We start from the raw sequence: 144,179 nt of genomic DNA, 5'->3' as shown, positions 1-144,179 counted from the left end.
AGACAGCTACACTGCATCAGTGCTAGCTTCTCTTATGCTTCTTCGTTTGCTGTTAACCAGATTTTGGGAGGAGGCTCCAAGTTTCACTACAGTTATGCCACAGACTGGAGTAACACCAGCAGGAGAGTGGGGTGGGGGAGAGAAAACCTTTTGTAGTGATAAACACCCACTTTTTCATGGTCTGTGTGTATAAAAACATCTTCTCTATTTTCCACAGTATGCATCCGATGAAGTGAGCTGTAGCTCACGAAAGCTTATGCTCAAATAAACTGGTTAGTCTCTAAGGTGCCACAAGTACTCCTTTTCTTTTTTGAAATTATAATTCTCCTCCATGACAGGAATGGTGCTTTGACCAGAGCTGCTGTGGCTCCTATCCTCATTCCGAGTGTTGCAGCCACTCTCCTCAGCTAGCTGCTCGTTTGGATGGAAATAGATGAACAGCATAATAATGGATGACACCAACCAGCACCAAGTTCCTTTCCCTGATGGCACTGCAGAAACTAGCAGACATGGGAGCTGGGTTGTAACTCCGGCTCTGCTAAGAGCTGCATGAGCTTGGGCATGCCACTTGACTGATGGGGTTTACATCAGTAAACCATGGGGTTGGTCCTGCTTTGAGCAGGGGGGTTGGACTAGATGACCTCCTGAGGTCTCTTCCAACCCTAATCTTCTATTATTCTATGTGTGTGTGTGTGGGGGGGGGGGGGGATAATATTTATCTTGCTCACAGGGGTGTTGAGAAACATAGAAGAGGCTGGGTAAGTGTATGCTGCGATTTTATTGACTGGAATGCCTCAGTGAGGCTGCCTTCAACCAGCCATTACCACAAATGTTACTTGAGCCAGTATATTCAGCTACACCTGGAAAATATAGTTGAATGTGCTCACCTCTTGGTCCTGGAAAGAAGTGTTGTGGACAAGTAAATAGCAGATTCCCAACCTGTCATATCTTCTTCCCTAACCCCATCTCCCCACAGTATGAGTTTTGGGACAGGCTGGGCAAACACTTAAGAAAGTGCATCAACTTGAGAAACAACAAATGCCATTGTTGTCAGCTCGTAAGAATGAAGAGAAGTGACACAGCATAGGCAGAGAGTGCACGTTTTAGAAAAGTGTGGGAATTAATAGAACATATAAATATCTCCACAGAGAATGTGTCACTGTTACCTCACAAAGACCATCTGCTTCCGACAGCCCTAATGCACCACTGACATTCTAGGAGCCAGGAACACACGAATCTAGCATGCAGGGAGATGCAAAGCTGACTGAAATATCTCAATATTTTGAGAAAAGGCAAAGATTCTTTGCAACAATTCTTTGACCAACTCTGTTGACCTGTAATCATAATTTAAAATCACAATTCAGCAAAATACTTAAGTACTAACTTCAAGCATGTGAACTGAGTCCCCAGTACATTGTAGGGTACTTTACTGATTTTTAAAAGCATAGCTATTTGGGACAGCACTTAAGTATATGCTTAAGTCTCTTGCTTAACTGTTGTCCTGCATAGGGATAGACTCACATTATGTGTCTTAGCACCTTCCTGGATGTGTGCATCTAAAACAAGTATTATTACTGGGGGGGAGGGATAGCTCAATGGTTTGAGCATTCGCCTGCTAAACCCAGGGTTGTGAGTTCAATCCTTGAGGGGGCCATTTAGGGATCTGGGGCAAACACTGGGGACTTGTCCTGCTTTGAGCAGGGGGTTGGACTAGATGACCTCTTGAGGTCCCTTCCAACTGATATTCTATGGTTCTATTCAAACTATGGTCTTAATAAAGCATTTGACAATCAGTCCAACAACATTGGACTAGATGACCTCCTGAGGTCCCTTCCAACCCTGACATTCTATGATCTACCTTAAAGTGTCTTCTGAAAGGCAGCCAAAGTTTGTCTACACAGGGAAATTTACTGGCATAATTATACCCCTGCAGTTATACTTGTGTAACCCTCCACATGGAGTTATTCCCTTATTCCAGAATTATGCCAGTAAATTTCCCTGTGCAGAGTGTGATTCTGAGAAGGGCAGAATTAAATAGGGGGCTGAAGGTGCTCAAGAAGCCTTTTAATAATGGTATTAGCACTTGTCACAAAGCAATACAGCAATTACACCAACAATTCTTTAGATAGTAGTAGCTGTAATAATGCTTAGTAGATATCTTGTAGTTTATATTTGTAACCAAGTATTAATAGCCACAATCTTAACAAAAACCAGTTCCATAAAAGTGACCCTTCATAAGGGGGGGGGGAGGGTGTCTTTATAATTATTTGCAGTGTTTGTTGTAGCCTTGTTGGTCCCAGGATATTAGAGAGACAAGGTGGGTAAGATAATATCTTGTGTTGGACCAACTTTTGTTGGCAAAAGAGAAGCTTTCAAGCCACACAGAGCTCCTTTTCAGGTCTAATAAGCTTTATAATTGGGTTATTACATCCCCCATGTATATCTTTTTATGAGACTGTCACCAAGCAGACTGTCTCTCCAGCGCCAAAATATACACTGCCACGGTCAGTTTCTTTCATGGAGGCTTATTTTCTTAATGGAAGCAAGTAAACAAACAGAAAAACTGTATTTTAATTCAGTCTTTACTTTCAGGTTTCAGTTCCACCCCTCTTCAAGGCCTTGGCAGCTTCCCAGTTCTGTTCCCTCTCTGGGTCAGTAGCCTCAGGGCTGTTTACCTGAGCACCTAGCCCCCTTGCTCTGGCAGGCCCACAACAGCGTCAGGGCCAACCTGTCTCAATCAAACCCAATTTCTTCCTGCCTACTAGCAGTTCTTTATAGGCCCAGGTATAGCCCAGCCCCCTTGAATGGGCTAGATTAGACTTGCCTGCTCTGATCTAGGGTAGCTGGGCCTAAACTAGTTACAGAGACCAGCTACCCTGAGGCAGATAATTTGGCAGTATAATACGTCTCTGGTACTTATTCTCACGACTGAAAAATCAGCTTGTAATAGGACTATAAAAATATATAGTTTCAAGACTCTGCTGATGGAGGAGAATGTCCCTGCTGTTATGATTGAAACAGCACATATACATTTAAACAGGGAAGCTTTGGATGCTGGAATTACTGCTGTTCTGTATAGGTTCTTATACCATCCTCATCACTGCAAGATCTGAGCACTTCCGGGCCATGCATCTCTCACTTGTGATCCTGCCTCCGCTGAAGTCAATACGAGTTTTGCCCTGGACTTCAGAGGGTGCAGGATGGCTTGAGCCCTTTTACCATAAATAGTACTTGTACCTTGTACACTGCCCAACCCCTGGTTTAGTTATCATTGCCATCTGATAAGCAGGAAAAATAGTGATAACACATTCCAGAATCGTAAATGTGAATAAATAACTCCACTCTTGGATATGCACGGACATTTCCGTAAGTCAGAGGGCATTGTGGTTATGGAGACATTTTTAGGCTGTATGTCTATTTTTCTAAAGGTTTACATGTAAAACGTCATATCAGGATTTCACAGACTGGAATACAGCAGGTTCAGATGGCATTTAAATGTGGTCCCTGGCAACATTACCGCCAAACGCTCCATGAGAGCATTGTGGAAGCACTGTGTAACTGTTCAGAAATGCTGAAGAAAGAGATCAAAGTCCTGGATGTAAAGGAAGGTTATTTACAAACACAACCACTACTAGTTCTTCCAAGATCAAATGTAAGTCTGACCATTTAGGGTCATAGATTTGCAACATGCACTCCCTGTTACCTCCCAGACCTATACAGATTTAACAAATAACGAATTTGGCAGGTAGCTTTCAGTGTTTAGTAAGCACTCTGGAGACAGACTGGATAGAGAGAGAAGATTCAGCACATTTATTAACTGCATGCTCAGTGCTGACTAAGTCTGCTCAGATTTCTGGAAGACATCTAGGGAGACATCCTCATACCTGCTCCAGCCACTTTATGCTGGGTAAAAGGGCATAAAGAGGACTTAATAATCCTAGTTCTGGCTGGGAATGAAGGCAAAGACAAATGAAAGGCAGCCTTCCAAGGACCCCTTATAAGCCCTGATGTAGGGGGTGTGTCAGGGCCCGGAGGGGCATAACAGACAGTGCTTCCGAGATTCCAGGCAGCACTGCAGTCCATAGAGCAGCCTATGGGCCTGTCTAAATTATGCTGGGCGCTGCTTCAGAGCAGGCAAGGATCAGAATGTTGCAAAAGAGGACGTAGCCTGGACTGTGAATTCTGTACTGTGCCTTGGCTAGCTGGAGCACACACCTGACCTGTACTTTGCATTGAGCCTGCACAGAGAATTAACAGAGCATTGTAGCTACACACATTAATAGCACGATAGCTATCCTTACATTCAATATACTGCTTCGTGTTAGCGTCTAACTACAAGTTGTTAAAATGTGAGACTTTGCTTTAAAGTGGGGAAATATATTGTAAGCTTCGTTGAATTCCATTTTTTTTTACAGTAATACATACAAAAGCCCTATTTTATATTAATAGGTAGATCAGTACTAATCAAACAAAATGTTGATCAGCGAAAATGTTGTGCTTGTGTAACACTGACAGACCCCAGTTGGTAGCAGGCGGGATCAAACCTGGGACCTGTGGAGCCAAATGAATGAGCCTCTAGGAACGTGGACCTTAGAGATTAATGAGTCTGCTACCGCCTTAGCTAAGTGGTCTCGCTGCCACTAGAGGGTACAGACATCCAGGAGGTGCGTGGGTAACATTTGTCCCCTCTGTGTTTACAGGGACACTGTCAATATAAAGCAGACATACTGCTGGAAACAAGAGAGGCAGGGATGATGTTAAAATACAAATTAAAAAAAAAAATTTTAAATGAAACGTTCTTGGCAGTATTTATATTGTTTTCTTTTTGTACTGCACTCAGCTTGGACAATGAAATTAGACTGGTGGATTTTCCCTTCATTTGATAGCCCTTTTCTAGTCAGTTTTGCTCACTGTAATATTGTCATGCCCTAACAATATGTTGTTGATTAAATTCAAAGCTTCAGTGGAGTTTTTAAATCCTCACTCTTTCCCTGTTAGTTATAACAACTTTTGTAGAAATTGTACAAATTCTGGACACTTCACAAAACATAAAACAAGAGGTCATTTTATGCAGAAATTTAGGATCTCATCCAATGTGACATAAAAGCCAACAGAAAGACTGCCACTAACTTCAACTGGCTTTGCGTCAGGCTCTTAACCTCTAACACCAACAGCTTACCGATAGAGCCATTACAAACCAGAATGAAATAACTTGCCAATTTATCAACAACACAGTATCTCAGCCCAGATGCTCCACAAATGCATTAGGAAAAAATAGTAGGGTTTGCCATGGGACCAGAAGATTACAGCTGTTAATTACTATTTCCCCCCAAACTCATGAAGACACTTCAAATCATATTAAGCTGTCCATTCATGAATTTGGGACATTAAAACTAGTACAACCAAAAAGTAACATGTTGATATCTATACTATATGCTAGTAATGGACACAACAGGATTTAGCCTCATTCTCATTAAAATATCTTTACTGATTTGCAGACAGCAGATCAAGGTTGTATATGCAGAAGGAAACAGAGCCAGGGCACAATTACAAACACTTGCCAGAGACAGAAAAAAGGAGAGGGATGGCATATAAATTGACTGGGACTCTTGTTCAAGTTCAGAAAGAAAAAAAAAAATCAATCCGAAATCAGGATGTTCCTGTAAACGTTTATCCAAGAATAACTTGTCATGGGCTTCAACCAAAGCCAGGCAATTTAGAAGAGACAGCAGGAAAATCTTTATAACAACTATTAAAAAAAAAAGCAGCATCACCAGGAGTATACAAAGCTGGATTTGCAGCTCAAAAGAGTAGGTTGGGTAGACAAAATAATTGGCCTCACTGCAGCCAATAATATACCTGTGCTTGGAGTTACCTGAAGTTCTCTCTAAGAACTCAGGCCATCTCTCTTTAGGGTGATGAAAGGGACAGGCCATGGGCCTAGAAGTCAGACAGACTGAAATCTGTTACCTCAGATACAGTGATAATGTGGCCCATATCACACATATGAGGCAGACTTAAGCAAGTCACTTCACCTCTGTGCTTCAGTTTTCCCAGCAGTTCCACAGAGATTGTAAAGCTTGTTCACTTTTGTGATGTGCTATGAGATCTATGGCTGAAGAATGCTATATACAGTGCCAAGAATTATTTCCGTTGTTGGTGCTCAGCTATGCAATAAGAGGCAAGTTAGCAGACAATTTCTGTTAGTAACAGAAGATAAGTGCCTGATCTTCTGGGGTTATGAGCTCCCTCCTCTCCAGCTGAAGCCAAGATACTGAGGATGCGTCCCACTTTACAGGATTGGGCCCCTAGGCACAACGCAGTGAGAAAGACATAGGGAATTAACCAAGTTACAGGGTGCAGTAGAAATGAGTATTGTTGGCAAGAAAAAAGCCCAGCAAACAAACTAATTACATGCAGGAATAGCTTTAATAAGTCACATAGCTGTAAAATATTAGTAGCTGCATAACAATACACAAAATTTAATTTTTATTATGAAACAACAAGCATGTCTTTGGTAAGCCAGTCAGTCTCTCCCCAAATACGTACATCTCTGAAAAATCATGTGTTTGTTTCTTAGTAATAAGACACCCTAACTTTGTGAAAGATTTGCTGTGGTCACTATATTTCTGAAAACATTTTTCCTTGAAGTATATACACACTGTAGGCAAAAACAGGATTTTTGTTTCAGGCTAATACATAATCTGAGACTATTTAAAAACCAATATATATTCAGGGATAACAAAGATGATTTCTGCCTCTATTAACACATTCCGGTATTTTGATCTCGTTTGTAAACGTTTTTGTTCAAAACCTGGACTACTGTGTAATGGCTAACACTGGACATTCCATTTGCTTAAAAAGACACATTCAAAAAAATCTCTCTCTTCCAAGTCAATGATTAAAATGACCCAACTGAGTTATCAGAGAGAAACTATGGGCCTTAAATAAACCCTTCAGGACATTTATTCTTCTTGGATTTCTAGCGAATGCCTATGAGCAGACTGTTTTCACTTTACATGAGAATATTCTTTGAGAGAAAGTCCATGCTCTTATTACATCATGCAGTGATGCAAGTCCAGCCATTCAAGGTACACTCACATAACAGAACACTTGCCTTTCAGTTTATCCTTCTTTTTCTGCTGCTTGGATTTCTTCCCATCCACCTGGAGACTGACAGTTCTTCTCTTCTCCAGATTCAAGAGTTCTTGGAAGAGTTCCTGTACATTGTAGTTCATTTTAGCCGATGTCTCCATGAAGGAACACTTCCACTTGCTAGCTAAGGCTTCCCCTTCACTGGCATCCAGTTCCCTCTGGGTCTCATCACTCTTGTTACCAACCAACATTATTGGAATCTTTTGGATATCCCCTTTGATCTGACAAATCTGATCATAGATTGGCTGTAGTTCTTCCATTGACTGCCTGCTGGTGACAGAGTACACCAAGATGAAAGCATGACCTTTGGAGATAGACAACCTCTGCATAGCAGGGAACTGATGGCTGCCAGTGGTGTCTGTAATCTGAAGGGTGCAGATGTTCTTATCACAGCTGATCACCTGTCTGTAAGTGTCCTCAATGGTAGGGATGTAGGTTTCCCTGAAAGTTCCCCTTACAAACCGAAGGACCAAGGAGCTTTTACCAACCCCTGCAGCTCCAAACACAACCACCCTGTAATCATTGCTTTGTTCTGGCATGTTCACTCTGATGTGACCGAACAAGTGAGGAAGGTCTGAATTGCAAATGCCCAGGTTTCTTGAGTTTACATGCCCTTATGCAGAGATGGCCTGCAGAGAGGAAAAACAAAGGAAAAAAAACAGCCCTCATCATTCACAGTACACAAGAGGTTTTGCTATGCTGATAAATACACCCCCTCCTCCCATCCTTCATCTCTCTGCTGCATTACAAAGCCAAACCAAATCCCCTGGGCACACGTCCCATACACAGCATCATATTGAAAGCGAAAACTGTAATTCACCTGTGGCCCCCAGCTCCAACATCTGGAGAAACGAGATTAAAATCAGCCATCAGAGCTGAGATCAGGCAGCTTCTCTCATTAAAGTTCTTCTGTGCCCAAGCAACAGAGTCCCGCAGCACTTAACTCCCCTGCAGCTGGTACAGAGGTTCTGCTCAGCAAATGCCTTGGAATCACCTCCTGCTGCTTACACCAATCCCAGCGACAGGCTCCCTCACTTCCCACCTTTTGTCAGATGCTAATCCCGGGGGGGGGTTGTTTTTCTCTCTCTAGTTTTTGTGCACTCTCCCAAACTGGCTTTTGCAGAGCAACAGGGAGCACAACCTGGCCACCACTAAAGCTGCATCACCTCGAATGATCGATCTAAGCTAATGCAATATTTCAGCTGCTGGTACAAACAGTGAGGCATGCAGGCATGACAGTCACACACTAGGGCCATCTATAACCAGGAGTGGCTGCACCATCAGTCCCCTTCAGAAAAAAGGGGTAAGGTGGATCTTCCTGGATCCTGCTGATTTTTGCATCCAAGCCCCCCTCAATTGGACCATCAGGATTAAAAAAAAAAAAATCTGCCCCAGAAAGCCTGGACCCCCATACATCCTGACACAACAGACTCCCAAAGCCCAAATCCAGCACCTGGACTCTGCTGGATCCTGCCACATTTTGGCTCCTACCTTCAAATTCTACTGAATAAATAGAGAACGAGTACAGAGGTACCTTTTACACCAAAAAGAAATTCCAGACTCTGATACACCACAGAGAAACAGTCGGACAGATACCGAGAGGTGGCACCTGGTTCCTGTTAGATCTAGCCAATTTTTGTCCCCAACCATGATAATTCCACTGGTCAAGTATATCAGCAGAACTTCTGTGTGGGTTTTATTCTGGTGGAATCATTTAAAGCTACAGAGGTGAACTGTGATATTAAAAGGGAAAAAATACAGCCTTCACCCCCACCCAGTACCCAGTCAAGCCACCAAGCCTTGATATTTTCCAGTTTAGGCTCTGGTGCTTTGATTTTGTTGCTGTTAAGGAAATAATGCCCTATTTAGTTAGGGGGCGGGGCTGGGTGGAGATGTATATTTCACAACTTGCACCTCTGATCATTTATGGGACATCACAGACTGGAGGATGTTTCTAGCAGTCTGTTTATTTAGAATACATAGACCTAATTTTGTTGCTGTTTCAATGGTATGTTTACAGTGTTCTACAGAGTTGTGTTTTTCCACTGAATGCATCCGATGAAGTGAGCTGTAGCTCACGAAAGCTTATGCTCAAATAAATTGGTTAGTCTCTAAGGTGCCACAAGTCCTCCTTTTCTTTTTGCGGATACAGACTAACACGGCTGCTACTCTGAAACCTGAGAGCTGTGAAATGTGCATCTCCACCACCTTTTTGGCAATGCTGTTGCACTAGGATAGGTAAGGATCCAGATTATGATGGTGATGTAGGGGAAGGTGCATATATACAGTAAGTGTAAGTAGAAAGACTGGAGAGTATGCAGCCGAAAATTATCCAGATTTACAAAGACACTAGTGCCAAAGTGGAGGATTGCAGTTTTCTTGAAGGAGGATATCTTGGGAGGAATAGTAAAAGCTACACGAGCTCTCTGTTTTGATGGTACAATTTCTGCGTATGAAGCCAAAAGTTGTCAGGATGTGGCTGGATCCCCAGATCCAAGTTTCTGCATCAAGGTCTGGACTTCTTAAAGGTACAGAAGAAGCAGTGATATGTTCTCTACTTACATGGTAGATTTGGGGGGATTGGGGCCCAAATTGGCAGGATCCAGGTGGGTTTTGCACCCAGAGCAGTTGCACCAGGATGTGTCCTGGTCTGGGTGTTTTGGTGGCAGGAAAGTAGCTATTTTGGTAATACATTTGGGGGTGTGGCTGCAAATATCAGCAGGACCTAGCCAGCTCCATCTTTCACCCACTTACCTGCCACATTCGAGCCCCAAACATGCACCACTCTCACCCTCTCCACTCCCCAACAGTAAAGCAGACACAACAAGTGCTCCCAGCTTCAGACAGGCAGCTTCCTCTCATGCAAGTCACGCCAGTACTGTTCAGCTATCAAGCTCCATATGCAGGAGAAAGTGGAAGCCCCAGGCCCTCCCAAAGCCAGGAGGCAGCAAGCAACAGCACCACTGCTGGCTTTTTGATGAGTAATAAGATTATTGCAGCACAGCTGAAGACAGCGCAGGGCTTTAGCAACAGCCAATGAAAGCACCCCACTCTCTGCATCCAAGCCTCAACAAAGAATAAAGGTGTATATGAATCTTTACCTCATTCTTTTGCTCTTCCAAAAAGCTGGCTAGTGCAGGGGCAGCTCACACCCACAGGCAGGCTGGTGTAGGGCTGGCACTCAATGGAAATACAAATTCCACTGTTGTACTTGTGCCCGATGGAGAGCAGAGGCTGGGAAGCACCACTGCACCGAGGGAGAGGGCAAGCTTGGCTCCCCCTGTGTAGCAGCCCTAAAGCCAGCCTCCAAATCTGTCCTTGCTGGGAGACCTGCCCTGCCCTGGCAGCTGGGCCACTCTGGCACACCTGCCCCAGCAGCTGCCTGGCTGTATTTCCAAGGTGATGGAGCCGCACAGACTCGCCCCTGCTTGCAGTCACCCTGTATTTCATTCAGTTTTTCTAGGAGTGGAACATCCCATTCATGCTGCTGGAGTGGAATAATAATAGTTAAAGGAGACGAGTCTTCCATTGGAGGGTTATTATCTTGTCTGAGGAAAACAGCCTGGGTTTATTAGAGCACTTTTCCAAAGCCAAACACAGAGTTTAGTGCTAGAAGAAGCAGCTCTGTATAATGCAAATGCTAGCAGGGCTTTCTCTGAGGCAGGCTATTGTCTCTGCTAGGCTCAAGTAGGGTGTTTTGACATTAAAGTGTTTCTCGGCCAGATCCAAAACAAATATTGTTATTCATTTCTTATTTGCACCAAAGTACTTATCCCAGTGGTGGCTAGATCTTTCCCAAATTCTCTTTACACCTTTTACCGTCCCGTGGGTGAAAAAATCAGTTTACTCCCAAGTAAAAATCATTTTAAAAAATGAAGCCAACACTGGAATTGAAGGTATAAGTACTACACTGCTGACTGTGAGTGCTACTGTCCCTTCTATTCCATCCCCTCAAACTGAAATCACCTGCTATTAAGATTGGAGATGCCCTCCTCCTTTAGGGGCAGCGTAAGTAACATTCAGCCAGAAACTTCCTGACATTCTGCACAGATATCTTGTTCAGGACAAGCAGTCCAAGACTATCTCTAGTAGATCAGCAGTTCAAGGAAGCTATGCTGCCTCATTAGAGAGCTCAGGTGTTCTTTCTTCTTATAGTCCCAGCCTCATTGCCTGAGACAGGGTGATTTAACCTTCTGTTATCCAGCAGGACAAGTTATCCAACCCATCACATGCAGCTGTGCTGATCTTCATTATAAAAAGGCTTTTCTGAGCACTTCTTTATACTAACAAATAACAGTGGGAGAAGATTTTTCTATATTTAGTTGTGCAGTGTGGCACTGCTTCTTTTTTCTTACATCCTGACCTATCGTTATTTATTTGTATTTAAAAAGCAGACAAATTAATTGCCTGTCTTCTTCTTGGCTATTTGCTAAAATCTCTGAGTATGTATTGGATAGGGCTGGTGTACATTTGCTTTAGCTAAAAATAGGATTCCTATGTTAGCATCTATTGTATTGTCCCCAGTGAATGGAGGTTGTTTCCATAGAACTATTCCAATTCAATTTCGTCTTCTTTCCTCATATGTGTAAGAGACAGGAAATTCCTAATTTTGTTTCAGGATAAATTTTCATATGGAGTTTTTCTTATTTAGATTAGCAAAAGGGCCTATCAAAGCGCTAGGTCACAGGTGCCTTGTTACAAGTTCTAAAAAGCCAAGACTACACGTTCTCATTGTTAGTGGAGACAGTTTTTGTCGGAACAATGGAAACTACATCTGTGTAGCTGAGTGTCTGTGCTCCCTGTGACAGTTTGGATGATAGGTCTGTGGCCAATTACCTCTCTTTTATAACTGGCATAGAACATTTGCTTTTAACAACTCTCTGCCAGCAATCCCACATGGGGCTGCAGCAGGGAAAATCCCAAGGGAAGGACAGGAACAAAGAAGAGGTGTCGCTTATTTAAAAAGTGACATGTTCTCTAGCAAGGGCAGCCATTTCATTACCAGAACCAGAGGAGTCAACAGGAGGAGTGGAGGCAGGAGGGACCTGGCCTCCCTGAAGGACCTGGACCAAGCCCCAAGATTCACAAAATGGGGACACAAGATTCCCAAGACTAAGTGGGGATTGTGTTCAGGAGTCTGTTGTTTTGCCTAAGTCTATAACTGGTGCTTTCTAAGAGTAAAGCATGAGTGTGTTTAAGAAGTTCCTTCGCAAAGCCTGTGTTCCTCACTTTAATGGTCATGTGGTTCCCAAAGAGTTAGACTATACACCGGAGTGTACTCGAGGGTAGAATGCTGAAGGGAGCATGCATAAACTATTGCGGGGACTCAGAAGGGCTGAGACACTACTTCAAGGGCAGTTGGCTGCATGGCAGGGGCCTACCACCAAAACATGAGGCCTAGAGAGTATGCTGAGTAACTCAGAGTTAGGAGCAGCAATCAGGGGCCATCCAGGCCTGGGGAGTTTAGGAGGACATGGTTCCAACGGTTAGATCTGACACAACAGACTGGTGACCACCCACAAGGGGAGACCCACCCAGCCTATTACACCCACATTTTCAACCCATTTCTGATCAGAAGTCTGTGGTTTCCATCCTTGTATGAGTAACATTACTAGACTCCGACTTTGGCTGATTCAGTGCCTGCTGCCACCTATTCCAGGGTGTATGCGTACATCTAACCCACCATGGCGCTTGAATGTCCTAAACCTGTCGAGCTGCAGTTTGTTTTTGGAGGGGTTTCCCGGCCGATTAAAGCAGATTGAAGGGAATGCGGGTGATGACAGTGCAGTGGGCACTGCCAAAGCTCATTGTTAATACTTGACTTTTAATTTAGCAGCTTTTCATCCACGCATTTCAAAGCACTTCACAAAGGAAAGCAAGGACCGTACTCCCTGCTACAGTTGGGGAAATTGAGGCACCAGGAGGGGAAGTGACTTGCCTAAAGTCACATAGCAGATCAGTGGCAGAGCCGGGAATGGAACCTAAGTCTCCTCAGTCTCCTCTTCATCCACAGGAGGATGAAGACCCTTCACTAGGGAAAAAGGGAGCCTAGAATGTCAGTCACAAGAGTCTGAGTACATTACTGTTATGCACGCCAGGGTTGGGATCTGCTGCCATCGAGACAATATATATGCAGCATACACATGGAACTGATTGACTATAATGTCTCCCAAACTGACCCTTGAACTGCCAATGGAAAGCTTTTCTTAACAAATGTCATAACCAGGTATTTATAGGATAGAGTCTGAGGTGTCACTTTAGAGATCAACCAACCAATGTGTTTCCAAAACTCTGCAAGGACATTATTATCGTGCTCCATAAACAACTGTTCATGGCCTGACTTTCCATTTCTCACCTCCCCCAAACTACACAAATGGCCCTTACTTCTCTTAGACATCACACCAGTAGGCATCTGGATTTTTTCCACTTTAAAATATACTAAGTATATATATATATATATATATATGACACTCCTCTGTCTGCACCTCCAAGCACATCTTGTCTATGTCTAACATCAGCTCTCCAAGGAAGGGACTGTCTTAATATGTGTCTTGTACATACGTGCTGAACAGATAATGGATCCTCTATCAGCAAATGGTGTACAGGATATCAAATAACCTGTGGTTTAAAAAGGGCTAGTTATTACTTATCTACACTCTAGTCTTATCAGTGAGACATTACTGAGCACTGATGAAGTGTGACTAACACAGCTGGTACAAGTACACCTCTTGATGACTTGGGAGAAGGAAACACACTTTGGTTTACCTGATACAGCTGCTCCTTGCAGGCCACAAGGTTCCTAGTTGCAGAAAATGTTGGATATACTCACAAGTCCCTCCACCAGCTGCAGGACTCTGCTAATTAGTTAAGTCTGCAGAATGAGGGTCATTATTGCTGCTCCAGTCCCTTTAAACTGGTGGTGAAATGTTGTAGAGTAGGATGGGCTGCCCTTTTAAAGGCATGAGGAGAGCCTGGGGGCAGTAAACCCTGGCCTAAGGAGAAGCCTAGAAGGCACGTGTTGGGAATCAGTGGGTCCAGCTAAGCAGCAGCAAATGATTGGCTTGGATTCCCAGCTGGAAGATATCAGTGAGCACCCAGCCCCATAAGAAAAAAATACCTCTGTAAGTGTTAGAAGGTTGTAACAGGGCAGGCAGGTTCAGTGACACCCTTGAGATTAAGGAGGGTTATGAGCCATGGGCTACTGAGGTGTAGAGGACCCAGCAGTATCATTCCAGGTCAGGACACTCACTTTTTGGGGAGGGAGGCTTTTATGTAGCAGAAGAATAAAGAGCTTGTATTGAAGGCTAAATGGAGTTAGGTGTGGCTAACTGTTGTGTCCCCCACAGACCTGCCAGCCTATGGGTACCATCCATAGCAGCATAAAGCCCCAGTTCTAGGGAGGCAGGATTCCCCCAATGCAAGACCTGCTAATGATAAGTGTAAGGCTATTCTCTGAGGACTACCTTTCAAGCTCTGACATGAGAGGTGCTGTAATAATTGGGCCTATAAATTTACCCTAATTGTGAGCTCCATTATGAAAAGCAAGTGAAGTTCATAAAATGCCAAAATACCCTAAAAAGATATCTTCTGGTGGGAAAAACTGCAAAAAGAAAACAAAAAAGTAGGTTAGTGCAAACAAAAAGACTATTGATCTAATGGCCAGTTCACCTTGAGTGGTCCCTTGAAATATGTCAGGGGTGGCCAACCTGAGCCTGAGAAGGAGCCAGAATTTACCAATGTACGTTGCCAAAGAGCCACAGTAAGACATCAGCAGCCCCTCATCAGCTCTACCCCTCCGCTCCCAGCACCTCCTACCAGCTGGCAGCCCTGCCAATCGGCGCCTCCCCCTCCCTCCCACACAGCTGTTTTGTGGCATGCAGGAGGCTCTGTGTGGGGAGGGGGAGGAGTGTGGGCATGGCAGGCTCAGAGGAGGGGGTGGAGTGGGGGCAGGCCTGTGGCAGAGCCAGGGGTTGAGCAGTGAGCACCTCCTGGCACATTGGAAAGTTGGCCCCTGTAGCTCGAGCCCAGAGTCGGTACCTATGCCTTCTACGTGCATTTGGAGAATAAAGCCTTAAATATTGCATTTCACAAAATGTTAAATGGAAAATTAATTCACCTTGGCTTTGATCGGAACAAGGGCATAGATCCGTAGATTTTAAGGCCAAAAGGGACCATTAGATCATCCAGTCTGACCTCCTATGTATCACAGGCCATAGAATTACATCCACTTACACCAGTATTGGGCTTGGCTGAAGCATATCTTCTAGGAAGGATCCAGTCTTGATCTGATGACTTCAGGAGATGGAGAATCTACCATTTCATTTCCCTTGACTGGAAGTGGATTAGAAACTATATTCTGGACCTCCAAAAAGCATAATGGAAAATGACAAAGTGTCAATGTGGCAAGAGGCGTCTGGCGGAGCCTTACCAGGATCAATTTTAGGTGTAGGTTAAAAATTTTCTAAAGTGCCTCAGGAACTTATGCACCTAAGGGTATATCGACACTACAAATGCTACAGCTGTAGCATAGACACTTGTTATTGTGTCGAAAGAGGTTTTTCAGTCCTATAGTAAATCCGTCCCCTCGAGAGGCTGTAGCGAGGTTGACAGAAAAATTCTTTTGTCGAGCTAGCAATGTCTACACTGGGGCATAAGTTGGTTTACCTACATCTCTCAGGGTGTGAATTTTTACACCCCAGAGCAACGTACCTAGGCCAACCTACGTGTTAGGTTTAGACCAACCTAAGTCTCATTCTCAGAAGTGACATCGACACTGGCAGGTACTGGCCAGTGATGCCAACACATTTAAAAGTGGTTGATGTTTCCTCAAGGCAACCCCTCCTCTAACGTACAGAGATGCAATTGTTACCAGCACTCACATCAGCCCACCGCAGAATTAGTACACATTAAGAAACAGTTTTATTGTGTGCTCCCCTTCAGTAAAAAAGCTGATTCTCCCCCCCCCCCCCCGCCGCACAGTTCTGCATGGATCTGTTCCAGCTGCTTGATAGTTTGTCTACCAGTGAACTTGACTAAAAATGTGAGTGTTTCAAAACTCATTAGAGGACTTAGCCATGCAGCTCCCATTCATTCAAGGGATGGTGTATGGCTAAATTCCCTCAGCAGCTTTGGAACATCTCACCCTGAAGTCTTCCTTTATCCCATGTCACAGGCTTTTGGAGGCTGCATTTCTATTCAGGCTCAGTAAATAAAATGGCTAGAATATTTATTACAACAGTGCCTGGGGGCCAATGCAGAATGGCCGTTGTGTTAGATGCTGTACAACCACAGAGTAAGATGTGGTTTCCTGCCCCAGGAGCTTACAATCTAACCAGATATTGGCTAAAGGCTAGGGTTATAACAGTGGGATGGTCTGCAAGTGATATGTTAGTGCCACAACTTTGGTTGTTCCTGTCATTTTAGACATTTAAATCTTTCAGGGGAGCTTTGTTAGGAGGGGATTAGCTAATTGGAAAGACAAAAGGAGGGAGAAGTTTGGAGCCAACAACACAGGGGAGAGAATATTCAGAGTGAAAGCTGCAGAAAAGCAGGGTGACCAGATGTCCCATTTTTAAAGGGACAGTCCAGTTTTTTAGGACTTTTTCTTATATAGGTGCCTATTACCTACCCCCCGCCCCCGGGTCCCATTTTTTCACAGTTGCTATCTGGTAACCCTACAGAAGAGGGTCTGACAACACCACTAGTGTCCATCAGTCTCTGCTTAAACTGCTTCTACAGCTGCTCTGCTAGCTTTAGTCTCTGGCTGGTTCCACCCTGCAGATTCTTTCCCATAGGTCACAGGCTGGAGGGAGAGAGGTAGGTGCCACACTAGTGGCCCCAGATATTGTAAATAGGTTTCATTTTGGTACAAAGTCACACCCACTGACTCTCACTGATTTAAATGAGAGCAGAATGGGACACATATTTATGCTTTCCACACCAGGGTTCCTTGATGGGCCCAGCATGGTTGCCTATTACACAGAGACTCCCAAACAGCACCTGTTCCCATTTTGTCTAGGAGCTCTTGAAAAAGAGTTCATTTCTAGCCACTGTGGAGGAGGAGGAGGTTTTGCCACCAGCTGTGCCTGACTAATTCAAACAAAAACCAATCCTCTTTGCAGTTGTGGCAAACAGAGCTGACTCAGCCAATGACTCAGAGATGGGAGGAGTGGATACAGCAGACTGCTAGCAGATGTGCCTCAGGTCTCATTATCTGAGCTAGTTATGTAGGAGGAGGGTTGTTATTAGTTATTCTCATTCCTTCCTGCAGCTACTGTTGGGGTTCCCCTCACCATGCAGGTGCTGTTGACTAACTAGCATAACCCTTCTGCCAAGTGGGGTAGGCAGAAAAACAGGACTGGCTCAAACCCCCACAAGTAACTGGGGAAACCTGAACCCTCGGGCATCTTTAAGAGGGACTGCTTCACCACTCACAGGAAGAGTCTGTGTCTAACAAATACACTTCTATTAAAAGAAAACAGCGTTAATTTGGGGAAACACTGTAACAAGGACTTGAAAGTACACAACCTATCAGTAAAATACCTGCACCATAGTATCTTGGGCATTGCAAAGAAGGGTTCCACTTAAGACAGGGAGAGTTCCATGAAGCTGTATCTTGTGGAAGCAACAATGGAGTGCATTGCTGTTGAGGTGCGTGGGCCTTTGCCTAAGACAAAGGTTGCCAATCAATATTGGCTAATAGCTAGGGACTAAATTACAAAATGGCTGAGGCTTACTCAGTAAGGAACTAAGAGGCCATGGCAGCAGTTCTTCACTAGATTTGGGGGAGGTGAGTTACACACAGCTCAGATGAGAAACTTTGAAATCAAAGTGTTTCAGCAGGTTTGTGAGATTCTAGGGATCCACACCACCCTACACACCCACAGTCTGATGTGGTGATGGAAAGATTTAATCAGACTCCAGGGATTCAGCCGGCTACCTTTTTAGAACAGCACCAAAGGGAATGGGACTGACATATCCCAGTCCTTTTGATGATTTATAGAACATTAGTCAGAGTACAAAGTCTACTACAGCAGTCCTCTGGTTTGGACATCAGTTTTGTGTGGGATGGGTTGTTTATGGTGTCACCATTTTAGGCTCCAGAAAGGTCATGAGTGAAGCTGAGATGGTAGGGAAGGGGGGTTATGAATTGGCCTAAATGTCATTGAAACTGGGGGGTGTAACCACCTCCCTTCATTTAAAATAGTTGTAAGAAACAGTTAAGCTCCTTTATCTAACCAGGTAGTTAAAACAATAGCAGCCTCCACCCCGAAGATGGGCACATGTAAATCACCCAAAACAAAGGCATGTGCCAGGCAGAGGGGCTTCACTAGCTCTTGTGAAGGTGTGTCAGTGAGAGAGAGGCAGAAAAAACAGAGAAGCAGCAGAAAACCAAGAACCCAGTCAGCACAAGTGCTGGGAATGTGGCCCTGAAAATGCCTGAAGAGTGAGCTTCTGGGCAAAGTAGTGGCTGGAAAGGGTCTTGGAACTATGACCAACAAAACGGTCTTCTTGTTTGATGCCTGCTGTGTTCAGAGTAACCGGCCTTTACATATATTTGTTGTAATAAACAGGATAGCATCAAAGAAATACCTGACTCAGTCACCAATATCTCCACAAGACCCTACATTTTTGGCTAACCACTTGGGTCAAAAGGGCAACATTTTAGGGCCACATCACCACAGCCATGGTAGGTAGGTGATTAGTCAAACAGCTGGTAGCACAGCCGTCTTGTCCCATCAGACAATTGTGACAGAATTAGCTTCAGCACTTGTATCTTCAGGACAGGTTCTGGGCTTTTTGAATGATCAAAATTCTGTAGTTAGCCTTCCACAGGAGTGGCAGCACCCACCAGAAACAGATGTTTCGCTTCATAGCCAAGCTTTCATTTTATTGTATCAGATAATACTGTATGTACAGGTGTCTATTTATGACTCTTCTACAGATGTGTGATTCATGGTGCACAATGATTTCCTATAAACAGAGTACCAACACTGACAATAGGGGTCCAATTGTGCCTTACTTATATCAGGAACTGCATCTGATACAGAAGTTAGCCATAGAAGGTTGTTTATCTAAACAGAGATCAGCAGCTGATTTCCACCTGAGACAGTATTCAAGATGTAATATAAGAGTAGCTCTGAGGATTGAAAGCAGTTATTTAGGGTCATACAAGGGTATATAACTAGGAGAAATGGGATGATACTAAGCATGGAACACTCTGCTCTGCATCCAGCATGAATTAGATGACCTAATGAGTCTTTTCTAAAACTGAGTGAAAAATGAGATTTCTATCCCCTGGGAAATTCCAACATTTCCGTATTTATTTTCACCCCAAATTGGGATAGAAAGTTGAAATTTTGAATTATATGGAAATTCTGAAAAAAAGAATAGATTCAGAAATTTGTTTAGACATTTTCAATTGAAACTGAACATTTTGACATTCCCAACATCAAAATGTTTAGTTCTGGTTTATTAACCTGACTTGAAATGCTTTGTTTTGAGACAGTTCAACACTAAACTGCATTCCACATAGTGTGCATTGCCTTGTGGGAGTTGTAGTTTGGGAGCCTGATGCCCCCATTACCCACAATAGGCCAGATTATTTGGCTAGTCTACAATGTAATGCACCCTGAGTCATGTAACTCCCATGATGCACTATTCATTTTAGCCTGAGAAAAATCTACAGTGTGTTGCCGGCACCCAGTGCCAAGAGGCTGAACAACAGCTTGAGTTGGTTCGTTACCCGGTGTGCTGCACCCAATAATCACAACGGGGTGGAGAAGCAGAAAAGTTTATTTGCAGCTGCAAAAAGGTACAGGGAGAATAAAATCTCAAATCCTGCACAACAGAGCAGGAAGTTACACAGGCTTTTATACATCCTTTTTCCCAGCATACTTATCCAATAGCAAGCTGCCCCAAGTATCCATATAGCTAGCCAATCCAGTTCCCAGCTAGTTCCCTGATTCTCTGTATCATTTGTTAAACTATACATAAAGCTGCTTTATTCAGCATTGTTCTTCCATATCTCCCCTGTTTGGCCTTGTTTAGTTTCAGGCAGTCTGACTCTGCAACATACTGTTGCAGATTCTCAGCATAACTGCTGTGTGTGCCTCCAGGCGGGGGGGCCAAGGACACTTGGGCCTAGTACGCAGAGCTGCTGCGAGTGCCTCCAGGCAGGAGGGGGGGCCAAGGACACCTGGGCCTAGTGCGAGGGGGCTTCATCGACACTCGTGGTCTTCCATCCCCTCGAGTTACCTAGTGGCCATGCCCCAGTGTCCCCAACAACTCCCCCCTTTGAGAACACTCAACAGCCTTGGCTCTGAGTTTTCTCGCTTGGGCTACTTATTTCTTTACAATATGACTTTGCATAAGCACTTTGTGATAGCCTGAAGAGAAGGACTTATTAACTTCTGCAAAAGGGCCCTGACACATGAGACTGCACAGCATAATACCAGTAATACAAGCAATACAGGAAAGAGAATTTTCAATAGCAGGCTAAATAAACCACCAAGCCAAGACGACATACCCCAGCCTGAAAACAAGGTTTGCAACCAATTGTTCTCTGGGGCAGTATAGGCAACCTGTGCTCCGGCTCGGGCATGGGCTTCAGCCTGTACCACCTTTTCATAGATTTCATAACTGCTATCATTTACATATACACAACATCGGGGCCCGACGAGGGCACAAACCCCTGCTTGGGATGCCAAGAGATAGTCCAAAGCCAGCCTGTTTTGGAGGGAAAACGTCCTGAGCTGCTGTACCTCTTTATTTAAAGTTTTTACTGCTGACCCTAAATCACTAACCAAGTTTTTTAACTTTAAGGCCACCTTCTTAAGTACCATCTGCAGCCTTACAGTATAGCAGCCTATGCATGCCATGGCTGGCCCAGTAAACAGTGGTGCTATTCCCAGTACAGAGCACCCTACCAGCTTCTCGGTTGTGAGGGGATTCTTCATATTGCCCTCTAATGCCGTAGTCAGTCGCCGCAGGGTCTTTTCTCGTGACTCAACAGAGGTGTCTCGGGCATTTCTAATCTTTCCTTTGGGCAGTGTGGCAGTTATGGAAAGATGAGGAACTCCATGAGCTATATAACAGCTACCTGTCCAGTTGGCTGGCAGCACCTTGTAAGCCTTTCGGCCACATACAAAATAGTGACCCTGTAGGGCCCAGTAAGGACTGTTTCTTAAGGGGATTTCTGGGATATTTAAGGCTGCTTTGGCTGCTTTTTTAAACAATTTATATGCCCCTAAGGGGGCATCCCATCCTCCTGATTGGGTACAAGTGGGGGCATTTCTAATTGTGCTGTTCAAATTACACTCGCCATAGGGACCACTACAAACCCACCATTGGCTTGCTACATTGGAGATATTAACTGGACGGCAAGTTACATTTCCAACCCCCTTTTTTGTGGTAAGATTATTTGTAAGTGTTTCCCTAAAAGGGGAGGAACCATTACACCCACACTGTTGGCCTCCCCTGTTGGTTTTTATTTAATACCCATCAGCCCACTGTGTAATAACACAGGAGCTCTTTCCCACAGGATGCCCATAGTGATCAGATTGGTTTCGGGTAAAACATAACACTCCCTTAGTGAGTACTGCAACTGAATACTCCTGGTCCTGATAGGTGGCTTGCTGTAAAGAGGTCTTGTTCCAGAACGGTGAGTCCGTTCTTTTCTGCTCTTTGGTGGTGGCTAATTCTGCTAGGGTCAAGGGCAGCATGTCAAGGGGCATTCCCGTTTTGGGGGACAGTGGAGTTGGAGCACATACCCAGCAATCAGTCTGGTTTGTTAAATTAGCAACATGGTGCGCAAGCGAAACAAAGGAGTTATGCTCCCGATATGCACAGTTTGGAAATACCAATACAGAGAATAACAATTTTACCCAATTAATTATTACCAGAGTCTTCCCAACCCAGGGTCTCCAGTACCTGGGTGGGCCCATTTTAGCATTAAGGTGCCCGCTATTTGTGACTCTTAAACAGTAGCTTTAGCCCGAGATCATCACTAGATGAGGAGTCAGCAGGTTGGATGGTCCACTGTTCTGCTGACGAGGGGGCAGGTACTGCCTTCAGATGAGAGTGATGGATCCAGTTCTTGTGTCCCTCGATCTTTGCCGCTGCATGGGAGATCAGCAGGACGGTATAGGATCCTTTCCACTTTTCCTGGAGAGGCTCGTCTTTCCAGGTGCGAACAAGCACAGAGTCACCGGGCTGTAAGGAGTGAACGGGAGAGTCCAAGGGGAGAGGCTGGGAATCCTTGGTATACCTGTGAAGAAACAAGAGAACAGCAGACAGGGAACACATATACTGAGACAAAAAGCCATTACCCAACTCCCATTCCCCTGACAGAACCGGGGTGCCATTCATAGGCCATGCCTTTCTGAACATAGTTTCAAAGGGACTGAGCCCTAATCTACCCTTTGGGAGAACGCGGATATGGAGTAGGACGAGGGGCAAAGCATCAGGCCATCGCAGTGAGGCTTCTTGGCACACTTTTGAGAGATGCCGTTTAAGGGTCTGATTGGTACGCTCCACTACACCACTGGCTTGCAGTCTCCAGGGTGTATGGAGTTTCCAGGGGATCTGTAAGGCATGTGAGATGCTTTGAATCATTTTTGATGTGAAGTGTGTCCCATTGTTAGATTCCATCCACAGGGGGAGTCCAAAGCGAGGAATGATCTTCTTAACAAACTTGAGGGCCACTGTTCTGGCAGTGCAGTTCCGGCATGGGAAGGCTTCTGGCCGTCCGCTGAACCGATCCACTATGACAAGGAGATATTTGAACCCTTGGGTCCGGGGAAACTCAGTAAAGTCTATTTGCCACACTTGTCCGGGGCCCGGAGTGGGTTCTAGGGCAGCTGGTGGCACAGGATGTCCCGGTCGGGGGTTATTCTTTTGGCAGACTAAGCAGTTCACTTGTACCTGGGCAGCCAGGGGTCGCAGTCCGGAAGTGATAAAGTATTTTCCCATTAGCTGGATAAGTGCTTCCCTGCCAGCATGAGTGGTTTGATGTAGTTTCTGAAGCACTGGCCGGATTAGGCCCTTTGGTAAGAGGACCTTCCCTTCTGGGGAATGGAGCCATCCCTCCTTTCACAACAGCATAACCCGCCCTCTTTTGCCCATTTATTACAGTACTGCTACCATCAGTGTACCACTTATAATCTGCATTTGCGAGGGGTACATCCTTTAAATCCAGACGGCTGGAGTACTGGACATCTATGATCTCTAAACAGTCATGTTTCTGTTCCTCTGTTTCTGGCAAGAGGGTGGCTGGGTTAAGGGAGGGGCAAGGCTGTAGGGTGACTTCAGAGTTCTCTAACAGCTTAGCCTGGTACCGAGCAATCCGAGCCTGGATGAGCCAAAGCCCTCCCTTTGCATCCAATAAGGCTCGGACCATATGGGGAGTATAGATTTGCATAACCCCTCCCAATGTTAGCTTCTCAGCTTCCTCAAGCAATAGGGCAGTAGCTGCGACCGCCCGTAAACATGCCGGTCAACCCTTTGCAACCTGATCCAATTGCTTAGAAAAATAAGCCACAGGACGCTTCCATGCTCCTAACAGCAGTGTGAGCACTCCTAGGACCACCCCCCTTCGTTCATGTACATACAACTGAAATGGCTTAGAGAGATCCGGCAGGTCCAGAGCTGGGGCTTCCATTAATTTTCTTTTCAGGATTTTAAATGCCCTATCAGCCTCTGGGGTCCAATAGAAGGGGTCATGATCTGCTCCTTTTACACAGTCGTACAGGGGTTTAGCCCACAGTCCAAACTCTGGGATCCATATCCTGCAAAAGCCTGCCATACCCGGAAATGCCCTGAGCCGCTTACAATTATTTGGAGAGGAACTTGACAGATAGATTCCTTTTTTTTTTTTTTTTTTCGCTTGAACGCTGATGCTCCCCTTGCCTTAGCTGTATCCTGATCCCTCTCCACCTCAGACAACAGGGTTCTCAGGAGGATATTACAGTCGTCTCAATCGGCTTGTGACTACTGAGGCACCCCTTAAAGACTGAAATAAACCTGCTTGCGTTCGTTGAGAATTCCCCAGCCTGTATTTTAAAAGCTGCTAAGTCTATTGGATTGAATGGCACATGGGTGTAAACTTGCATAGTGGTAGCCTGACGTCCATCTGCCCCTGGGCAAGCCACAACCGTCTCGGTAAGCAAAGGATAGAGTACCACCGAGGGGGCAATCTCTGTAACCCGAGGCATCCTACCCTTATAAGGTGGGGGTGTGGGGGCCGAAGGGGACACCGGCTCTGCCATTACAGTGGGGGTGGGGGTCTGGGGACTAACATTAGCTACTACCGAACCAGTCGGAGTCAGATTACAGTGCTGTAAAATATCTGGTCGAGTACATAAAGTCAGAAACAAATGCGCATACATATGTTCATTCCATTTACCATTCATTGACAAAACAAAACTAATTGGAGGATCGTGTTGTAATTAATTGACCCTCCTGGTGGCCACCACTCCTGGTCCTCTAGTTGATATTGAGGCCAGTCAACTGTACAGAATCGTTTTAATTGGCTCTTAGTCATCGGATCCGCACCAAATACCTTCCAGTTTGCTAGAATGCACTCTAGAGGCGTACACCGTGCCCTAACCTCTGAGCTCTGTCCCTGTCCCATACCTACAGGGTAACTCTGGGCGTCCCCAGGTTCCAACAGAGCATATAATCTGGATTTTAAAAGGTTCCTACCTTATCCAAGGGACCGGTTCTTCACCGTGGCCTGCAGCTGCTCCTCCCCCATGTCTAAGGGACCGGTTCTTCACCGCCATCCACAACAGCTTCTCCACTATATGAGTGCGTTGCACCGTTGTGCCCTCTGGGGTCGATCAAATCGCGTCTCCTCTGAGGCCCCCGATGAACTCACCGGTGCGCGCTGGGCGTCGGTTCTCGCCGCAATCCTTGACCTCCAGGAGGGGTCCGGGCAAGGCTAAATTGCAGCCTCGTCGCCCACCCAGGGACGCCAAAAGCTGTTGCCGGCACCCAGTGCCGAGAGGCTGAACAACAGCTTGAGTTGGTTCGTTACCCGGTGTGCTGCACCCAATAATCACAACGGGGTGGAGAAGCAGAAAAGTTTATTTGCAGCTGCAAAAAGGTACAGGGAGAATAAAATCTCAAATCCTGCACAACAGAGCAGGAAGTTACACAGGCTTTTATACATCCTTTTTCCCAGCATACTTATCCAATAGCAAGCTGCCCCAAGTATCCATATAGCTAGCCAATCCAGTTCCCAGCTAGTTCCCTGATTCTCTGTATCATTTGTTAAACTATACATAAAGCTGCTTTATTCAGCATTGTTCTTCCATATCTCTCCTGTTTGGCCTTGTTTAGTTTCAGGCAGTCTGACTCTGCAACATACTGTTGCAGATTCTCAGCATAACTGCTGTGTGTGCCTCCAGGCGGGGAGGCCAAGGACACTTGGGCCTAGTACGCAGAGCTGCTGCGAGTGCCTCCAGGCAGGAGGGGGGGCCAAGGACACCTGGGCCTAGTGCGAGGGGGCTTCATCGACACTCGTGGTCTTCCATCCCCTCGAGTTATCTAGTGGCCATGCCCCAGTGTCCCCAACAACATGCAACTCCCATGATGCACTATTCATTTTAGCCTGAGAAAAATCTACAGTGCATTAGGGGAGATGTAGTGCTCCAGGGAGTCCAATCCATAGGAGAGAATGGGGGCCCAAATTACAGCTCTCTTAAGGCAATGCGTTGATAGTGGAATACAGTTTGATGTTTTGTTGAACTGATTAAAAATAAAATCTTTTGGCTAGTTCAAAAAAATTCCAATTTGGGTTGAACAGACCTGAAATTAAATATTTTCTGACAATTTTCGAGACAGAAAAATGGAAAATCATCAGCAAAAAAGTCAAAAATTTCCTGTGCAAAACTTTGATGTTGTGGAATATGTTGTGCATTTTCATTTGGAACACATTCATATGGAAAATTCCCAACTGGCTCTCATCGTTTCTGCTCTAATTTCTAAAATTCCAGGGCAGGAAATTTAAAATGAGCATATGGAGGGAACAGATTTGGGAGGAATGCTCTGCCTCACAGGAGAAAGCCAGCCAAGAGAGAGCAGACCAAGCTGTGACCAAGCAGTATCAGGGGGCAGTTAGCAAAAGATATCGGGTTTATGAAACTTGGGCTTGCAGATCAAAAGTTATATATCTAGCACTTAAACAAGGCAAAATGGCCCACAGGTGGTGCATAAGAAAAGGTTACTGAAGAGGGGAATTATTTACCGATAACCAGGTGAAAGCCTCCTTTTCCCACCCACATTCCTCAGAGATTACAGGCAACCCAGCAGTGGGCTGGCTTTCCTGTCAGATGAAAAAAAGTGTAATTTACAGCTGAGACAGGCCTGGCACTTGTGTACCTGGAGGGGGGGCGCTGCTGCCCAGAGGCAGGGTGCTGGCACAATTTTTATAGTGCGGGGGCTGATGAGGGAAATCACATATTTGGCGTCTGTTATAACTACTTCAAGATGGGGGGGGGGTACAGCAGCACCCCAGGAACCCTTAGTTCCAGCCCCACTTCCCAGAGGCACAAGGGGCCTTCCCAGAGGCACAAGGGACCCACCCACTAGGAGCCTGACCACCAGAGAAGAGGACGGGGTGCTGGAACAATGTGTATAGTAGGGGTGCTGAGAGCCACTGAACAAACTGTACCCCCTATATATGATGGAAACCACTTCAAGCCACGGGGTGCGGCAGGCCCCCCAGCACTGCTAGTTCGAGCACCTATGGAAGATTATTCTTTAAACACCTGGCAACCCCTTTACAGCTGGTTTGGGCAAGGGTTAAGCATGCAGCACAGAACTGGAAAAGAGACTTGTGCAGGAAAGAGGGAGGAACCAGGGTATTCCAGAACTTGGATAATGGTCGCTGCCTGTCTCTGAGGGGGAAAATAACCTGTTGGGGGAAGGGCTCCTCCTCTTAGAAACAGCCAAAAGGAGGTAAAATATTGCTATAGCCACCAACTCAGTTCCTGTAAAAATATACAGAAATAGAAGGCATTCATGCTGAACATCAAACTTCTAGAGGGATTTGGCCAGGGTCGGCTCTTACTCCAAACAGCCAGGGGTCACTACTGCTGGAAAATATAAACCAAGGCTCTCCCTTTTTGCACTGGGTTGATGGGTGAAATTTGGCAGCCATCTTGTACATAGCCTTTTCCTACAGGCACCTCGGCATTTCCAGCTAAGCTCCCTCTGTTCCTTGTAATGTCTTCTCCAATACTTTACCCATGCAAGCTTCAATGGCCCCTCCCACCCCAAACCCACTTCCTAGTTTCTCCAGCAATGACCTACAACCTCATCAAATCTACGTTAATACAAATAAAAGCAAGCCCAAGATCAAAGGGAATCAAGAGGATGCTTAAGGGGTAACCTTCTTTTGTCCTGTGTCTAGCAGTGTCATGGCTAACCTAAGTTGTAAGCTCCCTTAGGGGAGACCTGATTCTGTGCTCTCACCAGGGGAGAATTTGAGTAACTCCATTAAGGGCAATGGGAACTGCATATTTCTGAAATACTAGCCTCTTACATAGACTGGGGCGGGGGGGGGGGGGGGGGCTGTCATGTGCAGTGCCTGTGCTAGAGGAATCCTTCCCCAGCTTGAACCAGAGCTTTTGTGGCCCCTTTATGCAGCTCTGGCCCTCTTCTCCAGCATAAAAAGGCCAGACCAGGGGTGATAATCTTACCTATGTGTGGAGAACAAGAGAGCTGTGGAGTATTTTTTTTTTTTTAAATAAATAGCATATGCCCCTCAGGTTACCTGTGCGATATTTTCTGCTGGCTGAATAGCTAGAGTTAAATCAAAGGTTTCAGAGTAGCAGCTATGTTAGTCTGTATTCGCAAAAAGAATAGGAGTACTTGTGGCATCTTAGAGACAAATAAATTTATTAGCGCATAAGCTTTCGTGAGCTACAGCTCACTTCATCGATGAAGCGAGCTATAGCTCACGAAAGCTTATGCTCTAATAAATTTGTTAGTTTCTAAGATGTCACAAGTACTCCTTTTCTTTTTAGTTAAATCAAAGGGGCTGTTAAAGGAACCAAGCAGGAAAGGCAAAACAATGATGCAGATAAGAGTCCTTAAGGAAACAATAGGGAAGCGGTTTATTGGGGAATACCCCCTACCTGACTCTATCCAGGTTGAGAACAGTTTACTCTTCCCAAGGCTAACCCTAATGCCAAAGGGAATCTGAAACCGTGGAGATACTGGCCCCAGGAATGAGCAGGGACAGCCTGGGAGTGTCCGTTTCAGGCAGTGCAAGGTGACACAGAGACAGAGGTATGCTGAGAGCATGCTAGCCTGCAAGAGATGAAATGTACCAAAGCGTGACTAAGTAGAAAAATATGTATATAGATTGCTCTTGTTTTTACCCTTGGTTGGCTATGCTATGTACCTGGGGGTGAAAGAACGTTTGTTTTTAAGACACTTTGTTTTGTTGCAAACTTATGGTCACAGGCTCCTGAAGGGAACCCCTTAGGGTTGCCAAACCCAGTTGGGCCTCTCAGGTTGCCACAATTTTTTTTAAAGGGGGGCCTATGGGCCAGAGATTGAGACTTAGAGTTTCTGAACCTTGTAGCCCCACCCAGAGTAAGGTGCTAGCAGCCAGGCCTGTAACCTGAGGGATGCACTCAAGAGGGACAAACGGGGGCTTGGGGGGTTGTCTAGGGCGCAGCTTGTGTGGTAACCATGGCACAATGGATTTCCAGTCCTAACTTTAGGCTCCTACTTAGTAAACTCCTGGTCTCTGTTAAGCACATAGACACCCACTACATTATTTATGCTGCTGCTAATAAAAGGGTACTAAAACTTTAAAGCCAGCTCTGTCACATTCTGGAAGCAGAAGTACTGTAATATGGTACAGTCTCAGACACTGATAAAGACTAGGGCTGATTCTGAGTTCAGCTGTGCAGCTTGTCTCCAGTCCACCTGATTAGATCCTTGGCAACACACACAGGTGGGACTAAGATCAGAATCTAGCCAAAAGTCTGAGGAACCACAACAGGAATTTTCAGAGGGGCCTTAGATAGTTAGATGCCTAATTCCCTTGGGCTACCTTGAAAATCCCAGCCCCCCAACATAATTAATAAATAAAAATCAGAGAGGAAAAGAGTATGTTATATCAAGTCAACAATCAATAATAAAACCCATGTTATTGTTCTGTGTGGAAAAAAAAAGGATGGGAATTAGTTCTGGCAAACTGTACCTCTTTTACAATAGCAAAACTTACATACTACAATCATGCTGAATGAATCACAGCTATCTGGAGATTGTGTATTGTTCAGGACATTTTCCTCCTATTATTAGTCATCTCTCAAAAAGAAATTGTTCTCAGCTCACTGGGAGTTAACGTGACAGTATTACACGCAGCATAACCACACAATCCGTAGGAGGATTAGACTGTGAACAAATAAAATACCTCACGCATTGGAAATGTCGGGGTGGGGGCACTGCTTTTGTAACAAGGTTCCCTGCAGAGTTGCACAATGAAATGTAAGTGGAGTTAATAGCATTAGAGAGAGGCTGACTCCCTATTTATTCCATTCAGATCTGTGCTGGAACATCAGCTGAGATCCTTTTTCGTTTCCCAGGGTGCAGCTCACAGCATTAACAAAGGTGTATTTCAAACTAGAAGCTCACTGAGGCTGGGATAGTCTGGTGCTTTAGTCAAACACAAGTTACTGGGATCAATACAGGGGTGACTGGATGAAATTCTATGGCTTGGGTTAGGCAGGAGGTCTGACAAGATGACCATAAAATAGGAAATCCATCCCCAATTCAGTTCCAGCCCATAGTTCAGAGTGACTGGAAGCAGTAACCATCTCTATTGGCTATTCAGTATCCTAAGTGAAGGGAGCTAGTTGCCTCAGCAAATCTCATTATGACTATCACTAACTAGCACTTTGGCTAGCATCTGCACAAAGAAACCAAGGATTAAGTAGAGCTGGAGAATGAACTCTTCTCTCATCCTGCCAGAAGATCCTTTCAGCTCAGGGGGAGAGAGGCATGCTGGCAGGAGAGAGTAGGGAAGCTTGCGTGGATACTGCACACACAATAATTATTCTGCAAATAAACAGCATCTTTCACTATGGAAAAGTGGAAGGGAATGAGCATGTCATTTCATGGTAGTGATTAATTGTTTCTTCCCCATGCTGAGACCCTGTGTTAACTCACATTAAGCAGCAGCAATTTTCCCTTCTAGTTAAGAGAAAACAAATTGCCAGCCTGACCTTGTTCACATACAAAAGATGAGTCTGTATGGAGTAGACTGCATGTCAACTTGTACATCATGCTTGGGGCTCTATGGGAGGTTCAGCAGGCACATTTGCATCCAACCACGGAAAAGAGCACTTTGTTCTCTCATAGGAGCTATGCATTCACATACATCCGACGAAGTGGGTTTTAGCCCACAAAAGCTTATGCCCAAATAAATGTGTTAGTCTCTAAGGTTCCACAAGGACTCCTAGTTTTTTATACATTCACCTGACATTCGTTCCGTGGGAGTAGACATTACCTCTCATTCCAGGAAGCTTAGAAACCAAACCACCAAATAGCTAGTAGTGTGTGATCTTAGAGCCTGAAGAGGAGGGGAAATCTGGCTAGAGTGCCCAAGTTCAGACTGGTTTCAGAGTAGCAGCCGTGTTATAAAATTTGTTAGTCTCTAAGGTGCCACAAATACTCCTTTACTTTTTGCAAGTTCAGAAATAAGGCACAATTTTATTTATTTATTTTTAAAACAGTGATAGTAATTAACCACTGAAACAACTTACCAAGAGTCCAGTGGATTCTCCTTCCCTAGCGATTTTTAAATAAAGAAAGATTGGATTTTTTTAAAAAAATGCACGGTCTAATTCAAACAGGAATTCAGGGAAGTCTTATGACCTGCATTATACAAAGAGAGGAGACTAGATGATCACAGTAGTCCCTTTTTAGCCTTATAATCTATACTCCACAAGGCCTACTGGCCATATTGACATCATGAGGAACAGGCAGGGAAAGGCCCTAGCTCTATTCTTGATCTGAACACTAAAAGGGAAGAGACGCGCTCTCTCTCTCACACACACACAGTTACAAAATAAACTGATCTGCACATGGATCTCCAGACATTTGTAAATTATAGAGGTAAACAAAGATTTATGGGAGAAACTTACCTCCATATTCCAGCAGATGGCAGCAAATAACTGCCACAAATTGGTGAATCACTCAAACTACAGTTGGGAGGGTGGGCAGGGGGGAGAGGGAGGGAGAGAGATGTGTGCAACTAGCTCCAGGCTGTGAATTTTAAGAACCCAATGTTTTTGAAGTATAAACACCCCTGGAAGCTCGGCTTTAGGGAACACAGTCCATGTTAAAGGGGACTCAAATCAAGTTGGAAGCTAACAAACCCAATCCTACAAACACTTTCACATGCACAGAGGCCTACAGACGTCAATGGAGCTACTCACATACCTAAAGTTAAGCAGGTGCATAAGTGTTTGCAAGATCAAGGCCGACAATACAAATTACCAAAGGCATGATGGTCCCTTTGGTTCCCTGTCTAGCCTACTGTAGCCCGGCAGTGTATCTCTGAGGCAGACTCACACAGGCACAGTGTCCTGGACACTTTACTGACATAAGCAAGTCTTATTTTTTCTAGGTGGATTATAGTATGAATATATTCTAAACAAAAAAGGATAAAAACTTTCACAACACCCAAAAGACTATTGTTGATTCTGTAATTCTTACTTAGTTTGACACAAAAGTTATGCTTTAAAATGGCAATATGTAATAAAGGTGTAGATTATTTTTTTAAAAAATCAGAGAAGCATTTATATTCTGACGTACCTAAATATAGAATAAGCTATTTGTAATGTAAACGAAAAAACAGAAATGGTCCTGAACTAGGCATTAGGACTAAGGAATCAATCTGAATTTTGGATTTAATGCCAAGAACACCTACAGCAGAGGAAAAAGAGTTCTAGGCTCACAGTTCATTTAATAAGATTTTCATATGGTTAAGATATTTGCGAATCTATAGATTCCTAAACATGTGGGGTTCACTAGCTGAGCAAATTCCTGACAGTCATAATGAGATTTGCTGAGGCAACTAGCTCCCTTCACTTAGGATACTGAATAGCAAATAGAGATTATATTATAGAATATTCAACACCTATCCCAGAAAATAAGTAGTAAAAAAGGATCCACGTACCTAACACTCCTGCTCTGCCCACCCACAAAAAAATAAAGCTACCACATTAAAGAAAGTTAACAAATGTTAGCCAACTTGTCTTCTCCTGCAATAAAACCAGCAGGAAGAGGCTTTGGGCTGGAAATCTCTGCAGAAGTCCCCTCAAAGATCCTTCCATGGTTAGGGGTTTGTCCACCATCATGGAAAAATCTGCAGGGCCCCCACCCCGAAAGCTGGCTGTTTCCACCCAGTATCTCGAGGCACCAACAGCTGATGTCCAAATCCCTGAGTATGTGGGGGGACCCTAAGATGTAGTATCTTTGGCAGGTGTTTCTATGGGCCGAGGGGTGGAATAATGGACAAGGGACTATCCAATGCCCCTGCTCAGAGAAGACCAATTATAAACACTGATCATTTATAAAGTGAGCTGTTTAAGATGTAGCTCCTCATGGAAATTGTTGAGGAGCCCTGTATCTTGTATTTCAGTTCAGGTTTGTCTTAAAGATGATGGCATAGCAGTTACTCCTAGGCCTCCTTGCGAGCAGGTTACAAACTTCTGTTGGCCGGCCAGCCTAGTGGTTTGAGCTGAACTGAAGTTTCTCCCCACTTCTCATCCTAAATCACGCGCACACACACAAAAAAAAGTTTGGAGACTTTTACTTTGATTTAGAAAGGAAAGAGGAAGACTTGGTGATTGATGAGACACTACCAGGTCAAATTTGGCTCAAAATTTTAAAAGTGGTGTAAAGATCTTTTTTCAAACCCCAAAACCAATCTGAAGGTCACATTTTCTTTACAATGGATGCTTTAAAAAAATAATAATAATCATAATTCCCCATTAATGTTGTAAACCTGAGCACTGTTACGCTAGTGTGGAAGAGACATGGGTCTAGTGCAGTAGTTTTCAACCTGTGGTCCGCTGACCCCTGGGGATCCGCAGACTGTGTCTAAGATCTCCAGTGGGGTCCACACTTCCATTAGGAATTTTTTAGAGGTCTGCAAATGAACAAAAGGTCGAAAACCATTGGTCTAGTGCATGAAAAACAAAGTGAAACTGACTACATAAAAAAACGGGTAATAAAACTTTGCCATCCCATAGTTGTTGTTTTTCTGCTGACCATTTCAAAGCAATCCACAAAGCTGGGTAAATTTACTTCCCTGTGCCTCAATTTCTAACCCAATAAAACAGAGCTAAGTGACATGCCCAGGGTCACAGAACAAGTCAGTAGTACAGTCAGGAAAAAAAACCCAGGCTTCTTAGTTGTTCTGTCCATTAGAGACCTTGCTTTCCCAGTTAATGAATCCAACTAGTTTATTTTCATTGTCCATGCTGGGAGAAATGCAGAAACTAAACAAACAGAATTAGATTTTTAAAGGCCTTCCCATTTTAATAATCCAAAGTGTTATTTGTAATGTAGGTTGGGACATTTACTTTAAAAAAAAAATAAAAAGAGTAACTTTACAGTGTTCCTTTAAAAGAAAAATATCTTTATATAGAATCAGAGAAGTTAGAGAAGTAAAATACCTATTGGATGATCCAGTCAGTCATTCCCTAAAGCATATTTTTTAGTGGTTTATTACCCGTGTCTAAAAATGTCAGTAGCACCTAAATCCCATTGAAAGCCAAGGGGCATTTGCAATTTTTACTTTTCAGATCTGTTTTTTCATTTGCTGCTGTGTGCTGAGAGCTCTAAATCCAGCCAATAGCAATACGAATTTCCCTTGGAGAAACAGATGGTTGCTAGACATTTCACCAGCTCTAGGATTCTCTCAAAGGGCCCGCTACTGGTACAGTTCTGCTGGATATGCAAAAGGCAGTAACCACCACTTTACTTCAATATGCAACAGATTAAGAACAGCTCCACAGCCCAGTTTACTGTTAGTTGCTGATCTTTGCCAAATTTCTCATGTGAAGGCGTATACAGGAACAGAAGAGCGAAGACGTAAAGGTTCCACATCCCATAGATGCCTGTGAAGAAGGCACCATTCATGTACCCTGTGAAGTCCCCCCATTTCCAGTGCCCTTCAGCCACCTGTCAGTGAGAAAGCAGAGATTCAATAGGCCAGGAAGGTAAGGAAGAGTCTCAAATATGTTGAATGAGCACCTAGATATAATCAAAGTATCTCAATGGGAGTGTGTGCGCGTGCGTGCGTCTGTCTGTCTGAAATGAAAAGCCCACAAGTTGCTCTGTGGATGGATAATGGACCGAATGTTTGGCTTACCAGCCAGAACCGAACACACACACACACACACACAGAATGAGATGGTAATAAAATACAGGACAATGGACAGAGCAGGTGGCGGAATTGCTCAAGTAAATTCCTGTAAAATCTATTAGGTAAACAGAAACCCACTGTCACATTTTTAGAATTAAAATATAACCAGGCAGCTCACACTGGTGCATTGTTTTCTTTAAACATTTCAAAGGGCTCTATATTAAGACATCACATATCTCTACATCAACACTGCAGCCCATGAGAAGGCACTTCTACACACAAAACCAGAACATAGGGCTTATAGTTAACCAAGAATCATAACCATTTCTTCCTGAAGGTGTGTCCCCTTTTCTACTCACTGACCCAATGTGCTGCCTTATAATTTCTAGAGCAGAAATCCCTCCAACACTGGAAGATTTAGTTTTTCAAGGGCATTGTTCAGCAGAGAAAAGGGGATTAGTCCCAGAGGAAGAATCTGGGATAAGCCTCAAGAGGCTGTGTAGTGTTTGAGACACTGATGAAAATCCATGGCACTGAATGGCCTTTCTGACTATGGCCCTTCTCACTCCAGACTGAGCTTAGATGAACCTGAGATGTCACAACACAACGCAGGAATGCTTTCATGCAAGATTACCTTTCAGCACACTCACCTGCCGGACAATGAAGAAGATGATAGTCATGGCAGCACAGATCAAGGTGATGACCATCAAGTACTTGAACCTGATATTCAACTCCTGGGTACACAGGCAGCATTAACACACACACACACACAAATAAGACTTGTACACGTCCTCCAGGAGTGACAGCCAATGTTCTTCATTCCCTTACACATCTGAATTCTGCCCAGATGCATGGAGAAGGGGTTTCAGTGTTTGTGATTGTCACTGCTTTCCATTACATTCCTTTTGTGAAATGGTACGGGATAGAGTGAGGCTGATTTACTAAGTGAACGTGCGGGAGGCAGCACTTCAACTTAAATCAAAAGGTTTCGTTAAAACGGCAGCAAATTTGACAGCCCCAAGCTTCCATGCTCAGCTGGTTACACTCTCACCATGCTTACAGTGTGAGACTGGACAAAATTTTGACTTACATAGTCAGGGACAAACGAGGCACTTTAGGAATAAGAGTGAAATTTTCAAGTGTGCCTAAGTGACTTAGGAACCAGACTTAAGACACCTAAATCACTGAGTTGCTTTTGAAAATTGTAGCTCAAATTATGATGTATTTCTAAATGGGGAATTAGACTTACCCAACATTTGCCCCCTTTTTTAATAAAGACTTTCCACCATATCTTCCTATAACCAAAGAATGGCAAGATGCAGAATCCTCTATGACATCCACTATGGACCTTGCTATAGTCATTGACTTTCCCTGCACAGCACTGAGATACCCCAGAGAGGGGCAACAGAGAAAACCTAGCACTAGATTACAATTGGACAGAAGGTAGTATTTGGCTCGTTGTCCATACACTGTACCCTGGCTCCGTTAATTCTTCCTCTTTAGTTAACAAAGAGCTTGGTCAGACCTTCTGTACCTGTGCTAGGCGTGCTCTTAACACAATCTTTCAGTTAAATCAGTAGGCCTTTTCGTTTGGACTAATTCAGATTTTTTGGCTCACTTTTGCATCAACATTTGTTGTTATAGGTTATTGTGACATTTTATAAACTTTCATTCAGTTGAGCTCCCAATCCAGGTAAATTTGGAGCCCAATTACCACATGTGCTGCATATGATTTTTATTGACGTAAATATTCCAGGTGAGAGAATCACCTAAGATCAAGATTCCACCTGTGATAATATCTACTAGGAAATGTTCAATAAGGGCTTAAATATTTTTGGAAAATAATCCATCATTAATAATACCACAATGGACATTTTGAGCATGTTCAGAAATCTAGAGGGGAGATTCCTTTTCCCCCCTGCAGCAGGAACCAATTGGGAGCAGACCTGCAATCAAGTCAGTGGAGCTATATTGATGTATACCAGCTTAGGATCTGGTCCAGACTTCAGTCTCCCTAGTAAAAGTTATTATCAGAACCGAACCCAACCACGCACCCACCCACCATCTACAGGTAGTTGACAGTATCGATTTGACAAGGGTTTTCCAACCTGATACTGAATCCTGCAAGTCATCTTCATGGGTGGGAGACTTAATTGCTTTCCATGGAAGTTCTGAAACACTTTAAACACCAGGAAGCACAGAAACAAGAAGTAGAGGCAGAGACAGATGCCTGCTACTGCAATGAATGCCATTAGCTGAGCATACCAGGTAAAGGAAATGACTACTTGACAGAGTGGTATTTACAGAAACAATCATCCAGGTAATTAGTCTGCTTTCAGCTATCCTAATTCAGGCTTCTAGTGTGTATTCAATGGAAGCTTCACACTGCAGCTTCCGTCTGAGTGAGGGTGTACGCTTCACGGTTCCTTCCCCAGATCAGTCCCAGAGCTGATGCTTTGTTGTTCCCCCTAAGCACTTGACATGGTGTTAACGAGGGATAAAATATTAAAACTTCTGCAGGCTAAAAAGGCTAAGCTGGAATTGTCACTTCTGCTTCACTGGCATGAAAAGACAGGGCTTAGCTGAGAAGTAATCACCAACCAATCTTAGGCGACTCGTGCAAGAGGACTGGGATGCTGGAGAAGTGGAACTAATCATGTTACCTTATCTCAGACTGGAATAAAAATTAAGGCAGCTGAAAGAACTTCCAGCATGACCAGGCAACTTTAAACAGAAAAATCATATAAATGCTGTAGGATCATGCTCCGGATCAGCAATGAAATGAACTGCCCTGGAGGAAAAAACAAAACAAACAAACAAAAAACCTTACAGTCAGATCAGGAGAGGGAACAGCATAACCGGTGCAATTTAGACAGGATTTGCTCTAGAATCACTGTAATACCCAAACCCTAATTCCAGATGTGCCATTTTTCAGACTTCCTACAGCTTGAAGCAGGTGCTAATTTTTCTAGTTACTTCCCTTATATTACATCAGTCTCAGAATTCATCCTTACAGCAAAATCTACATGCTGCACTAATATTTGACAGAGTGTCACCCTACAGAACCATAACACTGTTCACTCAGGAGGACACTCTAGGTCATCCACAATATTAAAATAATTAGAAACCAACTATCAGTCCCATTTTATCCAAGATAGGATGCTTTTCACCAGTTAAATAAGAACTTGGAGAAAAATAAATTGTTACTTAAATATTTCTAGTTTCTGCCACAAGAAACACTTGGTACTAATAGATGGAAGGATACAGCCAGCTTCATGCCAACATCTGTAGTCCAGATACCATAGAATGGATTTTTCAGTTGTACCCCTCTGAAAACAGGAGAGAATCCACGATAGTCATAGATCACATCAGTATAAAGTTGAAAATAGAGCAAGATGCAAGTTCTTAAGCATTATTCTTTGCAGCGTGGAAAAACCTGAGTAATGTTATTTTCAACTAAGTGGGGAGAGAGATAGAAAGTGGGAAGGAGGGACATACTTGTCCATGTTTCCAAATATTATCCATTTTCGGAACAGCAGAGTATTTTAAATCAGAGCATGATCACGTTAGCACTACAGAGGCCAGTTGGAAGATAGTGTCTCATTTACCTCTTATAAATGACAAAGATGAAGAGGCAGAAGGAGCCAACAGCTATTGGTCCAACCCACTTCCAGTACCCAGAGAGCCACGTTTGGTCATTTTGATCCTAAGCAAACAAGGATGGGGAAAAAATAATCAAAGTTATTTAAAAGTTATCAAAGTTATCAAAGTCCATGCCAGGTAGAGCCAAGAAGCAAAGTTAGAGGCATAAACTTCATTACAAAAACATGGAGAAATTGCACAGGGCAGACTGTTCTGTGGGTTTTTTTTATTATTATTATTTGAAACAAACAGAATAATGACTCTGAAATGACATGTAGCACAATGGCAGGTTCTAGGATACTGCACAACACGCAGGAACAGGCCTGGTTAAACTCACCCTGCTGTGCGTTGCTGTGTTTGGATCCAAGTGCTGGATCCAATCCCACATGCTTCTAAACCCATTGAGACTGAGCAGTGACCACATGCTGTCTCTAACCTCTCAGGTCAATCAAATCAGAAGATTCGGATTCCCTGACAGGTGCCCCTTCTTGGAAGCGGGACCCTCAGTCCAGCTGCCATAGGCCCCAGAGGTCCACCCTCATGGGTACTCTGATTTAGTTTAACCCTTCAGGAAAATGTGAGAGTTACAGCAAGGAACGGAGGCTTTGCACAGTAACTCCTTCACACACGCACACACACTCCTACCTTATTCACAGAGAAAGCATAAGAGATTTACAGATCCATGAAAAAATAATAAGCCTTTGCAAAAATCCCTCTCTTCAGTACCGTCACCAGACAGAGGCCTTTGGGTTTTGGCCAGTCCTTTCTAGGGATCCCTTTTGCTGCTTAGCCTTCAGGTTCTGGTCTCTCCCCTCCATTGAAAATGCCAGTCCAAGAGCCACTCTTTTAGAAGTTGCAGACCCCTTTGTCAGGTGACCACCATCTTTCACTTCAAGTCCTTTGTTTGGTGATCCTTTTCTTGGCTCCTAGCTCTCATGGAAGGATGGGGTTGTCTGGGCAGTACGCAACCCATCATCCAAGGGTGCTTGTGTTCGAGTAGGAGACCCTCCAGGTTAATGACCCTTGGACAATTGGTATTGTTTGCCCTCTGTCAACACCTCTTGGAATGTCAGTCCAAAATGGAGGCAAAAAGACCTCAGGGAAGGCACAGTACAGTCTTACAACCAAAACGGGGCTCCCAAAACAAAATGGAGTTTGTAGTTTGATATAGATACATACAGGCATAAACTGAGTTGTCACATAGGGCTCTTCTGTTGCATTTTCCTTCCATTTCCTCTATTTATTTGTTGTCCCTTTGTAAAATAGTCTCTTACCATGTATTTATAGAGTGCCTAGCACCATGGAGCCACAATCCCAACTGGGGCTCCTGAACACCAGTGTAATATAATAAACAATAATCATCACTCAACATCCAGGTGGTCCTTTATATTGCCAAAAGTGAGCCTTTACCAGGCACCAAATTGCAACTCAATCCAAATGGCTGGGGGGAAAAGACCCAGCACCACTATATTTAAAAAGATACTTTTTTACAAAATGGGAAATAATAAAAAAAGGCAAGCCTTTAGATTTTCCAGATCTGTTATACACATTGGCATCTCCATCTCTTGCTTTATTAACCCTGTCCAAGTATGGCTAGTTACCAGATTGTGCTGGAACCACCTTTATGTACTTCTATATGTGTCAGCTTCAAATCCTGCCCAAATGGAAGGCAAGTTTTGGAATAATTTCACCCTGGATGTTGCAAGAAGCACATGTGCGTGAATTTGACTGACAGCAAAGCTGGTTTTAGTGCAAGTCTTCACAATTTATCTATATAAAAGACTCATTACTCTATAGTCACACCTACCTTCTCATACTCTCCACAAAAGATTATCCAAAATGACAGAAACATGGCATAGAAGATTCCTTGTCGAATATCTTCAAAGAGCAACATCCAAGTCCAGTCAAATCTAATGGAAAACCACTCTACTGGGATGTTTATGAATGTCATGGAGATTCCAAGAGCAAAGATGACTTTGGAGAAGCAGAAACAGAGTTAACAGAATCCTTTTGGATTTCAAAGAAAAAAATCCCAGCTACGCTTGAGGAGGCAGGTGTGGATATACAGTAGCATGTCTGAGCAGCATCTTCACATTTCTGCACCAGTCACAAACTCCATTGTCACCCAATTCTTAGATTTTTTTGTTAAGAAGTCACTTGTCTCCATAGTTTTTCTATCATAAAACTTTCCAAACCAGGCTTTCCAAATCAAGTCTTAAGCTATTTTTAATATAACCTCATATATGTGTAGATCCTTTTACTAAAGCTCACCGCCAGATCTGTATCAAGTGAGATGAATCAACTGGTTACCAAGAGGCTTGTCAACAAGGCCATTAGTTTAGTGACTATGAAACAGGGCTAGGAGTAAGTTAGGTCTGAAGGCCAACAGAGTTCGAAAGAGTCATGAAAAGGTAGAGTCTGGAATTTTGGGAGAAGGGAAGATATTTGCACTTTGCTGCCAAAGCCTATCCTTGTTAACACTTCCCCCCGCCTTCATGGCGGCACTGGTATCTGTTTTCTTGTCTTCTGACAAATACCACGACTAAAGGCTCACATGGTGACTGGCAAGTAAGGCATCGCTATTAAAAATATCTGTGCCTAGGAGTAAGAGTCTAAACGAAAATAAAATGCTACTTTATGCAGAGGACTGAGAGGTAGTCAAATCCCAATGGGGTAAATCTCGCTTCCCCTCTAGTTATACAGGCTTTGACTGGGGAGCAGTGTTTAGACTGAAGTCCATTGTGTTCATCAGAGAGAATTACTCTGCTACTCACTTTTCAAGCAGGACAGGAGCACGCGTCAGCATTGTGATCCGTCTCCAATACCAAACCGGGATGATGAGTGTGAAGAAGGTTTTCATTGCAAACCACATCTTGGTAAAATATTTATTCTGATGGAAACCCTGAAGGAAGACAAGTTTAAGTGTGGAAACTGTACAATATCTCACACTTTTCCCTACCTGCAGTCTATATAGCAGACTGTCTCTGTGCAGTTTCCTTTGCAGGCCCTGGGAAAGAGCTATTTATATTTATATGTTTTAAAGCAAACAGTGCTTGTAAAATACCCTATTTAATACCCCCAGCTACAAGCCAGGGAGTAGCAGAGCAAACTTCACCACACAGCCCTGGCAGTGAGCCTCAGCTCTAATCTTGAGGAAAGCTTTTAATTCCTGCCCTCTCTATCTTTTTCTTTTGTATGGCTTGGCTAGGTAGCATCAACTACAAATTTATATCTAAGTTTGATAGCCAGAACATTGCCACAGCAGTGAGCTGGTGAATGTCCGTCAGGCCCCTGGCAAAAGAACGAAGGCGACACTCACATGTGATGTGCTCCATCGTTTGTGCCTGGTGACCACAGACACATACAGGTGTTTGCCTCATTTTTCATTTAAAGAGGGTTTGTCCACATCTCCCAGGAGATGTCCTCATGTGATTCAATCTGCACCAGTCTTTCCGACAAATCAAAACCTGATAGTTTCTCAGCAGGGTCAGTGATGAGCGGTTTGTTTTGAGCGGTCAAAATGCTCCATGTTATTCTCCATTGAGCCTCAGCATCGAAGTTTGGCTGTAAGGGTCTTGATACTGTTCCATAGAGGGTTGCAGGATTTTAATCTCATCTTTGGGAGTTCTGCAGGTCATCATGTAGCAGGATCCCCGCAGTTGCATTGACATGGTTAAAAAAGCGAGATGTCTGAGTAGCTCTTCTAATCTGTGAAGGCTGGATTTGTGATAGGGCTGGGAGCCAGTCAACTGGAGTCATTTGAGCATCCATGACACTATGCGTATAGCATTATTAAGTTGAGCGTCAAGGAGTTTAGTGTGACTGCTAGGGGACCACACTGGCACACAATGTTCAGCTGCAGAATATACCAAGGCAATTGTTGCAGTTTGTAAGCTCTGACTGGAGCCCTGTGATGTTCCAGCCAGTTTTCTGAGACGCGCGACATGAGACCTGACCTTATTCGAGGTGTTGCTGAAAGGTCAAAACTCCAGTCCAGTGTAATGCCAAGACACTTTGGATTAGCCTCATGGCTGACGCTCTCACCTCAGAATGGCACAACAAGTTGGTATTTGTCATTTCATTGTTCAGACAAAAAGCAGTCACTGGGGGGCGGGGGTGGAGGGGTTAGGCCTAAGTTTCCAGCATTGGAAATAACCAGCCATTGATCTCAGGTTAGGGTGCAGCTGATGGTATGGAGGCTTGTATGCTGAACAGCTAGGGCAATATCATCTACATGAACTTCCTTGACTCCGTCGCTGGTATATCTGCGGCGTATAGATTAAACAGTATCCAGGTCAGAACAGTTAACAGTTCTTGGTCTACAGATCTAGCCATTAAGGTGTACCTTAAAGTGGTTGTCCCCCGTCATTGCTGCCAAGAGGTGGATCATTTGCCGGCAGTTGAATGACGTGAGAGATCTTGAGGAGGAGGCCCTGTCTCCAGACAGTGTCATATGCCAAGGATAGATCAACAAGGGCGATCCCTATCTTCAACTTAAATTGGAATACTTCCTCAACGTGGCCAGTAAGCGAAGCTATGTGGTCACAGCAGTTCCTCTTCAGGCAAAATCTTGCCTGCTCCGCTGGGAGGATGTCTTTGATAATGTCAGACAGATGGTGAAGCAGCACCTGTTCCATGAGCTTGCTGACGGCTGAGAAGAGAGAAATGGGGTGGTAGCTGGCTGCCTCCTCTGGGGTTTCCCAGGCTTCAGTAGGGCAGCCACAATTGCCAGCTTGTTGGCTCTTCTCCAGTTCTATATACAGCAGTAAAAAGCACTGCCAGTCATTCCCGTCCCCATCTCCCCAGATTCTTGAGAAACTCTGGAGGAATGCCATCAACCCCTGCAGCTTTCTGGAGTTCAGAGTGAACTCTAACATGTTTTAAACAAAAACTCTTCTGGTTCTGTGTGCCACAAAGATGGTGGCTAAACAGCTCAATGAATTAGGAATATGAACTAGGGTATTTTATTTCTATATCATCAATTTCATTTTGTGCAGATTGGCGATGACTAGAAGTTGCCCTGAGAGGAACAGATGAAATAAAATGGATTGTTCCAGTCCACTTGTGGTAGCGGTTAAGATATTTGATGTCATTTACTGAAGGCAGGCGATAAAAATATCAACCACATTTACCATCAGGCAAACATCCTTTATTTCTCCAATGCCCACATTAATTCCCTGACTTTCGTTTACAGAGAGTCGAATGCTGATGAGGTAGAATAAGTGAGCCACAGTTCCAATTTCCATGAAAGACGGCATATCACAGTCAGAGTTGGCCTTCATGTGCTCTAGTCTGGTGGAACGGCATAAAGAGGGAAAATACAAGAGTCAGCATTGTTCACACTTAATTGGACCTTACCATGGTTTCGTTCTGTTCACCAAAACAATCAGTTACTGCTTTAAAACGTGGAGATGCACAGTACAAAGTCCTTATCATATCCTGAGTATTCCTTTTCAGGGAAAGCAGGACTGTGGAATAAAACAGGCAATTACATTACCATATTGCCTTTCACTTGTGAGGTGGGACAGTTGGTTAAGCAGATACCTGTAGCTGAAACATATTATTGAGTTATTTATTTTTAAAAATTACTATAGTAGTTACTGTAAATGGCACTGTTGCAAAAAACAAAACAGGAATAACTAAGACAAATGAACTTTCTTTAGTCTCACCTCGTTTGTGCTCCAATCACATCAGAATATTTTGCATAATGCATAGCCCTTGCACAGCTATAATATCTCCAAAGGATCTCCAAGCATATTACAAACATTAGTGGATTAACTCTCCCAACTCCACAGGGATGACAGGCATTATTTCCTTTTCCCGCCCTGCTCCTTTTAACAAAAACAGGAGAAACTGAGCAACAAGTGGTTTGCCCAAGGTCATGCCGGGAGCATGTTAGAGTGGGGACAGAACCTAGATCTCCTGACTCACTGTCTTACTCACAAGGCAATCTTTCTGCTCCAAAGTTGCACTCACTACTAGGTCTAGTCTGCTTTCCTCTAGTTAATGCTTTGATCACAGGGCAATGTCCAGATAGGGCAATCAAACACTCATTCAGGACACATGGATGCAGCAGCTAAATCCTGTGAAGCATGAGAACACTGAAGTAGTAGTGGGCCCCGACTAAATTTTGTCCCATAACCTACTTATGAAGATACAAAGGAGCATTTTAGCTTTCATGTCTGTACTGCATGTACCATTTCTGTCCATTCAGCGACTATGTCATCATGATAAGCCAATGACACGTCAAATGTAATCTCTGCATTGTCTTCTGCAAGGGTAACCAACCAAAATAATTATAACGCAAACTGTAGGCAATGTCGGCTCAGGGAAGGAGGATAGACAGACATCCTTGAATTCTCTCAGGTGGTGATTTAGGGAGGGATTTTCAAAGGCACTCAGCAGTGGTCTAATTCTGCCCCACTGAAGTCAAGGGGAATAAAGATCGGCCAACACGGATTGCTTTTGAAAATCCACCCTTAGCCCATCCTGGATATTTACGGCCTTACTTGAGAACAGGTCAAAGAGCCCGCTGCTCAATCATTATGGTACCCTTCTCTAGACATAATAGAGCTCACTTGTAGCATTACATCGAATTCTGTTCTCCAAAGCTGAGATTTTTCAAAGGGCCCCTTGTGCAATCCACTTTGAGTTGGTTTATGCCCCTATAATGAAAGGAGGGGTGCTCTGTAACAATTATTGATCTGTTTCCAAAATGTGATTTATGTGCTGTGTGAGTTGAAGAGAAGGCAACAGACAGTTTCTGCACCCTCACCCACAGATAGACACAGTCATGACACCAGCGATTGCAAGCCTCTGGGACTGAATGAGTTTAACTACCCAAACAATGGAGCAGCCATCATGGGGACACTGTGACTGGACCCTAGATGGACTGGCTGGACAACTGGGCAGAAGAAAGACTTAATTATCTTCACCCTATAACGAAGACCTGGTCTTCATGGGGGAAACTGCCTGGCAGACATATAGCAGTATAATTATATCACTATAGCTGTGCCCGTATAGCTTCCAACATGGACACTATTCTAGAATAAAAATAACTTTATTCCAGTGTAATTTCCACACTTACGCAAGTCCAAAGACACCATTGAGCAATATGGTCATTGAGCCGATACACACACAGGGATCGTGGGGGCTTTCAGAAAACCCAGTTTTCCCTGGGACTGATGAGAGAGACTCGGAGAGAATGGGACAAGGCTGTGTCTCAGGAGCTTGTTGGCTTTCTCAGAGCATGTGCGTTGGTTCATGACTTATCCTCAGTGGGTGAGGTTGTGTGTCTCAACCAAGGAGGTCAGACCAGATGGTCATGGTCCCTTGTGGCCTGAAAATCTATGCAAAGCTAGTCCTGTGGGAAATCTGTTGACAGCCCCAAGCTGCACAGAAGAGCTGCAGTGACAGCTTGAAGCTGGTCAGAGAAGTGAGGTGAGTTACCCGTAGTCAAACAGGAGGTCTGTAGCAAAGCCAGGAATTGAACTCGCTCACCCTAAGTCCTAGTGCAGGGCCTTAATCATAAGCCCAACCTTCCTCTATTAATAAAGTCCGTTCACACTAGAATTAGAGTCATTATTTCCATCTCTGCAGAACCAAACTGTACACTACATGCTGCTTGCCTCTGAACAAGAGCGCTTCACGCTCAGAGAGCTCTTCAGATGAAAAGTGCAAGTCATATTAGCAGCACAGATTCATGTTGTCTCAGTCTCCTGGTGAGCTGGATATTACATTCATTTTACCAATGTATCCATTTGTACCCATTTTTACAGATTAGAATAATCGCTTAGACAAGATCATCCCTTTTTGGTCCCTGACATGTAAAATGGAAGAGCAGTAGCTGCCACACGGACTGTGCAATTTTGAGGCTAATTGTCTGGAGCTGCCCCTTGCTAGCATGGCACGATCGAGAAACGAGGGCATGTCAGTGTTACCCTGATCACCCAGCTTTGAACAATCCCACTTTCTGATATACTTGCACTAGAGGCTAAGATATCCATTGTAACATTTTATATGCATACAACACCGTCAGCCTGAAGGAACCCAAAACACGACATAGAGCATCCCTGAACCAATGCTACTGATGGAGGGGAGAGCATGGGACAGCTGAGCTGACCCACACAACACTACAGAACACAGAGGAGTTTAGACTGTAAACTCCTCAGGGCAGAGACCGTTTCATGCCATATGTTTGTATAGGTACTAGCAAAATGAGGCTTCTAGGTGCTACTGTAATGCAATTAATACTAACCAAGCACATCAAGCAGTAATAGCTCTCCCAGGCTGCCTACTTTTCTCCTCTACAATCATTTCGAAATTCTGAACTGTGCCAGGAGCGCTTCTGTTCAGGACTGTTCAAGCTTTATTGTCACTTGAAGCAGGAAAAAATAATTGCTTAAAATATTTCTAAAATCCATTTAAAAATGCTAAGCCTGCCACAGGTAGATATTTTGATCAAGCAGCATGGGGACAGTTAGTAAATGATTTACTGATGGCATTATCCATCTCGAACATGATGTCCAGCTGCATGGTGACAGTCATGAACTGGAGCCAGGGGTTCATCTCCCTGTTGGGGAGGGGAAAGCGAAAGGCAAACACAATATCACCAATGTCTATTGGTCTGCTCATTTCCTCATCAAGATCTCAGATCTTCTCACTCTGGCTGGGTCCCCAGGGCATTAGCCATTTGGTTTGGTGGTGGGGTTTTTGTACATCTATGCATTTTATTGACACATAAGGCACAAGTGTAGAGGCACTCAGAGCTGAAAATGTAACACAAACCACATTCATCAAATTTGCAAATCCATGGCACAATGACTAACTGCTTTTTGGGCACATATTCACCACCGACCCCTCCTCAGGTGTGCACGTGGGACCAGCTCTGTGCCAGTGAATCTCTTCCAGCAGGTCTTTAAAAAGAGGATGTTCCCTAGTAACCCTTCTGCTTATGCAGGAGCAAGTATAAGTGGAAAAGCAACATCTACTTGTGCCAGAGGGACACTCTCTCTAAGCTCCCCTCTGAAGATATTGCTCCAGGCATGAGGTCCTCAGCTGGGATCCTGGCTGCAGTAACCTGTAGAACAAGCCTGTTCACCCTCTGGATGGAGACTCTGATGACTGGAACACATCTGTCCAGTTATCATATAATTACACATACTGGTACTACCAGTGGCACCCAGTTCTACATCCTTCTGTTTCTTGCTCTGGTAACGAGGCCTCGTGTACACTCGAGTTCTTTGCCAAACGTTTCCCACCATTGCTACCACTGGTTCAGCTTTGGCAATGGAAGATAGCAACTATGGGAGCAAAAGTGTAGACAGGACTCTGTGTGGCTACATCTTCCTGTTTGTCTAGAGTTGCTTGGTGCAGGGCTAGACAACTTGGGAGAGCCTGGTCTGCATGAACACTCCCATTCCATCTACCATTCACGTTCACAAGAGCGGAAATTCTTGGCAAAAATTCTAAGATGAAAAAGGCCTTATTGGGCCTGATTTTGACCTCACATTGGTGTAGATCAGGAGCCACTCCCATGAAGTCAAGGAAATTAAAACAGGTATAAACTAGATCAGAATCCGGTCCAGGTACATTTATGATGAGACATCTAGAATATGCATTATTTGTGGCTCCCAGACACCAAGAGCAATAGACAAGGCTCACTCTAGAAGACACGACAGGCAGAGGCAGCACTACGCCTCAGGGGGTCCTTCACAGGAACATCTTCCCCCCACAATAAACAAACAAAAAGCAAATAGGGGGCCCACTTTGAGCTGCTCAGGGCCCTAAGCAAATTGCTTAGTCTGCTTATGCCTAACGCCAGCTCTGATTACAGGGTCCCCATTCAGCAAGGTAGTTAGGCACATGGGTAATTCCACGGACATTGTGGTATCAGGGCCCAACCCTTCCTTTTCATTAAGGATAATGCAGCAGTAATGAAGCCAGAGTAGAAATGATTTTACACGTCTTGGTTTTACACTTACCACAAGCTGTTTTGACAGGGTTTAGCTGGCTAGTAAGACCTGGCCAAGCTGTGCTAAAACCACCAGTCTAGTTCAGATTGCTGCTTTAATAAATAGGTTTAACACTGAGTCCATCCCCACTAGTAGTTAAACCAGGATGAAAACAGGGTTTAGCTGCTTCAGGCGATATGGTTTTACTAGCTGGAAGGCCATCACCAGGACTCTGCATGAGTAGGAGGGGAAGTGGGGTCACCCTTTGTGATAGCTATGAGCTACTGACAGATTAAAGCCAGAGTAGAAATACTGGCCAGAATAAATGATAAAACTTTAAATCCTGCCTCGTAAAATCAGCGAAGCATGAGCTGGTTTCAAACTTTCTTGCCAGAGGATTGGCAAGGTTCCTCATCAACAGAACCTGCCATTGATCAACTTAGTCCTCCAGTTACCAGTGGAGATCATGGATTTGTTGTTGCTTTGGTCCTCTAAGCATCCACCCATGCAGCGATTCCCCTCCCCCCCCTCCAAAAATACTATATATAAGGGCATCAGCAACCTGCAATTGGCAGGCTAGATAGGAGTGAGGGCTGAATGTATAATGTCCATGTCACTTCAGCTAGATCCTCTCCTTTTATACCATTACCTCTCCTTTCTTAGAGCTAAAAAGGGACTACTGCATTCCTAGCACCATATTGTTCCCAATAAAGGAGGTTGCACAAGCCGCACGTAATGAACATGAAACTAAGGAAGCTCTGAAATCCTGTTGAGCAACATTCTAGTTGCAAAACTTTCCAGTAACTGTTGCAAACCTGGCATGGAGTAAAAAGATTTCACCTCAAATCCATCATCTGTGGAAACCAAACATCACACTGCTATTCTCCGCCTTGCCCCTGGTTCCTTATAAAGGCCTGAGACAGAATATTGGTGTCTGCTGTATTTAATATTAATGGCGACCTCAAGAGGCATTAACTCAATAGTCTGGAAACCTTTATTAGGGCAGAGAGAGGGACAAAGTGTTGTGCAGGAGGTCAGACTAGATGATCATAATGGTCCCTTCTGACCTAAATATCTATGAATCTATGAAAGCCAACAGAATAACTTGCAACATCCAACTGGTCTCCAACATCCAACAGGTCAACAGAATAACTTGCAACATCCAACTGGTCTCCAACATCCAACAGGTCAACAGAATAACTTGCAACATCCAACTGGTCTCGTGCTCATTGCAGTGAGGGAGGGAGGGGAATACCAGATTGGGGGCTCTTATTAGGAAGGAAGTTATTTTTTTTAAAGGGACATATGCCCTGATTCACCATGGTCTCACCCCAAGCTCTGAGCATGCAAATACTCCATGCCATGAAGCAATGACACGAGCCATAGAGCCCCACAACAGCATTTCCCCCTGCTGCCAGTGAAGCAGCTCAGCTAGGACCAGGCTCTGTGTTTGGCCACATTCTATCAACTGGCCCAGCATGGAGCTGACACGTTCTGTTTTGTAAACACTCACTGCTCAATAGCTTGTTCGGGTTTTCATCACTCAACAAGCAGTTTATGAATCAAAAATCAAATGTCCCCATTTTTATGATCATCTATGAAGACACAACAAATGGCAGTCATTTAAAGGACTACACAGTAAGTGGACAGTGCCATATGTAAATGATGTTACCTCCACTCTTTGACAGTACACTGTCAGCCCCTCCAATGCAATTAAAGTCTGCCCAGCTGTCAGTCACTGCCACTCCCTGCAGTAGATATGATGGGGCCAATTTACCAGGTCATTAAAATAATGCAGGGTGACACCACTTACTACATGTGTTCCCCTTCAATGCCAAATAGCACATCTGGCCAGGAAGGATGATCATGTGGTGAAAGAATGGGACTAGGAGAGCCAGGTGCCATTATCTCCTTTGCAACAGAATCCCTGTGTGATCTTGGGCAAGTCAATCAGATTGGTTAAGGAAGCAATTTTTCTCTGCTGCTGTGAGAATCTGCTTAGCAGCTTCCCTGACCTGGGAAAGGAGCTCTTCAAAAAGCCCAGAGGGGAAAAACATAGTCACAAAACACAGAGAACCCCAAGTGTCACTCTACCAAAATGCCTCCTCAGTCTCTTCCGTTCTCCTCCCACACTGTCAAGAGCCCACCTCAGGAAGCAGACTTCCTTTTCTGTAACTTGTACTGAGCTTCCTCTTGGCGGAGTTCCTGAAATGAAATCTGAGAGAGGCTTCAAAGAGAAAAAAACCCACCATCACAGCACAATTACAGATAAAAACAAGATTCTTCTGCTGGAGCAGTTCCCAGAAGTTTTTGTTATTATTATTTGTTTAACTGAAGATTAGGTTACTTCCTGCAACTGCTCAAGAGAAGTTAAATATTTTAGTTCCAGAGTTTTTATTCAGTTTTCCCTTCCTCTCCAAGCAGATACTGAAACTAGGCAGTACCATCTTTTTCCCCTCTGACCCTTCTTTCCTGGTAGCCACTAGAATCCACAAAGAGGTCTGGGGAAGATGCATGTTCATGGAAGCAATTCAGCAACACATAACTGAACAGGACAGAGGGAAGGAGAAAGTTTGCACCTTTAACACTTATCCATCAGACCTCCCACTAGAAAAGCGATGACTTGGGAAATCAGAAAGATCTCTCCAACAATGCACAGCTGTGTAGTGTTCATGTTTTCTATAACTGCCCCAGCCATACTTGACCCCCTTTGCCAGCAAAACTGAAGGCTTGAAAAGTGCTGTGGGGATGGGAAGGAGACAGGCTCAGCACTGGCTGCTGAGGCAAAACTGGATCTGCCTCCCCTCTTCTGAGAGCTGTGATTTACATTGGTGCTTGGCTGCTTTGAAAGGAGCAGGAACGCAAAAGTAAATCACATGACCCTATCTTCCCCCTCCTCGCCTTTCAATTCATGCAGCAGCTATTTATGGCAGTCTCATAGAGCCTCTTCAGCTGTGGGGAGAGCCAGAACTGCCCATTCAGCAGGTGCTTCTTTTAGTTCTTGAGTCCCAGAACCATAGGCTAGCTCTACACTACAAACTCTTGCTGGCACTGAGGTTGATCAGGGGTATGATGCGGTGTGATCCCCGGCCAACGTAGCTGTGCGGGCAAAAACCCCAGTGTAGATGCAGTTGGGCTGGTAAACACTATATCCACACTAAGAGTGCTTTGCAAGCTCAGCATACTGGGATAGCTGTACAGGCAATGTGCTCTTAGTGCATATCTGGCGATAGAAGTTGGAGATGGAAGGGCTATCAGATCCACAGGCTGGGGCTAGTGTAGGATTGTCCCCTACAATATATACTTCAGGCAATTTTAAAGTGACATTGAATCTGGAAGAACATGCAAGCAAACCTACAGGCAACTGTAAGAACACAAGGCCAGGGGACCCATAAGGGGCATTTAGATTTCTGTACTGTATTTAGCCTATCAAGGCTCCCATTTGTTATAGGAGTACTCTGTATGCATATTAGAGCTAGGGGATTTCAGAAACATGGCCTGTTTCATACTGGAAGAATCCTTGAGCTTTCCAAAGGTTTTGTGAAAATTATGAGAGCACGAGCCAGGGCCCAGAGTAGCCTGGTGGTCAGGACACTCTCCTGGGATGGTGGAAATCCAGGCTCAGATCCCTGCTCTTCCTAATTCAGAGCAGGGATTTGAACTTGGTTCTCCCATATCCCAAGTGGGATACAGAGTCCGTCTCTCTCAGTGAATGCTTACGTTATTTATACCAAGTGGAACAGCTCCAGCAGGAAAGGCAGAGAGACCCAGCCCAGAACGGCAGCAGCCTGGGGAGCAGGGCATTCACCTTCACTGTGGGAGAATGGCAGAGTAGGGACACACATTTGACTCTCCCATGTCAGAGGTGAATGCTCTCATCCCCAGGTTACTGGCTATTCTGGGGGTCTCATTCTCTGGTTTTGACCAGAAATTTCTGGGCCTGAGAAACCTTCCTGATGACCGTTTAATCCAAACGGATACGCTCCCACCAAAACTGTTTGTTTCGACAAAACATTTCCAACGAAGAACCCTTTTATTGAAAAGTTCCTGAATACATATGGTACCAGTAGATGCACTCAAGAATATGCTGAATAGTTTCTGGGTTTTGTAGGCCCGATAAAACTTCTTGTGCACTGCAAATAGCTTCCTCTAGATTTTAAACTGATGTAAAATGCAGTCAGTTTCATGCCCCATACCTATCCTCTACCAATTTTTGTGGTTTTACAGTCACCTTTTCCTACTCAGAAAAGGGTTTCTCTGTCCTGCTGCTGTGTGTAAGAACCACACAAACAACAGGGGAAATAGACTATATGGGGGGGTGGAGGGTGGAAATAAACAAGCTGAAACAAACAAAAAAAACCACACACAGTATTCTTAGATGTTCCATATCAGACTAAGTAAAACAATTGTCCAGACATGACTGTAATTAAATTGATACTCTCTCTTTAACCATCCCTGCTTTTCTGGACCACCTCTGCAGTGTCAATAACCTGTCTGAACGTGCGTGCCCTAATCTTCAGAGAAGGGAAGCAAATGCAAACTGCATCAGTTTCTATCTAATGCAACCTAGCCAGCAGTTTAAATCAGCTTCACAATCAGCCATAAGAGACTTTTTAGTTGGTCTTTGTTTTTAAATGTTAATTGCAAACATCTGTTAGATAAATGCCATGGCCTGTAATAAGCCAAGTGTCTAAAACTTTGTTCTACAGTTAGCATGGTCTCCCATTAAGCCACTCATTGTCATGCAGCATGCTCTCCGCAGTCTTTTTTAGCTGGATAAATGGATATTTCTCAGTCTTTTCGCATCTGTCACTCTTGTTAAATATATGCTCCCAGTTTATTTTTCATAATCAAATAGTCTTTATTTTTAATGGTTTGATGCCTCGTTTCGGTATTCTACCTAATCCATTATCCCGGTTTTCCATTTAATCCTAATGCATAAAGTCATGCGGCCCCTTTTATTGCACTATAAATACAACAGAAACATTTTCTCGTCAAGAAAGTGTTCCCCACTGTTGGCAGTGGATAGAGTGAAGAGCGATTGTTAAGAGTGTTATTTTATGGGCACTAGCTTAATACTGTTTCGTCAACAAAGTGCAGAAGTTACAAAGGAGGTTTGATTAAAGGTTGCCAAAAAGCATCACTGTAATTTCACATTCCATCACAGGCAGGGGTGCAGAGGGGGAGCTGGGCCTCACCCTGCCTTTTTTGAGCACCCAGGATTCCCACTGAAGACAAGGGAAGTCTGGGTGCGTCAGAAATGCAGGGTTGGGTTCCTATAATGAATGTGGGCCAGATGTAGGGTACCCCAGATGCCTGCAACTCATTGTAGTGGTGCATTAGTGTACAGCTAGTTTTGTAAATTAAGTCCCACTACGAATGTGGTGAACTGCACCTAGAATTGTGACAAAACTCAAGGTCTGTGGGATCAAGACAGATAAGTAAAATGTACAAAGCCTGCTTGGAAGCATAATGGCTACTGCTCATGGCGTAAGTGCAAACAAGACTCCCCCTCCTTTCCAGGTGCTTCCAGAAGCTCAAGTCTCACAGCACAGTTCATGCCTCCTGCTATCTTGCCGGTATTGAAGAAACTATGGCCTCACGTCTGAAGCTACGTTAACATTTAAAATGCTACAGTGGCACAACTGCAGAGCCACCCCTGAACTGCTCCAGCACTACAGGGTAGCCCCTCACTACACCGACAGGAAGGGTTCTCCAGTTGCTGCAGTTAATCCACATCCCCGAGTGGCGGTAGCAAGATTGACAGAAGACAATTTCCAGTGACCCAGCTGCACTGGGGGTTAGGTTGACTTAACTACATCTCAGAGGTGTGGATTTTTTCACACCCTTGAGAGATGTAGCTATGCCGATGGAAGTTTCCAGCATAAACCAGTCCTAGCAGACACTATGCCATGAAGTACCCTAAGAAATTTCAATACAGAAGTTTGTACCCTGGTGCTAGTCATTCCTATATAGCCTGTTAATTAGGATAGTGTTAAAACTACTTTACCTTCGTCTGTTGAATAAAGGTGGCAGCATGTACGTAGAAAGCTCTGCAGATTTGCTTGCTTTTTTAAAGTGATCATAGAGCAGCACTCTTGCTCATGCTCTGTGCTGTTTGATGGCATAGGAAGGGTTCAGAACAGCGAATGTGAGACTGAAATCATGTAACGTGAGCATGGTGCCTCTCTGTGTTTAGAAATGCTCTCCCTGCGGCACAATCACTGTAACAGCCAAGTACCTCCTGCAAGTAAAACTGCCAAGGGCACCTCATGCTTCATTTCCTGCTGTCAAGGAGCAGGCTTGGGAGTGTTTGGGGACACTAGTATGAAAGGGAGGGTACTATTGCAAGAAAGCCTAATCAGGGAGGTAGGTTTTGGTTTTAGCTCTGAACACTTTCCGACCAAGGGAACTCACTCTTTTTGACAGTTTCCCGTAAGTTCAACAGTCCGTTCAAATTGTTTCACTGAATACATTAGCTTTCCCTTCACAGAACACCCCTTGGCAGATGTACATGCCAAACTAGTTAGGAAAGTCGGTTTGAAGTACAAGGAAACAGAAGGGGGGTTCCAGTTAGCTGTAGGGTCCAATGCCAAATACGTGTGATATTGAGACCAGCCCCACTTCAGTTCCCATTGACTTCAAAAAGCACTGGATCTGGCCTGGTGTAGGTAAGACCTAAGTTACTTTGATAACGTAACTGCTTCTAAAGTGAGGGATTAAAGAGAGAAGGAGCTCAGCTACTGAAGTACTGCTTTTCAGCATCTCATCACATTTGAAGTGACAAGTTGCTTATGTTAGCCATCTTGCCGCATAACGAGTTATGAAAAAGAATTCCAGCTTCCAAAAAATCAGTTTTGCCTTTTCATAAGAAATACAATTATTAGAAAGCCAAAAAGATATCACCAAGAACTAAGTGGCTTGGTGGGAAATTCAGGTCTCCAGTAAAGCACAGTTCTGCCCCACTGGTCTATCCACTGTAGTTCAGCAGACAAACCATAAAAAGACACTCAAAAAAGGCTACAATTTCTTCTCACTCAATGAACCAACAACAAACCCACAATATTGTATATTTTATTTAAATTAACAAAACTACATTTTTTCCAGGTTGCTTAAAGCATTTTGCAAAAAGGGAACATACAACGAACAATTTACTAAGACCCAGGGGCTATTTCTGGTGTGCAAGTGGCAGTTAGTAGTTTAGCAAATATAAAGAGATATCTACACCACAGCAGACTTGTTAGTGTTGGACACACGAGATTTGGTTTTGAAGCTGCAATGAGTCTTTTGTAAATCAATCTTTACAACATGCAATGTTACACTATACTATAAAAGAAATCAGGATGAATTTATTCTAGGTACATAGATATTAGATAAAAAACTAAAGTTAAAGTAGGTTAAGGTTGCAGAGTCAAGCTCTCAAAAGTTGTGAAATGCCAGAATTGAGAATGGAAGTGCTCTGCCCCCTTGGGAATATGTGTGTTATGTTACAGTCTTTAATTATATGCTTATCTATATTTTCTCCAGAGGACCCCTGTCTCATTATGTGAGCATATATTTATTCAATATCTTCTTTTATTCTCCTCAGTGTGGGTCCAGGCTGTATTTGACAAAACCCATCCAAACTCTGCACTGGATACAAAATTAATAATTTCCTCCTAGGGCTCTCAGAGTGCTTCAAACATTAATACATTCACACACACACACCCCTCTCACAGAGGTGGCATTTACCCATTTACGGATGGGGAACTGAGGCACAGAAATTATGGAGAAAATTGTCAAAGTTCCATTAATTTTTGGTACCGAATTTGAGAAGCCCAGAGCCTTGTTTTTAGGAGATTTCGCATTTTCATAGCACTTTACAATCTATGCTCAAAGCAGAGCACCACTCGATTTCAGTTGGAGCACTTAGCACTTCTGAAAATTCGGTCCTAGGTATCTCAAGGTGAGCAGCCAGAAACTGAAACACACACATTTAGTGATGGGGATGCTACAGACAGCAGTGTCCTTCACTACACATCCCTGACTTATCCCCACAGCAGGTCCATCGTCTGCACTGGATAAGGCAGAGGGGGCCTATGGGGAGCAGGAAATAGTGCGAGATCATTAATTAAAAAATACATCATAATGTATATGTCCAAGAGAGTCATATTAAGGTTACACAGGCAAGCTTAATACTGGCATTTCCTAACTGAGTGCTTGACTTTGCAACCTTAGCAATACTGTAGTTTGTGTGTGATTTACCAGGCTTTTTTTTAAAAAAAAAAAAAAAGCCAACTGAAAATGATTGTGCCCTCCTCTGTCCATGGCAACTGGGAGCTGCAGGGTGACCATATTTCCCAAAGAGAAAATGGGACACCCCAGCCATTTGTCCAAAGTGATCCCCCTCTCCCCATGCAAGGCTGTCACTTGTCACTGGAACCCTGCCAGGGCCCCACTGCCTGTCAGCTCCAGAGTCCTTCAGCCCCTTGGGCTGAAGCAGAGAATGTCTCAGAGGTCTCTGGAAGTCACGGATTCTGTGACTTCCATGACCTCAGTGACAAACAGACTTATTATGCATGAATCAGCAGATTTGGAACCTTTCGATTCACAGCACAAACCTCTATTACTTGAGCAATGGATAGCAGTCGACTGTCATCCTCAGCATGGACCAAGCTCTACAGAGGGATGAGACACAAACTTTGCCAGGAGTTTCAAAAGATATTTGCGGACAGCAGAAATAAGAGACTCAGGAATCCATTCTAAGCTCTGGAATAGCATGCACTCGAGTGGGCACAGACCCTTCTGCCCATCTCTCTCAGCCTCTCCCCTTCTGCCCCAGTCCCCTCCAACCCATGCCTGTCTTAGTTTTCCTCTCTTGCTCACCTCAGCTCTAGCTCTTCCTCCTACTCTCCCACACACCCCCAATCCACATGGATCCTAGTCCACTCCCTCTCCCTCCAGGTCTGGATCATCCCCTCTGCATTTGAAATCAGGCTGTTTCCTCCTCCACACTGCCTGGGCATTAGCAGGGAGAACACAGGACTTAATACGGTGTGCAGCACTACGGCATCCTGCAGCAGCCAAGAGCAGCAATTGCAGGGAAAGTCCTGCTCAACTGTGCAGTCTTCTGCAGGACATTGCCAGAACTAAACTCCCCAGAGAGTCTAAGAACTGGTTAGGAAGTTTGGCCAAGTTACTAGACACTGAAAAACACTGGTTCTCACATGTTCAGTGCCGATTTGGCAGCTAAGTTCTCCAGACATTCCACCTCTGCTGAGTATGTTCCATGCTAGTGCTGCAGGCATCGAGTAGGAGTTGCCCTGCAACTGCTCCTCCCAGCTGCTGCAGGATCCTGTGCCCAGTGCCACAGCAACAGAGGAGGGAGACAGTCTCTCCTGTGTCCTCAGTGCTCCCTCTCCTGACACCCAGGCATCATGGATGAGAAAGAGCCATCACTGGAATGCAGAGGAATGAGAAATGGAGGAAGGAGGGGTGGGGAGAGAAGGGGGTTCAGGAGCCCAATGGGTGTGGGGCAGATAGGAGGATACAAAAAAGTTGCGGGACACAAGGGCAGAAAGGTCTATAACCACTGGAGTATACTCCCCTCCAGGACTTGGAAAAGAATCCAGGAGTCCAGAGTTTCTACATTCCTCTGTCAGCAAATAGCTGTGAAACCTACTAGTAAAGTGTGCATCTCTCCCGTCTTTAGTGCCTAGTTCACACATCAGGTAACAGCCTACTACTGCTACCAGTCACTGTTAGCTTAAGTGGCAGAGGTCTGTGCTACAGATCTAAAGGTTTGAACCCTGCTAGTGACCCAACTGGGGGGAAGGGGGAGAGGGCGTCAATATGGTTAGATACAGAATATAATTTTGTGTTTTCTGTGTGTTTATGAGGAAATTGCACACCAAAGAAAACAAAATACTAAATACCTCCTCTTAAGTGAGCACTGTCCATTTTGTGCATTAATGAGGCAGGAGTCCTGTGTAAAAACCCCAGTAATTAAAGACTATCATCCTGCATACACACAAGTATTCAAATTAAGGTTCCGCAGGCAACATTAATCCTGGCTTTTAACTCTTGAAGGTTTCACTTTGCACCCTTAGTGTTCATTTAGCGTGTCTACGTAAAATATAGACTACATATCCTGCCCTCCCCCAGAGATAATATACCATATTAAAGAGAGTTTACAGAGGTTCTATTTTAGTGCCACTGCTCAGTGAACACACTATAAATACTGGGCTTTTGTAGAGTTACTTCTGATGTGTCCTCAAGGAGGCTGTTGTCTCAATCTGTGTATTGTACTTCATTGTGTTTGTCCAAAGTGAGGTGTTCCAGGAGTTACTCCTGAGCCTCCTTGCGAGCCAGCTTATAAATCTCGGTTGGCCCGTCCACATGGGTGATGGTGGTGGTGAGCTGAAGCTCCTCCCCACTACTTACTCCCAGGTCACCTGAAATACAAAGCTACATTTCAGCTTGATGCACAAAGGAGGACCTGGGAACTAGAGAGTGACTGCCAGGTTAAATTTCCCTAGAGTTTGGGTTTTGGAAAGAATAAGCTTTTCTAAAACTGAGGACTACGAAGGGTTTCCATGTAGTCAGATTCATTTGAAGAGAAGAATGTTCCCTTGCAGCGGTTTCAGTCCAAAACAAACACACACTGTTACATGAGCTAATGATGAAGAGCCACTATGTTACTGAAAGATATTCCAAGGAAACCAACTGTAAACTCAGTAAACAAACTATTTAGTTCCATTCCTCAGTCTTGTCTTTCACTTCCTCCACCACAGCTACACAATGCTGTCCCCAGGCTATTTCAAGTTAGTATTCATATGCAATTAAGAGCCACACCAAAGCCCAGTTTACCATTTGATTGATCTTCACCATAATTCTTGTGTGATGGAGCATATAGGAACATAAGAGCAAAGACGTAAAGGTTCCACATCCCGTAGATGCCAGTGAAGAAGGCACTGTTCACTTGTATTGTGAAGTCCCCCCATTTCCAATGGCCTTCAGTCACCTGTCCACGAGAAAGCAGAGATTCAATAGGGACAGATAGATAAAGAGAATTCTCCTATAATGAGCAAGCACCTACAAAGCAAATATGTTTCTAAGAGCAGCTACATAGAAATCTGAAATTAAGACAGAATGAAGTACATGGACAATTCATGTCCAGACAAACACATCAAAGTAAAGCCTATACTAAAAAGTCTCTTCCCCTGCCACCAGTCTATAAGGAATGGCACATGCAACAACATTCATATTAGAAACTTTATTCATCTTTGGTTTTTTAAAAACTAACAAAATTTAATCTCAGAACATTCAAGTTAGATCATTCCAGTCATTCAAGACTTTAGTGAGAGGATAATCATATTCAAGCAGTACCTGGGAGACTAGCTATATCTGAAAACTTTAGAGGGTCTATAAATAAACCTTTTATAGAAGAAAACAGCATGAATAATGCAAAGATCTAATGGCATCCAACATGTCTCACTGCTTCTGTCTTACGGCAGAGACCTATGCCTGATAGCACTAGTTCCAGATATAAAGAGAAAGACAGGAGACTCTATGGAGAGTTAAGAAAACAGTAATTTAATATTAATCTTTTGAAAACAATGAAATGCATGAGCTGTGCACCTTAAGACTGCCTTCCATTTTAAAGCCAAATGAACAAGCCATTTGGGGCCATACCCTACCATTGACTTTAAATCAGAATTCCCCATAGAAAACAAGGGTGCTCTGCTTTAAAGAAAGAAAGACAGTGGCAGAACAGAGTCTTTAAACAAACAAAAATACCAAACTTGATGCAAGTAACCAGACAAAATGATTTGCCAGATTTGAGGTAGACCTTCAAACCAACTGCTTCAATTGAACATATTTTTAGATCAGAGTTATCTTACCATGCCAATCAAACTACGGCATTGTTTTCATATGCAAAGGGAACACAGAGACTAGATTCTCTAACATAGTATGTCTGAGGGTACTTCTGTGCATGACTCAACAGTAGTAGTAAAACTGGCAAGAAAATAAAATCCCTTTGTGTGAAAAAATTTCACCTTTTTGAAAAAGTTTTCATCACAAGCAGAGATGAAACATCCAAAATTTTTTTCACAGGAAAGGATTTCAAGAAAAACTCCATTTTGCTTCTCCCAAAACCGAATCTTTCAGCTGCCCATCATCAGTTTTGCTTTCTGCCTGCAGTGAAGCTGACCCGCTCCTCCCAATTCCTGTAGCCAAAGAACTGGGGCTCTCAGTCCCCCTCCACCCCAGTGCCTAGCTGGGGAGATGTCTTTTCAATTTCACCTACAGAAAAGAAGCCCCCCCCAAGCAAAACTGAAATTGTCCTACAGCTGACATTTTCCTTGGGAAAAGAGCATTACTCTTTAGAAAATTCAGACGAAAAAGTTTCAGAACAGCTCTACTTTCAAAGTAGAAAGGAGTTTGACTATTTTATAACTTGTAAGGGTGTATCCATTGTATTTCTTCAACTAAAGCCTGCATGTTTATGTACAATTGCGATTGCCGCCTTACACCTGAGGCCAATAAAACATCTTAACAATGGAAAGTCATCTTGGGAGGCTGTAGTCCTGGGAACTGGTCAGGAGAGTGAAGGGGTTTATTCTCAGAAGAATATTGTGGGGTAGACCTTCAAGAGGGTGCATGGTGTTTTACCTGTGCAACTTAAAACATAGCCGAATACCCTATAGTTTTATTATACTTATATATCTAGATCTATAGGCTAAATCCACGTTCAGAGGGAAGAGAGCACACTCTCGCTTTCTTTCCTCTCCTCCCCCTCCCCAAAAAACCAAACAGTTAGAGCATTTAAGACTACAAAATCAAGCACTCAAAAGTTAAACACCAGAATTAAAAAAAAATCACAGACACACACACCCCAGACAAGTTCATGGAGGACAGGTCCATCAACGGCTATTAGACAGGATGGGCAGAGATGGTGTTCCTAGACTGTTGGCTAGAAGCTAGGAATGGGCAATATGGGGGTGGATCACTTGATTATCTGTTCTGTTCATTCCCTCTGGGGCATCTGGCATTGGCCACTGTCAGAAGACAGGGTACTGGACCAGATGGACCACTGGTCTGACCCAGTATGGCTGTTCTTCCAATTAAGGTTTCCTATGCAACCTCAATTCAGCCCCCTTGTGAACATGTATTATGACACAGTCTGTAATTGCATCCTCACATATTAGAGAGATTTTCAAAGAAAAAGGTCACCAGAATTTTTTTTTTTTAAACATGGAAACCCGGCCCCACCACACCACCACCACCTTCATATTGCAAATGGTTAAACTATTTTGCCTCAAATCTGGGGGCAGCGGGGAAGCTGTCCTGAGGCAGGTGTCAGAGTAGCAGCCGTGTTAGTCTGTATTTGCAAAAAGAAAAGGAGTACTTGTGGCACCTTAGAGACTAACACATTTATTTGAGCATAAACTTTCGTGAGCTACAGCTCACTTCATCGGATGCATTCAGTGGAAAATACAGTGGGGAGATTTATATACACAGAACATGAAACAATGGGTGTTACCATACACACTGTAACGAGAGTGATCAGGTAAGGTGAGCTATTACCAGCAGGAGAGCGGGGGTGGGGGTGGGACTTTTGTAGTGATAATCAAGGTGGGCCATTTCCAGCAGTTGACAACAACGTCTGAGGAACAGTGGGGGCGGGGCAGCGGGCGCAAAGTGGGGGAATAAATATGGGGAAATAGTTTTACTTTGTGTAATGACCCATCCACTCCCACTCTTTATTCAAGCCTAAGTTAAATGTATCCAGTTTGCAAATTAATTCCAATTCAGCAGTCTCTCATTGGAGTCTGTTTTTGAAGTTTTTTTGTTGAAGAATTGCCACTTTTAGGTCTGTAATCGAGTGACCAGAGAGATTGAAGTGTTCTCCAACTGGTTTTTGAATGTTATAATTCTGGATGTCTGATTTGTGTCCATTTATTCTTTTACTTGGAGACTGTCCAGTTTGGCCAACGAACATGGCAGAGGGGCATTGTTGGCACATGATGGCATATATCACATTGGTAGATGTGCAGGTGAACGAGACTCATAGTGTGGCTGATGTGATTAGGCCCTATGATGGTGTCCCCTGAATAGATATGTGGACACAGTTGGCAACGGGCTTTGTTGCAAGGATAGGTTCCTGGGTTAGTGGTTCTGTTATGTGGTGTGTGGCTGCTGGTGAGTATTTGCTTCAGGTTGGGGGGCTGTCTGTAAGCAAGGACTGGCCTGTCTCCCAAGATCTGTGAGAGTGATGGGTCGTCCTTCAGGATAGGTTGTAGATCCTTGATGATGCGTTGGAGAGGTTTTAGTTGGGGGCTGAAGGTGACAGCTAGTGGCATTCTGTTATTTTCTTTGTTGGGCCTGTCCTGTAATAGGTAACTTCTGGGTACTCTTCTGGCTCTGTTCCTCAGACGTTCTTGTCAACTGCTGGAAATGACCCACCTTGATTATCACTACAAAAGGTTCCCCCCCACCCTGCTCTCCTGTTGGTAATAGCTCACCTTACCTGATCACTCTTGTTATAGTGTGTGTGGTAACACCCATTGTTTCATGTTCTCTGTGTATATAAATCTCCCCACTGTATTTTCCACTGAATGCATCCGATGAAGTGAGCTGTAGCTCACGAAAGGTGATGCTCAAATAAATGTGTTAGTCTCTAAGGTGCCACAAGTACTCCTTTTCTTTTTGTCCTGAGGCAGACACTCAGTATGAAAAATTTCAACCCAAACAGTTAACTTTTTGGCAAACTTAAACAACTGACAACAGGGTCTTATAATGGGAAAGATCAGGCAGCCTTAATAATAAGCAGATGCTACCAGCCCAGCTTACAATCTATGCATTCCCGTGTCCTCTGTACTAGGATATAACCAATATGTTGGCTACTTAGGAATTTGGATACTGCACTCTCTCATACCCAGTTTGGTTTCAGCACACTCACCTGACTGACAATGAAGAAGATGATAGTCATTGCTGCACAGGCCAGAGTGATGAGCATCAAGAACTTGAACCTAAAAATCAGCCCCTATTTAGAGAGAGGACACTGGTCATCGTAACGGAACAGACAATCCCATTTCAATTTTTGGCTTCTACAAGATGGAAGTTGGAAAAAAGATTAGTCCAAAACCACAAAACCCACAACCACCCACTCGCTCCTTTGTCCTACACTGGTGACAGCCAGTATTCTCTGTTCCCCACACGTCTGCATTCCTGCCAGTTACATTGTGTGGGGTGTAGAGGTCTTGACTGCTACTGCTTTCCATTACATTTGCTCCTGTGAAATTAAACGGATTTACTTAGAGCTAATGTGAAGGAAACACTTGAGTTTAAGCAACAAGGTTTCATTAAATTAACAGCACGTTTGATAGTCTGTGGCTTCCTTGATAAATCAGATATGCTTTCTTTCTAGAACATACATCTGTGATGAGGGTTTGTTAGGTTATACCAGGAGTGATCTACTTTACAAATGTTTTCTGTTTCTGTAAGTGTAACGAGTTCATGTGAGGAGAGTGCAAACTTTCCTTATCTAATTTTCTTTGGCCGAGAATTTAAGGCGACTAAATGAATATTGGATTGTAGATTAAAGACATCAAACAAATGACATAAATTTACATGGTTTGGGGGGGCTTATCACAGACTTTGTTTGCTTTTTTAAATCTGTTTTGAATTTAACAAAGACAGATTTTAGTTATGTTAGTTTTGAATCACACTGACTCGGGCACCTTGGGGGAGTGAGGACATTTTACAAGTTAGTTTGTGCACAGCTGCTATTGTGCAGCAGGTGGGCTGAGGTGGCAAGACTGAAGGCCTCAGGGCAAGGACTGTCTTTTTGTTAAGCGTTTGCACAGTGCCTAGAGCAGTGGAGCCCTAAGCTCTATTGCAACACAAATTCATAATACCGGTGCCATGCTTTTAACTCAAGGAAAAAGACGAAAGAAGAGCTAAGACTTCGGGGAAATGTCTGCAAAAATCCAGATTTTCTTATTGGAACAAGTAATGTACCTTTTAATGAGTCACAAACAACCTGATTAGACACAGAATTTGACTCATCAGACCATTGTCTACCCAAGTTTTATGGACACAAATCTTTATCACCAAGACAACAACAGGCATTCTTGGCTTGACTGCAACTCTATCTTGGCTCCTTCTTCTGCTTCGCAACAGCAATTAAAGAGGAATGAGTACAGCTCTGACCAGAGGCCAGCATGGCCTAAGGAGAGGATGGCAAACCAGGAACTCTGGATTTTTAATCCTGTTCCGATGCAGACTCTCTTGAGTGGTTTGGGCAAGTCACATGAGCACCCTGCATCATTTTCCTCATCTGTAATAATAGTGCTTTACATCAGTAGATCTCAAAAGGTTTTACCACCTGGCCACACCACTCTGAAGAGAAACACAGAGTGGATTGGGAGTAAATGCCTACGAGTACATTGGGCAGATTAGTGTTTGTCAAGTACTTTGAAGAATGAAAGCATTAGGTGGGGGCTAAACATCAGAACGAAGAAAAGTTGACTGCCTTTTTGTGAACTGACATTAGGATGGTTTTGGCAGCATGAGAAAGCTGGTAAAATACGAAGTTTTCTAAATGATGGAAAAAAAGCTAATGAGGGTGGATACAGTTTTTCTGGTAGATTATCAGTAGCCTTTTTGGAATACTAAAGCAATGAGCGCATGAACATGCACAAGGGTTTAATCCAACAAGGGTTTTCTAACCTCATAATGAAGCCTGCGAGCCTTGCTCATTGCTGGGAGGCTGGATTGTTTCCCACTAATGTTTCTGAACACTTGAAACACCATGAAACACAAGAACAGGAAGTAGAGGCAAAGGCAGATTCCTGCAACTATAATAAATGCCATCTGAGCAGTAACGTTAAAGGAAACAGCTACTTGACAAAGCAGGAGATTGAAGAAAATATTATCCAGGTAATTAGAACTTTACAAAAGTAAACTAATTATTGCAATAATCCTAATTCAGGCTTCTAGTGTGTATTAAATAGAAGCTTCTGTCTCAGTGCTTCACGGTCCCTTCCCCAGCTCAGTCCCAGAGCCAACGCTCCGGTTGTTCCCCAAGCATTTAACATGGTGTTAACGAGGGATAAAATATTAAAACTCCTGCAGGCTAAAAAGGCTAAGCTGGAACTGTCACTTCTGCTCCGCTGGTATAAAGAGACGAGGCTTAGCAGAGAAGACGAGAAGTAATAACCAACCAACATGCGATCTAGGAGACTCCTGTAAGAGGACTGGGATGCTGAGGAAGTGAAACTAATCACATTACCTTATCTTAGCCTGGTAATAAAAATTAAATGCAGCTAAAAGCACTTCCAGCCTGACCAGGCAAATTTAAAAAGCAATTTGTATAAATGCTGTAGGACCACGCTTCCAAGTGTCAGCAATTAAATGAACTGCCCCAGAGAAAAACAGCTCTAGTTCAGACCAGGAGAAGAAACAGCACGAAGGGTGCAGTTTAGACAGGGTTCAGAGAGAACAGGATTTTTTCTAGAATCACTAACTCAAGATGTGCCATTTCCTAGACTTTCTGCAGTTTGAGGCAGATGCTAATTTTTCTAATAATTTCCATTATCTCAATACTAATCTCAGAATTCATTCTTGCAGCAAAATCTACAGGCTGCACTAGTATTTTATAGCAGTGTCCCCCTATAGAGCCATAAAGTTGTTCATTCAAAGGCAACTCTGGATCTTCTACTATATTCGAGTCAGAAACCAATTTCCTAGTCCCATCTTACCAAAGTGAACAGGCTTTTCATCAGGTTCCATAAGTACTTTGAGAAAGTGAAATTTTTAGTTACTAAAATGTATTTCTCACTCCAAAAACCTAACACAAAATAAATGCTACTGCATAAAAACAGAAGGATACAGCCAGCTCCGTGCCAACATCTGTGGTCCAGATACTGTAGAATGGATTTTTCAGTTGTACCCCTCTAAAAATAGGAGAGAATTCAGGGCAATCAGAATTCACGTGCAAAGAGTCAAAGATACAGTAAAATACACATTTCTATACAGCTAACTTAACAGTTTGGAAAAATGAGTAATGTTATTTTGCAGTTTGGGAGTATGTATGGAGGTGGGTGGGGAAACTTCAGTTTACATTCCAGTGGATGCATAATCTTACAAAAACTGTTCCAACACAACTTCACGGTACTATAAAAGCCAAAGGAAAAGCCTTCTTGTCTCTTTGCAAGAAAAATGGTGAAGCAAATGGTTGGACAGTTGCGGTCAGCATTGGGGGGGGGGTGTGTGTGTGTGTGTCCAAAAGTGACTTGTATCAGCTATGCAAGTCATAGCATTTTTAAAATATGCATTGTTTATGGTGTCAAGCACACTGGCTGAGAAGGAATTCTTGTCACTTGCACAGTATTAAACCTCCTTTTCAATTATGCAGAATTATAACGATTCCACATTGCTTCAAAAAAGCGTTCGTTGGAAATGGATAGGGTACAGCTAATAAAAATCTTCCCCATGTAAGTGTTAAGGCAGGAAAAAGGGATGAAACTTTCATATACAACAATATAAGAGACTGGGCTAACTTTTATGTCTTGATGACATGTACCAATGAAGCGATACTGTAAGGAATTGTATTTTAGCCCACAATGGGTACAGAGCTGGATAAGAGCCTCATTTTAAAAAAAAAAAAAAAAAGACAGGACTAGGTCTACTGCATTTTCATCCGGAAGCTCACTCACTGTTCCAATGCAGCTTTCTGAGATTACTCAATATACCCTTTGACCTACAAGTCAAAAAAAATTTTTTTTGTCCTGTGACAGGTAATATTTCCATGCTTTGTGAATTTATGTGTAGGCAGGCAAAGAGCTATCTTTTATCTCTTTCTCTCACTTTCAGTCATTTTCCAGTAAGAAGTCTACTTTTAAGTAATGCAATCTAATCTAGAAGGGAAAACTTAAATTGGGGAAATTGCTACTGGGATGTCTAAGAAATTGAACTCTGGGCCTGGAGGAAATTGAGTTATAAGAGGGCTAATGACTTGAATACCTAGTCTGAGGAAAAGGGACTTGCCATTCCTTTCCCCAAGGAGCACAGAAAGGTGGCTGGTGAATACCAGTGTTGGCATGAGGAGACCCAAATGACCTGAAGAGTGCGAAGCCTTTGTACCAACTTTTCAATCCTTGTCTCAATAAAGCTATTAGAAAAAGGCAAACCAACATGGACTCAGTGTAAAAATCGATTGTATCCCCCTGTAAAATTGTATGCCCCTGTAAAAAGAGGGCAGCACCTGAGATCAGAGCACAATTGTATTATCACTACAGAGTGTAAGAGAAAAAAAAAGTCTCCCTTACCTCTCGCACATGTCAAAGATGAAAAGGCAGAAGGCACCAACAGCTATGGGCCCAACCTGTTTCCAGTACCCAGAAAAACGATTTCGTTCATTTTGATCCTAATGAATCAAGCCATGATAAAAAAAAGTTAATTTATGGAAGGGGGGGAAAAAGGTGACTGAATTATGCACGCACAGTGAGGCTGATAGCAAAGGACATTCCTAAGTCAAGAAAGAGGTTACTTACTAGGTGCTGTTTTGTGTCAGCTCTGTGCATATCCATGGTGGGATATGGCATCTCAGATTTCGAGCTGCATAACTTCACGGGGAAGCCATGTTCATTGGAGGATACATGAAAGAGCTTGTGAGAGCGAGACATCATTGCCCTATCCCAGAGGTGGGCAAACAATGGCCCAGGGGCCGGATCCAGCCCGTCAGGGCTTTGGATCCAGCCCGCAAGATTATCACCCCCATGGTGCCGTGGTCCCCACGTCCCTGCTGGAAGCTGCCGGCACCACGTCCCTGAGGCCCCTTGGGAGGTGGGGTAGAGGGCTCTGTGCACTGCCCTCACCTCCAGGCACCATCCCGCACAGCTCCTATTGGTTGGGAACAGGAAACTGTAGCCATTGGGAGTTTCGGGGGAGGTATACACAGGGGAGGGCAGTGCGCGGAGCCCTCTGCCCCCCACCCCCACCACAGCAGCCGCAGGGATGTGGTGCCAGCCGCTTCTGGGAGTGGCCCGGGGCCAGGGCAGGCATGGAGACGGTCTTAGCCCTGCTGCATGCCACTGCCACCCCAGAATCATTCCAAGTAAGCGGCACCCCGCAGCCCAACCCCCTGCCCTGAGCCCCCTTGTACACCCCAACCCCTGCCGCACCCCTCCTGCATCCCTGCCCTAAGCCCCCTGCCCCGAGCCCCTTCCTGCACACCGCACCCCAACCCCCTGCCCTATATTCATGGCCCTGCATGCAATTTCCCCACCCCGATGGGGCCCTCGGGCCAAAACCTTTGCCCACCCCTGCCCTGCCCTACCCTAATATGGGAATGCAGTCCCGCCCCCCAAACAACTGCCTCTGTTCCTTCTCCCAAACCACACAGTCCTGATGTCATACAGACTTCTGAGTAGAGGGGAAGGTGGGCAAGTAGTGAGAATGCACAGAGGTGACTCCCAAAGAAGAATTACTGATAAGTAACCTCTCAGCTTTGAGGGCATCTGTACATTTCTATTTGTGGGAAATTAACAAGCAGCATGTCCATCCGGAGGAAAGCAGGTGAGGAGTTCTGCTTAAACTTAGGACTTGTCTATGTGGTACATTAACAGGCAGTAGGGGGTCTTTAAGTGCCCATTAGAAGCGTCCACATGGGCCAGTTAGTTTGTGACATGCTGGTGTGATTTAGAATTTACACCCCACTGGTGTGGGCTAAAGCACCATGTAGCCAAGCCCATAGACTAACACTGTTCTGCCAGTCTGGGCACTGGAGCACTATGCGATTTCCAAGGAAGAGATCTGATGAAAAATGTGCACAACACTCCAAATTGTTGCTTTGCAAACATTTAGTTTCCACCAGGGAGCTTGTCTAAAGCAACCACTGATGCTGCATTTGCTCTTGGGGAGAGAGTTTTTAAAGCAGGAGATGCTCGTTTCCTAGCTAAGATGTATACATCTAAACCAGCGTGAAAGTCTGGTTGGTAACAGTTTCTCCCTAGCATTTATTCACATATGCTACAAACAACTTATCGGATTTCTAAAGGGAACAAGATACTCTTTACTCTATAGTCACACCCACCATCATATGCTCTCCACAAAAGATTATCCAAAATGACAGAAGCATGGCATAGAAGATTCCTTGTCGAATATCTCCAAAGAGCAACATCCAAGTCCAGTCAAATCCAATGGAAAACCACTCTACTGGGATGTTTATGAACGTCATGGAAATCCCAAGAGCAAAGATTACCCTGGAGAAGCAGACAGAACAGAATCCCTTTCTATTTCAAAGAAAGGACCAGGAGGACTAGGCCAAAGGAGCTCAAACTTCATGAAGAAGTAGAGGTTTCCTCCTTTTTGCCACGATACTTTCCTGTTGACCCACTCACATAGCAGTATTGTTATCCTGTCTCCACAGAGACACCCTTAAGGAAGGGTGACTCAGTAACTGGCAAGAAATGTATCTATTTCAAACAAAGCTCATGCTTAGGAGTTAAAATGGAAAACCAGTTGCTGTTTTCAAAGGACTGGTTGGGCAGTCAAATTCTTATGGTGCTAATCCTACACATGCACCCACAGGCAGAGGGGACCCTGATGCAGCAGCCTAGGGCATTTCTGCCACATTAGGAGATCAGAATTTGGGGAGCTGACGCAGAGGGTACAGACACTGTCTGCTACACAGCCCTGCAGGGACTTCCCGTGCATCACCAAAAAGTTTTGGGAGGCAAATTCTGTGGCTCCACGATTGCTGTGAGAGAATGGCAGAAGGGTCTAGTCACTCACACACAGGAGGAATGTATCAGCTATACAGACTATTGCAGAACAAAGACTGCAACAGAGGTTGAAGAGCAGCTCTGCTGCCACATTGGCTTGGCAAAGAGTGGGGAAGGAAGGAAATTGGATCCACAGGGATTGCAATCTAGCACATGGCCAGTTTACCCAGGCTTTGCATGAGGCATACATTTTGGCCTAAATCTTATGTGTTTTCTGGATCACAGTGAGCTACTTGTCTACTCACTTTTCCAGCAGGACAGGAGCGCGTGTCATCATCGTGATCCGTCTCCAATACCAAACCATGATGATGAAGATGCTGGGCGTGAGGAAGGTTTTCATTGCAAACCATACCTTTGTAAAACCTCCATTTTGATGGATACCCTGAGGATACAAGTTTAAACGTGGGAGCTGTACAATATTTCACTTTCCTTATTTACAGACAAGATCAGATTTGCATTATCCTGTTATAGTCACAGGGCCTGACAGAAATTCCAATAGTCTGAACTACAGCCATTTAACATTAAAGAGTATTGCTTGTGAAATGCACAGCTGAAGTGTTTGACAAAATGGAGAGAGCTGTACACCGCTGTTTAATGTGTCCTGACCATTCAGTCCAAGTAGAATTTTTAGGACTCCTGATAACTAATGCAAATATTGCACTACTTCTGTTTTTATCAACTTCTGGTTATTTGGAAATCTGCTATTTTAGTACTGGTGTTTAATAGGTATATTTTTTTCATACAATTTAATCAATAAAAGTTGCCATGCATTTAAACAAAATTAATTTATTCAAACATGAAAATTAGTCAACTTAATATTAAATGAGGAATGGGGAGGGATGAGGACATACATGATGGTAACCCCAATAAATACTGGGAGCTAATAGGCAAATTGATCATTGCTCCAGAAATAGTTCCGATCAACAGCCAAAACAGTGAGAGCAGAGAGACCAGCTCTACTGCATTAAATGGTGGTAAACAGGAGAACCATTTTTAGGCTCTCGGCACCTTGATGGACAAAATTATCCAAGACTGAAATGGGGGATAGACAAAGACACTTGACACATTTGTTGAAATCAAAGGTGACAGGATTAAAAGAATTTCCTCTTCAAGTGCTATTATTCTAGGTCTCCTATTTCCTCTCATCCCTTATTTCAAGTTCTATGCCTAGAGTGGCCATGTAATAGGAGGCATATTTTTCCAGTTTAATTAAACTCTGATCCAAAGCCAGACTGTATGCAATAGAGAAATGTTAGTCGGGCATAGTAAAACTGCGGGCTTCTGGAGTCAATCAAGAAAGAGATTAGAATAGCAGTGAATTATCCTACAAGCGAAGTCAGCATGGTGGGAAAGGGGAGGGATAATAGCTAGAAGAGAATAGTCAAAGAAGAGATCCATTGGGAAAAGGGGCCGCACTGACAGTGGGAGTTATACAAGTTGACTGACCTTAGAAAATACGTCACTATGCTCTTACTAGGGAATAGAGCAATTGTGGTTTTGTACAGAACAGAGAAATGGGAAGGAGTTTTGCCATCAGTTATGGGTTACTTTACCACAGTAAAATCATAAGCCCAATAAAGGTTGGATTCTACAGGTATCCTCCCACCTTTGACACAGCAGTGAGTCTACATTAAACACCTACTCTAGAGGAGACGGGAGCCCAGAGCAAAGATAGAAATGAAACATGCACACTTACCACCAGGCGAACATCCTTTATTTCCCCAATTCCCACATTAATTAGTTTCCTTTCATTCACAGGGAGTCGAATGTTGAGGAGGTAGAATTTGTGAGCCACAGTTCCAATTTCCATGAAAGGGAGCACATCACAGTCATAGTATCGGCCTTCATGCTCTATGGTCTAGTGGAATAGCAGAGAGGGAAAATGCAAAGGGGTCAGCTTTGTTCACTTTTATTTGGACTTCTAAGATGATAAATCGATAGTTGTAAAGCAGTAACTAGTCCTTCCAGGGGCTCTAATTTGGAGATGTACAGCATAGACTTCTTGTTTCATCACATCCCAACCTTTCCCCTTTTAGGGAACCGGGAAGTAAGTACTAATAAATATAAAAAGAAAGCAAATCCACATGGAGAAGCAGTTCATTATGTATCAACCAGTTTTCTCTGAAAATATAAATTGATTAACATATTTTAGCCCTTTTCTTCCTGAACAGTAACAATTTGCTTCAATACTATAACTATTGCCCGTTTTAATCCGTGGCCAAAAAGAAGTTCATAGGTGTCACTATGCTATATGCTATGGTTACTCAGAACTTCCTGTGGTAGCAAGGGTAGGTTACAAATCCTCTTGGTCTGGCTTTTCTTAACAGAGTTAAAGGAGACTCTCTGTTAGCAGAACAGGGCTTGATGCATGGTTGAACAGTTCCAATTCCATCCAGTAGAGCCTATAGGTGCACATTCAACTAGCCAGTTAATTGCAGCATTAGTCAGTAATATCGGTACTGTTAAATTATTCCGCTTGTTTCACAGAGCAGATCACTACAATCCAATCAAGTGTACTTAGGCAAGTTCATTTTAAAAGTTATTTTATTGTGTAGAAGTTTTAGAATGTAAGTCATGCATTTTTAATGTTCAATTTTCATACAGAAAGACTTACAAATAAATACAGGTAGTGAATATAATAAGTAATAGAAATTGTATTTAGACCCCTAGACCTAAAGTCTGTAATTGATATTGATTGTATTAAGCATTTAGACAAAAAATGTAAGCAGGAAGTAGTTATGCAGCATCTAATATTCAAATATCAGATGCTAAGAAGGGATAAGAGGTCTGTGATCAATTAACCAGCATGGTTTGTCAAACTGCCAGCAAAACCCTATTAATAGATCCATTGTTGCTTAATATTTATCAGGGTAGATTGATTTAAAAAAAAACAAAACCAAAAAAAACCTATGCTTCCCACTTGGTCACTTAAATCATGCTTAAAATAATTGATTTTCATTAACCTCTCCATTTGTACTTCAGTTAATTTTCTAAAGAAAGGTACATTTTCATTGGTTGATAACCATTAAAATGTGTTTATTTACAATTAGATAGAGCCTTTACATTAGACTGGTACTTTTTTGCTACCTAGGAGGATACATTATAACTATATATATTTGTTTAAACAATTATATAGGTTGATATTTTCAGATTTTTAGTATGTTAGAAAATGATGAATGATATATTCCTTATTTACTGGCCGATTAAAGTTTTACTCAATGTACTTTTAATAAAACAACCTTAAAGTTTCGGATACATAATCTCTTATAAGATGTTTCACATTTTCAACTAAATGATTTATTAAAGGAACAGAGGGATTAACTGCAGCAAATTAATTAAAACTTTCAGGTGAGCCTGGAAAAATTTCAAATATGCTTAAGTGAAAGTGACTTGAGCTTAATTTCCTACTCACCTGAGGGCTGCTCTATACTAGAAAGTTAGGCCAACCTAGATACATTGTTTATGGGTGTGTAAAAGTCACACCTGAGAGAGACATAGTTAAGATACCTAAGCCACACAGTGTAGACAGCGCTAGATGGAAGAATTCTTCAGATGACCTAGCTACTACCTCTCAGAGAGGTGGATTTACTTTAGCAACAGAACCCTCCCTTCTGTCACTGTAGTGTTTCCACTGCCACAGTACAGTGTTTCTAGCGTAGACATACCTACCCTTGGTCTCATTTTCAAGAGACTGTTTCCAAAGTTTTTCCAACTTAAACTAGGAGATCTGATCCCCTTCCTTCTTATTCACAGCCTGGAAGAAAGAGAGACAAGTTTTCCTATTTTAACTCCCACTTGATTTTTCAACCTTGCATGAATTAGTTCAAATGAAGAAAATACTCCGTGCCTGCAGAAGAGGCTATTGCTGTCAAAAGCTGGTTTAGAACTTCAACAAACTATGGTTCCAAGTGCTTGGCTAGTGATTTAAATCAATTAAGTGGTGTGACTTTCTTTTAAAAGATCAGCTGCAAACATTCACTGCTCGAATGGTTCATCTCCAGCCCCTCAATTTATTATGGTTGGCATGATTGATGGGTGAATATTTAGATATCTAGGTCATAGTAATCTGATCTTCAGCAGTTAGGCATCTACCCTGGTTGAGAATATTGGCAGGAAAATTAGGTGGAGTAAGTCCTTGATCCATCCGCTTCTTTACTGCCTGCACTCTCTTTTTTCAATGTCTAAGTACTTTCCAAATTTCAACAGCATCAGCAATACAGCAGCACTCTTTCTTCAGTTTGCCCAAGGCTATGGAAATAAATGGAATATACTGAATTCTACCACTTACATTTTCCCTTAAGTTTGATGTTGCCTACTTTGGCTGTGATAGTTCCATCTATTTTGTCATGCTTTTCTTCACAAATTGTCATCAGAATGGGCCAGTTCTTAACAAACAGCTTCAGACAGTCAACCAAGGAATTCCATCATGCATCTTGGGGGAGAACAAGTTTGGATCCTCCTGCTCTCTTCAGTGAAGCTGAGGCAAAGTGGTTGTTATGGAAGTATCTTGTAATTTCAACATGATTTTCCTTTATTCCTAGATTTGTACTTTGCTAAAAGATGCCTTAAATGAGCATTGCACCCATATGTCAAGTTTCAGGTTCCCCTCATTATCTTCTAGAATGCTTATCTTTTCTATGTTTGCAGCATTGACTGTGACAAAGCTACACACTTGAATTTTTGTTCAGTTTGTTACAACTTAATGAGAAACTAGATGGGCTCATTGAATGGTCCTGATGAAATGATGGTGTCTCCTGGAATCAGAGGCCTGGTCCCAATGCCTGTGATGACTTTGCCTTGCACCCAGTAACGCAGCCCGAGTCCACCACAGGATCATGTCCTTATTACAGTACATGACCTATTTGTGCCACATTTGTAAAAAACTACCTCAAAAGTTAGAATTGGAGAAAAGATCCTTCTTCATATAGAAAAGCAGACTTTAACTCAGAGTTTTAGATAGAGGCTCCATCAGGGATTCAGCATATTTATTATTTAAATGTTTTAAGAGCTTATCATAGTTTAGCCTTAAAACATATTTTGTATTAAAGTCACATTTCATTTTAAAACAGATTTAAAAAAAATTAGCAAAACAAGATCAGTTTGATTTTTAAATAAATAAGACCCTGGTATTTAATCACTTTTACTTAAATACAGTTATTTTATGCATTATTCCAGCTTGTATATGCAAGATGGCCATTAAATATAAACTCAGTACAATCCCTCAACAATCTCATAATCTCTGCCCCGCAGTCATTCTTTACCCTTCTCCTTAACCTCTCGCTCTCCTCTGGCTCTTTCCTCTCAATACAAGCATACTTTAGGCTCTCCCATCCTCAAAAGATATCCTTGACCTCTCTTGCCTCTCCAGCTACTGCCTCATCCACCCCCTTCATCCGCAAGCTCATCGATCAGATGTGCTGTCTACAAGCCCTGCTGGGAGTCTCTTCCAATTCCATTCTAGACCCTCTCCAATACAGCTTCCACCACTTGCACTCCACTGAAACAGTTCTCATTTCTCTAATGACCTCTTCCTACCCAAATTAGGATGGATTCTCTATCCTCAGTCTCCTTGACCCATTGGCCACTTTCAAGAGGAGGAGCATGGTTGACTATGCTGAAGTTCTTGTCCTGGCTTTTGTGACTCTGTCCTTTCCAGGTTCTCCCTCCCTCTGATCAGCCTTCCGCATGTCATTTGAAAGATCCTTTTCCAACTTCAGGAGGAAGTAGGACAGGTCCCACAAGGCTTTGTCCAGGTCTTCTCCCTCTACACCTTGCCTCTTGGCAATCTCACTCATTCACAAATACAAGTTCCACCATCATTTCCCTGCTGATGCTCTCTCTATTTTAGAGAGTAAAATCTTAGCCGGTCTTTCAGACATTTCCTCATGGACTTCCAGCTGTCAGCTTAAGCTCAACATGACCAACACAGAGGTAAGCACTCTAGATAGACACAGATCCTCACATCCAGGCTAAGTTTGATCAGTTCTTCCTGCATAATATCTTGAAGATACAGTCTCTCCATCTGCACATCTAAGATTCTTGTCCAGATCTTCAACACCCTCTTCCCTACATTTGTCAAGGCCAATCTTGCCCCACTTATATCCATTCAAAACATTGCTGCAAAGGTCATTTTCCTGACCCCTTATTTTGTCCAAATCACCCAGTATTTGTATCCCTCACTGGCTCCTCCTCTTCCATACATCAAACGCAAGAGTACTTGTCTTCACTTTCAAAGCCTACCCCCACATTCACTTCATGCTGAAATATTGACTTCCCTAGTCAATTCTGCCAATGGCCAGCTTTTGATACCCATGTGTTCAGTTTTCAAATGAGCACCTTCATGATTCCTCCCCACACTGCTTCTTACTCCCGGAAATAGTTCCCTGCAAACACCTACAAAGCTACCTCATTGATCTCTTTCAAATACTTAGTTAACGCTCTCCTTTGCCATCAAACCTACTCATACCCATAACCCCCAGCACCACCACCCAACTTGACAATAGACAGTCAGCTGGTACACTGACACCACTGCTCATTATGCTAATACTATCATTATTTCCTGGAGCTCCCCCATTCATCTGTTATATCTACCAATTGTTTCTTGTATTACATGGCTGCGAACTCTGAGGCAGGGATTATCTTTTTGTTCTGTATCTGTACAGCAGCCAGCACAGCGGGCCCCTGGTCCCTAACAGGACTCTCATGCACGAATATAACCACCACCATGGATGTGATTTGCTACAGGAAATGCCATTTCCGACTCCTCACCAGGAGCACAAAGAACTGGAATCACAGTTATCTTCCCCCAAATACTAGAATTACAAAAAGGAGAGTTACCTTTCCTTCTTCTTCCCACCTCCCGCATTACTCAACCTCAGGTACCCACTCAAGCAACCCACCAAGTCACAATTGTTAGCCCAGTGTTCACAACTCCTTAACACCTTATTGTAGTAGGGATTCCCCCCCCCAAAAAAAATTTTCCTTCCAGAACATGCAGTGATAAAAAAAAAAAAAATTCTTAAAGTAGACCTATAATGCTTTTAAAAAAATAAAATCAATTTAGACCCCAGGATTAATGACTACTTGGGATCCCAGTTTCATTCCTTAGAGAGAACACACTCTTGCCTTGGAGTCTTTGAAGTCAGTTTTATTGGCAGCATTCCCCTCTGCAACTCACATCCACTTACTGTACACCCAACAGAAACCTGGTAATGCTGAAAGCTGCAACTAAACACAATTCTAACAAAGAGCTCATAGAAACTAGCAATACCTACTTTTGGAGAGGCAAAAGAACATTTTAGCTTTCGGGTCTCTATCGCATGTGCCATTTCTTTCCATTCACTGAACATGTCATCACGATAGGCCAAGGACACATCAAGTGTAACTTCTGCATTGTCTTCTGCAAGAGTAACAACCAAGCTTATTATGAAAGGAACAGTATGTAACAAAAAAAGGTGCGAGAATAAATATTTTAGAACATAAGGATAAACTGATTTACATATGGTGATGGAAATCCCCCCATTCAACTCATATGGATATTTACCTTCTATAGCGGGGTCTCAAACACACATGCGGCCCGCGGAGTTATTTCCTGCGGCCCGCCATAGGTGCAGACTCCACCGGCAGCCAAGCTCCCCTCACCCCCTGCCCCCACCCCGAGCGTGCTGCATCCCCGCTCCTCTGCCTATCTCTCCACACTTCCTGCTGCTAAACAGCTGTTTGGCAGCGCTTAGGACTTTCCAGGAGTGGGGGGTGGGGGGAAGGAGCAGGAATGTGGCATGCTCGGGGGAGAAGGCGGAGAAGAGGTGGGGCCAGGGTGGGGATTTGGGGGAAGGGTGAAGTGGGGGTGGGGCAGCTTTAACCAAAGTAAATCTAAAAGTAAATGCGTGTTTTGTCATTTGAGTGAGGTGCATTACTGAGTGTTTATATTTTATTAAAACCCCCTCTTTGCATTAGTTTTAAAAAAGTTAATACATTGACTTTTAATAGCATACTATACTCCTCTTCATTTTTGACCATACTTTTGTATTGTTGTATGAAAAGGTTTCAGTGATGCGGCCCTCGGACCAACATACTAGTCCTCATGTGGCCCTTGTGGTGATTTGAGTTGGAGATCCCTGCTCTATAGGATGTTTATCTATTCTCCAGTAAGAATCCTAGAAGTCCAGGGTGACCGATCTTTATTGGTCACGAGTGTTGGGTATTCTTTTCTATGCTTGCTAACTTGTAGTCTTATGTAACCCGGCTCCTAGGGCACATGCACATGATCTGGCATCCTATGTCAAGGCTCTGCTGCCTCATGACTCACTTCACCATGGCTGCAATTGAATTTATATTATAGCTACCAATGAAAGCAGAACTCTCACTCAGTAACGGGCCCTACCCCACTTCACGTACTTATATTAAGTATAGTAAGATAGAACATGTTAAAAAACCTTAATGGACATTCTCTTCTGCTTTTCTCCCACTCATTCTTTTCCTGTCCATTTTCACCATTTCTCATGTCTTTCTCAGAAGAGTGTCTTTCTTCACCTCACATTTTGAAGCAGATGCAGAAAATGGTGGACAGGCCTGGAGCAGTAGTTGTTCAAAGTACAGGTTGCCACAAACAGCATCTGCTTTGAAATTCCCTAAAAGTGGAAGGTGGCATGGTTGCGAACGGACCAGAATCTCACCATGTGATAAGTCGCCACATACATTCCATCTAGTCTATTCAACTGAAGAGGTTTAGAAAGGCCATTTATATACAAACTATGAACAGATATGTTTTACAAAAGGGATCTTGAAACAAAATCCACCTAATCCCACCGTACTTATACAGTTCACATGGGTGCAGATTGACAAGGAACTCTGTACCCAACATATTCTTTTGAATCTCTGGCCCAAACCATGCATGCTGTGCTCTTTTGAGCAACTGGCCTTTACAGTTTACAAGGGATGATATTTCAAATCTACAATAGAATAAGAACAGATTCTTGAAGCTCTGCTTGGCCTACGCATGTGTCATCGTTTTCAGAGTTATGTTTTTGTTGGGATTATGTAATGGTACACTCATACAGAATGCTGGGAAGGGGTGTGGATGGGTTTGTGGTTTAGACTTGCTATTTATAGTGTGTTTGGAGGTGGCTCTCTCAAACTTTAATGTGGACGCCAACATGGTTTTTCTGAGCTGTTTTTGTCGCATGTGTGATCTGTGTCTTCCAAATCGATCATAAGTTCTGATATCCCAGAACTATCTTTGCAATAGTTAGTTAGGCTTCCTTGAAATATGAATACATGAGCTCAGGTCCACAGTTTTAGCATTTCAGCAAATAATGGCTAAATAGTCCAGTCAAACTTGGTCCCAAAAGCCCACCCACACACCCCAATTTTACAAACCATAAAATGGGAATATTCAGGACTTCAATTCCAGTGGGAACAGTTTTTAAAAACCACTTCATTTTTGCAAACTAAAACACTGCTGCATTATCACCGGTCATGAAAACCAGAAAGCAAAAAATTAAACTAGTATATTTTTGTACAAGCCAAGAGAAATGCAAAGAAGAAATATATTTGATTTTTCAAATGTTCAGAGTTTTATTAAGCAGTAGTATGGGATTATTCCACCCATCAGAGATGCAACCTGACTGAAGTGTCCCTTCAAATTGACAAGAACAGAAAGGTTCTTACGTACCAATACAGTATAAAGAGACTTGGATTCCCCACCTGGGTGCATGGGGGAGGCAGGGGTCAAAAATTATTTGATATATATACACACACAATTTCTGCTAAATACTTCAAACCATGAAAGGTTTGTAACTCCTACTTGTATTGGCTATACTAAACCCCTTAGACAGTTAACTGTTCTTCATACTTTTTGTTCAGCTGGGTAACATTGCTGATGTTGCAGATTTAAAAAAAAAAAAAAAAAAAACAGGGACCATGTATATAGTTAACATACTATAGTAAGGTGTGGAAATTGGAGCAAAAAGCAGACACCCCACTATGTTTGGCCACAAGACAAGGGAGTGGTTTTAAAACTGGATGTCAGACACAGATCATCGGAGGAACGAACAAAGAGACTCCCCATCAACATATTACTCGCTTCTTGTAATGCCCAATACACAGTATGTGCCTTCTTTACAGAAGTAAGGCACAACATTTGTCCTGAGGAACTTATACTTTAAGTTAAGTTAGAGAGGTGAACTGAGAATGGGGCATGGGAAAAGGGTACAACATACAAATAAAGTAGTCAAAATTGTGCTTCTTGAGCTAGTTGGTATAAATTGGCTGCCTATGAGGAATTTAGCATGGCAAAAAATTGGGTCTTCAAGGAGGGATTTAAATATAGAGGGTAGGGACCTTGCAGATGAAGTCACAAGAAATATTAAGACCTCTAAACAAAAGTCTCTGCCAAATGGCCCCCTCATATTCCATTAAGGGCTCATCTTCCAGTGGTCTTTTATCTTCTCTACTCCTGGCTTTTGGGTGCCTCCACTTCAGATCATATGGAGTGCTCTTTGAGCTCAGACAGCTGCAGGATGGGAACAGAGCCCATTCAAGATAGCGCCAGGTACTTTTGGGGATGAGAGTAAGGATTCCATCCCCCAAAACATAATCAGAACCAGGATAACAGGCAACACCTTCAAGGCTTTGGAGAGGAAGCCACACATCCTTCCTATAAAGGGAATTAAAGAGTCATGTATGGGCAGGGAAAGGTAGAGAGGAGTGTGAAGAGGGGGTAGTATCTTCTCCATACTTAAGGTATAGAGAAAGCAGGAGAGATTTCCGATTCAGGGAGAAAGAGAGAGTAGATGAGGAAGAGCAGCACCTCGCCTGTCTCTGAGTGCCCATAAATATATTTAGCTTGTCAAAATATCAATGTTCAGGGAATTAGTTACTTAGTTCCTCCATGTTGCATAGAATTCTCCAGTTTTCAGAACCATGTACAGCTGCAAAAACTCTGCGGTGGATGGGGTTACACACAAACATGGTATCCACCACCTCCTTTGGTGTCAAAACATGAGACTGGCCAGGCACCTATAACAGGCTACCGTATATAGTTAAGATTCAGATTAAGCATGTGTAGTTGTGAGGGTTTCCCTTCCACTTCCCCCCACTGCATGCTCAGACTAGATGAACCTTCCATAGATGCACAGGACACTTGTGCATAGAAAAGGTGGTTATGCAATTCCATTGTAAATGTAACAAGATGCTGCATGGATAACGGAGCCATGGCTGGAGAAAATTCCAGATTTCACATCCTCATAGCACCTCAGTTGTCAATACCAAAATGTGGTGAATAATAATCTGACCTGCCCCACTGGATTATTTTGAAACTCTCTAAATGAGAAAATAAACTTGTTTATACAGTAGGCAGTGTGCCAAGGATGACTGTCTCCTGGTACCCACGTTCTCCTAAGGCTTCCAGCCAGTCACAGACTTCTCCATGACAGTTTCATGGACATCCATAAGATAACTGAGGTCACAATTACAAGAGCCCTAAAGAAAGACGATTTAGCTCTCTTTGCATTCCCCACGTCACATCTCAATGTGTCTGGATTTTGAGGCTAGAGATTCAACTGCTAGGAGCTTTCACCCGACTCCCTTTAAACTGTTATGGGGGGGGGGGGGGTGAGTGTGTGTGTGTGAGTGTGTGTGTGTGAGAGAGAGAGAGACTCTAAAAATAGGGAAGTCATTTCACAGAATGACAGGTCTGTGCCAGCCGCATACTAATAGAGCAATCTGGAAAGACTTGCAACTAGAAAAAATTGTCAGTTTTGGCATTAGCAGACGGCTAGCAAAGGATAGAAGTACAAGCCAGCCAGCCTACGAAGAGCAACGGGCCAGCTCACACAAATCTCAGTAGGAGCATGCAGGGCTAGACGAACTATGGTGTGATTACCATCACCACTTTTTTTTTTTCCCTGAAGGAGATTTTTTTCCTTCCTGCTGACAGTACTGGAAACTTAAGTCATTCACATCTATTAGGATTTTTTAAGATTCACTTAAAATGTGTCTCCCCACCTTCACTTTTTTTATATTTATTTGGCTGAAAGTGTTTTACGTCCTTCACAAAACAGTTAGGGAATGTTGTAGGTAAAGTCACGCCATTGATTTACTACGTAATAAAATGCTGCCAGCACCTCCTGCTTATAAAGCACATTTCGTATAATCAATTTCAAGTGTTTTCCTCATTTTATACATGTTGAAACTGAGGCAGATATGTCAAGTGACTTGGCCAAGTTTGTAGCAAGAGTCGGGAATAAAACCAAGTCCAAGTTCACTAACTGTGAATAAAAGTAAATCCGTTCTCTGCATAAGAGGTTAAATATAACGTAGTCTGAGGAGGAGTGCTAATGTTCATTATTACTGATCTGGAAGACTGGACCATTGTGCACTGATGATGTACAACAGGCGAAGCTTGATAAACAAGGAAGTCCTACATCCTAGAAGGTACAGCAGACAAATACTGTGTCCAGTGATACAGCACATTATCTCTCTTCCACTAAGCATTCAGCTATAACCAATGTGGTGATGGCGGCAAGATGTTCAGACAGTTATTTCTATTACTTAAGACTAGAGAGGACTGAGGATTGGAAATTTAAGTTGAAGGACTTAAGTTATGAGAACAACAACTGATAGAATCTAATGCAAACCTATTAAGCAAGTGAAAGAGGATTTAAGCTGTTGTTGGATGTGTACCCAAATTGGAATATTACCTCCTGAATGCAAAGTTACTGCCGAAGGATCAAAGGCCAGAATGCATAAAAGTTTGGACGAGCATAAGTGCAGGCAATGGCCTGCTAGGTGCTGGGCTAAGTTGAGGCATGTGTACTGTAGGTCAGTCAAGAAACAGTTGGTTTGAAACCAGGTGCTTTATGGTGGAATGAGCACTGATGAGCTGAGTGGCATTTTACCCAGTCCCAAAAAGTTTCCAGTGTTCTCTAACTCAATGACAGGAATAAGATCTAATTGCACAGTAATAGAGTAACACTTCAGGTTTCAAAAGAAGCCTTTTGTGCCGACTCTAAACAAGCGATTTCTTGTGGTCAGAAACCAGATCACCACAATGCTCCCCCCCCCCCAGTTCTACTTCACTTTCAAGGTTGCTGCCAGCCAGCTAAATGTCAGATTACTGCATACAAACATTCCCTCAGCGAGTGCTATCCATCGTCCTGGTAACTAAGCTCTTTCAACAGCTGTGTTATTGATGGAGACTGGCCAATGTTATCCACACAGAGCATTTGTTTCATACAGTTTATGTGAATGAAACTTACTGCACTGAGATAAGACTGGAATTCTATTTGCAGTCATTACCTGCTTGACCAATTAAATGAAATATGCATGGCACATTTCAATAGCCAAATACAGACCATTTTAACCACTTCAGCAGTTCAGACTTCTTTGGCAGATTTCTCCATGCTCCCCATCTTTTGCAGAACAGTCAAACTGACCAAGAGGATTTGTTGTTTTCAATACTTGAGTAAACATTGCATTAAATAGGAATAGCCTGTTTAGATCCAGAAATTAGCCATTTTTAGAGAAAAGCCAAGCTCAGGCAGCTTTCAATGTGAGTTGAAAGACATAGAAAAAGGCAGTTTGCTCTTAAGTATCTGGATCCTTATCAAAGACCTAATCACATTCTAAAGATGTGCATGAAGGTGGTCTTCCTTTCTTCTGAAGGGCGTAATACCATTCAGCATTCCTGAAGGTATATTTTAGGGCTACCCAATTTGTGTTGCTTTGAGAAAAAACATCCTACAGAGTCCACTTGGGGCCACAGTGCCATGACTAGCATTTCATTCTACCAAAGGAAAGCCCCTGTTTAGTCAATGACCAAGTTCTAAAGTTATTAGACTGACATACATCCCCAACTTGTGGCATTCTAAACAGTCAGTGATGCATAATGAGCAAGCAGAGTAATACTAATTAAACTGTGGTAGAACTATGACAGTCTCCCATTATCCTTGCCCTATGGCTCAAATGGCAAAATTTAGAACTCTAACTGGTCAGAGGAAAAACCTACATCAAAAATAACATGAGTCACTGCAACCTTGTCACTGGAGCCCCGCTCCCCCTCTCCCCCAGGCAAATATTGTATACATACTCCCTCCCAGAATCCTAATATCAGATTCCTCAAAATAATCCAACTCAGCTAGAAAATTCGAGTACAGAGAAGTATTGCAAATACACTTTTGTTCAGCTCAAACAGCTTGCAGACCCCTAATGAACAGAGGTCCTGGCTTTTGCAGTGAAAAGTGAAAACCAGTTTAAGCAAGCATCAGAAAGTTACAGGGTCGCTGTTGAGTACAGATGAACATCCCTCTTATCCTTTCTCTGGTTTTCTGACTGTGCCTATGTAGATTTCAGTAGCCTTGAAAAGCTAATTTATAAATGCAAGGGATATGTGCTCACTAGAAGAAAAAAAAAAGAAGTGTAGATTTAATATGGTTGATTTTAGCTTTGTTAGGAGTACTACTGATTAATTTGTAACAACACTACATAATAATTTGGGACATGGATCTTAGGGGACTGACTTCCAAACAGTAGCATAATGGAGATCAACCATGCATTTTACCATTGCAAAGTCTTTCAGAATGAGCTCTTGAAGGAGGGGCCAGCGCATGTTCTCATCCAAAAACGTAAGGCTACTACACCCAGTAACAGCAAGGAGAGGACAGATTCATGTTCACTCAACAAGAGCAAGACTAAAACAGGAATGATCTCAAGGTAATGTTCGAACATATGAAAGAGTCAACTCCATATTTGTGCTCTCAAACTGAGGGAGTAAAGAAAAAGGCCATTTCTGATGGCAGATCAGAATTATGCTTCAGCATTCTTTGTTGGGAGGGAGAGGAAGAAGGAGGAGGAGGAGGAGAGTTCCTTATGCTAACTTTCCTTCCTTTATGGAGCTGTCCCCTCCCCACAATTTCTTTTTCAATGAGAAGGAGCTTCCCTAGCTCACACAAAATTTTAACAACTGACTATTCTTTCCACCAGCCATTCCAGCATTAGCACACTGCTTTATAGCCCATCCAGTAAAATGCTGCACGTCAGATTAAAATAGCACTATCTGGTTAGCATCACTAACCTAGCATAGTTTCTGGAACTTTTTTAATTTTCTCCCATGCAGAGGGAGATCATGGATCCCAGCTAGTGACCTTTGTTTTATGGTTCAAGTCCTAGTTCCACTAAGTCAGTGGATTGTTGCCATTGGACTTCAGTGGGAGCGGTATTAAAGCACAAAATAGTTTGTTACATAGTAGCATCTGACAAAGGGGGATTTGGAGAAGACACTGCTCTTACCATGGTCACTCCCTTTTGTATGGTTGGGGGATATTTTGATTTTTCCATGATTTTATACACAGTAAATAATCCATAAATTGACAGAGCCTCGGGACGTTAAAATTCTCCTTAAGATGATGGTTTGAAAAGGGAACAGCATTTATATGTTCTCAGTTCGTTCTCAGTTCCCATGTAGCTCAACTTTGTCTACATAGAGACAATTAAAATACATTTTAAGAGAAATTAAAAACAAAAAACCCCCACACACTATGGTCAAAGTTTTCTTGTACTGATCAAACATTTGGGGGGATACGGTGAGTGACATACTTATCTCATTGTTTTTCTTGAACGCAATGTCCAGCTGCAGAATAACAAGTATGAACTGGAACCAGGGACTCATCTCCTTGGTGGGGAGGGGGATGTGAACAGCAAACACAATGTCATTGGCTTCTATTTGTCTGCTCATTGCCTCGTCAAGATCTCGGATCCTCTCACACTGGTTGGGTCCCCAGGGCATTAGCCATTTGGTTTTGTGGTGGTTTTTCCGGACATCTACACATTTTATTGACAGGTAGGGCACAGCCGAAGTGGGACTTGGAGCTGAAATTGAAACAAGCCACATTTTTAGAATCTTTAACGTTACATGACTAACAGTTAATAAAACCAGATTATCCCCTCAACCCCACAGAAAAGTACAGGAGACCAGTTACAAGAGAGCAGTCATTGCTATTAGCCTTTTAAAAATACTTTAGGAATCCTTTCAACATATGCAAGAAGCAACACAGTAGTTACGTAAAGAAGTTTCTAGGTGAGAAAGTTTTAGCCTTGTTCCACTGACTAGGCATGCCAGTGGCATTTTGCATCACATGATGGAGTAGCCACTGTGACCAAGAGGGCCACTTTTAAAGGAGGCCAACCGGAAGTGAGGTGCAGAATGTAGTACGTCTATCCACTGGATCAGGCAGTGTTGTCCAAATTATGGCCCTTCTGAGTGACTAAAGGAAATGTGGTCTGAAAAGACATTTCTATAAACTGTGCGCTGTGATTTTACTAGATCAGTTGCTACATGGCATAGTGGAAGAACGTACAGATGTGAATGTGCCACCTATGCATTTCAACTTCTTTAAAGAGAAAGAGGCAATTACAGATTTTCAAAACTTAGCCTCTTTTCTTGTGCTTGTAATTATTTATTTGAGAGATAAAAAAACTAGCCAGAGGGTCATATTAGACATTAGACAACAATATATCTAATTTGTGGGTTCACTCATGTTACGTCACTTGCACATCTAGATACTTGTCCAAGGAGATTTCTAACATAAGAAGGGAGGCCAGGATGAGGCATTATAATAAACAAAAAGCCACATACATCTCAGCTTACTTTATCTAGCTAGAAAACATATCGCTCCGAGTTCTTAAATACAAAGCCCTTCCTTGCCTTTAGCCTTATTTCTGCAGAGAGAAATTTGAATGCAAGTTGTTTTTAAATTGCATCAGCATGATTTAGCCAGCTGAATGCATAGAGCTTGAGACGAGACACCATTTGGCTCCATCCACCCCAGTTGGTCAAGCCATGTTAACACATTTTAAACTGAATTAGTTTCAAAACAGCGCTCATGGTAACATTACTACCTCTGGATTAACTAATGACTTCCATTCATGGCAACAGGTCTCTAGGAGACACCATCACTCACAGGAAATTTTGATAGATAGGCTTTACAAACCAGGAGTAAGAGGCTTTATTGCGCTTTTTGTAGCTTGCTAGAAATGTCACCTTAAAAATCTCTGGGCTGTGAGGCTCCCAGTCTTTGCAGTCACTAATTCAAGTTTCTGCAGTTGTGCCATACTTGCATCCTGTGCAGCTGGGGCCAGAGATATCACAATGCCTTTTCACAAGAGTTAGCAACTCGGATGCCTTTTCAGTGGGTGCTACAGAGTTGTAGCAACAACAGATGAGGCTTCCCCTCAACTTTGACTCTGCCCATCAAGTGAAACCTTGGGGAACAGCAGCAAAGTGGTAGAGGAAAGAGTCTGCAGGACTGTCAAGGTTGACACATTGGGTTCAGATAAACGCATGACCTCATGCTCATGATGTGCATTTAGGGGGGGAGAATGCTCTTCCCAGAGAGTTACCAGAGTAAGTGGCCTGTGCATTAGAGTTCTGCAAAATGTGGCGGTAGAGCTGGCATGAATGCTCTCAGTCTGCAGAGCTACACTATACCATTATGCAACCTTCAGACTGTAGTAGCCACCCATCAACCTCTATCTGCTGGATATTCTCCTATATGCTGCGGGATGAGGTGGGCCGGGGGGTGGGGGGGAAGAGATCTACACATCTTCAAATTAGGCATCCAGATATGTTCCTACAGTGTGGAAAAACTCCCTGCACAATTGTGCTTTTTGGTAAGAACTCCCTGCCCAACCCAAGGCAGCAACACTGCACTAGATTTGCGGCATGCAAGACCTTACATCGAATCACAGCACTGGAAGGAACCTCGAGAAGTCATCTAGGCCAGTCCCCTGCACTCAAGGCAGGGCTCAGCATTATCTAGACCGGGGTGGGCAAACTTTTTGGCCTGAGGGCCACATCGGGGTTCCAAAACTGTATGGAGGGCCAGGTAAGGAAGGCTGTACCTCCCCAAACAGCCTGGCCCCCACCCCCTTGTTAGGATATAGATATTCAGGCCTGTCTGTAAAGGCCTGTACTCTAAGAATTTAGGTGTATTCTTATCACTTGGCTAGTGATAGAGGTATAAAAGAAAGAATCAAAACCACTGTCTGCCAGTGTAAGGGCCTTCTCTTACTGTGACAGTTTGTGGCCCTGTGCTTAGGCTCAGGCCTTTGGCTAAGCAGCAGAGGCAGCCATAAGCTGGGAAGCGAATGGTCATATCCTCGCATTCCAAACTAGTCACATTGAAATAAGGTGCTATTGGGCTGTTAGGCACTATCAGGACAGGATTGTATTCCTATCACCTCCAGAGAAAGGGAAGTGCCTAGAAAATGTAAAAGGAAACTTAGTTTGATAGCATCCTGTCTGGCAAGAACTCACTTATCAATAGCTGGGATGTGAAATCCTCACTTCTGTATTGTTTTGTCATTATAGTTCCCACTTTGCTGTTGTTTGTCTGTATAATCTCTGTCTGGTTCTGTGATTGTTCCTGTCTGCTGTATAATTAATTTTGCTGGGTGTAAACTAATTGAGGTGGTGGGATATAATTGGTTACATAATCATGTTACAATATGTTAGGATTGGTTAGTTAAATTTCAGGAAAATGATTGGTTAAGGTATAGCTAAGCAGAACTCAAGTTTTACTATATAATCTGTAGTCAATGAGGAAGTGACTGGGTGGGGGGGGGGGGGTGGGCATGGGCATGGGGGTGTGTGAGATGGGAACAGGGAATGGGGGTAAGAAAATTGGAATCATGTTTTGCTAAAGGGGGAGATGGGAACAGGGAATGGGGATAAGAAAATTGGAATCATGTTTTGCTAAAGGGGGAAATGGGAACAGGGAATGGGAGTAAGGAAGTTGGAATCATGTTTGGCTAAGGGTAGGAATGGGAACAGGGACACAGGTGTAAGGCTTTGTGGTGTCAGAGCTGGGAAGGAGGATACTAAGGAAGGAAACTGGAATCATGCTTGCTGGAAGTTCACCCCAATAAACATCGAATTGTTTGCACCTTTGGACTTCGGGTATTGTTGCTCTCTGTTCATGTGAGAAGGACCAGGGAAGTAAGTGGGTGAAGGAATAAGCCCCCTAACACCCCTATCTGCCCCCTCCCACTTTCCACCCCCTGACTGCCCCCCTCAGAACTACCGACCCATCCAACCCCCTCTGCTCCTTGTCCCCTAACCGCCCCCTCCTGGGGTCCCCTGCCCCTAACCACCCTCCCCAGGACCCCGCCCAACGCTCCCCCCGCTCCCTGTCCCCTTACCATGCTGCTCAGAGCACCAGGACTGGCAGCCACGCCATCAGACCGGAGCCAGCCACACAGCTGCACAGCCCGGCAGGAGCTCGCAGCCCCACTGCCCAGAGCGCTGGTGGCACAGCAAGTGAGGCTGCAGGGGTGGAGGTGTGGGAGGACGACATGACAGCAGGGGAAGAGGCCGGGGGCTAGCCTCCCCGGCCAGGAGCTCAAGGGCTGGGCAGGATGGTCCCGCGGGCTGGATGTGGCCAGCAGGCTGTAGTTTGCCCACCTCTGACAGATGTTTGTCTAACCTGCTTTTAAAAATCTCCATGATGGAGATTCCACAACCTCCCTTGACAATTTATTCCAGTGCTTAAGATGTTTTCTAGACCCTTAATCATTTTTGTTGCTTTTCTCTGGACTTTCTCCAATTTGTCCACATCTTTCCTGACATGTAGTGTGTCCATTTCTGGGCACTACACTCCAGCTGAGGCCTACACAGCATGGATTAGAGCGGAAGAATTATTTTCCATGTCTTGCTTACAACACTCCTGCGAATACATCCCAGAATGATGTTTGCCTTTTTTTTGTTTGCGCACAAGTTTTATACTGTTGACTCATCTTTAGCTTGTGATCCACTATGACCCAGCTCCCTTTCTGCAGTACTCCTTCCTAGACAGTCATTTCCCCATTTTGTATGTGTGCAACTGATTGTTCTTTCCTAAGTGCAGTACTTTGCATTTGTCCTTAATGAATTTTATTCTATTTACATCTCAGATCATTTCTCCCGTTTGCCCAGATCATTTTGAATTTTAATCCTATCCTCCAAAGCACTTGCAAACTCCTCCCAGCTTGGTATCATTTGCAAACTTTATAAAAGTACTCTCTATACCATTTCTAAATCATTGATGAAGATATTAAACAGAACTGGATCCAGAACTGATCCCTGTGAAACCCTCCTATATGCCTCTCCAGCTTGACTGTAAACCACTAATAACTATTCTTTGGGAATGGTTTTCCAACCAGTTACGCACCTACCTTATAACAGCTCCATATAGGGCTGTATTTCCCTAGTTTGTTTACGCCCAGGAATGTAGGGGTCAGAAGAATATAGCCTCTCTCTCTCACGTTTGTGAAGAGGTGTGGCAGCAGATTAGTTGAATGGAGACAAGAATGCACAGAAATTGCCTCTTCGAGTTTGGTTGGCATGAGAGACAGAGCCCTACCAAATGAAGATCAGCATATTGCCAATAAAAATACTGTTTCTTTAAAGACTTCTATGAGGAGAAGTTTCTCAAAATGTACAGTCCCCATGTTCAGTTAGCATATTAATAAATTACCCAAGAGGCTTATATTCCAACAAATATTTATCCTTCATGGCCCAGTTTCTGCTTAATCTTGCCGCAAAGTTAAAAAGTGCTCAAGTAGGTAAGCAGACATAGGAGTGTGACTTCACAGTGGGATCAAAATAAGATTAGCTGGTGGAAAAGGAATAAATGGATTCAGCTCCAGGTACTTTCAACAATAACAGAGATGAACTGAATATTATTGGTCGCAGCAATTTATTTTGCACACATTCCCTTTCAATATGTCCCAATGAGCAAGTCCCCGTGTAAAGCTCATTTCAGTAACTGATAAATAACCGTATCATGCAGATGAGACAATGACCTACTCTGATTAACTGAATCAAAACATGTTGCTCAGGTAAAAGTGTATTTCTCTTGCTGCTGGATCATGACTTAAAAAGCAAAAAAAAAAAAGCAAGTTGGACAGTACAATGAGTGTCTAAAGCTACTGTCCCATCTGGAAGACAACCATGAATTTAACAGTTTCTAGCACTGAAATTCAGTGCTGCTGCATTCATCATCCTCTCTCCCCCTGCCCTAGCCCCCAGAACAGATCTGATTTCCCTATGTGTGAGTGAGTAAGTCACAGACCCGTTACACTACACAGCTATAACCAGTTCAGAGGACACACAATTACAACTTGGATAAAGAGCTCAAGTGTAGATGGGACCTAACCCTGTTATGCAGGCAGGGCTATATTCAGTCTACACTACAAGATTTATCTGTGTTACAATCAGATTATTTTATGTAATTAGCGTAGAGAAGGTTTATTTGGACAAAACAAGGAAACCCAATTATGTTGGATTGCCATTGTATTCATACCCAATGGCCTTGTCTACATTATGCTGTTTTTCCATGAAAATTTCCCACCATTGCTATCAGCTTAGTGGTCGCAATGGTAGAGAACACTATTGTAGACAGACCAGCAGTTACCAGCCACTTTGTGGTCTAAAACTTATTCAGAGACCGTTTAGACAACAGTGACTAAGGGCGTGTCTACACTTGCCATTTAAAGCGTAAAAAGTCCTTTTTGCACAAACACCATGGGAGCATCTACACTTGCTAATGACTTTTTGCAGAGAAACTCAGAAGTTTCACTGCAAAAAGAAAACCACCGCCACGAGAGGCGTACCGCTCTTACCGGTGATGCTTTTGTAGTGAGATACAAGTGAAGACACGTTCTTCCTGTTTATACAGCTTTTAGCCTCCGGGGGATCTCCCACAATGCCTAGGGGACCAGCAGCTCGGACGCCAGGTAAACAGACATCCACCCCTCCCCCTGTAAAGCCCCGGGAACTCTGAAACTCCCCTTCTTATTTTCTTGGCAAGTGCTCACTTATCTGGCCAGGCGACAATGCCTGCTCCATGGAGCAAACGATCCCCTGCTTGGAGCAATACTGAGCTACTGGAGCTTATCAGTGTTTGGGGGAATAGGAGGCTGTGTAGTGACCCAGAATGCCTGGCAATCACACCCCCCTCCTCCCACAAGACCCATCATCAAACTGGAGAGAGCTGCACTGTGGGATAGCTGCCCTAGAGCGCTGCTCTCATCGGGGATGGAAGTGCTGCTAATGTAAACACCCTGACGCCTCCAGAATTAAGCGAGTACACAAACCAGCGCTTTACTTTCACCAGTTCCCTATCACAGCGCAAAAATTCTGCAAGTGTAGACATCGCCTAAGACATCTGATCACTAGTGGTCTCACCATTGCCTAGGTTCTGCAGCCCAGGTGAAACCTAATACCACCCACTGGCTCCTCACACAAAGCAGAAGTTGGTGCAGTAAGGTTCTCTGAAGTTCCTTGCTCTTCCAGGTGGACTGGTAACAGCTGAGGAGAAATGTTTTGTATGGAGATTTATTTTATTGTGTTAAGTCAGAACACCACCAGGACACTTGGGATTCATGGCAGTTTTAGCAGCTCTCTTTGAATGCTTCAAAAATATGCTGTTCTGTGCCCTTGCTGCTCATCTTTTGAGGACATGTGGAGAAGTAAAGAGAAATTTATAAGACATCTAGATTCTGAAGCTGTCTGGCAGCACTTCAGAGATCAGCAAGTTTTACTCCATGGCACAAACTATGTTTTATCCCAGTGGAATGACTAGTGTCTAATCTAGACTACTACCCACTTCAAAGCAATGGTGGGCCAGAGATGTGACTGAAAGCAAGCACTTGGGGTCCTAGTCTCCTCTCACTTAAACTAGTTTTGCACAAGTGAACCTCCATGGTCTTTAATAGTTACTCCTGATTTACACCAATGTGAGAAAAGAGTTACTCCCTTAGACTTAAAAGGTAAATAAAACAGATGAAACCCCAACAAATCTTTCAGTACTGGATGTAGGAATCAAAGAATTTGATGGTGTTCGGGGGTTTTTAAAGTTCTTCTTCTCTCTTAGAAAAAGTTTTTGTTTTAACATCGCTTCTACTATGCAAACAGTGATAATTCTTGTGTGAAAGTAGTTCTGCCATGTTTCTAATGTCACCTGGGAAATAAATATTTTAAAACTACACATATGCATCAGAGAACTCACAAACCCTGGAGCTAAGTGGAACTGGAATTATTCTGATTCTGAATCAGGCAATCATGATTTTGAGAGGGTTCTAACTATGACAGAGTTCTCCCATTCCTAGCTGAGTGTTCATATTCCTGCAGTCTTGTGTGATACACAGTAGGACTTATTTTCCAGAGTGGGAAGTGGCAGTACAAAAATTGAACCAGGAAAAAAGAAGAAGTTTTGTGCTTTTCACAGCATTTGGGCATTTCATGAAGCATGCAATCACTTCCAGATTGGTGCTTCTAAAGACAAACAAACATTCTCTACATACAAAGCAGAAAACGTGTCAGGGAAACTACCCCATCTGTGGCATTTAAAAAGGAGAAGAGAGGACCAGCTAACATTAAACGAAAACATTCTTGCTGCTTCTGCTTAAACCAAAGTCTAAAAAGCCAGGGCTCTGGTATCAATTGGTTATGGAAATTGTGGCATCACAAAAATGTTGTATTATGTTGTTAAATGAAAACAATCTTTTTCCTCTTTACAACCAACTGCCATTAGTATAAAAAAAAATCAAAAATACCCCCCAAAAGAATCTTAGAATATATGACACACTGTCTCTAGATACACGACATTTAGAGTACAATCAGGTTATTATGACCAGAAGGGAAAGCGTTTGCATTGGCCCCAATCCAGGAAAGCATCTGAAACATGTTGAACTTTACATTTGATTTCAGTGGGATGTAAGGACCGTCTTAAATAGTGATTACCTAAATTAGGGTCAGAGGTTCGGAGATGCAAAACATCTCAATTTAATAAATGTTTGCCCTAGTACACAAAGAGTAATAATAAGTGTGGTACGCATTTATCTGGTCTCCCACCAGTTCACTTTTAATGGTCATTACAATTAGCAACTGAGCTACAACTCTCAGTAGAGTGAGGCAATCAAGACATTCCTTAAATGTTATATTCCTTTCCCCACCACCACCATCGCTACCCCCCATTAAAAACCCACAGCCAATATTTTAAAAAAGGAAGTGACATCAGCCTGCATTCTGGTTCATCCAGTAGAGCTCTCTGGCATTTTCTCAAATATCACAACACTTGGTAAGTGCTGGAAGTCATAATAGGTCTAAAATATTATGACAAGTGTTTACAGTATAAGGCTATGTCTAGATGTGCATTATACCAAATAAACTAAAAAGAGAGGTCACTACAAACCAGAACACACTCCACGATTCTTCATAGCAACCAATTCAATATAGTTTGAGCTCTCAATAACGTCCACTAGATCATTCCTACCACAGTGCTAGTTTAACAACTGATATCCAGCTTTCTGAAGCATTACAAGTGATATAGCATTAATATAAGATACTCCGTATTGCATTTATTTCAATTATCCAGTTTTTTTGAAATCAGAGCTAGAGCTGGTCAGAGAAGTATTTTCTGAAAAAAAATGTTCTTTTGATTTTTGTTTCATTGAAACACCAGAACGTTTTGAAAAGTGAAAAATTTTCCACATACAAAAAATTAAAAAAAAATTCCCCAAACTAAACTTTTTGTGTACCAAAACAAACAGCTTTCCTCAGAATCATTACAGATGATGTCAACAAGTGCCCTGCTGATATGAAAATATAAATGGAAACTTCATCTAAAATTACTTGAAAGGGAAAGGATTCAAAACACCCCTTCCAACCATTTACAAATTTTCACTCTATCACCTAGAGAGGGGAGAAAGAAAAATAGCATGCAGAATGCCAGTGATCCATGTCAAAACATCTACAGGAAGAAAACGACATAGTAAGTGTGGTCATTTTAAATATGAAAGAAGGGGGCTAGAGTCAATGCAGACTCTAAGCTCCTACAGAATTCTGTTTTCATGCTGTCACCACTAGCTCTCAACAACCAGTAAAGAACTTGCTGGTAATGCTTTTTGGTATGTTGATTTACTCACAAAGTAATAAAACCCACATGCAGATTGCAGCAGTTCCAGTCATACAGCAAGGTGTAGGAATTCACAGGACAAAATCCTGGTCAGTCTGATTTTTATAATTAGTTGGAACACACACGCCAGCAAGCTCAAACACAGATAAAATGGCTCAAGAATCAGACAGACATCACATATATACAGATTTTATTAAAGCTAATGTTTAAAAATCAAATTTACACAGGTTAAGAGGGAAGGTACTGTACATCTGGGGTCAGACTTATACACAGGTCTACTCGAACAATTTTTAAAAAGTGAGTACTGCCCCTTTGGTCTATTTGGCTGAGCTGATTTGTAAAATGAGAGTTTAGATTTATGACAAAGTTATTATAACTGACAAGAACAAGGCCTGGTCTACACTAGAAAAATCAGATCACAACTATAAATCGCTCAGGGGTGTGAAAAGACCACATTGATCTGGCTAGTTAAGCAGACATAAGTCCCACGCAGACAGTGCTAGGTCAAGGAAGACTTCTTCCATCAACCTAGCTAGTGCCTCTTGGAGAGACTGATTACCTATGCCAACAGGAGACCCTTGTAGGTAGTACTTACACTTACGCCCTACAGTGGTGCAGCTGTGCTGCTGTAGTGCTTTAAGTGTAGACAAGCCCCAAAGTGCTCATTAGGGCAAGAAATGTGGGTTATTCCAAGAGCAGGCTGGACAGTTGAAGCTCAAAGGGAAGTTTTCTGGGGCGGGGGGCTACTACCGTCACAATTTTATTTCAAAACATTATCTGCAGGTACTTGGATGAACCGAGAAACAGAGCAACATAGCCAATACATGCAGTACTGTAACCAGGGTGGGGCAAACGGGGCAGCCACCCAGGGCGCAAAGTCATGGGGGCAGAAAAATGCTGGGGTGTAGAACTTCCTTTTGTAGCAAAATCCCTCCAGAGGTAAGAAGCAGGATTGAAGACAATATGGAGATGAGGCATCAGCCTTTTATAGTCTCTTGCCATGTGGTCTCTTTCTTTCTTTGACCCAAAGACAAGCTGTCCATCACATGGCATGGAAAAACCTCAGAGTTCTGTCCATAGGCATGTCTCTGAATGCCTTGCTGAGTCACAAAGTGTGTGTGCAAAAAGAAAAGGAGTACTTGTGGCACCTTAGAGACTAACAAATTTATTTGAGCGTAAGCTTTTGTGAGCTACAGCTCACTTCATCGGGTGCATCCGATGAAGTGAGCTGTAGCTCACGAAAGCTTATGCTCAAATAAATTTGTTAGTCTCTAAGGTGCCACAAGTACTCCTTTTCTTTTTGCGGATACAGACTAACAGGGCTTCTACTCTGAAAGGTGTGTCTGCCTTCTTTCAATGGGTCAATTGTGTAGCTGATGGTTCTTAATGGGCCATCAAGCAGGCTAGGCAGAGCTGACGCCAACTTGTCTGGTGTGTCTCCCAGAAGCATAGCATAAGTTTGAACTACAGACAGTATAGAGCTAATACTTATAACCTTAAATACAAAAATGATACATGCACACAGATAACATAATCATAACCAGCAAACTAGAACCTTGTCTTAGACACCTTATTTGACCCCCTTTATACAAGATTTGGTGCCACTACAGGACCTTGGTTGCAATGATGATCTATATGGTTCCTGTTCATGTCAATAACGTCACATGGGGAAAAAACCCAGCAGGGGGTGCAAATATGCTTGCTGTCCCTGGGCACTAAAATGTCTAGTTACAGCTCTGAATGGGTTTCATCTGGGAAGGTTATTAAAGGCAGTTAGCTACAGAACAGATCACACAACTTTTGATCTTTTTGTCACAAAGATCCCTTTTGTTGTCTCTGCCCTCCACTATAAAAACCATACAGACCTGACTAAGTCGTGTCCAGATGGCCCTTTATGCCATTGTAGCACCATCAAGGCAGTGGATCTCCTCAGACATATACTGCCCCTCTCCAATAGTCCCTAAACTGCATTCCATCTAGTCACTGCTTCCACAGGCCCCACTAGGGAGCCATGAGAAGCAAAGTATAGGCTACCACAGCCCCAGCAAAAACAAATCCCTGATAATTCTATGGTTAAAGCCTGTGTCTTTGTTTTTTTCCATCCCCCACCACCCCATTAAATATGCACCTTCGCAGTAGAGTGTTAAATTCCTTTAGCCCCACAAGACAGTAATCTAGCACTGATGACTAACAAAAAACCAGCAGCTTTGCATGAAGAGTTTGAATTCTAGTTTTGTTTTTTTAAATAAAAAGAAAAAAAAACTCTCCTGGAGCTTTTATACACATTGTAAGGTCTTTGATTTAAAGCAGGCATTTCTGAATTAAGAAGGATCATGATTTCTTCTTTAATGTTTCCTGCTTTGATGCAACTCATTATGGCTTTAAATATATGTTTTCATTGCTGGCTGATTATAATTTTAGATACTTGGCCTGCAACCTCAGATATCTCCCCAGCCAAAGTTATAGCTCTGAGAAAGAAAAGACAATCTCTATATATTTCTTGTCAGGAACTGTACACCAAACAAGCATTGCCACTTGGCTTACTTTACTTGTTTGGCTCAGATCCCATTAAATTGGAGAAAGCGTTAAACCAAGTGGAGAAAACGGTTTGTGAAACTGCAGCCAAGTCAACTAACAGTATTACAAAGTGCTATGCAAAACAACTCTACCATAAAGAGATTTCAGTTAAATATTGGTGGCAAAGCATGCTGTTTTTAACCATGCTGTTTACATGCTTGCATTTGGTTCAGTTGTACATGTGCCTTGGTATATTTCAGTAGAAAGGTCATTAAAAATGACATTTCTGAGCATAATACAGTGTGGTATTGCTAGCCTGAGATCTACAATTGCTGTTGTAATGAAAAACAAATGCAGTAATTACTATTTAGATAATTTACTAGAGGTAACCAAGTACAAGGACTATTAATCTGGAAGTGTCATAGAATGGGCAGCTTTTCAGAAATTCTTTAGTGTAGGTCAGTAGTTCTCAACCAGGGGTACCACATACCCCCAAGGGTATACAGAGGTCTTCTAGGGGGTCATGAACTCATCTAGATACTTGACTAGTTTTACAACAGGCTACATAAAAAGCACTAGCTAAATCAGTACAAACTGAAATTTCATATGATTAGTTATTTATACTGCTCTATACTCTACACACTGAAATACAAGTACAATATTTATATTCCGATTGATTTATTTTATAATTATATGGTAAAAATGAGACAGTAAGCAATTTTTCAGTAATAGTGTGCTTTGACACTTTTATATTTTTAGGTCTGATTGTTAATATAAGAAAAGGAGCAGACAAACTGAATTATAATGAATGTGCTGATAGTAGTGCAAATACCTCGGACTCCTCAGTTAAGAACTTACATGAAGATAATGCCGCCACCAGTTCCAGTGCATGCAATAAACTGAGTAATGACCAACAGAAACAGACTGTCTCTTAGGCCATGTCTACACTATGAAAGTACTCCGATTTTACAGACATCAATTTTTGGGGACAGTCAAGTGCATGCGTCCACACTAAGCACATTAATTCGGTGGTGTGTGTCCACAGTACCGTGGCAAGCATCGACATTCCGAGCAGTGCACTGTGGGTAGCTATCCCATAGTTCCCGCTGCCCATTGGAATTCTGGGCTGAGCTCCCAATGCCTGATGCAGCCAAAAATTTGTTGCCGGTGATTTGGGTAAATGTCGTCAGTCAACCCTCCCTCCCTCCGGGAAAGCAACAGCAGACAATCATTTCATGCCCTTTTCCCTGGATTGCCCAAGCAGACGCCATAGCACAGCAAGCATGGAGCCCGTTCAGCTCACTGCAGCAGTTATGACCACTGTAAACACCTCGTGCATTATTGTACAGAACCAGCACCTGAAAAAACAGGCAAGGAGGTGACGGAAGCATGATGATGAGGACATGAACTCCGTTTTCTCTAAAACCACAGTCCCCAGCAATTTGGAGATCATGGTGTTAATGGGGCAGGCTCATGCTGTGAAACGTTGATTCTGGGCCCGGGAAACAAGCACAGACTGGTGGGACCGCACAGTGTTGCGGGTCTGGGATGACTCCCAGTGGCTGCGAAACTTTCGCATGTGTAATGACACTTTCATGGAACTTTGTGACTTGCTTTCCCCTGCCCTGAAGCGCAAGAATGCCAAGATGAGAGCAGCCCTCACAGTTCACAAGCGAGTGGCAATAGCCCTGTGGAAGCTTGCAACACCAGACAGCTACCAGTCAGCTGGTAATCAATTCAGAGTGGGCAAATCTACTGTGGGGGTTGCTGTGATGCACGTAGCCAAACACAATCATTGAGCTGCTGCTATCAAAGCTAGTGACTCTGGGAAATGTGCAGGTCATACTAGATGGCTTTGCTGCAATGGGATTCCCTAACTGTGGTGGAGCTATAGATGGAATGCATATCCCTATCTTGGGACAGGACCACCAGGGCAGCCAGTACATAAACTGCAAGGGGTACTTTTCAATGGTGCTGCAAGCACTGGTGGATCCCAAGGGACATTTCACCAACATCAACGTGGGATGGCCAGGAAAGGTTCATGACGCTTGAGTCATCGGAACTCTGGTCTGTTTAAATGGCTGCAGAAAGGGATTTACTTCCCAGACTAGAAAATAACTGTTGGGGATGTTAAAATGCCTATAGTTATTCTTGGGGACCCAGCCTACCCCTTAAAGCCCTGGCTCATGAAGCTGTACACAGACACCCTGGACAGTAGTAAGGAGCTGTTCAACTATAGGCTGAGCAAGTGCAGAATGGTGGTAGAGTGTGCATCTGGATGTTTAAAGGGTCGCTGGTGCAGTTTACTGACTCACTCAGACCTAAGCGAAACCAATATTCCCATTGTTATTGCTGCTTACTGTGTGCTCCACAATCTCTATGTGAGTAAGGGGAAAGATGTTTATGGCGGGGTGGGAGGCGGAGGCAAATTGCCTGGCTGGTGGTTACGCGCAGCCAGACACCAGGGCGGTTAGAAGAGCACAGGAGGGCGCGGTGCGCATCAGAGAAGCTTTGAAAACCAGTTTCATGACTGGACAGGGTACTGTGTGACACTTGTTTGTTTCTCCTTGATGAAAACCCGCCCCCTTGGTTGCCTCTAAATTCCCTGTAAGCCACCTGCCCTCCCCCCTTTGATCACATCTTGCTTGCAAAGGAAATAAAGTCACTATCATCTAAAAAACATGTATTCTTTATTAATGGATTATAAAAATAGGGAGATAACTCACAAGGTAGCCCAGGTGGGGTGTGGGAGGAGGGAAGGAAAAGGCCACTTTAAAACTTCTTGAATGACAGCCTTCTGTTGCTTGGACTGCCCACTGGGGTGGAGTGGTTGGGTGCCCAGAGCCTCCCCCCCACGTTCTTGGGCAACTTGGGAAGGAGGGAGGGCAGTTAAATAGGGGCTGCAGCAGCAGTCTGTGATCCTGCTGCCATTCATGAACCTCCATCAGATGGCGGAGCATGTCCGTTTGATCCTGCAGTAGCCCCAGCGTTGCCTCATGCCTCCTCTGATCTTCCTGCGGCCATTTCTCCTCACATTCATCGGCCCCTTTCCTGTACTCTGCTATTGTGTCCCTCCACACGTTCTGCTGAGCTTGGTCAGTGCTGGACGACTGCATGAGCTCAGAACATCTCATCGCACGTGTGTTTTTTTTTGCCGCCTTATCTGAGATAGGCTTTGGGACAGAGGAGGGAGGCTTGAAACATTTGCAGCTGCTGGAGGAAAAAAGGGAGGGAAGATACATTTTACAGAACAATAGCTATACTCTTTCACGGTGAACAACACTATTCACAATACATAGAACATGTGATATTGGTACAAGGTTGCATTTTGCATCTTATATTGAGTGCCTGTGGTTTTGATATTAGAGATCACACATTCAGTGCCAGGCAACAGAATTCGGCTTGCAGGTGGCCATGGAAAGTCATAGTCCTTTGGCTTCTGAAACCTTCATAACAGCAGCGTCCTCCTCTCCCATACAAAGCAAAGCACGTTGAGTTGGCCATTTAGTGCCGTAGTTTTCCTGTTAACATGCAGAAGCCAAACTAACCCCCGTCAGCCCCCTCCCCCCCCCGCAATCCAATTCTCTGGGGATGATTGTTTTACCCCTCCCCCCCACCACATGGCAGCTAGCCAAACACGAACAGCTCAGTGCCAATGCCCCCCACCCACTGCGTGGCTAACTGCAGGGAGGATTTCTTTTCAGCCGCAGGCAAACAGCCCAGTAGGAACAGCAACCTCTGAATGTCCCCTTAATTAAATTCCCCTATTTCAACCAACCAGGTTACCATGAACAATATCACTCTCCTGAGGATAACAGAGTGATAAAGAACAGATGTTGTTTGAATGCCAGCAAACACCAGGACAATATGCTGCCAGGCTTTGTCATGCAATGATACCAGATTACTTGCTACTAGCATGGCGTGGTAAAGTGTTCTTCCATGGAGGATGGAATAAGGCTGCTCTCCCCAGAAACCTTCTGGGAAGGCTTTTAGAGTACCTCCATGAAGCTCTCCTGGAGATGTCCCTGGAGGATTTCCGCTCCATCCCCAGACACATTAACACAGACTTTTCCAGTAGCTGTACTGGCCACGAATGCATCCCAAGACCTCAGGGCTACTTAATCATTAAAAAACGCTTGCTTTTATATCATGTATTATATTTAAAAAAAAAGGTGCACTCACCAGAGGTCCTTTCTCCAGCTTCATTGGGTTGGGAGGGTATTTCAGCCAGGGTTATAAAAAGATCCTGGCTGTTGGAGAGAACGGTGTGCTGTGTGCTCTCCTCAAGCTCATCCTCCTCCCCATCCACAAAATCCTCAGGCATGGCGGAGAGTACCCCATCATCGGAGTCCACGGACAGGGATAGGGTAGTGGTGGCAGCCCCCCCCCCCCGAATTGCATGCAGCTCAGCATAGAAGTGGTATGTCTGTGGCTCTGTCCCAGAGCATCTGTTTGATTCTTTGGTTTCTGAGCTCCTTAAGTTTCACATGGCATTGTGTTGTGTCCCTGCTGTAGCCTCTGTCCCTCATGCCCTCAGAGATTTTTTGAAATGTTTTGGCATTTCGTCTTTTGGAATGTAGTTCTGATAGCACAGATTCCTCTCCCCATACAGTGATCAGATCCAGTACCTCCCGTTTGGTCCATGCTGGAGCTCTTTTTCGATTCTGGGACTACATGGTCACCCCTGTGCTGATGAGCTCTGCATGGCCAAACAGGAAATGAGATTCAAAAGTTCCCGGGGCTTTTCCTGTACACCTGGCAAGTGCATCCATGTTAAGAGTGCTATCCAGAGCAGTCACAATGGTGCACTATGGGACAGCTCCTGGAGACCAATACCTTTGAATTGTGTCCACACTAACCCTAAATTGAAACGGCAATGTCTATTTCAGCGCTAATCCCCTCGTTGGGGGAAGAGTACAGAAAAATCGGTTTTAAGAGCCCTTTATGTAAAAAAATAAAAAGGCTTCATTGTGTGGACGGGTACAGGGTTAATTCGATTTAACGCTGCTAAATTCAACATAAACTCGTAGTGTAGACCAGGCCTAAGCAAGTAGTTTTAGTGAGGAGTAACTTTGAGGGTAGACAAGACCCCCCCCAAAAAAACACACCAGACTCCTGAAAATGGTACAGTAGTCTGGAAAGTTGAGAGCCATTGGTGTAGGCAAGGTTTAACAGAAAATACCTTTAACACAGGGGTCCCCAAACTTTTTTGGTCTCCCCCCAGGAGCCAGGGGCCACAGTCGGGGCTGGGGCCATAGCCAGGAGCACATGGGGCGGGGCCAGAGTGTAGCCTGAAGGCAGAGCAGGGCTGGGCAGCACTTCCTCCCTAACCCCTGTGTGGGCTGTCCTGGGCCCCACTGGGCCTCCCCTCCCCCCCCGAAAAGTTTGTAACATTCCCCCACCCCAGACGGCAGGGCCCCACAGTCTGAGGACCACTGCTCTACTACCACCACTAAACACCTCCAGAATTTGCCACATTGGAAGCCCAACTGGGAAACTGGCACCTGCAAGTGTAAGCAGACATTGTGCTGAACACACTTGCTCCGAGCCATCTAATTAACATAGTGCTGAAAACAGCTTCTGGAGCCAGAAAGCCAGCTATGCTAGAGTTCCCACTGTTGCTAACGTTGGTTGACCTGAACGGTATCAGTAGAATTTTTGGATGAAAAATCCTTCCTCTAGCCAAGTCGAGACAGCAACTCATAGCACTCATTTCTTGGGTGGTGAGGCTGAATCTCCAAGGCGTGAGTGTGCATGCAATATTGGTGATGCATTAGGAGTAACTAATGGTCACCTCCAAGTCTCCTTACCACCAAGGTTTATCCAGATTTCCCCCCCCACCCCCCCCATTTTGTGATGGTGTAACAGAGACTGCTTGGCAAAGGATCCCCCTGCTCTTTGTCAATAGCTTTCACCTCAGACCTGACAGACTCATTACACTACTAAACACACATCTTGCAGGGCATTTATCCTTAAGGGATATCATGAGGTGTCTACAGAAAGCTTGTAACTTACCAAGACTCAAATCATTACAAGAGGTATGTAGAGGTCACATTTAAAGGAACAATGTATTTATATTGGAAGTTTGCTTTATGGACTGGAGTAGAGCTTAAATCACCAAGTAGTAATGGGCCTCAGGGATGGCCCATCCAGGCAGGAGGGAGTTCTCACTCCTCCCTAATCAGCCAGTGAGGTAAAGCAAGGCTCAACTGACCAAGCTTGCTCCCTCCCAGAACTATTAATGGAAAACCACCAAAGACATCACCAATCAATCAAAACCTATTTGTGGTGGGGAGAGGGGCTAAGAAGGGGTCATTACTGCAGACAGAGCTTCACCCTGGCTGTGAACAGAAACAAAAAGAAAGACTTTCCAGTATCAGAGTACAGGAAAGGGCACTCTGGCTCCATTCACTGAGGAAACCTCTTGGGAAGAGCAAGTGAGCTCTCATGAACATTTTGGATCAAGGTTACCGAGAAGCCAGCCTTCTTGGCAATAGAGTAAGGGGATTTTTTTTTAAATTAATCCTGCCCCCTCCGCCAGTTCAGTTGAATAGATAGGAAAGGAAACTATCGATAAGTGTGTTTATGATTTGGTTTTGTATTGTATGGTAACCACTTGCTTTTCCATCACTCTCTCATTTCTAGTTAAATCTTTATTCTCTCAAATAAACCTACTTTGTTTTTACTCACAAGTGGCGTGTGGTTTACAGAAGTGTTATTTCCAGGAAAAACTTGTAAACTGGAGTATGTTGCATCTTTGGGTGCAAAGGATCTGGGATTGGCTAGTATCAGGAGCTGGACATCACAGGGGAACAATCAAAGGGATTCAGGGATTAGGCTTCACCCATTGTTAACCTGCAAGGTGAAGGAAGGGCTGGCATAGCCCAGTGGAGACAGCTTGAGTGACTAAAGGGCGAGAACTGCAGTGCTCAGGAGCTGACACCCACAAGATGACTCCCTCTCACTAGAAGCAGGAGGTAACAAGGTAACTAACTCACAGTCCTGGATACCCAGAGAACACTCACAGGTGGGCAGGCATAGAAGATGAACACAAGAGGCAACTCAGTAGCCTGTCTATTGCAGCTCATTGCTCTTCAAAGAAGTCCTGATTCAAGCAATGAATATTTGCCATTTCTCACACTATGTTCAAAGAGACAAGGGGGAGGAGGTAATATAGTATGAAATACAGTATTTTAATCAGACCGACTTACGTTCATGAGAGAGACAAGCTTTCAAGCTACAGATGACCTGAAGAAGACCTCTGTGTAGCTCAAAAGTTTGTTCCTCTCACCAACAGAATTTGGTCTAATAAGAGACATTACTTCACCCACCTGATCTCTCAGATATCCGGGAGCCAACATGGCTACAACGCTGTTCAAAGCTTGTTCATATCCATATTGTAACAAGTTTGTCTGGAAGGTATTTGCTGACAAACTCTGGTCATCTCTGTCGGACTAAGTAGGGGGTCAGATTGTTCTACCTCTGCAACAAGCAACTGCAAAGATTCCTTACTCACAAAAAAACCCCAAAAGCCTTGGGAAAGAATATTCCAGTTTACATGGCGTTAGCCAGACTATGCAGCAGCCTGCACAACAGCCTGCCAGGGAAGCACTATACCCTTTGATATTTTTAGTCGATAATCTAGTTAGGGTAAAACAGATCTCTCAGGCAACATTTCTCCCTCTTGCTAAATCTAGTAACTCTCCTTATGAAGAGGTTTTCTTGAATTTTCAGCTAAGTTTCCTTTGCTGTTATTGCATTACTCCTCACTATACACTGTGGTACCACCCTCAATTTCCTACACGATTTTTCCAACTTTTAATATTAGAAGTAATTCTGTAGCTAATGATACATGGGTCTTCCACTCAAGTCATATCTATGAAACAAGCCATCATTTATTAGGATTAGGGGTATTTCAATTTAAGTAATTCATGTAACTTCAGGTTTCAGAGTAGCAGCCGTGTTAGTCTGTATTCGCAAAAAGAAAAGGAGGACTTGTGGCACCTTAGAGACGAACCAATTTATTTGAGCACGAGCTTTCATGAGCTACAGCTCACTTCATCGGATGCAACCAAAGACGTAAGCTAGAACTTAAGTATTATTTATCATAGATCCATGAGTTCTAGGAAGCCAGAAGACTGAAGCTGGTAGTGCTGCACTGTTCTCAGGACCTTTTTAAAAACCTACAACCCTGAATTCTTGATAGTGAGATCGCCATTATTTTATTTAAATTGCTAGCTATTATTGCCAGTTTGTACATACCTCAGCCATTTTTTTTTTTAAATCCTAATGCTGCATTCCTGTTTTTTGGGACTCTAATAGTCTCTCCTCCAGAGCACCCAGATTCAACCCTTACCCAAAAACCTAGTACCACGTGTCTATCTGCCAAAAATACTTTCTTATATTGTTAGGGCTTGTCTACATGGGAAAAAAGCCCGTAACAGCCAGCTCAGAATAGCTATTGTGCACTAGCTCCACCTGTGAACAATCTTACTCTGCAGAGAAGGTATGTCTGCATTGCAATCGGGAAGTGTGATTGCAGCACATGATATATGAGCTAGCTTTGATCTAACCAGATCAAAGCTAGTTCAACTAACAACTGCAGCAGTGAAGCACCCGCTTGAGTATGTACCCAACGTCCCAAGGGGATGCAACTAACCCAAACAGCTGCAGCTCCACTGCTATTGTTAATGGAAGTAGCTTTGATCCAGTGTGACCACAGCTAGCTCAAGTATGTTTATACTGAACATGCTGCACATGCAGTCACAACAGCTGATTACACTGCAGACATGCCCTACCAGTGCCTTTTTGTGGTTTAGGAAAGATTAACCTATAACACAAAGAGGCACTCTTAAATGCAGAATAAGAGTGTATTTTAACTCCCCATGTGGACAATCATAACTATATCACACTAACTTCCCACCCTAGTCATTTCACACTAACTTCCCCATGTAGACAAGCCCCCACTGCAAGATCTCAAGTTCACTTGTGCCAGTATTTGATCTGAAACAACCCCACCAGGCTGCAAAAGCTTATGTAGGTTGTTGCAGAGTGTTTGATGCCAGGTCCTTAATAAAAGGAATGTCCCAATGACCTCCAATAGTTAGTATACTAAACTGTCAGCTCAGTTTTTTTAGGTTTCAGAGTAACAGCCGTGTTAGTCTGTATTCGCAAAAAGAAAAGGAGTACTTGTGGCACCTTAGAGACTAACCAATTTATTTGAGCATGAGCTTTCGTGAGCTACAGCTCACTTCATCGGATGCATGCCTGGAAACTGCAGCAGGCTTTATTTATACACAGAGAATATGAACCAATACCTCCTCCCACCCCACTGTCCTGCTGGTAATAGCTTATCTAAAGTGATCATCAGGTGGGCCATTTCCAGCACAAATCCAGGTTTTCTCACCCTCCACCCACCCACACAAATTCACTCTCCTGCTGGTGATAGCCCATCCAAAGTGACAACTCTTTACACAATGTGCATGATAATAAAGTTGGGCCATTTCCTGCACAAATCCAGGTTCTCTCACCCCCTCACCCCCCCTCCCAAAAACCACACACACAAACTCACTATCCTGCTGGTAATAGCTCATCCAAAGTGACCATTCTCCCTACAATGTGCATAATTAAGGTGGGCCATTTCCAGCACAAATCCAGGTTCTCACATCCTCCCCCCACCCCCATACACACACAAACTCACTCTCCTGCTGGTAATAGCTCATCCAAACTGACCACTCTCCAAGTTTAAATCCAAGTTAGACCAGAACATCTGGGGGGGGGGTAGGAAAAAACAAGAGGAAATAGGCTACCTTGCATAATGACTTAGCCACTCCCAGTCTTTATTTAAGCCTAAATTAATAGTATCCAATTTGCAAATGAATTCCAATTCAGCAGTTTCTCGCTGGAGTCTGGATTTGAAGTTTTTTTGTTTTAAGATAGCGACCTTCATGTCTGTGATTGCGTGACCAGAGAGATTGAAGTGTTCTCCGACTGGTTTATGAATGTTATAATTCTTGACATCCGATTTGTGTCCATTTATTCTTTTACGTAGAGACTGTCCAGTTTGACCAATGTACATGGCAGAGGGGCATTGCTGGCACATGATGGCATATATCACATTGGTGGATGTGCAGGTATACGAGCCTCTGATAGTGTGGCTGATGTTATTGGGCCCTGTGATGGTGTCCCCTGAATAGATATGTGGGCACAATTGGCAACGGGCTTTGTTGCAAGGATAAGTTCCTGGGTTAGTGGTTCTGTTGTGTGGTATGTGGTTGTTGGTGAGTATTTGCTTCAGGTTGCGGGGCTGTCTGTAGGCAAGGACTGGCCTGTCTCCCAAGATTTGTGAGAGTGTTGGGTCATCCTTCAGGATAGGTTGTAGATCCTTAATAATGCGTTGGAGGGGTTTTAGTTGGGGGCTGAAGGTGACGGCTAGTGGCGTTCTGTTATTTTCTTTGTTAGGCCTGTCCTGTAGTAGGTAACTTCTGGGAATTCTTCTGGCTCTATCGATCTGTTTCTTTACTTCAGCAGGTGGGTATTGTAGTTGTAAGAAAGCTTGACAGAGATCTTGTAGGTGTTTGTCTCTGTCTGAGGGATTGGAGCAAATGCGGTTGTATCGCAGAGCTTGGCTGTAGACGATGGATCGTGTGGTGTGGTCAGGGTGAAAGCTGGAGGCATGCAGGTAGGAATAGCGGTCAGTAGGTTTCTGGTATAGGGTGGTGTTTATGTGACCATTGTTTATTAGCACTGTAGTGTCCAGGAAGTGGATCTCTTGTGTGGACTGGACCAGGCTGAGGTTGGTGGTGGGATGGAAATTGTTGAAATCATGGTGGAATTCCTCAAGGGCTTCTGTTCCATGGGTCCAGATGATGAAGATGTCATCAATATAGCGCAAGTAGAGTAGGGGCTTTAGGGGACGAGAGCTGAGGAAGCGTTGTTCTAAGTCAGCCATAAAAATGTTGGCATACTGTGGGGCCATGCGGGTACCCATAGCAGTGCCGCTGATCTGAAGGTATACATTGTCCCCAAATGTGAAATAGCTATGGGTAAGCACAAAGTCAAAGTTCAGCCACCAGGTTAGCCGTGACATTATTGGGAATAGTGTTCCTGACGGCTTGTAGTCCATCTTTGTGTGGAATGTTGGTGTAGAGGGCTTCTACATCCATAGTGGCCAGGATGGTGTTATCAGGAAGATCACCGATGGATTGAAGTTTCCTTAGGAAGTCAGTGGTGTCTCGAAGGTAGTTGGGAGTGCTGGTAGCGTAGGGCCTGAGGAGGGAGTCTACATAGCCAGACAATCCTGCTGTCAGGGTGCCAATGCCTGAGATGATGGGGCGCCCAGGATTTCCAGGTTTATGGATCTTGGGTAGTAGATAGAATATCCCAAGTCGGGGTTCCAGGGGTGTGTCTGTGCGGATTTGATCTTGTGCTGTTTCAGGAAGTTTCTTGAGCAAATGCTGTAGTTGCTTTTGGTAACTCTCAGTGGGATCATAGGGTAATGGCTTGTAGAAACTCGTGTTGGAGAGCTGCCGAGCAGCCTCTTGTTCATATTCCGACCTATTCATGATGACAACAGCACCTCCTTTGTCAGCCTTTTTGATTATGATGTCAGAGTTGTTTCTGAGGCTGTGGATGGCATTGTGTTATGCACGGCTGAGGTTATGGGGCAAGTGATGCTGCTTTTCCACAATTTCAGCCCGTGCATGTCGGCGGAAGCACTCTATGTAGAAGTCCAGTCTGCTGTTTCGACCTTCAGGAGGAGTCCACCTAGAATCCCTCTTTCTGTAGTGTTGGTAGGAAGGTCTCTGTGGTTTAGTATGTTGTTCAGAGGTATTTTGGAAATATTCCTTGAGTCGGAGACGTCGAAAATAGGATTCTAGGTCACCACAGAACTGTATCATGTTCGTGGGGGTGGAGGGGCAGAAGGAAAGGCCCAGAGATAGAACAGCTGCTTCTGCTGGGCTGAGATTATAGTTGGATAGGTCTCCTGCTGGTACTTTTTCATGCTGTGTGTGTATAAAAAGAGATCTTCTACACTTTCCACAGTAAAAAGAAAAGGAGTACTTGTGGCACCTTAGAGACTAACCAATTTATTTGAGCATGAGCTTTCGTGAGCTACAGCTCACTTCATTGGATGCATACCATGGAAACTGCAGAAGACATTGTTTCATGGTCTGTGTGTATATAATGTCTGCTGCAGTTTCCACGGTATGCATCCGATGAAGTGAGCTGTAGCTCACGAAAGCTCATGCTCAAATAAATTGGTTAGTCTCTAAGGTTCCACAAGTCCTCCTTTTCTTTTTGCGAATACAGACTAACACAGCTGTTACTCTGAAACCTGTCATTAAAAGTACTGGTGAGTAGTAATAACTTTAATATGTTCAATTAGTTGATCAATTCTAACTCTACAAGTAGCTTAGCTGATGTGGCTCTCGAAATATTTTGGTCAAAGACAAAGAAACCCAAACAAACCAAAATGACTGCTCTTCTATGAAAGGTTGCTGTCCCCTGGTCTGGAGGAACCACAGGGTCTTTGCTTACTGTTGCAGCAGCGACAGTCACAAGAGGTCTCTGGGCAACTGAATCAGATGTAAAGAGGGTGACTGACACCATGGGTTTTAGGGAATGTTCCATTAACAGGAGTTTAACCTGTTCTTCCTCCGTTTTTTAGATCTGCTTTTAAATCCTAAACAGATCTTACACTTGGAGGGGATAAAAGTCTCTCCCAAGCAGTGGAGGCACCTTGATCATCCAGCACTGTGGGAATAAGACCTATAACAGGGTTTAAACCCATGGGTCTTGGGCATAACCTGTTACTCAAGGCTGTGGGTTGAGGCCCAAGAAAAAACAAACAAAGGCCCTTATCAGGCATATGAATGAAGAGGAGGAGGATATCCCTCCCCTCAACTAAACCTCCTCCCCTAAAAACTACAAACTGTGCTAAACAGAAAACAAAATTAGTAAAAATAAAAATAAAAAAAAGAAAATGTGAGACAGGTAGCAAGCCACATGGCTAGCTAACAGACACAGTGACACCCCCACTCAAACCACAGATGGTTGAGAAGGAACTGGAGTGGCAGCATCCCCACCCCTCAATACAAGGGAATGAGAATATCTAGGGTGCAGTTGCAGACCATGGACACTGCTGACAAAAAAATAAAATAAATAAATCTCCAATCAAGAATACAAAGAATACACTTCCTGCAGTCGAGCATGCACAGGACACTACTCAAAGAAGAAATTAAAGCTGTTCCAGTCATGAGGGGCCACTGGATTAGTCTACCTTCTGCACCATAGTTCTTGCCTTCACCTTTAAGGCTATGTATAAGCCTGCCCAGTCTACATCTGTGCTCTCATCCTTTCATTCTGTTACCTGCACTCTTCTCCTAAGGAGGACCTTCAAGTGAAAAGGGAATGGGCCAGAAACCAGGCTTGGGCTCTTTTTTGTTTCTTTATACATTATATAGAAGGCCTGAAGGCAGTGAAGGAATATGTTGAACTCCTCATGAGTTCATTTTACAACATAAAGCAGGAAAATAAATATATAGCATGAGCCTGAAGTTAATTGTTGGTTTTGGATTTGTTTTAAGATATACACTCAATATTCAGGTCTTGTCCAAGCTAGACAGACTTGAATTAGAGGACATCTCAAGGATGCGAAAATTAAGGAGTGGAGAAGAGAAAGGATTTTTCGAGTGGTTTTGAAAACTCAACTTGCACCAGTTTAACTAAATTGATTTTAAAATATTTGGCTAAAAGGATGCAAATCCCTGTGTGGCTTGTAAACCAAATTTGGGCCCAAGTTAACATAAGCCAGTTGCAAATCAATTTAAGTGTGTCACAGAAGGGTTCTCCTCCATGGGAAATTCCCAAACAAACAATTCAATTTCAAAACAAAGTAGAAATTTCTAAGTTGCCCACAGAAGGGAAATTCCAGGAGAACAAAAACAAATACTTAATGTTCTATTTAGAAAATTTCAAAACTAAAATTCTACCTCACTGGCCGACGTGGAGATAGGAGCTCTGGGGCATGGTTTCCAGACTGGTGGGATTCTAGTAGTCCAGGGAGCCAGCTGACTCAGGAGCTGAAGCGCCTGGCAGCCCTGAGAGTCCCAGCTCCATGACAGCCTGGTGAGCCTGCAGTTTTCCCACCGGAAATTCATCAAAATTGACATATTTGCATGGAACACTTCAATTTAGATGAATCTGCATTTTCCAATGAAAAAAAGTCCCACTGGAAAACATCTGATCAGCTGTAGCCTGGGCACAAAGCCATCACCACTTTCAAACTTCGACTGAAGTGAAATAAGGTGTTAACAAAAATGACTGATGAATTGTGGAGAAGATGAAGCTTCAGCAAAAAGCTTCCTCACCTCCAACTCTCCAATTAAGAATTGAGGGAACAATGTACCTCCTCCAAGAGCCTCAGCCAGTTCTCCAAGACCAGGAAAGGCTATATTTAACACTCACTTTATTTCTAAAATGTTAAAAAAAAAAAAAACGACAAGCAGAAAATTAGGACACCCCAGAAAACATGCTTCTTAGGGCTTTATACATCATAAAGTAAAATAAGGCACAAACCACATTTTCTGAAAATTATTTGAGAGTAAAATTTAAATGGCCCTTTCATTATCTTTGTTCCACTTTAAAAACAATTTGTTATGCCTCCCTTTGAACTTGAAAAGTCTCCTCCTTGAAATCATTACTACTACAAAGTCTCCACAAAGCAGATCAGTATTAGGGCTTGCCTACACCTACCGGAGAATCAACACTGTGGCAAGATGCATTAACAGTCAATTTAGCGGGTCTAATGAAGACCTGCTAAAATCAACTGCCAATCGCTCTCCCGTTGACTCCCGAACTCCACCTGATCGAGAAGAGTAAGGGGAGTCAACAGAAGAGAGTCTCCCGTTGACATTGCATAGTATGGACCCTGTAGTAAATAGATCTAAGTTATGTTGATTTGAGTTATGCCATTCATGTAACCCAAACTGTGTAGCTTAGATCGACTTTTCCCTTTAGTGTAGGCAAGGCCTCAGAGTCCTCAATTCAGCTCTGAAGGTCCTGGGTTCAAATCCTGGTGTTAGCTAAGGGGGCTAGTCTACACGGGCAATGCTAAAACGCTGTGGCAGCAGCACGTTAACATGGCTTGTGTGGTTGCAGCGGAGGGGGAGAGCTCTCCTAGCACTCAAAAAACAAAAAACACACACTCATACAGAGTAGCTACCGACATAGCTACCAGTGCTGGTGCATGGTTTACACTGGTGCTTTACAGTGCTGAAACTTGCTGTGCTCAGGGGGGTGTTTTTTTCACACCCCGATCAAGAAAGTTGCAGCACTGTAAATGGCCAGTGTAGACAAGCCCTAAGATGGTGGCTGTCACAATAACTTCTCTGCTGTAGCAAGTGCAGAGAATTAACTACTGATAAATAAATCAAACAATCTTCCCCACTGACATTCACCAAGCACCCTGTTTCTTCTCCAACAAGAAGCAGACAGCCACACGCTCCCTGAATACCCACCTGTCCCATGAAGTGTTCCAAGAGACCGCACTCCCACCCTGTTTGTCCAGTGCTCTGCTATATTCAGGGCACTGTTTAGTTTAAGTATGTCAAGTTCTTTTGGACAAAAAGATGAATTGCATTTTGCAGTACTAGGTACATCTATAGCAGTATATAGATTAACTGTAGTTTAGAGGAGAGATAATCTAAGGGGCCCTTGTTTTGAAACATTTCTTATACAGGGGGGTTCAGCCCAAAATTTAGAACGGTCACATCTATCCCATTCTACTTGGAATGATATTTGTGAGATGTATATTCTGTACTTTCTTTTCTGAAGCACCTACAGCATTTCAAATTAACTACTAACCCTTGATCTCACACTATAAACAAGCCCTTTAGAAAAATCTCAATTGCATTGTGTCTACATTGATTAAAGCTTGAAGCCTCGTGACCTCATGTGGCATTAACTTCTCCCATGCACCAAGAGCATTCTGCTTTTCTACTCAATTACCCCCTTCTGTGCAGAGCCACCACTACCCACTGAGCATGTACAATGGACTTCTGCTTCATTACACTAACCAGCAGCAGGATTGGAATAAACAAGCTAATTTATCAGGTCCAAGCTAGCTTTCACTATTCTGAAAAAAGTTTGTTGGTGGTGGATTTTTAAGTTATTCACAGCAATATCAACGTGAGGTAAAAAATCATAACCTCAGATAGCCAAGGCGTTGCTACTGGCATAAACGTATATTATATTGATCAGACTCCTGGGGTGATTTTTCAGTACAGGTACAATTTCCCAAGACTAAGTGAAAATCCCCTTCTAATCACCAACAGCAGCACTTCTTTGGACAGAAGTTATTGTACAAGAGATCCCCATTCCCTGTATATATAAAAAGTATTATTTATTTTTGCATTATGGTAGGGCCTAGAGACTCCTCTCCTCCTCCCACAACAGATCTTGGGGCTTCTTTGTGCTGGGGACAGTTTATTTAAAAAAAAAAAAAAAGGAAATATCATCCCTATTCTGAAGGGACTACAGTCTAAAAGAAAATAAAGAGTGGGGTGGGAAGGGAAATGGAAGAGGCCCTGATGAGCCGTCTTGCCCAAGACTGCATAGCAAATCAGTGGTACATCAAGTAACAGAGCCCAGATGCCCTGACTCCAAAACCAGTGCCACATCCATTGGACAACAGTGCCTCTAATTGTAATTAGAGGAGTACATTTTTGCCACTTTTCACTCCTATTAGAGCCACAAAGTTAAGTGAATAGATTCATTCCACTCTAGCTCAAAGATCAGAATTGTTAATTAAGTTTGATCTGTTTTCATGCTTTAACCATCCAAGACCGGTACAACTATATGGCCCCAGAAGTTAAGGCTATGCAGAAAAAGGTACACTCCTGTGCTGGAGACGTGAGTGTCATAGCCAGGTTTTGATAGCAACTCTGTGCAGCAACGGTAACTCTGTAATTACAACTGTAACTTGTTTTCCATAATGACAGGTTTCAGAGTAGCAGCCGTGTTAGTCTGTAACCTGGAACCCCGACCAGGGATATTCTGCTACCCAAGATCCATAAGCCTGGAAATCCTGGATGCCCCATCATCTCAGGCACCCTGAGAGCAGGATTGTCTGGCTATGCAGACTCCCTCCTCAGGCCCTACGCTACCAGCTATCTTCGAGACACCACTGACTTCTTGAGGAAGCTACAATCCATCGGTGATCTTCCTGAAAACACCATCCTAGCCACTATGGATGTAGAAGCCCTCTATACCAACATTCCACACAAAGATGGACTACAAGCAGTCAGGAATGGTATCCCCGATAATGTCACGGCAACCCTGGTGGCTGAACTTTGTCCTCACCCATAATTATTTCACATTTGGGGACAACCGATACCTTCAAATCAGCGGCACTGCCATGGGTACTTGCATGGCCCTACAGTATGCCAACGTTTTTATGTCTGACTTAGGGGACAAGAGCTGAGGAAGCGTTGTTCTAATGCCCCTACTCTACATGCACTACATTGATGACATCATCTGGACCCATGGAAAAGAAGGCCTTGAGGAATTCCACCATGATTTCAACAATTTCCATCCAACCATCAACCTCAGCCTGGACCAATCCACACAAGCGGTCCATTTCCTGGACACTACGGTGCTAATAAGCGATGGCCACATAAACACCACCCTATAGAGGAAACCTACTGACCGCTATACTTCCCTACATGCCTCCATCTTCCATCCAGGAAACACCACACGATCCATTGTTTACAGCCAAACTCTACGATACAACTGCATTTGCTCCAACCCCTCAGACAGAGACAAACACCTACAAGATCTCTATCAAGTGTTCTTACAACTACAATATCCACCTGCTGAAGTGAAGAAACAGATTGACAGAGCCAGAAGAGTACCCAGAAGTTACCTACTACAGGACAGGCCCAACAAAGAAAATAACAGAACGCCACTAGCTGTCACCTTCAGCCCCCAACTAAAACCTCTCCAACACATTATCAAGGATCTACAACCTATCCTGAAGGATGACCCATCACTCACAAATCTTGGGAGACAGGCCAGTCCTTGCCTACAGACAGCCCCCCAACCTGAAGCAAATACTCACCAGCAACCACACAACAGAACCGCTGACCCAGGAACCTATCCTTGCAACAAAGCCGGTTGCCAACTGTGTCCACATATCTATTCAGGGGACACCATCATAGGGCCTAATCACATCAGCCACACTATCAGAGGCTCGTTCACCTGCACAGCTACTAATGTGATATATGTCATCATGTATCAATGGACACAAATCAGACGTCAAGAATTATAACATTCAAAAACCAGTTGGAGAACACTTCAATCTCTTTGGTCACTCGATTACAAACCTAAAAGTGGCAATTCAACAACAAAAACTTAAAAAAAACAGACTTCAACAAGAGAGTGCTGAATTGGAATTAATTTGTAAACTGGATACAATTAACTTAGGCTTGAATAAAGACTGGCAGTGGATGGGTCATTACACAAAGTAAAACTATTTCCCCAGGTTTATTTCCCCCCACTGTTCCTCAGATGTTCTTGTCAACTGCTGGAAATGGCCCACCTTGATTATCACTACAAAAGGTTCCCCCACCCTGGGCTCTCCTGCTGGTAATAGCTCACCTTAAGTGATCACTCTCGTTACAGTGTGTATAACACACTGTAACACCCATTGTTTCATGTTCTCTATGTACATAAATCTCCCCGCTGTATTTTCCACTAAATGCATCCGATGAAGTTAGCTGTAGCTCACGAAAGCTTATGCTCAAATAAATGTTAGTCTAAGGTGCCACAAGTCCTCCTTTTCTTTTTGTTTCCATTGTAAACCTAAGTTGGAGCTTTCTGCTAGATATTTCTTCATCTCTTGCCAGTACCCAAGAGACACTTGACAAGATACAAGATTGATCCGTGCCCTAATGACTCTACTAGTTGAACATCAATATAGTAAGATACATCAGTCTCCCAGCATGGACCATCTAACTGCAACACGAGATCTGCTTACAAGATTCTCTCTCAGAACCATCACAACCTATGATAGGTTCATCATTAAGACACTGTCCATTGGATGTAGAGAACACACTTATTGTTGGCTTTATACATTATATGACTAATTGGTATGGTTCAGTTCCAAACAGGACCAGATATGCACTGTCCCAAGAAAAGTAACAAGAATATATCATTCAAAAATTTGTAAAAAGTGATCAGGAGTGGGGGGGAATAAATTAGGGGCGTACACTCCTGTTACTGGTGTGGAAGGGAGTCCATGCAAACAGGAAAGAAAAGAAAAGAAAAGAAAAGAAAAGAAAAGAAAAAAGAAAAGAAAAGAGAAAAGAAAAGAGAAAAGAAAAGAAAAGAGTGGCATGAGCAGAGGGAAAACAGCTCCACACTATCATTGCCCTGGAACATTGCCACGTGGGGACTAGATGCAGTTATGCAAGAACTCAGATGTACAACTGCAGCCATAGATGGTAAGAGGGAGAAGTTGTCTAGACAATCAGCCATTCTGCACAGCATGTTCTCCTTCAGAGAAGTAAGTGTTTAGAGGTTTTTTGGGGTATCCTAAGTTACTGCTCACAGATCAGTAACAGCAACTACTCCCAATGTGTTTGCAAACCAAACAAAGGATATAGACCAGTGGCTTAGGAGCCTTTTGTACGGTTTCTGACAGAAGGCGTTTCAGAGGGCCTTTCACAGGAAATACAGAAGGGCCAAGATCTTTGGGAAAGGATATTGCTGCCAGTCCCAAACCCCAGAGCAAGCAATATGGTAGAGTGGCAGCACAAGAAGAGCCTGGGTGTACTTACATCTGGTGGTGCATTGAAGAGGGAGCAGGCATGTACCTCACTGCTCCATTTCCATGGTTTCACAAGGTACTGAATTCTTACTGTGCTCCTCATATAAACTAAATTAACAAAACCAAAATATGAAACTTTTCACATCTGTGGAAACAGGGTTTAGCTTTTAAAGCACCTGGAAAAGAATCACCTGTGCAGGAAGCATTTCATGAATTGGAATGTGGATTCACAATGAAATTTAAGCAGTGTGTGTTCAGACACTGCATTTAAGTACACCAGATTGTCGTCATTTTACAGACAACAACAAGCAATTTGAGTTCTATAGGTGGACAAACATGCACCCAACTTAAAAATACTAGAATTAAAATTTCCAATTACAAAGCAAGTTGAATCTTCATCCAAGCTCTCATTTATCAGTTTTCAGGTCAAATCAAACAAGTGTTTCCTGCTAGACCCAGTCAAGCTAGTAAATCCCTGAAAATGGAGATCTGTAACTGCAGTGGTGATCCACCTAACATTTCCTTGCTGCTTCTCTCCTCCAATACATGGATACTGACATTAATTATGCACTTTTGAAATCAACAGCTTAGATTCTCCCAGACATGTGGTTGGCTGTATGAGTATTTTACACATGCCTGAACTAGTGCTAAGGAAACACTGGAATGCATCCGCGCACGCCTTTCCCTCTTCAGAGGCATTCCTGAGTTAACAGGAGAGACTTGTAATTTAACTGCAAGAGGACAAATGCTATTTGCCAGGGAAAGACTTCCTGTTTAGTCTGGGAAAGGGGAGAGAGAGAGCAAGAACAAACACAACATCACTTGCTAAATCTTCAGATAAAATTTAGAAATAAAGTTTGTTATACTTAAAACCAGATGCAATTAAGAGGGAAAACCGTGCAGTTGTTTTACTTTACATAAACTATGAAGCACAGAATTTCTGTCACCCAGACCTTTCAGGTTAATTGTATCTTGAAAGATATGTAGTTACAAGAGGATCTAAAATATTATCTTCTGGAGTTTACTGCCTCTCCTCGAGCCTCGAAGGACAGAAGTTTGTGTCTGGGAATTGTCAACTTCTGGCACGTTTGCCCATTCAGCTACAGTAACAGCTCTTAAAAGAAGAATTGAGTAGACCTACACTAAATAGACATGACCTTTCATTTCTGTTTTTTCCATCAGCTCCCAGAATCCCTGCCAAGATTTCAGGCTGAAGGAATCTTTCAATACACAAGAGAGTATCAGTATTCGTGTCCACAGTACAGCAGGGACCTATTCAGCACAACTTGTCCATAGTTTTGGAGTGTCACACAATAAAAGAAAATCTGGAATATAAAAATGTTTTGTGCTGGAATTCACAACCATTTTACTTTGGGGGGTCTTCCCATGTACCCACGCAAACAAGCATGGTGTTCTCTCAGGAGCAATGTTCAGTCCTAAAAATTTAATCAAATCAGAGCAAAAGAAAACAAAACCCTAGAAAACTCAGGGGTAAGTAACAGAAGCAGATACTTAGATAATGAACTGGAATTGTTGATAACTGCTCAACCATTTATCTAAATGGCTCATTATCTAACTGGTTAAGACCTGCAAGTAATTGTTTTGATTGGAGCACATGGACTTTTCAGAGTTTGCTCAGCCTTGACCAAGTACAACCAAGCAGTGATGCTCGGTATTTTTAAAATGAGTCTCTCTCCTCCCAGAAAGAAAAGGAGTACTTGTAGCACCTTAGAGACTAAACCAATTTATTTGAGCATAAGCTTTCGTGAGCTACAGCTCACTTCATAAGCTTATGCTCAAATAAATTGGTTAGTCTCTAAGGTGCCACAAGTACTCCTTTTCTTTTTGCGAATACAGACTAACACGGCTGTTACTCTGAAATCTCTCCTCCCAGCAACTTTATACACTAGAATGAAAACCTCAATTTCTCTTGTATAAAAATAGTTACCTGCAAAACCAAAGGCTGTAAGGCATGCTTTCAAGCCTCAGCAATACTCCCACTCTTTGGCCTCCTTTTTAACTACAAGGAAGAAGAGTTCTTAACTCAAGTTAACAAAAATCCTAGTGACAAGACAGTTTGTAGTCTTCACATGAATTAATAAATTAATAACTATGGGGAAGCCTAGATCTTAGGACAACTTCCGAATAACTCTTGCACGTCCTATGCTCTTCATTGCAGCCATATATTGGTCTTCACATGGTCTTCTACAGGACTGGGGGAGGAGGGGGAACAAAAACAAAAAAACACTGAAGCACAGGTCAAATCATACTGACATATAGATATGGAATTACAGCAGATGCTAAGCCACGGGGGAGCCAGGACAATGGGAGGCTATCCCTACTCCAAATATTTAAAATAGAGCAATCCAGTCTCAGTTAAGCAGGAGTACCGAGTCTAAGATTACATATCTACACAAGATTATCACAATCATATTGTAATGCACAGGTATGGTCTAAGCCCCCCTGCATAATATGCTGCCACAGCACCAGCAGTGCAAATGGAATTCTTTAAGGACACAACTAATGTTCTATCTAAGACCACAAATAAATACAATTTATTGTAAAATATTCACTCAGACTCCAAGAAATAGAAAAATTATGAGTTTTCCGTTTTTTTTTTTTTTTTTTAAAAAGAAGTTTACTGCATATATAATTTCCCATCCACCCCAGGTGTGTGTGTGTGTGTGTGTGTGTGTGTGAGAAAAACTGTCACCAATTCTCCATATTGACTATGGTGAAGATTGCTTGAGATTAGCAACAGGTTATTTTTCTGGGTTTTATTTTTTAATTTGATTTTTTTTTTTTGAGACTCCTCAATCCTGAACTGGCCCTTCAGTAGAAGACCAGAAGTCTCAGAAGACCAATTTTAATAACTACTCAAACCCAATGGTTGTTTGAGCTGCTGGGGGAGGGGGCATATCCACATTTTGCTGGATAACACCATACCTGAAAGGAGGGTGGGGGGAGAAAGAGAGAAGCAAAGCTTCTGTGAAGAAAGAACATTCCCAATTAGACCAATGCTGGAGTTCAATGCTCACTGCCTTGGAAGATGCGTATGGTCAGATTTATGCTTGTGCAGAAACCGGAGCAAAAGATGGAAGAGGAAGTTGTGGCTTATACTGACCCTGGAGCTGCCTAGAGCCAGTTTGGCCCCAGCTGCTAATTAGTGCAACTCAAGACTTCCATGGCTTGGTGGCAGTTATGGGGACAGATCACCCTGGCCACACTGCTCCCAAATCCTGAACACCCCCTGTGCCAACAGAGTAAGCACAGTGTCAGCAGGCAGGGCTTAGACCCGGGAGGCGGAGGTGTTCACCATCCTCTGCAGTATGGGGCATGGATCACTTGCAGGTTTAAACTAGTGTAAATGGTGGATTCTCTGTAACTTGAAGTCTTTAAACCACAAATTTCAGTAACTCAGCCAGAGGTTAGGAGTCTATTACAGGAGTGGATGAGTAAGGTTCTATGGCCTGTGATGTGCAGGAGGTTGGACTAGCCGATCATGATGGCCCCTTCCAGCCTTAAAGATTATGAGGGCTTCCTGGCACCAATGAAATCAAGTTCTGACAACCCTAGTTTCTCATACTCAAATCACTGCTGCTGACCTTAGTGGTTGACTGGCTTCACAAAATGTCCCTGTTTGTTAACACTGGCTAGGCCACTGACTAGGCCATAACACTTGCACGCCCACCCTTCACTTTTGCTGTGTAAACAGCGGTCTCCTGATTTACAGGACAGTCTTCTCTTCATGTCCCACAATTTCAGTTACAATTACATGTGTACAATATTTAGGAGAGTGAACTACACATAGATCAATGAACTATTACTACAAAGCTTACTCCTTACTTCAGTCAGACATACAATTCCATGTGAATAGGAAGCAGAGCTTTTATCAGTAAACAGCATGTCTTCAGCCTTATTACATTTTAGGTATTGATACCAGTTAGTGTCCAAAACTATATACACAGCCAGCACTGGCAGGATCCAGAGGTTCACAACATGCAGTTTTGTTGCAGTTGCTAAATCAGAGTAATCTGCTAACATAGAACGTCACTTAGCCATTGTTCTGAAACATGACCTAATTTCCTGATAAGTGAGAGGTGTTTTAGCTTTGTAGCTGTGCTCCAGTTGTATATGTATCTAGACCTGGATAGACTAAAAATAAATCAAGGATTTTCTTTTTATGCTAGTCTTAATCAAAGCAGACCAAAGTCATCATTTGCATCTTCAGCTCCCATCCCTACCTGTATTGTAGTAATTTCATGTAAAAGACCAAGGTTCTGATGTGTGAAGTTACCATTCCTGTCAAAACCATGAAGAGTTTATTGACTAATCTATGGCCGTTGTTCATCTTTTTAAGTCTCAGGCCACTTTGTAAAACAAAAATCCTGCCATGGACCCACTTTTCCCCAAGCGCCACTCAGAGAATTTCCATTGTATGAACTAAGTAGGTGGTTTGTGTGGATCACTGATGTTCCACGGACCACTGGGCCACTGTTGGGGGAGGAAGAGCTCAGATGATTTCTTGCTGAATACTGAAGTAACATTTTAGTGCAGGTGGTCCAGTGTAAACTTTGCACCATGAGCACATCAACATGCCAGATCTGGAGGACCACACCCAGTTTACATATACACATTTACTTTCAAAAAAATTTGCACATACAGTATTTGCTTATACTTGCAATTGTTGATCGAGTATTAGAAACTGAGTTCACCAGCAAGCTATCCAGACAATGACTAAACTGGATGGGGAGGAAAGAGAACCCTTTGGATACATGTAAAGAGTTAAAGGTTGTAAACCCCACAAAGGGAAGAAATTGTTGGGGGTGGTCCAACTTCACTTATATTTGCAGCTTCCTTGATAAAAGGATTAAAAGCTCACTAACGATAAATACCTTGGGCTTCCCCCCCATCCCCACACAGAAGATTCACTGGTTTAACTAAAGATATTATGTGGCACTGAGGTAGTTTTAACTGGTGTAGCTTTGTTTTTAGAGCAGTCCCTGACAAATTGCATCCTCAGTTATGAGAAGGTCAAAGGTGGCACACAAAAATCCTAAAGGGCATTGCACAATGAACATCACCACTTTGCCATCTCATTTCAGCAGGATTTCTTTTTCAACAAAGTAGCTGTGTCCACAACTTGGAAGTGGCATGGTAGATACAAAAGTGAAAACTGAACTTGTAGAATCCAAGTCATTTTGGCTCTAAATGAGCATTCTTGTGTTTTTCACACCTGTTCTAAACTAAAATGAGGAATACTGCTGTCCAGTCACCCTATTTTCAAATGAAAATTGGGAATAAGGATGTTAATGGATTAATGTATTTTTAAGACACACACACAAAAAAAAGGACCATTAGGAGCATCAAAAGTCAGACCTTCTTGCATGACACAGGCCATAGAATTTCACAGAATGATTGAGGCATCTAGCCCAATAACATGCTTAAAGCAGAGCAGAACTTTTAAGGGGTATGCAAGTCTGGATCTTTAGCCCTTTCTCTGTAACGTTACCCTTTTATGATTCGACTACACAGGACTGAAATACCCAGATCTGCCACAGACATCCTGTGTGATTGACCTTGCCTAGATTAGTAAGGGTCTATGCCTCACTTCTACACAAGCTGTAAAAATCCTCACAGGGTGCTGCAGGTTACATTTGTAGGACACTTGCATTTGAGAATCCTCAAGGTGTTCTTGCATACCATGACACAATGGATCTGCTCTTAGGGGTGCAGCTAGATCACTGGTTCACAGGCTATAAAAGCAAATCAGACAGAGTGGTAAAGGTCAGGTATGGTAATAGCCCTGCTTTATTCCTAAAGTAAAAGATGTACAGATTTTAATTATGGCTGGTCAAAAATCCAACAGCAAACCACTCATGAGCAAATTGTGTCTGTTAGATAATCTTAGCCAGTGCCATCACTCACATCAGATAGCTAAGTAACCGTACACAGAGATGTGGTGGACAAATACTTGTCTAGTTTGTGGGATAGTTTCCACCTAATAGAAAGGGACAAAAGAGGAAAGATTTTAGGGGATTCTATAGTTCACCTAGTTTGGGGCAAAGTCTTTCCTAGGAGATGCTGCTCCTGCTACCACCTCCTCCATTTATCAAGACACAGAGATAATATTTGTCTGGATGCTGTAGTGGCTGTGCAAGGAACTGACACCTGAGATAGTAAAACCACCCACAAAACTGCTTTCTGGCACTATTCCAATGCACAATTCATGTCTCCAGGACTGTCCAAACTCTGGGATCTCCCTCAGCAATTCTCCCCCTCCCCCCGCACCCCACCCCCCAACAAAATCACAGCCACCACAGACAGAATAAGCTAGACAATCGGCACTGAATGAGACTATGGGGGGCGGGGGAAGAGAGGGAAAGAGCATTACAAGTTATGTCAGCACTTCCATAAAGATTTTGCAGTGAACAAAGTGAACTTTGTCCCCTTCAAGGCAAAAAAAAAAAAACAAAAAAAAAACAACAAGAAAAAAAATTCTGTGGCTCTAAAGTTTTACCTAGAAGAGTTTGCACGGGTGCGGGAAAGCTTGGTGCTGCTGAAAAGTATGGACCAGCTGCCTACCACCAGAAAGGGAATTTTGGGAAGTGGCTAAGCTCTGGGAGGCTGCAGTCACAGGCACTTCATTAACAAAGGGAGCAAGAAAAAGATCCAGTTTATGGGACTTCTGTGGAGCCCCATCACAGCAGCCTCCCTGGTTCTAGGGATTTGAATGTGAGGAAGCACTGGCCAAGACAGCATCTCTTACCGGCAGGCTAATACACATTCGGGGAAGGGAGTGTTTCCAAGCCCAAAAGCAACAACAAACAACAAAAAAAAGGCAGAAAAACACCCCCCCCCCCCAAGTCTCAAGCATCTTGAAGCAGGATCAGAGGAGGCTCCCCCCTCCCCCTTTCTGAGCTAGGGGAAGGGGATGGGTGAGGAAAACCCTTTAAAGCACAAAGCCTGGAGCAGAACTTACTGCCATGCCCACCCAAAAGTCTCCTACTCACTCCAGCTTTGCTGAAAGCTCACATCACCACCCCCATTATGTTAGGAACGCCTCCCCCAAAGCCCCACACAGGCTGAAATACAACCAAAAACATGCGATTGCTGGAGAATAAAGTAAACAGTGATCCAAATACAAAACACCGCATATTAGAGACAAAAACGTTCTTTTCTTCTGCTAGAGCAGCTCTCATTGATTTTTTTTTTTTTTGGCTGATTGAAGGAGATTAGATTTCCTCCTGCAGGCGGGTCAAAGAGAGAAAAGGGTTGAAGGTAAGGGGAAAAAAAAACAAAACAAAACTTTGTAACCCAACACTTCCATGCACGATCAGTCGCCATGCTTAAGATTTTCTCCCCCTTCCTCGTTCTTTGAGCAGACACTGAAACTAGGCCAAAAAAACTTTTCCCTGCCCCTTCTTTTCTTGTAGCCACTAGAGTGAAATGTGCACAAAGAGACCCGTGGAGCTATGTTTTCTTAACTACAATAGCAGGACTAATTAGATCATAGAAGCAAGGCAGTGATACAGTAACAAGTAGCTAAACAACAAGACAGAGCGAAGGAGAAAGTTTGCACCTTGAACACTTACCAATCAGACCTCCCACTAGAAAGGCGATGACTTGGAAAATCAGTAAGATCCCTCCAACAATGCACAGCTTTTTAGTGCTCATGTTTTCTATAATTGCCCCAGCCATTTTTTAAAAGATTTCCACGCGCCCCCACCCCTTCTCTCTCGCTGCAAAACTTAAGGCTCTGAAAGTGCTGCAGGGATGGAAAGAAGACAGACTCAGCACAGATTGCCCAGGCACGCCCGGATCTGGCTCCCCCTCTGCTGAGAGCTGTGATTGTGGCCGGCTCTCGGCTGCATGTGGCTGCTTTAAAGGAGCAGGAAAGCGAATCACATGATACCTACCTCCTCCTCTCCACTCCCCCCCTTTCCCTCCCTGATCCATTCAGCAGCAGCAGACATTGGTGTCAGTCTCATGCAGCAGTGGCAGCTTCTTCAGCTGCGGGAACAGCCAGAGCTGCCCAGTCAAGGGTTGCTTGTTTTGGTTTTTGAATAGCACAAACACAGAAGTTGGAGGTAGAAGGGCTAGTCCAGTCCAGGAGTGTCCCCTTGAGAGTGTTCTCTAGGGCCTTCCCCAGTGCAGTTTTAAGGGTGAGGTTTGTACTAGCCTAGTAGGGTTTTTTCATAATGCATAACAAACACTAAGTGCTTTCAGTGCTTAGCATTATCCATTGTTTTAATAACATTATGTTCTATTTTAGCACCTTTCAAAAGGAGGATTTCAAAGCACAATGTATGGTAAATAAAGGATGCCCCAGTGGATAAGGACTTTAACACATCACTGAAAGGACTTAATATGCTGTTGAAACAGTCACCCTGGGGCAAGATGCAGACTTCCTTTAAGGGTAAACATTAACACCATAAATGAACAGACTTAAGAATTTTAATTTTATTAAAATGATGTTAAAAAGAAAATGATTCAGAGTTTAAGCATAGAAGTTTCTGTTTATCAGGGAATAACGTACAGATTACCAAGGGGCACGAAGTTTGGTTTAGGATCGGATGGTATAAGGAATAGATAATCTGCAATATCCCCAATTGGGGGTAAAAGGTTAGCGGGTCAAAGTACAGACATTGAGATAGGAGGGTATTTTGTTCATATAATGGCTGTGTATCCATCTGTAGCCCAGTGGGCCATCTTACCTGTATTATATTCATTGCTTTGTTATTCTGTTTTATTATATTTAGTAGTAATACAAGGAAGCTACAGGCTTTTACCCTGTAAAATTTGGCTTTAGCAGATGGCATGAGGCTTGAGGCCTATAACCTTTGGAATAGATAAATTTAAGTAACTCGTAAGTTATAGGGAAGTAGCATGCAAGAGGGGGAATTTTGTCCAGAATACCGACGTCAGCCACCCACAGAACATAGCTGACACCAGCATCCAGAAGGTTCCGGACAGAACGTCTGACCACAAAGGCACCATGACAACAAATTGACATGTATGCTAATAGAGTAACATCATACATATACTAACCTGTAGAAAACAGACACCTTAAGGGGAGGAAATACAAATAAGGACCTCTACTGAACATGCATTGGACATGGTAATGTCAGCGTAACCTACTATAAAAGTAATATCCCAGGGGTAGCAAAGGGAGAGATGTAGACCTTGGGAGGGGCCAGAATGATGGCCACGAGGAAGATGAGGATGGTGACAGCGATGAGAAAGATAATGGTTAACATTCCAAGGTGTAAGTATGTACTTTCTTTATTATCTCTATCTGCTTTGTTGAGTTTAAGTGTGTGTATAACTTTACTAAATTATTAATAAATCATTTATCTTTATATATATATGTAAAGTTCCTATAGTGTGAGTGTTCCACCTGTGCACATTGGGGTTCCCAAATTATATGTTAATTTTACAATAATCTAACTGGGCCTGATCTTGGGACAAGAACCTGTTAATCCTCAAATTACAATTGTATACACCCAATTTTGGGTCAGGCTACTTATCTGATACAGCAGGAAGAGTTTAGATGAGTCATAATGTGAATTAAGTTGAAATTTAGTCAGGATGCCAAAAATCATACACCTAAACAAAACAAGTTCTTTAGTGTCCACAAGCAGTAAGGACAGTTGCCGCTCCAAATAAAGACAGCAGTAAGTTTTCTATGATATTCAGTTTCTTCCCAGTTATGCCACCATCAAATAAAGGCTCTCTCTCTTTAGTGTTCAGGTCCTTCAGATGCTACAAGGCTATGTCTCCTCCTCCAATTAATGATACTTTAGCCAAAGTACTTTCCTTACTTCAATTCCTCCAACCATTTAATTATTTTTGTTGCTATCCTTTGAATTTCCTCCAAATTACATACAAAGTTTGGAGGTGCCCAAAACTGAATGTAGCATTCTAGCTGCAATCTCACCAGTGCCACAGAGAGGGCTTATCACTAGCTGGTCTGTGACAGTACGTTTGCTCACATGTTGCCATATCACAATCTAGAATTAATTCACTCTGTTCACCGCTGCCCTCATTAGTGGTTTCTGGCATTACTGGTTTTCAGTTATTTATGGGATTCCAGAGGGACCACTGTTAACCCTGATCTTGATACTTCTGAGATCTTTAATAAACAGAACATTACCATTTACAGATTAAACTAGATTGGGAGCTGTTGAAAACATCTTTGAGAACATAAACAATACAAAAGGAACAGAAGAGATAGGAATATAGGCAAGGCATATCACAATGGGAGCCAGTTGGGCAAATATGCAAACAGCAAGCTGTAAGAATAATATCCTGAAACATTATATATAGTCAATGAAATGGAGGTAGCTGGGAAGCAGTAATAGCACAAGATACCAACAGAGTTGATAGTAAAATTAGATAAGCGTTTGCACTGCAATATGGCTGCAGAAAAAACCCCCCACACACGTGTATTCACTTTTCTTTGGGACAAAGATCTTATCTATGTGAATCTGAACAATGAAGCCATTGGTCATTCAATAATACAGATAATTAACACCTCAGAACCAGAAAGACAAGAAGTTAGAAAGAATTCAGAGAAGGGCAATAAACCAGAGTAAGGGTCTGGAGGGACTGACTTGTGAGGAAAGATTACAGTAAACTACAAAGAGCCTGGCCAGTTTAGGCTGATTAATTCTTGGCCAATTATTATGAGGTGATGTGGGGGCACATGTTAACTTTATATAAGTAGAAATCAAGGTGGGGGAGAAGAATTGTTTTGGGCGGTCTAACCAGGGGTAATTTTTCATGTACTTTTATCTTCCTTAACAGAGGTTTAGAAATCGTCCATTCACATGTAAGAATGTGTCCTCCCTTTCAGATGTAGTTGCAGGATCAAGGCTTAAATAACTTCAGTTAAATCCCATCCTTTGTACTATTTTCTTTAACTAATAAGGGAATCTGCTTTCCAACCAACATATTCCCTCATTAAGGGAGCACTGGCAAATTGCACCTAATGAACTTAGAACTCAACTTCCTTAATTCCAGGTTCATTATATGCAAGATGGTACTGATGCAGATTATTCAGACGTCTTATGTTAGCAAGGACAAGTGAAAAAAATAGAAGAGTGACACTGGAGACCAGCCAACAGTGTAGTGAGGAACTTTGGATTCACTAAGCATTAGATTGCCTTCTGTGGTACGGATTGTGTGTCAGGCTAACAACCTGTCCATGCAAAAATGCTTTCTATTATGGAAACAAGCCAGAGAGACAAGACGCGTCTGTCCCGGATTTGCAAATACAATCATCAACTGTGGAGAACCACGATCTGCTGGATGTAAGACAAGATAGTACTGGCCAACCAGCAAATCCAGCTGATGCTTGGATGATGGAAAATCAAAGCCACAAGTTCTTCATCTGAAACAAGGTAACTTCACAGCTGAGGTTAAGACAAGAATTGGGAGTTGGAATGTTAGATCACTTTGAAGCACAGATAGAATGACACAAGTTATCAGATAAATGAAAATTTTTGGCCTAAGTATACTTGGGTTGATTGAAATCAGGTGGACTGAACAAGGCAAATTATTGTCTGAAGGTGTGATGGCTTTATATTCTGGAAGAGAGGATGACAACTACTGGGAAAGTAGAGCCTTATTATTTTGCAAGAAAGCTGCTAAAGCACTGAAGGAATGGGAATCTGTAGAGTCAGGAATATTGACTTCTTGCTTTGTGATGAACCGTGCAACTCAGTGTTATGTACCAACAGGCAATAGTAATGAACAGACTATTTCTATGCAAGGTTGCAGAGCATCCTTGGAAGATCAGTAAATATGACATTGTTTCCTTGTGGGAGATCTAAATGTACAGCTCGGTGATGATAATACTGGATATGAAAGCATTATGGGCAGACATGGCATCCCAGGACAAACTGACAATGGAGAACACTTTGTTGAACTCTGCAACCTGTGCAATCTTTGCCCTGTGGGGTACACTATTTTCACCCAAAGACAGACATAAACTGACGTGCAGATCAAATGATGGCTTCACCCACAAACAGCTTGACCATATTGCTGTTAGTAGGTGCTGGAGAAGATCGCTGTTGAACTCTAGAGTGTATATTAATGCTGATGTCAGAAATGATCACCATCTTGTTATTGAGTCAATCAAAATAAAACTAAAGAAGGCAACATCATGCAAGGCAGAAGGTATGTGTATGATACTAGACATTTAGCAGATCCACCAGGGGAGGTGTATTTCAAGCTGCAGCTTAACAATAGATAGATCTGAAGAGTTAAAAGAAGCTGATGGAAGACACAAAAGAACAACAGCAGTTTTTCAAAGAAGTAATTGTGGATGGAGCCAGGACTACAATGGGGATGGAAGGTCTAAGGGCTAGTCTACACTGGCGGTGCTTTAATGTGCTTTGTGTGGTCACGGCGCAGCACTAGGAGAGAGCTCTCCCAGCACTCTAAAAAAACACTTCCACGAGGGGCGTAGCTCCCAGTGCTGGGGCACGATCTACACTGGTGCTTTACAGCGCTGAAACTTGCTGTGCTCTGGAGGGTGTTTTTTCACATCCCCGAGCGAGAAAGTTGAAGCACCATAAATTGCCAGTGTAGACAAACCCTAAGAAAGAATGGCTCCAACTAAATACATGAAAAGAGGAACGAATTAAAGAAAATAATTCAACAAGAACAAGACGGCAGTAAGAGCTATACTGCCACAAGAATATGTGGATAAAGACAAGGAAGTTAAAAGATCATCCAGAAGAGAATGGATGGAAAATTAAGCCAGAGAAGTTGAAGAGATGTACAAGAGAGGGGATTCTAAAAAGATTTTGCTAGTATCTAAAAAAATCACAACACAACTCTTGAACCTTGTAGCGGCATTGTGAAGGCTCAAGATGGTACAATTTTAACTTCAGAGGAAGGACAGAGAGCCCTGTTGACTGGAACATTTCCAGGTTATGCTTAACCAGCCAGAACCATACACTCTGATATCTGCAAAATAGCAGACTTACCTGTATCACTAGAAGTAATCGCCTCTGAGGCAGTAACTGAGACCATAAACCACCTAAAGAGTGGTAAAGCACCAAACTGTGATAAGATAGATGCTGAAAAGTTAAAAGATGGAGAGGAAGTGATTACTCCTCCTGAAGGTCGAAACAGCAGACTGGACTTCTACATAGAGTGCTTCCGCCAACGTGCACGGGCTGAAATTGTGGAAAAGCAGCATCACTTGCCCCATAACCTCAGCCGTGCAGAACACAATGCCAGAACACAGCCTCAGAAACAACTCTGAAATCATCATCAAAAAGGCTGACAAAGGAGGTGCTGTCGTCATCATGAATAGGGCAATCATGAATAGGTCGGAATATGAACAAGAGGCTACTCGGCAGCTCTCCAACACCACTTTCTACAAGCCATTACCCTCTTATCCCACTGAGGGTTACCAAAAGAAACCACACCATTTGCTCAAGAAACTCCCTGAAAAAGCACAATAACAAATCCGCACAGACACACCCCTGGAACCCTGACCTGGGGTATTCTATCTGCTACCCAAGATCCATAAACCTGGAAATCATGGGCACCCCATCATCTCAGGCATTGGCACCCTGACAGCAGGATTGTCTGGCTATGTAGACTCCCTCCTCAGGCCCTACGCTACCAGCACTCCCAGCTATATTCGAGACACCACTGACTTCCTGAGGAAACTACAATCCATCGGTGATCTTCCTGAAAACTACCAGGCTACCATCCTGGCCACTATGGATGTAGAAGCCCTCTACACCAACATTCCACACAAAGATGGACTACAAGCGTCAGGAACAGTATCCCCGATAATGTCACAGCAAACCTGGTGGCTGAACTTTGACTTTGTCCTCACCCATAACTATTTCACATTTGGGGACAATATATACCTTGAAATCAGCAGCACTGCTATGGGTTCTGCATGGCCCCACAGTATGCCAACATTTTTATGGCTGACTTAGAACAACGCTTCCTCAGCTCTCGCCCCCTAATGCCCCTACTCTACTTGCGCTATATTGATGACATCTTTATCATCGGGACCCATGGAAAAGAAGCCCTTGAGGAATTCCACCATGATTTCAACAATTTCCATCCCACCATCAACCTCAGCCTGGACCAGTCCACACAAGAAATCCACTTCCTGGACACTACGGTGCTAATAAGTGATGGCCACATAAACACCACCCTATACCAGAAACCTACTGACCGCTATTCCTACCTACATGCCTCCAGCTTTCACCCAGACCACACCACATGATCCATTGTCTACAGCCAAGCTCTACGATACAACCACATTTGCTCCAACCCCTCAGACAGAGACAAACACCTACAAGATCTCTATCAAGCATTCTTACAACTACAATACCTACCTGCTGAAGTGAAGAAACAGATTGAAAGAGCCAGAAGAGTACCCAGAAGTCACCTACTACAGGACAGGCCCAACAAAGAAAATAACAGAATGCCACTAGCTGTCACCTTCAGCCCCCAACTAAAACCTCTCCAACACATTATCAAGGATCTACAACCTATCCTGAAGGACGACCCATCACTCTCACAAATCTTGGGAGACAGACCAGTCCTTGCCTACAGACAGCCCCCCAACCTGAAGCAAATACTCACCAGCAACCACACACCACACAACAGAACCACTAACCCAGGAACCTATCCTTGCAACAAAGCCCGTTGCCAACTGTGCCCACATATCTATTCAGGGGACACCATCATAGGGCCTAATCACATCAGCCACACTATCAGAGGCTCTGTCAAGGTTCCTCCCCCACTCTGAACTCTAGGGTACAGATGTGGGGACCTGCATGGAAAACCTCCTAAGCTTATCTTTACCAGCTTAGGTCGAAACTTCCCCAAGGTACAAAATATTACCCCCGTTATCCTTAGACTGGCCGCTACCACCACCAAACTAATACTGGTTACTGGGGAAGAGCTGTTTGGACGTGTCCTTCCCCCCAAAATACTTCCCAAAACCTTGCACCCCACTTCCTGGACAAGGTTTGGTAAAAAGCCTCACCAATTTGCCTAGGTGACTACAGACCCAGACCCTTGGATCTTAAGAACAATGAACAATCCTCCCAACACTTGCACCCCCCCTTTCCTGGGAAATGTTGGATAAAAAGCCTCACCAATTTGCATAGGTGACCACAAACCCAAACCCTTGGATCTGAGAACAATGAAAAAGCATTCAGTGTTTTACAAGAAGACTTTTAATAAAAAATAGAAGTAAATAGAAATAAAGAAATCCCCCCTGTAAAATCAGGATGGTATATATCTTACCAGGGTAATTAGATTCAAAAACATAGAGAACCCCTCTAGACAAAACCTTAAGTTACAAAAAAGATACACAGACAGAAATAGTTATTCTATTCAGCACAATTCTTTTCTCAGCCATTTAAAGAAATCATAATCTAACACGTACCTAGCTAGATTACTTACTAAAAGTTCTAAGACTCCATTCCTGTTCTGTCCCTGGCCAAGACGACTACAGACAGACACAGACCCTTTGTTTCTCTCCCTCCTCCCAGCTTTTGAAAGTATCTTGTCTCCTCATTGGTCATTTTGGTCAGGTGCCAGCGAGGTTACCTTTAGCTTCTTAACCCTTTACAGGTGAGAGGAGCTTTCCCCTGGCCAGGAGGGATTTCAAAGGGGTTTACCCTTCCCTTTATATTTATGACACGCCCCCCAAATCTCAGCTAGGGTGAAACACTGGCTGGGATTTCTTCCTGGAGCTCTAGGAAAACAGAGTTAATAAGACACATGCATCTCTAAATATACTACCAAGTACATAAAGACTAACAATATTTTCCACATCTCAAGGATGATTTTAACCAGTTGATTCTGGGAAACTTTCACGGGAGAGTGCATCAGCCACTTTGTTAGAAGCTCCTGAGATGTGTTGGATGTCGAAATCAAAATCTTGGAGAGCTAAACTCCACCGAAGAAGTTTTTTGTTAGTTTCTTTGACGGTGTGAAGCCACTTTAGTGCAGCATGGTCGGTTTGCAGGTGGAAACACCGTCCCCAAACATATGGGCGTAGCTTTTCCAGAGCGTAGACAATGGCATAACATTCTTTTTCAGTGACTGACCAGTTGCTTTCCCTCTCAGACAGTTTTTTGCTGAGAAACACTACAGGGTGGAATTCTTGATCAGGTCCTTTCTGCATTAAAACTGCTCCCACACCACGCTCGGATGCATCTGTGGTTACTAGGAACGGTTTGTCAAAGTCTGGGGCCCTTAGTACAGGGTCAGACATGAGTGTCGCTTTAAGCTTGTTAAAGGCCTTCTGACACTTTCCGGTCCACTGAACAGCATTTGGCTGTTTCTTTTTGGTTAGGTCTGTCAGTGGGGCAGCGATTTGGCTGTAGTGCGGTACAAATCGTCTGTAATAACCGGCCAAGCCTAAGAAGGATTGAACCTGTTTCTTTGACTTTGGGACAGGCCACTTTTGGATAGCATCCACTTTGGCCTGTAGGGGGCTGATAGTTCCTTGACCCACCTGGTGTCCAAGGTAAGTCACTCTGTTTAGGCCTATTTGACACTTCTTAGCCTTAACAGTTAGTCCTGCCTCCCTTATGCGCTCAAGGACTTTTTGTAGATGTTCCAGGTGGTCTGCCCAGGAATCCGAAAATATGGCCACATCGTCAAGGTAGGCGACTGCATATTCTCCTAATCCCGCTAGGAGACCATCTACAAGTCTTTGGAAAGTGGCGGGTGCATTTCGCAGCCCGAAAGGGAGTACATTAAATTCATACAGCCCGAGATGTGTGATGAAGGCTGACCTTTCCTTGGCAGATTCATCTAGCGGTACCTGCCAGTACCCCTTGGTTAAGTCCAAGGTAGAGATGAACTGGGCCCTTCCCAGTTTCTCTAATAGTTCATCTGTGCGTGGCATGGGATAGTTGTCTGGGCGAGTTACAGCATTTAGCTTACGGTAGTCCACGCAAAAACGTATTTCCCCATCTGGTTTGGGAACTAGAACCACTGGAGATGCCCATGCACTTTCAGAGGGGCGGATTACACCCATCTGTAACATATCCTGGATCTCCCGTTCTATAGCAGTTTTAGCTTGAGGAGACACCCGGTAAGGGTGGACCCTAATTGGGTGAGCATTACCTGTGTCAATGGAGTGGTATGCCCGTTCAGTCAGTCCTGGGGTGGCTGAGAACGTTGGCGCGTAGCTAGTGCACAGCTCCTGGATCTGCTGTCGCTGCATACGCCCAAGGGTCATGGAGAGGTTCACCTCTTCCACACCACCAGCACATTTCCCTTCGTAATAGACACCTTCAGGCCACTCAGCGTCGTCTCCTCCCTGGGCTGTAAACTGACAAACCTTTAATTCTCTGGATCGATTAGAAGAGCTGAGAGGCGGTGGGTTGCTCCGTGCCGCCGTCCACGCTCTCTGGAGGCTTTCATCTGCTTTCTGTTCGGTCTGGAACTGTTCCCTTGATGCTGGAGACATCAGTTCCTCATTGGATTGGGGACATAGGCTTGGTTCCTCTGGAAGCGATATAGGGGATGGAGCTGTTTCTGTTGACTGTGAACCGCTCTCCGCTGGTGCACTATGTTGGGATTCAGGCTCCGGCTGAGCCTCTTGTGTAGGGTTATCAGCTGCTGCCAGTTCAGGTTCGGTGGGGCCCTCTGGTGTTGAGGTTGCAAGTACTGGATTCAGTGCTGGCACGGGGTCTGGTGTTGGTTGTTCGGCTGGTTCCGGTTCTGGGACTGGTTCCGTCTGGGTCTCTGGGACTGGATCCACTACTGCTGTTGCAGACATTGGCCTGGGGTCCAGGTCCATCACCTCTGACTGGGTCCTGATAGAAGTTTCCGGAACAGAGCTAGGCCTCACGGCTTGTTTAGCCTGGTTGCGGTTGACCATTCCCACCCTCTTGGCCTGCTTCACATGATTGGCCAAGTCTTCCCCCAACAGCATGGGGATGGGATAATCATCATAGACTGCAAAAGTCCACATTCCTGACCAGCCCTTGTACTGGACAGGCAACTTGGCTGTAGGCAAATTGAAAGAGTTGGACTTGAAGGGTTGAATCGTCACTTGGATCTCTGGGTTGATTAAATTGGGGTCCACTAAGGAAGCATGGATAGCTGACACTTGTGCTCCGGTGTCCCTCCACGCGGTGACCTTCTTCCCACCCACACTCACAGTTTCCCTCCGCTCCAAGGGTATCTGGGAGGTATCTGGGCCTGTGGACCTCTGGTGTGATTCCGGTGCAATGAACTGTAATCTGTTGGGGTTCTTGGGGCAGTTGGCCTTTACATGCCCCAGCTCGTTACATTTAAAACATCGTCCAGCTGACGGGTCACTGGGGCGAGGAGGGTTGCTGGAGAACGGGGTGGTGGGACGATAAGGGGTCTGGAGGGTTCTTTGGGAGGTAGGTGGGGCTTTGGGCGGCCCCCGGTAATAGGGTGTGGTCTGGGGTGGTCCCTTCTGGTCTCCGCTCCAACTGCGACCAGTTTTCTTCTTCTCTGCCACCTCCACCCATCTGGCTCCAATCTCTCCTGCCTCAATTACAGTTTTGGGTTTCCCATCTAGGATGTATCTTTCTATTTCCTCAGGAACACCCTCTAAGAATTGTTCCATTTGCATTAGGAAGGGCAAATTTACTGGAGATTCAACACTTGCTCCTGATATCCAGGCATCCCAATGTTTTACAATGTGGTAGGCATGTCGGGTAAATGACATGTCTGGTTTCCACCTTAGGGCTCTGAACCTCCGACGAGACTGCTCAGGTGTTATCCCCATTCTGACTCTCGCCTTGGATTTAAACAGTTCATACTTGTTCATGTGTTCTTTAGGCATTTCAGCTGCCACCTCAGCTAAGGGTCCACTGAGCTGCGGCCTCAGCTCTACCATGTATTGGTCAGTAGAGATGTTGTACCCAAGGCAGGCCCTTTCGAAGTTTTCTAAGAAGGCCTCAGTATCATCACCTGCCTTGTAGGTGGGGAACTTTCTGGGATGGGAAGTGGTACCTGGAGAAGGATTGCTAGGGTTTGTTGGTATATTCTGCTGGGCCTTTATCCTCTCCATCTCCTCCACATGCTTCCTCTCTTTTTCCTTCTCCTCCTCCACATGCTTCCTCTCTTCTTCCCTCTCCTCCTTCTTCAGCCGCATGAGTTCTATCTGTCTTTCATGTTCCCTTTGTTTTTCCTCAGCCTGAAATTTGGCTAATTCCAGCTGTAGTCGAGCTGAGGATTTGGCCATTCTAACCTCTCTGTTTTTAACTAACTTTACACCCGAGGTTTAGAAATAAACAAACAAAACTTGGCTGTAAAATTTTTCTGTGCTGGAATAGAATACCTATTCTCTGATAGTGATTGTCAGCCTACAGAAAAAGACAATTCCCTTGTCTCTGCTCTGGGCCCAAATTAAAGCAAAAAACCTCCAACTACTTGGAAACCTGCTTACCCAGCCCAAAGAAGAAAAAAAATTTCTTTTCAAACCTGTGCTCCTTGTAAAACAAAAAAAAAATCAAAATCCTAAAAAAAACCCTGCCACTTTTGTCTCCAGGCAAATGGGTAGAGCACACACCCCCTATTTACTTTTAGGAAGAAAAGAAAAAGAAAAAAAACCTCTGGGTTGGAAGACTGTGAATTTCCCTGCAGGAGTTAAGTACCCTGCCTCCAGGCAAAGAAAACCTGCAATTCACAAGATAATCCCCTTTTGTCTCTGCTTGGCCACAAAGCAGAGAGAAACCAAGCTGCTTTCAGTTTCAAAGCTGCCTTCTGGACTTCCTAAAAATTCCTTTTTAAAATCTGTATTTCTAGTTCAAAAAATCTCAACTGGATCTCAAAATGATTTCAGGTTAATCCCACCGCTGTGCCACCATGTCAAGGTTCCTCCCCCACTCTGAACTCTAGGGTACAGATGTGGGGACCTGCATGAAAAACCTCCTAAGCTTATCTTTACCAGCTTAGGTCGAAACTTCCCCAAGGTACAAAATATTACCCCCGTTATCCTTAGACTGGCCGCTACCACCACCAAACTAATACTGGTTACTGGGGAAGAGCTGTTTGGACGCGTCCTTCCCCCCAAAATACTTCCCAAAACCTTGCACCCCACTTCCTGGACAAGGTTTGGTAAAAAGCCTCACCAATTTGCCTAGGTGACTACAGACCCAGACCCTTGGATCTTAAGAACAATGAACAATCCTCCCAACACTTGCACCCCCCCTTTCCTGGGAAATGTTGGATAAAAAGCCTCACCAATTTGCATAGGTGACCACAAACCCAAACCCTTGGATCTGAGAACAATGAAAAAGCATTCAGTGTTTTACAAGAAGACTTTTAATAAAAAATAGAAGTAAATAGAAATAAAGAAATCCCCCCTGTAAAATCAGGATGGTATATATCTTACCAGGGTAATTAGATTCAAAAACATAGAGAACCCCTCTAGGCAAAACCTTAAGTTACAAAAAAGATACACAGACAGAAATAGTTATTCTATTCAGCACAATTCTTTTCTCAGCCATTTAAAGAAATCATAATCTAACACGTACCTAGCTAGATTACTTACTAAAAGTTCTAAGACTCCATTCCTGTTCTGTCCCTGGCCAAGACGACTACAGACAGACACAGACCCTTTGTTTCTCTCCCTCCTCCCAGCTTTTGAAAGTATCTTGTCTCCTCATTGGTCATTTTGGTCAGGTGCCAGCGAGGTTACCTTTAGCTTCTTAACCCTTTACAGGTGAGAGGAGCTTTCCCCTGGCCAGGAGGGATTTCAAAGGGGTTTACCCTTCCCTTTATATTTATGACAGGCTCGTTCACCTGCACATCTACCAATGTGATATATGTCATCATGTGCCAGCAATGCCCCTCTGCCATGTACATTGGGCAAATTGGACAGTCTTTACGTAAAAGAATAAATGGACACAAATCAGATGTCAAGAATTATAACATTCATAAACCAGTCGGAGAACACTTCAATCTCTCTGGTCACTCGATTTCTGATCTCAAAGTGAGCATCCTTCAACAAAAAAACTGTGCTGGAAATGGCCCACCTTGATTATCACTTCAAAAGGTTTTCTCTCCCCTCACCCCACTCTCCTGCTGGTAATAGCTCATCTTAAGTGATCACTCTCCTTACAATGTATATTTTTTCATGGTCTGTGTGTATATATAAAATCTCCTCACTGTACTTTCCACTTTATGCATCCGATGAAGTGAGCTGTAGCTCACGAAAGCTTATGCTCAAATAAATTGGTTAGTCTCTGAGGTGCCACAAGTACTCCTTTTCTTTTTGCGAATACAGACTAATAGGGCTCCTACTCTGAAACCTGTGATTTACATGTGCAAGTTGTAAAGAATGGTTTGGGAAAAGGAGATTTGTCCTAAAGATTGGAGAAGAGGTGTGTGACGTTATTGACATGAACTGTGACTGTACAGATCGTTGTTGCAATCTTGTACAAAGGAGGTCAAGTGAGGTGTCTATGAAAAGGATGTAATTTGCTGGTTATGATTATGCTGTCTGTATCATTTTTGTATTTGAAGTTATGAATATTGGCTATGTACTTGTATCTCAATGTGCCCAATTAAGAAACACTTAACTGACAATGGACCTTGGGAGACTCCAATCCACATCTGAGGAGTCTTCCTGGGAACGTTGAAGGTAGCATGTGAGCAATGGCTGCCGCCTGCAAACTGAGTCATACATGGACATGTGACTTGCCTATGTGACTCCAAACTCCATCTTGCTGCTGTGATTTTCCACAATAAGAACAAAGGGGTCCTTCCACGTGGCAGAGGATATAAAAGGCCCTGGAAACCTCTCCGTTTTGTCTTCAATCCTGCTCCTGACCTCTGGAGGAACTGTGCTTGAAACTGATGCTCTGAACAAAGGACTGAACGACCCAAGCTGGGATGTTTGTACTCCAGAGACTTGGTTGGTATAAATCAGCAGTAATCCCACTGAGCCTGAAAGAAGCCTGAACTAAGAACTTTGCAATTGTTGTATGTATTTGATTCCATGTAACCAATTTTAATTCTCACCTATATTTTTTTCTTTTCATGAATAAACCTTTGGATTTTAGATTCTAAAGGAGTGTGATTTGTGGGTAAGATCTGACTGGTATATTGACCTGGGTCTTGGGCTTTGTCCTTTGGGATTGGGAGAACCTTTTTTTTTCCTTTTACTGGGGTATTGGTTTTCATAACCATTCATCCCCATAAGGAATGGTGCTGGTGGTGATACAAGGGAACTGGAGCATCTGAGGGAATTATTTCTGGTTAGCCAGTGGAGTAAAACTGAAGTCCTCTGTTTGGCTCCTTTGGTGTGCCTTAGTAATGAAAGATCCCCAGCCTTGGGCTGTGATTGCCCTGCTCTAAGCAATTTGTCCTGAATTGATACTCTCAGTAGCGTCCCACCAGAGGCCACTTTGTTACAAGGTGTCATCTGTAAAATCCCCGAAAAGGGGGACCAGCTTATTTGTGATAACAGGAGAGGGGTGACACTCCCATCTGTACCTGGAAAAGTGGTTTACGTTATTATTTTGAATAATATAAAACTGCCATTGATAAACTAACCATCAGCCCATCTTGCCACAGAGTACAGAAAGGACTACTTTTCTATGATTATGCAAGTGCTGGTGGGTCAGTGGGGACACTTCACTGACATCAATGTTGGTGGCTGGTCAGGGAAGGTGCATGACATTTGCATCTTTAAGAACACAGGACTGTTCAGAAAGCTACGAGCAGGGACTTTCTTTCCTGTCAGATTACCAATGACAACGTTAAGATGCCAATAACGACCCTGGGGGACCCAACCTACCCCTTGTCACTAAGCTATACACTCACTAAGCTATACACTAGCCACCTTGCCAGGCCCAAGGAAAGTGTCAACTACTGGCTCAGCAGGTGCAGAAAGTAAGTTGAATGTGCTTTTGGTAGATTGAAGGGGCCCTGGCCTTGTTTACCCACGAGATTGAATCTCAGTGGAAAAAAAACCATTCCAATGGTTATAGCTGCCATCTGTGTCCTGCATAAGATCTGTGAAGCAAAGGGGGAAAAGTTGCTGCCGCGGTAGAAGGTGAGGGTGGAGTCGGGTGAGTTTGAACTGCCAAACACAAGGGCTATTAAAAGAGCATGTAAGCTATAAGTGGAGCTATAAGGCTCAGGAAGGCTTTGAAAGAGCACGTTAACAGTAAGCCACTTTAATACATTGTGGTGCACTATGCTCTTCCTGGCGTGTTAGGAATTGTGTGGGTGTACATTTATGAATATAACACTGTTGATGCACCTATTAATTTTGTGGTGCTTGCTGTACATTTATGATTATTACACTGTGTTTGTTGCTGATCCTATAAGTTGCATCATGCTGTACAACAACAAGTAAAGTAGTTGCTTTCAGAACTGCCAGGCACTCTGCAGCATATGTTATGAACTAATAAAGAGGAATTATTTTTCAAAAATAATTTTATTCAGTAACAAAACCAGTGCAAAGAAAAATCTGTGCAATTTAAAAGCAAATACAAACACATTAATGGAACAGAGCTTAACAAGGGAAAAGAACATTCATATGCATTTTACCTACACATACAGCAACCATGGCTTTCACAGGTCAGTGTAATGTGAGGCTGTGGTTGTCCTTAATGTCCCCCCGGTGTGGAGAGGCACGGATAGGGATGTGGACCCTAGTACCATGTGGAATGTTGGGGGGGGGCAGGTTGTAGGGAGGTGCTGTAATGCAGTTCTCCACAGACTGCAAAGAGAGGTGAGCCAATGACTATTGAACCTGTAAGTCCACAAAAGTCCGCAGCGTAGGCACCAACTCTGTGGGTGCTCCAAGGGAAAAAAATGCTCCATGGCAGCCCCTCCATCAGTGCCTCCTCCTCCCCCCCCGTGCCTCCAGCCCACCATTAGCCCCGCCGATCAGCACCTTCCCATCCCTTCCCAGCATCTCCTGCCTGCTGTGATCAGCTGTTCCATGTCATGCAGGAGGTGCTTGGGAGAGGAGCAAGGGCTGGCTGCGCTCAGAGGAGGGGCAGAACGGGGTGGGAAGAGGCGGGGTGGGGGCAGAAAGAGGTAGGGTGGAGGCAGGGCCTTGGGAGAAGAGGTGGAATGGGAGTGGGCCTGGGGCAGAGCCATGGGGGAGCACCCCCTCCAGCACACTAGTAACTTGGTGTGTATGGTCTGCAGCATCCATGGGCGGCGGCTGGAACCCTCCCTTTGGGGAGGCTAGCTCCCAGCTTCACCCCTTCTGCCCACACCCTCCCTATAGCTGGAGCCCTGAGCCCCCCTGTCTCCCCCTTGTGGCTGGAGCCACAAGCCCGCTCCACCCAGAGAGCCCCTCCCAGCCGCAGGAGCTAGCCCAAGTCCTGAGCCCCACCCCCCCAGAGGAGCCCTGGGCCAGCCACAGCACAGAATGCCCACCCCCTCAGCTGGAGGAGGCCCGGGCTGGCCGAAGCCTCAAGCCTCCTCCCCCCACCACCTGCCCACTCGAAGGAGCTGGCCGAAGCCCCCTGCCCGGAGGAGCCCTGGGCTGGCTGAAGCCACGCCCTGCCATGCCTCCCCTCCCAGGACATAACCCAAGCAGGGGAAAAGCGTCTGTCAGAAGACGCTTTTGATATGCCCCATGCATGCACGTTCAGGGACGGCTGAAGAGACGGTATGTGCCTCCTCAGCTGCCCCGGAACCTGCATGGGGCATAATAAAGCAAATACTTCACCACTAAATCCCACAACTGGGCTTCCAGCGGCTGTAGCAGCGCTGTGGGAGGCAGAGCCTCTCCTGGCCTATTATACCCTCTGCCCATGGCAGCATCTGTGTTTGCTGCTAGAGAAGCCCCATTATGTCCTGGTACATCTCCCTCTTCTTTTCCTGCTGGGACACCTGGGCTTTCTCCTGTCTGCTCTTTCCTTCTCCAGGCTGTCCGCAATATTCACCCTCCAGGTCTTTGCCATGGTCTGATGCAACACTGGCTTGCAGGATCTCATTGAACATGCCATCCAGTATAGTCACAACAGAAAGTGACAATTAAGGTTCAGAATTCTCTTCCCTAACTATAACCAAATGATTGCTTCTAAAGACTTTTTTGAGACTATCACTGTGTCTGGAATTAGGCTTGAACTGTAGAGGGGGATTTTCAGCCATACACTGTTTCAACTATTTTTTTTAACATTTATATTCGAATTCTTTTATGTTTGGAATACACCTCACACATTGTGGGTGCTAAGGAAAAACCAATTACTCTCTCCAATCAATAGTGTGGGTTTCGATGCTGCAGCATCAAACATGTGCTAAGGGTGAAAGGCTATAGAGGTTCAAGTGTTTTAAATCTACTGGTCAGGGAGGGTCCCGAATACTTTTGTAATTAGCTTCAACATGTTTTTGTTGCTTTGCAGAATACTGATATCATGGGAAATTATCTCATAGTACAGGAAATGGGTGGTGCTTGCTATCCCCAGTGCACAGAAGTTGGGAAAATTCTCACTTTATAAACCAATCCTTTTATATTTGTTTGTAAAGATGCCCAACTGTAAAACTCCTTGCGTTATCCAGAGGAATAGTCCTTGAGAGAGGTGTCAAAACACCTTTCCTAGGTAGAGCAGCTGTCTGGAATGCATTACATTAGGCTGCCCTCAGGCAAGTCTCGATGCCTGTTAACCAAAATGGAGTTCATAATCTTATGAAGACATATGCTGTTCTTTCACAGTGAGAATGTAGGCTCCTATGATTCCCTGCAGGAGACAATACTTTACTTATACTTTATTTAATATTATTTACTTTATCTATCTGCCTCTGCCCTCACCACAGGATCAAGGGCCCCAAACTCTTACAACCACTGCTGTCTGGATACTCCACATCCCCAACATGTTTCAGTGTTGTTCAACTTTCTTTGACACCATAAAGGGGTCATCAAGGGCCAGAGTTGCTGCAGCAGGGAATGCATGTAGCCCATAGGGCTAGCTTGCCTTTATTATATTCATTGCCTTGCCTTCATTATATTCTGCCTCTATTATATTCAGCAGTAATGCAAGGAACCTACAGGCCCATATCCTGACATCAGCCAATCACAGAAACATGAGGTAACACCAGCTTTTGGAAAGACCATCCAACCACAAGAGTGCCATGGCAATGAATGGACATATGTGATAATAAGTTGAAAGCATTAATATACTAACCTGTAGGAAAAGGACACCTCAAGACTAGGAGGGTGAGAAAATACAAATAAAGAAGAGGGGAGAAACCCCTACTGAATATGCATTAGCCATAGTGGCGTCAGCATAACATACTATAAAAGTTGCATCCCAGCCTGTGGGCAGTAAGAGGGAGAGATGTAGCCCTTGGGAGGTGCCAGAATGATGGCCACTGTGGGGGAGGAGGAAAATGATGGTGATGAGAAAGATAATGGTTAACATTTCTGGTTGTTCTGCAAGGGATAGTGTGAGTATGGATGTTCAGAAATACTCTCTGTGTTACCTCTATCTACCTTACTAAGTTGGAGTGTTTGTGACTTTGCTAAATGTATTTATAAATTAATGTAAATGTAGAAGCATTTCTATAGTGTGAGTGTTGCAGCTGTGCACATCGGGGTTCCCAACAATACAGTAATTTTAACAATACTGGGCCTGTTCTTGGGACAAGAACCTGTCAAGCCTCAAAGTGATAACTGGGAATTCTTTAGTAATCTATATAATTAATACATAATCTATAGATTGGGCTGCAGCAAATAAGAACCACCAGGGCAGATCACAAAGTCCATTCTAACCAAAACCCACCACCAATAACCAAGCACTTCTGTCCAACCTTCTCCCACAATATAAAGATCAATCTTCAGTTTAGTGCCACTTCACTCTCTCTATGTAACTAATTAACACATCCATCTCAACCCACAGCTAAATAACCTTATGGGTCTCCCACAGCACTCTTTTCCCTTTCCTAACCCATATTTACTTCTTCCCATTACTGAACACAGAACCCTAAACCCAT

The 144,179-nt window shown here is 43.5% G+C and overlaps 2 protein-coding genes across 3 annotated transcripts; both read right to left on the bottom strand.

Moving 5' to 3' along the window:
* Positions 1–6,421: 6,421 nt before the first annotated feature.
* On the bottom strand, positions 6,422–10,428 carry DIRAS3 (DIRAS family GTPase 3). The gene is made up of 2 exons (XM_084635667.1): positions 10,257–10,428; positions 6,422–7,784 (listed from the first exon to the last, which is right to left on the bottom strand). Exon 2 carries the CDS (start codon positions 7,692–7,694, stop codon positions 7,098–7,100), a length of 597 nt encoding a protein of 198 aa, XP_084491793.1. The 5' UTR covers positions 7,695–7,784; positions 10,257–10,428; the 3' UTR covers positions 6,422–7,097.
* Positions 10,429–55,208: 44,780 nt separating this feature from the next.
* Positions 55,209–125,099, bottom strand: WLS (Wnt ligand secretion mediator). Of its 2 annotated transcripts, XM_084636319.1 has the most exons (13): positions 124,820–125,099; positions 85,518–85,790; positions 77,198–77,322; positions 71,620–71,781; positions 70,169–70,305; positions 69,233–69,401; positions 67,692–67,763; positions 67,467–67,564; positions 66,029–66,092; positions 64,867–65,010; positions 63,095–63,178; positions 58,999–59,152; positions 55,209–58,583 (listed from the first exon to the last, which is right to left on the bottom strand). In XM_084636319.1, exons 1-13 carry the CDS (start codon positions 124,923–124,925, stop codon positions 58,474–58,476), a joined length of 1,698 nt encoding a protein of 565 aa, XP_084492445.1. In that variant the 5' UTR covers positions 124,926–125,099; the 3' UTR covers positions 55,209–58,473. The 2 variants fall into 2 exon arrangements, with proteins under 2 accessions (XP_084492445.1, XP_084492446.1); XM_084636320.1 differs by lacking the exon at positions 67,692–67,763.
* Positions 125,100–144,179: the final 19,080 nt, after the last annotated feature.

The sequence above is a fragment of the Lepidochelys olivacea genome (assembly GCF_965140295.1).
Source record: "Lepidochelys olivacea isolate rLepOli2 genome assembly, chromosome: 8".
Lineage (NCBI taxonomy): Eukaryota > Metazoa > Chordata > Testudines > Cheloniidae > Lepidochelys > Lepidochelys olivacea.
The sequence above is the reverse complement of the archived record's forward strand: the minus strand, read 5'-3'. Positions and strand labels throughout refer to the sequence as shown.

Coding starts and splice junctions, on each gene's coding strand:
- DIRAS3 (XM_084635667.1), bottom strand. CDS start 7,694: ATGCCAGAACAAAGCAATGATTACAGGGTGGTTGTGTTTGGAGCTGCA.
- WLS (XM_084636319.1), bottom strand. CDS start 124,925: ATGGCTGGGGCAATTATAGAAAACATGAGCACTAAAAAGCTGTGCATT. Junction 67,764..69,232: donor TTTGTGGAGAGCATATGATG/GTGGGTGTGACT, acceptor TTCCCCGTGAAG/TTATGCAGCTCGAAATCTGA. Junction 58,584..58,998: donor TGGTGAAGATCAATCAAATG/GTAAACTGGGCT, acceptor TTTGTATTTCAG/GTGACCTGGGAGTAAGTAGT.